General features: G+C 42.1%; 1 protein-coding gene across 3 annotated transcripts; it reads left to right on the forward strand.

The window, feature by feature from the left end:
• Positions 1–22,286: 22,286 nt before the first annotated feature.
• Positions 22,287–81,913, forward strand: ZMIZ2 (zinc finger MIZ-type containing 2). 3 transcript variants are annotated; one of them, XM_063448549.1, is made up of 19 exons: positions 22,287–22,759; positions 49,933–50,008; positions 50,354–50,468; positions 50,692–50,894; positions 52,480–52,666; positions 52,930–53,193; positions 54,357–54,530; positions 66,245–66,319; positions 66,526–66,697; positions 66,819–66,960; positions 67,080–67,290; positions 67,611–67,716; positions 67,844–68,001; positions 76,029–76,096; positions 76,901–76,969; positions 78,694–78,935; positions 79,144–79,322; positions 80,088–80,279; positions 80,540–81,913. In XM_063448549.1, the coding sequence occupies exons 2-19, from the start codon at positions 49,959–49,961 to the stop codon at positions 80,645–80,647; spliced, it is 2,715 nt and encodes a 904-aa protein (XP_063304619.1). In that variant the 5' UTR covers positions 22,287–22,759; positions 49,933–49,958; the 3' UTR covers positions 80,648–81,913. The 3 variants fall into 3 exon arrangements, with proteins under 3 accessions (XP_063304619.1, XP_063304617.1, XP_063304618.1); XM_063448547.1 differs by having other exon boundaries at positions 22,288–22,759; positions 50,689–50,894; XM_063448548.1 differs by lacking the exon at positions 22,287–22,759 and adding an exon at positions 41,404–41,444 and having other exon boundaries at positions 50,689–50,894.
• The last annotated feature ends 28,154 nt before the right edge of the window (positions 81,914–110,067 follow it).

Genomic DNA, 110,067 nt, shown 5'->3' on the forward strand with positions numbered 1-110,067 from the left:
GTTCTGAGCCCCGGACAATAGTGCAGGCTCCTTATATAGGCACATAACTCCTCCCATATTAAGCTCCACCCGCACATTTTCTTGACCAATCAATACAAATAAGAATTAACTTCCTGCTTGACCGCATGGCTTGTCCAGCACAATGGAGGAGGGGAATACTACATCCTGTATTCTTGCACATGCTCCGTACACTACTGATCGTATCTTGCCTCGTGCAACCAACTGATCGATACGTCAGCATATGCACGTACACATGCCACGTGGTAATCTCGGCCTACTAAATTTATTTTTACCGAGATTCCACCACATTCCCCCCTTTGATGCCTCTTGATATTTCACAATTACTTGAGGCATCACTTAACCTTAGTTTGCATACAACGCAAATTACCTTGAACCAGACCAGACTTATCTTATGATGTGAATCTTCAACACTCATCTTCCTGCATTGGTTCTCCCTGATCTAGAGCCTTATATTTATAAATTGCCATTATCTGTGCAGCAGCCTTCCTCTCTGCTATATTTTCTATCAGGCTTTGCACAGACCTAACTACCAAGGGTATAAGACACGGCAGGAGTAGACACAACATTAAAATCAGTAGGACTCCACCTACCACTGCCTTAAGCCCTCCAAACCACTCATACCAGCTACCAAACCAACTACTTGGATTATACCCTTTCCATACCTGAGTAGGCACATGCGCTAGTTTAACCATATGGCTAGTAAGCTCAGCTATTGCTTGCCCTTCGTCATCTATTTGAAGACAGCAATTGCTCAGGTTAAACTTCCCACATACACCTCCCTCTACTGCCAAAAGGTAATCCAAGGCTAATCTATTTTGGTAGACTGCTGTCCTCATCCTGGTATTATGCTTCGCTAGAAGATTGAGCGCTTGTGAGGTCTCATTAGTAATTATCTCAACCACCGCCTGTAACCTTATAATGCGGTTGAGCATATAAATTGGGGTTCTATATCCGAAAGTACCATCCTCTGCCCAAGTGGCTGGCCCATAATAATCTATAATACGCTGGGGAGGCCATTCATTATCTTCCCAGGCGCCTATCTCTATGGGTCCCCTTTTCTTCCTATGATTCACATCATATACTTTAACACCTAAAGTCTCACCTGTTTCAATAGGTAACAAGAAGAAGGATGGTTTGAGCATACCCAACACACATGCCCCTTCCCAGTCCTGTGGCAACTCCGAATAGGCTTTCTTATCACAGATCCAGTACAAATTTGCTGGGGCTCTCCAGGTAGATGTGATGGATAGATCAAACCACACATCCTTTAAATTGGCGTATCTAGCAAACGGGTTAGATGGTTCTGAGACATTTGAAGCCGACCACCAAGTTGTATTCTTTGTATCATCATCATAAGCTTTTTGCCCTAGACAAGTTAATTCTCCTACAGAAGTATTATACATCATTCCTCTCCTTGCTATGCAAACATAACCTATGATGGAGGTCTTTAATCTCCACTCAGATTTACCTCTAACACTCATATGATAATCGGCTTGTGTAGATATTAATTGGTCAACTGCCTCAGAACCGGACATTACCTCCTTTGCTTCCCAAGGCCATTGGTCTCCCATGTTAGTACCTCCACACACATAGCAGTTGGTAACATTAAGACTACCGGCAATACTTTCGGCTAAATCAATGAACAGGTTTTTAGCATTATGGGGGATCTTATTATCTATACTCATCTCTTCATAAAAGGAATGGTATACTTGATGAGTTTGGGAGGATACCGTATCAGTCTCTATCCCTATAAACAATACTGTCCCAGGATCTAAACCCGTCCCATATATTTGAAACCCAAATAAATTACCATACTTGTCTAAGAACTTGTCGGGGTTATTTATAAGTATATGGACTGGATTGCATTCCATAGACTTACAATATGGGCTGGTAGGCAACTTAGTCACTATCATGTCCTTGTCTGCTGTCTGTCCCCAAGTTGCCCACCCCACACAAGACCAATATGGGCAAAAGTTATAGTCTCTATTTGGGCATCTAGGACTCACATATTTATTTTTACTACTGGGACAAATATATTTATCGTTAGACCCATACGTCCTCTCCCATCTAAGATCCCCACATACATTCCACGGCTTTCTACCACTTGATATCGCCTTACACGCATCAAATAGCAGAACACCCGAAGAATGTACGGATTCTAACACCGTCTTATTAATTAGGGTCCCCTGAGGATCTCCATTCCTGAGAGTCAACCAAATTGTACGAGGTTGATACTCCGGACTGAAGCACTTAGGTTCTCCTACTCCTAAATGGCACACACTATATTCTATATTTAGGTATCTACATCTTGATACATCTCCTTTACACTCGTATTGTGAATGCCAAATTAGGGTTTGGGAAATATGGTTACCTGTTCTTGTAGTCTTAATGCATACCTCACAGCTAGGAGTGTCTGTACCTCTACCTTCCTGAATATAAAAATACACATAAATAAACATTATCAAGAACACATCTTTCGCCGTCATCCTCAGTCTTCGTCCGTGCGAAGGCACCTCAGCTTCCAGGATGTAAGGGCTGCAGGGAATGGAGTTCTGCTCGTCTTCACAGGAGTCCCTTCGAGACTTTCCCTGGCTTATATACTATACGTCGGTGGGCGGACAGGCTTTATTATGGCCCTCTCACTCACGCACCAAATCCCTGAAACAATAAAATTTTGTAATCCACAAAAGTTCCTCGTTACTCCGACTGAGTCGTGTATTTTAACCGGATCTTGCAGGGATTCTCTGGATCTGCTGTAACTTGCCAAGAATCGACTGCTGCTGGTTTAACCCTGGAGTGATGTATCCACGGAGTCACTTCGGCTACTTTTATCGCTGTAGGGGTAGACAAAAGAACAACATAAGGACCTCTCCACTTGGGCCCTAACGGTACATTATTCCACTCTTTAATCCACACTTGGTCTCCTGGGTGGTAACTATGAACTGGGGGATAAATATTCACAGGTAATCTATCTTGTACCCATTTCTGTACCTCCTCCATAGTCTTACCCAACTCTACAACCTGCTGCCGGGTAATTCCTTCTCCCAACTGACTCAAGTCCCCCCTTAAGTTACCAAGTACGGGAGGTGGTCGCCCATACATGATTTCAAAAGGAGAGAGGCCCATCCTTCTGGTAGGGGTACTGCGGATTCGCAATAGAGCTATGGGTAAGAGAACGGTCCATTTAAGTTGGGTTTCCTGACACATTTTAGCCAACTGATTCTTAATAGTTCTATTCATTCTCTCTACCTTACCAGAACTCTGGGGTCTATATGCCGTATGAAGCCTCCACTTTATACCAAGCATATGAGTCAGTTGTTGTAGGCACTGATGAACAAAAGCTGGACCATTGTCCGATCCTATAGAGCAGGGTAGTCCATATCGGGGTATTATTTCTCGTAACAGGAATCTCACAACTTCTCCTGCTTTCTCTGTACGAGTAGGACATGCTTCTACCCAGCCTGAATAGGTGCACACAATTACCAACAGGTAACGATGTCCACCCGATTTAGGCATCACTGTATAGTCAATTTGTAAATCGGACATGGGGAGTCCCCCCATAAACTGGACTCCTGGTGGCTTTACTGGTCCTTGTCTTGCATTATTTTTAGCACACGTTACACATCTTCGTACAATGGCCTGAGTCAAGTTGGACAATCTTGGTATGTAGAAATGTTTTCTGAGAGATTCTTCTGTGCTGTCTCTCCCAGAATGTGTCCCGTTGTGATAATTTTGGACAATTTCTACCGCTAGTAATGCCGGAATGACTATTCTTCCATCTTCTAACTGATACCATTTGTTCTCCAAATACTTTCCAGGTTCAGTCTTTAACCACTCCTCTTCTTGAGCTGTATAAACTGGAGTCCATTGAGACAGTGGAGTTGGTATAAGGGCAGCTATATGCCCCACATATTCCTGTCTTCCCGATTCAGCGGCACGCTTAGCTGCACTATCTGCCATCCGATTTCCTTTGGTTACATCACCATCTCCTCTCAGATGCGCTCGACAATGTATGATACCGACTTCTTTCGGCTCCCACACTGCTTCCAATAGTTGTAGGATTTCAGCTGCGTACTTGATTTCTTTGCCTTCTGAATTCAATAGTCCTCTTTCTTTATACAAAGCTCCGTGGGCATGAGTGGTTAAAAACGCATATTTGGAGTCCGTGTAGATGTTCACTCTTAAACCTTCAGCCAATTGTAACGCTCGTGTCAGTGCTATCAATTCTACCTTTTGTGCTGATGTTCCTTTCGCCAGTGGCCGAGCTTCTATCACCTTGTCTATTGTTGTTACTGCATATCCTGCATAGCGGATCCCTTCTTTCACATAACTACTGCCGTCGGTATAATATTGAACATCGGGGTTCTGGATGGGAAAATCACGAAGATCTGGTCTACTTGAAAATACTTCATCCATTACTTCCAAACAATCATGTTGACTTTCAGTAGGTTGTGGCAAAAGGGTAGCTGGATTTAAGGTGTTTACAGTCTCTAAATGCACTCTTGGGTTTTCACACAACATTGCTTGATACTTGGTCATACGGCTGTTACTAAACCAATGATTTCCTTTGTAATCCAACAACGTCTGTACTACATGTGGGACTCGTACATAAAGTTCTTGACCCAGAGTGAGTTTATCGGCTTCAGCTACTAGCAGGGCGGCTGCAGCTACTGCTCTTAGACAAGGTGGAAGTCCGCTGGCCACTGCATCCAGTTGCTTAGACATATAGGCAACAGGTCTTTGCCATGATCCCAAGTATTGTGTCAAAACTCCCACAGCCATTCTTCTTTGCTCATGTACATACAGGTAGAATGGTCGTGTGTGATCAGGTAGACCTAATGCTGGGGCACTCATCAAAGCCTTCTTCACATCTTCAAATGCCGTTTGCTGTTCTTGAGTCCATAAGAAGGGGTCGTGCTCTGTACCTTTGATAGCTGCATACAGAGGTTTTGCCAGTATCGCGTAGCTGGGAATCCATATCCTACAGAAGCCTGCTGCCCCCAAGAATTCTCGCACTTGTCTTCTATTCTTGGGTATCGGTATTTGGCACACAGCTTCTTTTCTCTCTGGCCCCATAATTCTTTGACCTTCAGAGATATGGAATCCCAGATATTTGACAGTTGGCAAACACAACTGAGCCTTCTTTCTAGACACCTTGTATCCTGCCTTCCAGAGAATGTGTAGTAGATTGTGCGTTGCTTGCTGACATATTTCTTTTGTAACTGCTGCTATCAACAAGTCATCTACATACTGTAACAATACACACTCTCCTGGGATGGACTCGAAATCCAGTAGATCTTGACTTAGAGCTGAACCAAATAGGGTAGGTGAATTTTTAAACCCTTGGGGCAGTCTTGTCCAGGTCATTTGGCGTTTTGAGCCCGTTACAGCGTTCTCCCATTGGAAAGCGAAAATACATTGACTTTCTGCGGCAATTCGGAGGCAAAAGAAGGCATCTTTGAGGTCTAAGACTGTAAAGTAAGTAGCCCCGCCCGGAATTAAAGCAAGCAGGTTATATGGATTGGGTACAACTGGATGTATACTAACAACCGCATCATTGACTGCTCTCAAGTCCTGCACAGGTCGATACTCATCTGTACTGGGCTTTTGAACAGGCAGCAATGGGGTGTTCCAGGGGGAAGTACAGAATTTTAGGATACCATACCGTATAAACTTATCCAGATAAGATTGGATGTTCTTCTTAGCCTTCTGCGGGATGTGATATTGTCTTAGGCTCACTGGATAAACCCCAAGTTTTAGTTCGATTTTAATAGGTGGAATATTGCGGGCCAGCCCTGGTGGGTTGTTCTCTGCCCAAACTCCTGGTATGTTGAATAAGGACTCATCACTCCTAGGGTTTTGGCTAGTCAACGCTGTATAAAGTCGCCACTCTTCTTCCTTTGGTACGGATAATGTCATAATACCTGAAGGTCCATTAAACTTTAAGGATGTTGTTCCATTTGGTAGGAACGTAATCTGTGCTTGTAATTTAGATAGCATATCACGTCCCAGCAATTGGACTGGACATTCAGGCATATAAAGGAATTGATGTTTTACTACGTGGCCTCCCAATGTACAGAGTCGACTTTTAAGAACCGTTTTTTCAGCACTTCTTCCAGTTGCTCCTATTACAGTAATAGTCCTTCCAGATGGAGGAGCAACTAGATTAGTCACCACTGAATGTTCAGCACCAGTGTCGATCATGAACGCACTCCTTTTTCCCCCTATTGATACATCGACCATAGGCTCCGCTCGACCAAGGGGGATGGAGCCCGGTCGGTATCAATAGTCCTCCATGACCGTGTCAGCCAATCCTACAAAGTCCCTGCCTTCTCTATCGCTGGACCTTTGCGCTGCTGGGAAATACCTATCTTCCCTAACACTTCCTCTGTTCCCATTGCTCCCTCTATTACCATTACTCCCTCCGGGGCCTCCTCTACCTCTCGCTCTGCCTCTAAAGTTTCCATAACCTGCCCTGGGTTGGTCTCTCTCGTACTGCTCTCGTTGTGGACACTCGTTCCTCCAATGCCCTTCTTCCTTGCAATACGCGCACTGATTCCTACTCAAAGGCTCCCTATTCCATCTACTATCGCCTCTATCTGGGCCCCGTCTATCTACGCCTGCGATCGCTACCGCTAGCATATCTGCCTTTCTACGCATCTTGCGCTCTTCCTCTTTCTTACTTTCTGTTTCCCTGTTCATGTATACTTTATTCGCTACCTCCATTAGTTGGGTGATAGACATACCTGCAAACCCTTCTAACTTCTGTAGCTTGCGCTTAATATCTCCGTAAGCTTGGCTGACAAAGGCGGAGTTCACCATTCGGGAATTATCTGCGTCTTCCGGATTAAAGGGGGCATACAAGCGGTATGCCTCCAATAATCGGTCATAAAAGACACTGGGCGCTTCATCACTTTTCTGAATCACCTCAACTGTCTTCGACATATTAATGGCTTTCTTTCCTCCAGCTTTCATGCCAGCAATTATAGCGTCTCTATAGGCTTTAAGTTGGACCATATCTGCGCCATTAACATTCCAGTCGGGATCGGTTAGGATAATGTGTTGCGGCCCATGCTGATGGATTGGCTTGATTCAAAGCACGGGCTTTATCCTCTAGCGCTTTAATGGCCGCTTGGTTAATCCTTGTCCTTTCCTCATTGTTAAACAAAGTCATTAATAACTGCTGGCAATCAGCCCATGTCGGGTTATGTGTCTGAACTATCGAGGTGAACAGATCAGTCATAGCTTGTGGTTTCTCAGTATACGAGGAATTGTGGGTCTTCCAATTCAAGAGATCGGTTGTCGTGAACGGGACATATACGAAGACTGGGTCAGCATGTGCCATTTGACCTGCGGCATCGATATAGGCTGACCCGGGATTCAGACGAAGAGGCATCTGATAATGTTGTAATTGTTGGGTACCGGTCAGTTGTCGGGTTAGTATGGGGCTATGTGGAGGGGCGTCAGTTAGAGGTTCCGGTCGGGGGGTAATAAAACATGAGGATGTGGGAGCTTGGTTTTGGGAAAAATTAGTAAATAAAACACTTCGAGCCGAGCTAGAAGAAGCTTGACCGGAAGTCTGAAGTGGCGCCAAATCAGGATATTCGGATCTAATGGGGGTTGGCTCTGGTTCCGGAAGGGGAGATTTAGTACGAGAGGGGGTGGATTCTGTACTGGAGGAGGAAGCGGAAGTGGATGAGGGCAATGAGGGAAGGGGTGCAGGACTTCCTGCATTTGCGTCACTTCCTCTTAACGGAAAGTAAGGGGGCGGCAAAGGGATCTCGGACTCAGGGGGCGTGTCCAAAATGGGCCTAACACCAGTCCTAGTGGACAAACAAGTCCTAGCCACCATGAGGCGACATTGCTCCTCGTGGCATGTCTGAATCCATTTTGGCGAGTCATTTACGGCCTGTCTCCAACAATCAATATAAGGAAACTGTCCGTAAAGTTCAGGCCTACCCGATACAGCCACGTGTAAGCGCTGTACCAGAGTTGGATCCAAACTGCCACGTGGCGGCCATGCCGCAACCAAAATAGGCCACTCCCTAGTACACAAAGTGACCAAACGTACAGGAGACATTTTAACCCCAAAATCACATGTTTTGAATCCCTTTTTAAAATTCTTCACCATACAACCTAAGGGATCCGGAATCGTTGACTGCGACGCGCCCATACTTATCAATGGAACGTCGTTGACAACGAATACTATGCACGCGTACTATTCAACAGTCACACCTGTTTCCTCTGGCAACAGCACCACGTGGTACAGTTACCAAGTGAAACGTACACAATAACACAATAAACACTCAGGGAATTCCCGTACACACACAGCTGTTACACCAGTCACTAGATAATCAATATTATGCCCTTTGGCGAAACTATACAGTCACCCACGCTATAATTCTCTATATATGAATTACCCGTCTATAACACACCCCAGTAACATCGTCTTTTACAAATAGCGGTTACAGTACGGTTAGCATAGGTCAAAGCACAATTTAAGGTCACAATACAATTATTAGTGGTTATGGTGTTAAACATGCAATGGACGACAGTGATTAGTACTTATATACAGTGTCAGTAAATATACAGGGTTATGGTACCGTGCACTATGATACAGCAACACACTATTAACACTCTCGCTAGACGGCTGAGCTCGCGCTATCTAACAAGATATACACTTTACTAAACAATCTTTAACACATTTACAATTCCCAACTAAACTATTGGCCAGTACCTTGAATGGACTACCTAAAACTATGTACACCCGTTTTGGTTAGCCACACTGCCCAAGCACCACATATAGCGAGCTAGAGGACCGAATTTACACAGGCGCCTCTTAGTCGATTACTATCATAAATCTAGTGGGTTCCAAATTTACACGCCTTCCCACTTAGCCAAGATAGGTTGAGAGCTAGCGAACCGAATTTACACAGGCGCCGCTTAGTCTCCCGGTCCCTCCGACCTAGCGAACGTAATATACACCATAGAACGCTAGTCTAGACAAGACACCGGTGTCCGGCTAGGGCTATTTACACAGGACCCCGCCTGACTAACCAAATCAAACGGTCTGACTAAAGAGCGTTCGATTGAGCGGTGCGCCTTCGCTCCTTCCCTCCGACAGAGGGGGCAGATTCCATACACAAATAACCCCTTATGGGCCTACCGCACAATCGGTATACCCCTAGTGGGTCTGCCGTCTAAAACAGCAGTTGTCTTACCTCCTCGTTCCTGAACCTGAGTTCACACTCATCGACGGGGACACCCCAGCACTTCTTACGTAGAGGCCGATGATCTCCTGGACAACAGACCAGTGGCGCCGAGACGAAGGGAGGTCCACGCAGAAGTTCAGGGGTGCAGCCGTAGAGAACGTGGGCAAAGATAGACCGTCTCACGCCTCTGCCTCTCAGCTACCGTTGAACGATGAGCTTCCCGGCCAATGCACCAAATGATACCGGAGAAACTGACGGAAGCGAAGCACAGAGAGATGGACACAGGTTTCTTCAGGAAGGAAGAGATTCTTTATTGGATCACCGATCGGGACTCAGAGGGACTAATGTCACCAAAATACAGCAAGTTCTGAGCCCCGGACAATAGTGCAGGCTCCTTATATAGGCACATAACTCCTCCCATATTAAGCTCCACCCGCACATTCTCTTGACCAATCAATACAAATAAGAATTAACTTCCTGCTTGACCGCATGGCTTGTCCAGCACAATGGAGGAGGGGAATACTACATCCTGTATTCTTGCACATGCTCCGTACACTACTGATCGTATCTTGCCTCGTGCAACCAACTGATCGATACGTCAGCATATGCACGTACACATGCCACGTGGTAATCTCGGCCTACTAAATTTATTTTTACCGAGATTCCACCACAAGGGAGCATTGTCCTGCATGAAAATCATGTTTTTCTTGAAGGATGCAGACTTCTTCCTGTACCACTGCTTGAAGAAGGTGTCTTCCAGAAACTGGCAGTAGGACTGGGAGTTGAGCTTGACTCCATCCTCAACCCGAAAAGGCCCCACAAGCTCATCTTTGATGATACCAGCCCAAACCAGTACTCCACCTCCACCGTGCTGGCGTCTGAGTCGGACTGGAGCTCTCTGCCCTTTACCAATCCAGCCACGGGCCCATCCATCTGGCCCATCAAGACTCACTCTCATTTCATCAGTCCATAAAACCTTAGAAAAATCAGTCTTGAGATATTTCTTGGCCCAGTCTTGACGTTTCAGCTTGTGTGTCTTGTTCAGTGGTGGTCGTCTTTCAGCCTTTCTTACCTTGGCCATGTCTCTGAGTATTGCACACCTTGTGCTTTTGGGCACTCCAGTGATGTTGCAGCTCTGAAATATGGCCAAACTGGTGGCAAGTGGCATCTTGGCAGCTGCACGCTTGACTTTTCTCAGTTCATGGGCAGTTATTTTGCGCCTTGGTTTTTCCACACGCTTCTTGCGACCCTGTTGACTATTTTGAATGAAACGCTTGATTGTTCGATGATCACGCTTCAGAAGCTTTGCAATTTTAAGAGTGCTGCATCCCTCTGCAAGATATCTCACTATTTTTGACTTTTCTGAGCCTGTCAAGTCCTTCTTTTGACCCATTTTGCCAAAGGAAAGGAAGTTGCTGTCAGGATCGGGACAGGGATCCAACACTCAGAGTACAGACAGTAGAAAGGTACGTATACCGGACCTTAGAATGGCCGGACTAACGTACGGAGATATAGAGAATGGTCAAAGGCAAGCCGAGGTCGAGGGAACGAGAAGACAGGTAAGCGAGGAACAAGCCGAGTCAAAGGGTAACAGAGATAAGCAGAGTAATACAAACAAGCCGGGTCGGAACCAAAAGGATAACTGGAATACAAGAGCGCTGGGTGACTAGACAGGCTAGAACCACGACAGGGCAATGAGCAAATGGAAGAAGCACTGTTAAATACCCTGGCTCAGGAGAGTGGACACGCCTCCGACGAGTCCTGATTAGTCTCCAGACAATTGAGTGACAGGTCGGTCCGGGTTGGCGTCATGACGTCGACTGCTGGGCGTCGTGTTACAAAAGGAAGTGGATCCCTCGCGGCCGGCGTGTAAATGGCCGGAAGAGCCGCGAGGGACGGAGGACACAGCCCTTCTGGATGGATAAACTTCTAAGTCTCTACCTCTCTCAGAGGTAGAGACCTCAGGTACCCTGACAGTTGCCTAATAATTATGCACACCTGATATAGGGTGTTGATGTCATTAGACCACACCCCTTCTCATTACAGAGATGCACATCACCTAATATGCTTAATTGGTAGTAGGCTTTCGAGCCTATACAGCTTGGAGTAAGACAACATGCATAAAGAGGGTGATGTGGTCAAAATACTAATTTGCCTAATAATTCTGCACTCCCTGTATAAGTTGTTATGGAGCAGGAATGTTTGTCTCTATCACTGACTACCCACTGACAGAAAAGGATATTGAGAGTGCATCAGGTCTTGCGACTGATGCGTCTGGAGGGATCTACGTGGAACGTTGTATATTGTTTAGTATAATCTGCCCTGAAGGAGAGGACAATGATAAAGGCCAGATCCCACCAAAGCTGGGGCCTTGAGGGTGTCCAGGTATCTCCCAGGTACTGCTTTTTGAGATCCATAATTAGATTCTACACAAGCTAAATCTCAACTCTGGTCCGGGAGGTACCGCTAGATGACGCACAGCCCCTTCACCACCGAGTACTACCCCCAAGACATCAGGACAGCCTTCTACATCCTGAGGAATTCGTTTTGCAGTGATTGGTGCTTTTGTTTCTCGATTTACCCTTTTCCCCACTCCCCTTATCATTTACTCAAATGGGCCTTATTTCTAAGGGTGCTGTGTGGGTTTGAAAAAATAATAAGCAAATAAGTAATTAGAAACACTGGAAATCCAGGATGATTGTCTTAGATGATCATTGCTCCGCTGTGCCCATTTAGCAATTCTGGCAGTGAGATTCATGGTGGCTAGCTCCTGTGGAGGGATTTGCCCCGCTGCCCCCATACCGTAATAAAGACAGCTAGGGCTCAAATTGGAACTGTGCAGTTGTTGCAGTGCTGGCTATTTTTTGTTTGTAAATATACATTTTTATTCAGGTGAGAGGAAATCCTCTCATTGTTGTCAAAGAATATAACATAACATCGAGCATAAAAAGACTCACAGGTTTTATTATATAGATAGTAAACATTGGAATTTGCATGTTCCAGTAGCATAAAGATGACATTAGAGACGCACAGGTCTCAATCAAATTTGAGCTAGAAACAGACGCATTAGATACATATCAGACATATTTAGTAGAAGCACAGAGTAATTTCCATAAATATCAAGGCTAGTGTGGGATCCCACAAAAATAGGTCGCCATCAAAAAAAAGAGAGGCATATGGATCTTTAATTAAACTAAGCTCCATGTGGGTTTTCAAAAGACGCAACAAAGAAGGTTGTGGATACCTCTAGCAACTTCCACCTAGAGTTATGAGTAGCAGTGCTGGCATTTTTGCAGTGGATTTTTGAACAAAATATTTCCTAAAGCATGATTTAGCCTCATCTTTTTAGTGTGTTACATTTCTCTTTGTGAGCCATTTGTAGCTTGATTTTAACTCTACCATTGGATCCCTGCTTGAACCTGTCACCATTCTGGGGTCACTGTATACCCACTTGGTGAAAACTGGCATATTGTTGTTATATCATGTCAACTCGATCTCTCTAAAACTGAGCTCCTTGTCTTTCCTCCTCCTAATACTGATCCTCCTCTTTCACTCTCCCTTCAAGTGGGTGTTATCCACATCGATACATCCTTGCAAGCGCGCTGTCTTGGGTCATACTTTATTCTGGCCTCATCTTTGAGCCTCACATCCAGTATGTTGGCAAATCCTGTATAGCCCGTATCCGTACCCTTTCTTACGCAAGATGCTAGCCAGGAGCTTGTCTATGCTCTAGTAATTTCCCGCATGGATTACTGTAACCCTCTCCTAATTGGTCTTCCCAAAAGCCGTATTGCCCCACTACAGCCTGTAATGAAAGCTGCTACCAGACTGATTTATTCGGTCCTCTCACACGTCACCCCTCTGTCAGTCCTTACATTGGCTTCCTTACAGGAGTCAATTCAAAGTGCTAACCCATACCTATAAAGCACTGAACAATTCTAGCCCCTCTTATATTTCTTCACAGAGCCATAGGTATGCCCCTTCTTGGTCTCTCTGCTTTGCCCGTGACCTTCTCCTGTCCACTGCTAGCACCCGTACAGCCAACTCACGCTTGCAGGACTTCTCGCAGGTGGCTCCCTTCCTATGGAATAGCCTGCCTATTGCCATCAGACTCTCCCCTAGTCTTCAATTCCCTAGTCTTTCTTTAGGCAAGCTTATGGTCTCCCAGAGTACCTGTCTCTTGCTCTCTCCTAAAAGGAAGCACTTTATCCCTCCTCCAGCTCTGCTCCACTCCAACCTTATTTGATTGCTATTTCCTGTCCTAATGTGTTTTATACCCCACCTGTAAGCTAATTTGAGCAGGGACCTCTTCAACCTATCGTTCCTCTACGTTTTCTTGTAATTGTCCTATTTACAGTTAAATCCCCCTCTCATAATATTGTAAAGCGCTACGGAATCTGTTGGCGCTATATAAGTTGCAATTATAATAATAATAATAATAATATCATCTTCTGACAAATGACAGAGGGTATCTTGTTGGGGTTCTGTGGGGTGGGGGAGTTATTCTCTGCCTGTACATTTTGATGTAATTTGCGATAGCTTTACAAATTTCCACCTTTGAGACCACCTATTGCATGATCACAATGTGGCAGAATTCTCACTCTCTGGGTGAGAGGAATGTGGGGCCTAATGTTCTTTGGGAGGGAGAACAACTGGGAGAGGCACTCTGATGAGCCTTGTCTCTACACATTTATTACAAAAGTTCAGGCTGGAGGAGGGTGGCCTCTAGAGTGGACTTTGGTCATAAATACTGTGAAAATCATTCCTGTCTGGTGGTCGGATCTGTTATGGTTTGATAGTTTTGCTCTGATCTAGGGCTATCTACCTAGTTGTGCTCTTGGTTTGCCCAGTCACATTAGCCCAGTAATTGTTTGTTTGATACACCTCTTCAGCAGAGACCGTGCCCTCGCTGCATGTCGTTAGATAGGCCTGGTTAGTGACTTACTTCCTCTGACAGGTCACTGAGATGACCGTTTTCCTGAACATTGTACAGTGTTTTACTGAATATGATATCACGCATTACTTATGTTCTGTTTCATTCGTATAATATTAATTTTATATTTACTTTTTACGGTAAGCCATCTCCCCTATGCTTATATAAAACAGGCAATGTTTCTATGTGGCATTTCATATTCATATATGTCTAGATTCTTCTGTGCATGATGTTACACCTGTACCACGTTATTTCCCAATAACAAAAAGAATGTCCAAAAAATGTCCACTTCTGTAAATTGATGGGCCTCATGGTGTTCAGTTGCATTCCTCCATGAGACCCATTTTTGGATAGCCGACAGATTTTGTGGGACAGAAATTGCAAAGATGGTTATTTTAGTGACAAATGAGTTGTGGTTTTAGCTCAGTAGCAGATTACATGAAGATGTGGCTACATCAACATCTAGCATTGGCCGCATCAATTTGAATGCAAGAATATTTGCACCAGGTCGCACTCATTATGAAAACAAACTTAAAACACCTGAGCTGGGACTTTGGAGTCTTTTTTATCTTAAAGGTACACTATAAGCACCCAGACCATTTCATGCCATTGAAGTGGTCTGGGTGAAGTATCCCTGTCCACTCAAACCTGCAATACATAATACAATATTTATAGTTTGTGTTAAATAAAGTGTTCTCTGTTTCACCCTTCATCAAGACTTGGCTAATGTTATAACTGCTCTATGGATCTTGCGGAAAAAAAGAGTGTCACGAAAGCTTGCGTGCCACAGCCTGCTGGAGAGGCATAACAGCTAGCCTCCTGCCCACAGACTATGGGCCAGGTCACAGACTTAAAATGATATATAGGATATGGGGGTACATTGTGTTAATGTTGTTATTATGTAAAATGTTGAGCTGGATGAAAGCTTTTGTCTTAATTGTATTATGTAAAAGCTATTGTGCAACTCTGGAGCGAGGTCCTCAAGGAGGTACAGGTTCTCCGGAAAGAATCCCTCCCAATCCCATAACTGCGATATCAAGGTCAAGTGGATATGCAGATGCCTTTTCTTGGAGTGCAGCCCCTGGAGGAATGGGTGACTGAACTGGAGAGACTGGTCTGGAGAGAACTGTGTCTGGACGATGGTTACCGGGCCTCGAGGTGGCATGCAGTCCAGGAGTACCCGTGGCTCACAGATGACAACCCTCTGGAGGGTGAGGACAATGTTGGCCATGGCCTATTGTGGGAAGCCTTTGAGGAGTGGACTGATTTTGGAGCTCAGTGGTGTTCCGATTCTGGGACATCTGGGAACTTAAGGGAGACCTGCTGGATCTTGCAGCAGCAACAGACCTGGTATCTGATCTTAACTACATAGCCAACCAGGAATGGGAGCTCGAGCAGGAATACTGGTGACTAATCGACTCAGCAGTGGCAGAGTGAGTTCCAGAGAGAGGAGGACAGTATCCTCACTCCCCAGCGGCAGTGTTTGTTACAGGGAGAGGAGACAACCACTCTCTCTCCCCAGTGGCACTGTGCAGTGCAGGGATTAGAGACAGCCGGTCCCCCTTCCCAACAGCAGCAGGAGTTAATGGGAGTGGAGATAGTCAGTTCCCCTCACCAGCGGCAGCTGGAGCAACCGGAATGGGAGACAGTTGGTCCCCCTCCCCAACAGCAGCCTGAGTTACTGGAAGTGGAGACAGTCAGTCACCCTCCCCAACGGCAGTGCTTGTTACAGGGAGAAGAGACAACCAGTCTCTCTCCCCAGTGGCAGTCGGAGCTACCAGGAGAAACAAGGGTTGGCGGATGTTCCCCACAGCGCAACAGGGAACTACCAAGATGGAGCGTTGGATTTACTTTTTGGGGCAGGTTATCCAAATAACTCAGGCACAGACCAGTTGGAGGTCTGGTACCTTGTCAGTCTACTCCTTGGGTGGAAGATATGTAACGGAAGCTCCCGTGCCACAGCCTGCTGAAGAGGCCTAACAGCTAGCCTCCTGCCCACAAACTATGGGCCTGGTCACAGACTTTAAAATTATATATAGGATATGGGGGTGCATTGTGTTAATGGTGAGTTATTATGTAAAATGTTGAGCTGGATAAAAGCTATTGTGTTAATTGTATTTTGTATAAGCTACTGTGCTATGTGTCTTGGTGTCTAGCAGGAAATGTAGTTATCATGTCTTGACCCAAATATGTCCCAGACTTCCAGGCCACTTATGTGTGACTTCTCACACCTTGCAGAGTAGCTCTGCTGGGGTCCCATCTTCAAAGAGGAATGTAGGTTGTAAGCTCTGACCTCCCATACAATCAGGGTGACCCCTTTTGAAATTGACAATACCACCTCTACCAGACAGCCAGTTCATGTATGCACGAACCTAACTTTCATTTTACCAAACCGATCTGAGCGCTTTTTGGATATGTTGTGTGCTCAGATCGCACAATATAATATAATATAATTTTTGTGGGGTTCCGATGCTGTTGTCATGTATTTTTGTGATATGTAAAAATTGTATGTAAGTTTTCCTATTTGAGAGATAATTGGATTAGCTTAATTGGAGCTCAATTATCTCTCAGACACAATGGCTTGTGGGAAGGAAACCCCTGTGATTTTGTATTAGAAACCCCATGCTAGTGGCACTGCATAAGAAGCAGAGTGTGGCCTAATAAAGTTCAGATTGCTGCTTTTACCCAATCCGACTGGTTGCGTCCATTATATTGGGGAAACTCTACACAAAGGGAATACTTTCACTATATTCAGCACATCTGGAATTAGGACTAGTGGACGATTGAAGGAATAACAGCAATAGACTCATGAACCCGTGACAAGGAGGTTGGCGGAGATACTTAGACTGAGTACCGAAACTCTGTTACAGCCTCTCCATCCCCCATCACCTCCATACCACAAATACATAATGTAGTATCCAAGGGTGTAACTGTCCACTCAGGTCAAGATGACAATTGGCACAGGACTCCCAGCCAGCACCTCCCTAAAAGAACTATGACCATTATCAGCAGGAAACTATTGCTTTGGGAGGAGAGCTGTGCCATTGTGGAGAAAGAGTGTCTGGCCTTTGTCTGGACACTAAAGAAGTTGACCCTATATTTTTACGGCCGTCTATTCACTCTAATAACTGACCATAACCCTTTAGTGTGGCCGAACTAGGTAGTTGGGGGACAATGCAGAGACTTGAGAGTGTCTTCCTTCATTGCAGCTCTTTACCTTTTCCAAGTATTAAATAAATAAATATTAAATGTAGCAAAATCTCTGATTCCTTTGTTTTGCAAATCCACATAATTAAATTTGATTTGTCCAGAGTAGAAAAATGTCATCCTTTGAGGCTGTGTTGGCCACAGTACATATGCATACGTGGACGCGGCATCCCTGTTTGAATTACTTGTCCAAAAACCTCAGATATTGGAGTGAATATTGAGACGGGCCCGCTCTATAAAGAGGATAGCTTATAGTATAGCCATATGTCCTACTGGTACAACTAAGAATTTTGTAAGTTCTGTCTGTGTTGATTAAAAGCCTAGTATGGTTAATCACCTCTGACTGGGACTGGTTGAGCTGGGCCGTGGGTTTTTCCCCTCTTAATTGTCCCTCCCCTCCTATCTTGCTCTTCTTTTTCCTATGCTCTCTTTCTTAATTTTCTGTTTCTATACCTCTTGTACGTTTACTATTACCCTTATTGATCCATTCTACTATTGTTGCATGTCATAATTTCTTTGTCATGGAAAATCCATGGCTTTGATGCTTTTCTTTATTAGTCCTGGTATAATTTTTTGCACTCGTACAATCTGGATAACAATGAAAAGCATTACTCTTGTTCTGTCCTCACTGTGCCTTTTGTTACAATTTTACAAAATGCAAAATAAAGATTGTCAGTACAAAGAGGAAGGAAACTAAGAGGCAGAGGTGTCAGCTGCCTAAGCCTCAACTTTGGATTTAACCTCTGAAGGTAAGATGGCACCCAGACACTCCTGCTCGATAACAACTTGAAAGAGCTTGTTATGGGAGTAGCATTATTGCTTTAAAGGGCTAGTCCTAGCTGGAGTTGAATAAATTAAAAATTAATAAATAAAGAATGTACATTTGAAAAATGCTGTATTTGCTGCAAATTCCCTGGCTCAGGATCTGAACTGAGCAAACCAAACCAGGAAGTGATGTCAAGTTAGGTACACAGTAACTAAAACTCACATATTCAATGAATATATTGTTTATTATTGAGTTAGAGGGACACTCAAGGCACCCAGACCACTTCCAAAATCTATAAGGCGGTATAAGTGCAAAACCTACACCTATAAGTGGAGCACTGAAAAGATAGCACTTATAGGTGTAGGTTTTGCATTTATACCGCCTTATAGATTTTGGATTGTTTTAGGTGTGGATAGGAGGGTATTTCCACGTAAAGGACACACATTCTTCCCTAAAGGAGGTACACCTCACCCAGACCACTTCTGCCCACTGGAGTTGTGTGGGTGGCAACTCCCACCACCCTTAACCCTGCAAGTGTAATTATTGCATTTTTTATAAACTGCAATAATTACCTTGCAGGGTTAAGTCCTCCTCTAGTAGACAGCCACTAGAGGGACTTCCGGCTTCTTAAAACACGAAAAGTGTTTTAAACAACGCTGGACCTCATGAGGACCTCCAGCGTCGCCGGAATCCCGATAGGAGAGCATTGAATAATGCTTTTGTGACAAAGTGCCCTTCGCCACTTGTGCTTGGAGAGGACTAATGGCTAGCCTTTTGCTTTGTGACTATGGCCCCTGGGGTGTATTGCCTGTTAAAAACTCCATTTGTGCAGATTGGATTCTAAAACACTGTGTCTGGCTCTTTAAATCCTATGGGAAAGGATCTGCACTTTTGAACTGGCACTTCGGATACAGCCGAAGTAGTCGAAATGGCCGCCTTTTGGACAAATGAATACATGGCGGCGGCCATTTTAATTCAGTCAAACAATACGAACGCCACACTAACATTGCTATTTGTACGACCGGCCCCCGTTCGTGCATTTCAACCGTATTTGAACTAAGGTGAATGGACCGGCCGCACAGCCCAAATCTCTGGAACTATTTTGGGTATGAAAATATGCGTGCAGCCGGTCAAAATGGGACTTTTATTGGAATTGCATGTATAGTTTTGGAGTTATAAAAATTGTATAAAAAGTATATTTTTCGCTTGGAGATAATTGAGTTGGTACAGCAATTAACTAAATTATCTCCCAAGCAGAGGGGAGGAATTTTACAGTAATGAATGGGAGTGTTTAACTGTGTGTCTGTAAATAATTGGTTGTTAAGTTTTTGTTTTTGGAGCCCAACAAGGTCCACGTGGGTGGTAACCTTGTGGGAAAAAACGTATAAAAGAAATACCCCTTGCACTCAATAAACCAGATCTTCTTACCCTCATCTTGTAGCCTTGTCTCTTGTTGTAGGGAACAGCTATACCAGCTATATCACTTCTAGCTCTTGTAAGAGCTCCCTTCAGCTATACTCTATTGGAGGAGAGGCCCAGCTATATTCTCTTGGAGGAGAGCCCCAGCTATACTCTCTTGGAGGAGAGACCCAGCTATACCCTCTTGGAGGAGAGGTCCTTCACATACGCTCCTGGATACAGAGGTTGGAGTCCCAGGGTGGGAAGGAGACGGCGAGATCCCAACCAAGCCACGGCGATTCATGGAGTCTGCGGTGCCTATGGTGTCAAGTGTGGTGCTGATGGTCCTTGAGAAGCGCTAGGAGCATCCGTCGGCGGAGGTATCCGTCACAGCTTTCCTATGAGGAGGTCTGCCGTTGGCGGGGGAGGAGCACGGGCAGAGCCTGACCCAGTGCCGAGGGACATCGGCACTGAATTCAGGTAAGTCACTGAAGCGGTTTTAACCCCTTCAGCAACATGGGATGGGGAGTGGCGGTAGAGGGGCACTGCAGGGTACTGCAGTGCCAGGAAAACGGATATGTTTTCCTGACACTGGAGAGTCCCTTTAATGCTATATTTCAGTAAAAAGTGTATTCATACATCTCAATATTTCAAACAGACAAAGACAGACACTCTAATTTTAGAGGTGTGGCAAAGGACAGGGCTGGAAATATTAGGTGACTTATTAATAACAACTAAAGTTTATGCAACAAAATGTACTTTAGAACAATCAATCTTATGTACACACAATGTTTTCTAAACATATTTATTGTCGTTTAAAGACACATTACTGGAAGTATTATTACTGTAGAGCTCTGTTATATACTCAGACACAACAACATGGAGCTCCTAGAAAAGAGGATCATGGGATTTGGGCCTGAAATAGGGACTGTTCGTCCTAAATAGAAAAACATGAGGTATGTTGTATTGGACATAAACGCAGTACTTACAGTGTCATCATTGCAGCTTCATTTACTTCTGGATCCACCCTGCTCTCTGACACACTGGTGGAACTACCGCAGACGCAGGGGTCACAGCTGCGACTGGGCAGTCTGTGGTAGTTCCGCCAGTGACCGGGGTGCCCGCCAGCATTTTGGCGCGGAAAAACCGCATTGAAGGAGCCCATCGGGCAATGGGCCCCAGTGATGATATTAGAGCTGGGAGCAAGCCGTCACTTTCTCCCAGCCAACAGAGCACCATGCACGAGGAAAAGAGGGAGTCAGAGTGGGAGCTCTGACTCCCCTCAGCATGAGGCAGCCACTGGACCCCAGGTAAGTCACTACATTTTTTTTTAACAGTTTGTGTGATAGAGAATGTCTGTATCAGTGTGTGTGTTTGTAGGTATGTGTGTCTGTATGTATGTGTATCTGTTTGTCTGCATATGTGGGGGGTGGGGGTAGATGTATGGGATGGGGTACAGGGACGTATGGGGTGGGGGTAGATGTATGGGGTGCGGGGACGTATGGGGTGGGGGTAGATGGATGGGATGGGGTGCGGGGATGTATGGGGGGCGTTGTTTCTAGTTACGCCTCTGCTCTGATAGAACTGGCCATGCTTAGAGACTCTTTCCCAAGTAAAGAAATACTCTCTAATGTCAAGTATATGACAACGAATTGATAGTCAGGTAGTTTACTAAATAAGTGTGTAAGTACCATGACCGGTACATTGCAGAGATTCACTACAATACATATGCCCGTATCATACAGCAGTACCTGGGAAGAAAAATCCAGACAAAGTTCTCATGATTTATCAATATCCAGATTTTTCAAAGTAGCTCTTAAATGACCTTCATTGTAGTCTGGATATCAGCCTGCCTTGATGCAAGAGACTGGCTGAAATCCAGAACTAAATTATGGAAATACCTAACTGAGCATGCTCAGTTTCAACAGAACTGGGCCCCTGTGTGTCTGCAAATTCAGGTGGTCCATAATTGCAGACAGATAGTGGGCAAACCCAGTACTAGCTATGTCAACTCCATTTGAGAATGGGTTTAACTGATGAAATCATAGTTTGGACCAAAAAGAGAAATAAACAGTGTAGTTTGGGCAGGAGAAACATAAAGGGTGGGATATTGTGAAACACTAATTAAAATCCAGCATAACAAACTGTACCATAATTACACTATGTATGCATTTCTTGTAAGATGTCAAACTGAGAAACTGCAGTGAAAAAAAATAAATAAAATGTTTTTGTCAAGGAAAAAAAAACAATGAAAAATAAAAACATTTCAACAGTCAACTTCATAGTGATGCCTTTATTAATAATAATAAGTAATATAATAATGAATAACTACTATTGCCTTTGTAGTTACTCTTCTTAAATGCATCTGATTTGCTCTATATTACACCTCAACCCAACCCAGCCCCCTTCTGACTCTAAATTAATAATGACACACACTATATTCATTTACAGCAAAAAGCCTAACAACTACTTAGAATGATTAATGCACAGCCTTGTCCAGCACTCTGTTAAATGTGTTAAAGTGTGCTAAACCTCTCCCTTGTGTGATTTCACCATGAAATCCCGCTGAATTAAAATGGCAGTTGTGGCCAGGAAATGATAGATCATTTAGAACGTTAGGGGGACGATGGGGTTAACGTTCTGAGCGCACTAGCTACATTGTATCACCCTTCCCCCCATCACGCAGCACGGCCGCTTCCAGGTTGGAGGCCATCAGCGTTCTATTGCTCGTGCCTGCAGTGGAATCTGGGCTGGAAATGAGGGTTGGATTACAGTGGAGGAGGCATGACCAGGAACCCTGGGAGAACCAGAGAAGCTCCTGAATATTAATGATCGGCATTGTGCAATTGGAGACCGGGCAGCAAGGCTGGATAAGGGAGAGAGGGGAGAGATAGGAAGGCTGCAGCATGGATCAGATAAGCTGAGAGTTAATGAGGAAGGCAGGCATGCCTTAGCTCTTAGTCTTACTCAGTTGCTCAATAATTACCCTTTTCCCTTCCTCCACTGCACCTCCTCTCTCTGCACACTGCACGCACTGTACCCTCTGTGTTCCTGCACTGCATTCACTGCACCTTCTCCTGGTGAGGGGCAGAGGGCTGGCACTAGCTCTGTCCCTGCCTGGTTTATTTTGGGGCGGCGGGTCCAGGCTCAGAATACACTGTAGCATGGGGAGGTGAGAGTGCGTGGAGAGAGACAGCCCGAGACAGACTGCAGCTCGGCAAGGTAAGAACACAGTGTTGTTTATTCTATACAATATATATATACTGGCTAATGCTTCCGGAACACCGACTGCTTGTCGGCATGGCTGGAATAGATACACTGGGCTGTATGATCATGGATTGCTTTCATGTGTAATTTGACTGTTGGGGGTTTTGTATTTAAACAGCGAATTGGGCACCGGAGTTTGGGGGAGGGGGGGGAAATGCAGATTTAAATGGAAATATTTAAATTATATAAGTTTTTCTTGGTACATTATTTCGGCCTACATTGTGCACTTTAAGATCTACATTGTATATTGAATATACCTATCGGATGTGAACACCAAGAGGATCACTTTGTGTATTGGCCTTTAACCCAGCTATATGTCATTTGCCATTGGGGTTGGTTGTTGCTTCCCATTCTGCTGATTTGTTACCGGGTTGCTTATTGATTTCTGGTAGACACACAGTGTGGCTGGCTGCATTTGTGGGTTCCAGGTTGGACAATGGGTAGAATGATTAGGCAGTCAGAGTTGAGTATATCATCAGCTGTTTGTGTATTGTGAAATGTGCATTACAGTATGTACTTTGTGCTGACATATTAAGCGATAGTTGGGGTTCATTTGCACTTCTGGTTTGGCTCTGTTATGGGCTGATCGCATTAGTTTATCTGCCTTTTAATTAGTGCTGAAGACCTGGATATGTATGAAGAACAGATCTCGCCATGCGTGGGTAATGGGGGCAATGCTATTCAGGGAGACCTGGCTAGGTTTGATAACCAGACATGGCTGCTGTAGTGAATTTGGTTCCTTGTACGTTTTACTCTATAATTGTATATAGGTTCTATATTTATTCGGACTACTAGTTACATTGGGTTTGATGCTGACTAGAGTATATTTGTTTGCTGTAGTTATGTATATGCTTCATACTTGATGGGGCCATTGTGGATCAGTTTTGGTGAAGTTTACAAGTTTGATTCTGTTGAGTATATCTAATGTGTAGAAAACAACCTTCAGGTTCTGTTGCTATAGATATGGTGACCATAACAATTTTTTTAATTAGGCACACTTGTGAAAGGTGCCTTCTATAAGGAAATAATGATTTTAATGCAACGTTTACATAACATTATACATATCATGTGAATGTTTACTCTAGACCTAGAAAATAATACACAATCAACTGATATGTGGCTACAGACTCAGTATACATTGTTAAAGTCAGGTGTAATTTGCCCTATGTATTTTTATTGGCAGTAAGTTTTGAGTTTAGTTAATGGATCTGCCAATGTACATAATATGTAATACTCAATGTTGTCTCTTAGATCTGGCACTACATAGTTAACAACCTTGATTTCTTTTAGTTTGTTTTCCTTATTTTAATCATTTCAGATTAAATCTAACCTGCTGTTTTATGCATTAAAATATACAAATATATATATTATGAGAAAAGATGCTAACTTTTAAAGTTACCTAACTGTGTGCAAATCCTCTCACATAACATCATCAGACGTGAGCTTTGCCCTTTCCAGGAATTTTGCTTGGCCAATCGAGAGCTCTCATTTTGGTTGATGGGGTGTGAACTTGTTGGCATGCTTATATTGTTGAGGAGAGGTACTGTTTAGCAAAAAGCTCTCTGTAATTTCCTGCTAATGAGAGTTTTTAGCTGAAGTATAACTCTCCGATAGCTTTTCTGTGCATCCTGATGACTTGTACAAATCTGTTATTGGATACTAAAGGTTTAGGAGGAGTCACAGAAATGAATCTGTACGCACTTTACAGGAATCAGTCATAAGGAAATGTTTTAGAACTGGAGAGGTGGGACTTGAGAGGCAGGGTTAAGACGCAGAATGCTGCAAAATGACTTACTTTTTATTTTTGGGGGACAAAAAGTATAGAATTTTTTTTTTAAAAAATGCAAATGTACAGCTCATATATTTAGGCCTGTTGTGTTGTCTGGAATATACTTTTTAAGGTAACGGAATTGGCTCAATGGATATACCTTTTGTATAGATGAGAGAATCCACTATGTTCTAGAGAATTTGGATACGTTCAGGTAGTAAATTTGCTCTCTCCTGTGGGCTCTGAATACGTATTGACAACAGGCTTTATTTTACCTAAGTATAGCTTACGGTTTCGTTAATAGGCTTTCTTTTGGTGCAGTGTGTATTTGCAGTGAAAAGAATACTCCATACACATAAAGTACTTCCGCTTTCTGAAGTGCTTTATGTGTCTGGAGTCTGTCAGTTTCATAATGGTTTATGAATACTGTATGCCAATTTTCAGCAGGCCCTGAAACACCTCGCTGACTGTCATAGAGCCAGGAGTGTTTCTTCAGCTTCCATTAGCTCCACAGAGCTAAGGGAAGTGGAAGGCACACTGTTGGAGTGTGCTTGCCTTTCCTGCTTCTCAGTGTGATGTACTGCAGTTCATTGAGAAACATTGCAAAGTTGCGATTAAGGGCATTCTTGCAGTTCCAGCACAGACCCTTCTCAGTGTAATTCATGGCACTGACTGTAAGACATTCCCCCTTTTTTTTAGCACAATCTTTCAGAGGCTTTTGCAAGTTATTTTTCTTTCATTTACCCTAAAGATAGCATGTATGTATTCTGTTTATCTACAACACTGTTAAATGAACACTATAGTACCAGGAATACAAACATGACTAAATAGGTCCCTGGACCCCTATTAAAGCAGTGAGATTTTTCTCACCTTTTTTCCCACACCGCCAGCGCTGCCTTTAGCGCAAGGTTGACAAGGCATTTGCCTTGGGTGGCACTTTCGGCGGGGGGGCAAAAAAAGCTGCCCCCCAAACGCCCTGGCAAGTGCCGATGTAAGAGGCGGGCGGCGAGGGAGCGCTCCCCCCTGCTTAGCTTCCTCACGCGCACTGCAATGATGCCAGAGCCGGAATATGACGTCACTACGGCCCCGGCATCACTAAGAGGCTCGCAAGGGAGCTGAGCAGGGAGATCAGAAGAGCTCTCTCGCCTCCTCCAATGTGAGCCTATCTCCCAGACCGCTCGTAACTGTGCCTGCATACCTTATCAGCCCGACTAGACCCCAGGGAAGAATCCACTCCAGGCGGGCTGGGTGGATTGAAATGTAAAAAGAAATTGTCAGTGTGTGTATGCGTGTCTGTCAGTGAATGTGTATATCTGGTGTGTGTGTGTGTGTGTCTGTCTCAGTGAATGTGTATTTCTTTATTTCAGTTTGTGTGCGTCTCAGTGAGTATGCGTGTAATTTTCAGTGAAAGTGTGTGTTGGTTAAACAGTGTGTGTGACTATGTATCTGTCAGTGATGGTGTGTGTCTGTCAGGAAGAAAATTTGGAAGGGGGGTGGGTGCCGAGTTTTGTCATGCCTAGGGCAGCAGAAAACAAGAATACACCACTGCACACAGCACCAGTCGCACTGCGGCTTGCTCAGCCTGACTCCCCTTTCATGGGTGAGATTATTAATTTCGATGATCCCAACCAATTCAATGCTTTCCCATGGAAACGTATTGGGAGGTTATTGCGCATGTGCTGCAAAACGTGACTGCCATTACAGATGTTGTTAGGCACCAGTGAAAACATTGCCTTTTCTCTGAAAAAGTTGCATTCCCATGCCTCCTCCATTTTAAATTTTTTTTTCATCTCATTGAACGTAAATACTTCTTTACTGATGTTTACAGAGACCAGGAAGTGGCTGTATTTTTCTTTTTTCTTTTCAGCAAATCATGGCCTTCCAAATGGTTCCAATATCAGTGCTCTGTATATTTCATAGAGTTGAGTCGGTAGTGTTTATGGGATATTTAGTGCAGTTCTCAGCATTTTGTTTGACAGCTGATTGCAAGTATTTGATAACTACACACACACTTTAAGCACCATAATCACTACATAATGTGGTAGTGGTTATGGCGCCAGGACTCCAAGGTGCCATCCCAGAGTGCTTTCAGACTGTTTACAATTATTTGACACTTAACCTGGCCGTACTGGGCATGCATGGTCCCTCAGGTTTGCATTGCTATGCTGAAGTGGAAGTTTATACTTTGGCAGTAGCATAAAACTTTTGGACAATATTCATTGGCTGAGAGCTGTCCGCTTACACTCAGCTGGTGAATAATTTCCAAATTTGATATGTGTTGATATGAAACTGTTGCAGTATCAGCTTGTGCATTACCATTTTTAATGAATGTTCTTGTTCAGAAACTGTGACTATCATTTGCAGGTGACGAGTGTTTGTTGACCAATTAACTTTGCAAAGATTGATGTTTTTCCTTGACTGTGTAAAGAGGAAAGAAAATGACAAATAGCTAGGCAAACTGAAAGGACTGTATGCAACCCCCAGAGACTGGTATCAAACCATTTGCAAACATGCTGTAGTGGTTATAGTGATTAGCATCCTATAAAAGAACACTAGTGTTGGTAATATAAATCTGTATTCCTAACTCTATAGTGTCCATGTCCCTACTCATTTTCCAGTCTATCTACATCAGTGGAGGAGGCCATCCCTCCACCAACATGCTGTGGGAGACAGTATGTTGGTGGAGGGATGGCCTGCTCCGCTGATGTAGAATCCAACGCTCCTCATAGATGAACATTGGGAACCTAATGTGTGGAGTGTGCTGTGCACACAGATGTCCAATCCAATGCTCCTCATTCAAACGTCGCTTTAGGAAAGCATGCTTTTCTATGGGGCTTCCACGTCACGTGATGACAACCACTTGAGGTGGAATTAACCCTGAAATGTAAACACTGTAGCTTCTCCAAAACTAAGTTTTACATTGCAGGTTTAAGAGGACAGGAACTACGTATAGTGTTCTTGTAATAGAAGCCTAATGGTAGCATCTTTTTCACTTGCAGATCAGTTTCATATATATTTTTCACACGTGCAAATTATTGATCTTGGATCTACTCTATGCCTCTGCATGACGTCTGTGCAAGCTCACTCCTACTTAAAGGGACACCATAGTCACCTGAACAACTTTAGCTTAATGAAGCAGTTTTGGTGTATATAACATGCCCCTGCAGCCTCACTGATCAATCCTCTGCCATCTAGGAGTTAAATCCCTTTGTTTATGAACCCTAGTCACACCTCCCTGCATGTGACTTGCACAGCCTTCCATAAACACTTCCTGTAAAGAGAGCCCTATTTAGGCTCTTTATTGCAAGTTCTGTTTAATTAAGATTTTCTTATCCCCTGCTATGTTAATAGCTTGCTAGACCCTGCAAGAGCCTACTGTATGTGATTAAAGTTCAATTTAAAGATTGAGATACCATTATTTAAGGTAAATTACATCTGTTTGAAATTGAAACCAGTTTTTTTCTGTCAATCATAGCCAGGGGAGGTGTGGCTAGGGCTACAGAAACAAAGTGATTTAACTCCTAAATGACAGTGAATTGAGCAGTGAAATTGCAAGGGAATGATCTATACACTAAAACTGCTTTATTTAGCTAAAGTAATTTAGGTGACTATAGTGTTCCTTTAATGAAATAAAAATTAAGTGAGCCATACAAGTTATACTTGTTATATTGCCTCGTTTCCACTGAGCGGTTCGGGTCGGTACAGTTTGGAAGGTTTATAATGGACTAGCCCATTCTGGTGAGCGTTTCCACTGCAAGTCAGACCTTCAGGGCCATGCAGGGTTTAGAAAAAATGCTCCTCCTGTCCACCAATCAATGGATTGTTCAGTAGTTCCGCCCTAACCGAACCGTTCCATTTTCTATGGCCCTACATCTGAAGCAGGACCCTGAATGGATTGGTACGGTTCGCTTGTATGGACCACTTTCATAATGGAAACACCCAAAATAGCGAACCGAACCGATCCGCTCAGTGGAAACAAGGTATTAGTGTATCCTTTATGATATCATAGAGTGGGCATGTGGAATATAGTTCCAATTGCAGTAAAGATTCCTGCAAGCTAAAGTGCTTTAGGGGGTTTGAAGTTTTCCTACAATAAATCTCAATTAAAAATGAATGACTAGAATGAAGCGAACAAGTTGAGATATCATGCACTTGGTGACATCTGTTGTGAAATGGTCATTCCATTGACATGTGGAGCAATATATAGCTGTTGCACAAGTTTTCTTTATATTTTTGGTTAGCCTTGTGACATCTTCTACTGAATAGAGGAATTAATTTTAGATAACTTGTTAGATATCAGTTATACTTTATGCAAGCACAGCAAAGAGACTCATTAAGTAGTAAAACCACTGCAGCCAGGTATATATATCTGGGTCACACCGTGAGTCTTTAGCTGCATCCCCTGTGTCTGTTCTTGTAGTCATCAAAGAATTTGGATTGCACTATAGAGCAAAGCAGGGCCATGCTCATTGCCTGAGAGAGTCAAATTAGTGCTCTCAGCCAATTAACGCAATCCTGCATTGGGGGGGATACTTTATTCCACAGAAACACCTTGTTTCTCCTGCAGGAGAATACTTAAAAATCCAAAACATCACTTACCTTATACAAGGGACAACACTATGGTGCCACATGAACCAGGGAAACTACCAATCCCTTGAAGAGAATCCAATGTAGAGAGAATATGTCCAAGCATATAGGGAATATTGCGGACTTGCAGAATTTTATTGGAATGGAATGGCAACGTTTGAGCCAAACACAAGTTTGAAAAAAGCCAAAGCGTTGCTATTCCACTTTAATAAAATTCTGCATGTTGGATATATCCTGTGTGTGCCCAAACAGCTTTTCTCTATAGAGACGGAAGCAGACACCCAAGTAAATTGTCAAAATACTAAAACGGCTTGAGCGTTTTGCTATGTGATGGCACCAGGGTACTTTTTGCACTGTAACCACTACAGCAATCTGTAGTGACTGAACCATGAATACACTGCTAACAAAAAAGGCACAATTGAAATATCCAATGCTGATAGTTGCATTTCTCAAATTTGCTCTTTAGCGAACATACCTTGCACCATTATTTTTGCTCAAGGTTTTAGATGTGTGGGTGTTTTGTTATGGAACGCCATGCTCAGTATGCAGCTTTGAGTGCACGCAACACAACTGCCATTGTTGTAGTTTTATATCTCTCTTGAGGACATAAATATATAAACTTAAAGGAACACTATAGTGTTACGACTACAAAGCTGTATTCCTAAGTCCCATTGCCCCACTCCTGCAGCACTCTAGAGACACGGCTGGCGAACCATCTATGTTTTTACCCCTGAACTGAATTGGCACTTGTTTGTAGGAGTGATTTTTATAGAACACACATGTAGCCCTAGGCTGTAATGTAAACACTGCCTTTTCTCTGAAAAGACAGTGTTTACAGCAAAAAGCCTGAAGGAACTGATTATATTTACCAAAACAAATTCAATAAGCTGTAGTTGTTCTGGTGAATATAGTGTCCATTTTAAGCTTCCTACAAGTCTCAAGGATTTGCAGCTTTCTGTTGTGGACTGTGTCCAAACTTGAAATAGCCTATATCTTTGAGCCAATCCTAACAATCTATTTGTTTCAATGGGAGCTGAGTGTATACAATATATGTCCAGCAGTGGTTAATGGGATATCCCAGTTCTGAACGTGATCGGAATTGCATTTATAAGGTAAAATGAATGGAGTTGCAGCCTATGTTGCTGACAACTGCACCTCTGGTGCTATTGATTTACCTAAAGAATTAAGTTTTTGTTAATGGACATGTGATTGCTCAGTGTGCAAATTTGTGTCTGGATTACCAGCTACTTTACAGTAAGCTGTGAATTACAGGAGGTCTGGGTTTGTAAAGCTTACTTCTTCCCAGTGGGTATCTCCATACAAAAACTTGGATGGGCTGGGGGAAACATTAGTTAGGTACACAGTGACAAGGAACCTGTTTGCATACAGCCTATACAAGTGTGATCTATCTACCAAATTCAATATACAAAGTGGAATCAAGCACTTGAAGCTGTTGTTCTTGATGACTGGTGCAGATTCATCATCAGCACCTGATTCTTTTTTCAGTTCTAAGCTTGAGCACTTTCAGTGGCCTGGGATACAAAGAAGCCGATGTGGAATATGACATGCACATGAGGATATCCAGTGATCCTGGAGGTTTGAAGGCTCTGTCTTTGCAAGCTTAGTGTGTTATTGTGTATTCTGTGATACAATATAGTTGTATACTGATGTACTGGAATTTTCTGTGTGTGTATTAAAGTTTGGCCTATGTTCAGCTTCATGTCTGGCATTGATTTTATATTTAGATATAGGTATAGATGATATAGGTATAGATGATATAGGTATAGATGATATAGGTATAGATGATATAGGTATAGATGATATAGGTATAGATGATATAGGTATAGATGATATAGGTATAGATGATATAGGTATAGATGATATAGGTATAGATGATATAGGTATAGATGATATAGGTATAGATGATATAGGTATATATTTATTTCTCTTAAATAGAAGAAAGGTGCACTCACAGGTCTTCATCCAAAAGGTATTTTATTCTTTGCTGTGCTTTACATGTGTAGTCAAATCAATCGACGTTTCGACCCCTAAAGGGTCTTTTTCAAGATCAAACTAACCGTGAAATAACCATAAATATATAGAAGAGTGAATAAGGTGAACTTACCTAACCGGTGTGTAGAGACAAGTTCCCGCCCGGCTATCCGAAACCCGGAAGTGCGCTCGTGTAACCACGTGATTGAAAGTGATGACGCGTGTACTGTGCGTCGTTGCTAAGCAACGTAATCAACAAATCCTCCGTGGGTCTTTATTTTGCCGCGAGCTTAAAACCAGCTCTGGGGGGGATCAAGTGAGCTTTAAATTGAGTGCCTGTAGTGACAAATCGATAATATAATAAGAAACCCATGAATTTAAAAACATAACAAAACAGAGGATTTCGTACATAATGTAAAATCTGAGACCTATAAACCATCCCAGTTACACCACAACATACACAATCAACCAATTAAAAAGTGCAAAACAATTATCGTAATGACTGATGACAAATGCTATATGTTGTTCAAATCCCGCTGCAGCTGTTGGGGCACAGCGGAGAAACATGTTGGATGTTACCTTTAATGTGCACGACAAAAATAAAGAATTTAAAAAAAAAAAAAAAAAAAAAAAAAATCTGAGAATCTAGATACCCACTGTAAGACTAGGACGGCTGGAGGGTAACCAAGCGTGAGTCAAGTGCTCTTACTGTATGTGCAGTGTCAGTGAGTGCTAAAAAAAGTCCCCAAACGCCAAGTGACTCCAACAATGCCTAGAACTAACAGATAAGTTCTATACTACCATATTACCAATCTGTAAAGTGCACACATATACATATAAATTATAAGGTAATTGCAGCTACTTAGTGCAACCTAGTACTATTCTACAAATATTACCTTAACCTTGAATTGTTACTAGCCAGATTGCAGAACATAGCCTAAATCACTGCTGCATGATTATCTAATAGTAGTGGATATATATCACTAAACACTGAAGTGTTGTTTTAAAGGTTGGGAACGGGCTATGGATCTATGTTGTTGCCAATTGGGCATCCAAGAGAACGGGGCTATTACCAAAATTCTGGTTAAAATTTAACAAAAATAATAACCATACTTAAATTTATGAGAAGAGGGGGGTATATATATATATATAAACATTTTTTTAATTTTTTTTTTTTTTTTATACACACTATGTTGGAAGACTGAGTGTGGTTTGATTTCCATACTTTGTCCCAGTCTAGCATTTAACCATACGGTTTGACTACTTTTCCTTGAAATGGCACAAAGGCACTCCCCATTCTTTTCCTTGTCCAGCTTATTTACATATGAAATATTTATGATATTCAAACTGCAGCTACACCATTCTCTTTTATTATTTACCTTATATTCTGGCATTTGGAGTACTGTTCTCGGGTTTTTGGTCGCAGAAATGATTTGATATTCAGCTTACTTTTTTGTGCATAAGATTTGACGTTATTATACACCTGTATTATATATCTATATCCCAAGAGATGGGTTATACAGTGGTGCCTCAGTTAACATAATTTTCGCGTTTACAAAGGAAAATCCATTGAAAATAACGCTTTTGGTTTCAAAATCATTTTTTCTCAATATGTAGCAAGTTTCCCCAGGATGCATTGCGCCTGGGAGATTTATAGCGCTGCCCCCCATGCATGCTGTGGGTAGCACGAGGTGTTGGAGCGGTTTTTGCATAGAACATCACCCAGCATTTGGCACTTGGGTTGAAAATAGCAACAGTTTGCCTTGATAAACCTGTCTCCTTGTTGGTGACAATTTTGAGGGCCTGTTCACTAAACATGGTTTTGTGTTTTTGCACATTTGGCTGATTGATTCACCTTTAATTAATTTTAATTCCGTGTATAAAATGTATCTTTGGTACATTGTATTCCCAAACAGCCCAATAGGTTACTTTTTAAAATTGGTCTCTTAATAGCGGATTTGCAGCTAGGAAGGGTGGGGTGGGGGAGGGGAGTATAACATTTTAGAAACCATTCCCAGACTTGTATATAAAACGTGAAACAACCAAATATAGGGTATTTGGCCATCATACTGCATTTAGGGATGGTTGATGTGTTTTTTTTATTTTATTTTATGAACATATCTCTTCCATGCTATCTGAATAAAGTATAATTATTTTATGCCTGGCTCATTAATTTTTAAATGCATTAACCTGTGGAGCACATTTTGTAAGTCAGTAGTTCTGGATCCTTAAATTGTTCTGATGGCATTAAATTTACATTTAAAAAAAAAAAAAAATGTATTGAGAATGAACAGGGCTTTTTATTTTTGGGACTGCTTTTATTTGACTATGTTATAGCTCTTGTTGGATTGTTTATCCATAGACCAGTTATGGGTGTTTAGGATATTATTTATTGGTGATTTGGTACCATTGTATAATTTGTGAAGTTATTTATATTCCAAGATCTTGTGTTGCGTGAATGACAACTTCACTTGTAAATCAAGTAGTCTGGTAGTGAACTGACAATGTACTTGCTTGGCTGCCAAAGTGTCAATTTCTATTAAAGGGACATGCATCACTTTCAGACAATTGTCTCATTCAAAAGCTTTAGGTTTAAATGAGACAGTTGCCTCACTCTGCAGACTTATGATTTGATGATTTTTTTTTTTCTTCTTCCATATTTACCTGCTTCTTCTTTATTCTTTCCATACCCACTCAAGGGTGAGATACTGATCTAACCAATTAGTGTCCTATCCCTAGGAATACTGGAATAGTTAATTGGGCATGCCTGGCAAATTTACACATTTGCAGTTAGAAGACACATCTGAAAAAGGGGAGAAGAGTCAGTCTGGTCAGTGATCAGAGCAGGCTCTGGTGTGTGTGTGTGTGTGTGTGTGTCTCTCTCTCTCTCCCCCCTCCCCCTTTTTACCCTCTCCCCCTCTTGCATACCTTCCAAGTTTTTTTTTTTTTGTATTTTTGTTTAGCCCCCTCAATACAAAAAACGAGTATAAAAATTTTTGATTTCATGTTTTTTTGCAGTTAAAAAGAACTTTGCCCATAAAGCCCCCTCCTCATTTATACTTTAGTTATGATTACCAGTCTGTAAAGGAATGAATTACTCTGCCAGGAAAAACTAGTTAGTTACTGATATATTGCCTGTAAAGTTGCTGAAAACATAAACTCACCCCCAGCTTTAAAATCGTTCGCAAAGTTTCAATGGATCATTTTATTTTTACAGTCAGGAACGGTAGAGGAGCGAATAGACTATACCATTTCACTTTGTGCGTTACCTTAACAGTTCAGAGATTAATAAATATTGCTATAGCAGCTTTAAATACATTTATTTTAGCCGCATCTACTGTATGTGGACATATTTAGATGGAGACATTCTTTTTACATTTTGTTGCAAGTTTTAGTAAGCTGGGCGACAAGTAATTCCTTCAGATTCCTTATAAATACCTGTTCGCATGGTATTGACCATTTTTGTGTTGTCACTTCTACTGTGTGTTTTTGCTTTTATACTAACTTTTCAGACCTTGTGTGAAATATTTAAAGGTAAAGGACACTGTATTCTATCTAAAGCTGTTCATTTCCCAAACATTTCATGAAGGATTAACGAAAAGGTGACCAATAAAAATGGTGTAAATTTTTATCATCTAAATTTTCAAGTTTGTCTGCAGATCAATCTATAAACAAGACTGCTGTGGTATTGTATGTTTATATGCTTGCTATGCATCCCTTGTACCAAATACATATTAGGCTAATATTTTTTCGATCAAAACTTGTTTGGTAGTAAAGGGGTTAAAAAGTGTGTCTGGGTGTTATTCCCCACCCCACTATTTTGGTAGCCTGGCCCTAAACTGTATGTGTGTGCAAATTGAAGAAACAATTTATTGGATATGCCGAGCTCCCCATGTTTTAATGTGTTGTATTAGTAGTTGAAATAAGTGTTGTCTAGTTCTTGGAGCTAGCCAAACTGTGGCTCTTGCACTCCAATCCCTATCATCTTACCTGCATCACCTACTGCACCCACATGACGCTCATACAGCACTCGCATGATCAGAGAAAAGACAATGGTTTTTATTGCTGTCTAGTGACCTCTCTAGTGGCTGTCACTCAGCCACTAGAAGTGCTTCTTAGTGCAGTAGATAAACCTACATTTAGCGTTTCCATGCTCTGCATGGAGGCGCTGAATATTCCCCATAGAAATGTATTGATTTAATGCAGGGCTCGACAAATCCTGATCGCCATTGAGCCTAGGAATTTTGCCTTGGTGACTGGGATATGCGAGCCTCTTAACTCTAAGGTAGGCGGGCGACCAGCGGCAAGCTGGGGGATTTTGCTGGGTGGTCATGGAGGAGGGCGGCGAGGGAGCTGTGATGTCCTTGATCTGCTTCCCTGCGCGTGCCGCTCAATGAAACCGGGTGCCAGGATATGACATCATAACTAAGCGAGGGAGCAGAGCGGAGACCTAACAGCTCCCTCGACACCAGCAACAATACGTGCAGCAAGCCGCCTTCCTACAAAATCTCCCAACTTGCCGCTCGCCAGCACAATCTTCTAGCATGCCGCCCGCCTGCACCATCCCCCAGCCTGTCTCCCACTAGACCCCACAGGTATTAGAAAAAATATTTACACATGATTGCTTGTTTGGTGAGTGTGTGTGAGTGTGTTTGTTTGTGTGTCCAGACCCCTTCTATTCGCAAGGGAATGGGGTTTGTATTTTATTTATTTATTTTTAACGCCGTGCTGGTCTCCCCTCGACTGGCCCTACCTCTATGGCAGAGATTAATAAATCTTGATGATCTCAGCCAATCCAATGATTTCCCATTGGATTGACTGACTGCAACACGCTGCACCAATCAGCAACTCCTTATAGAGATGCATTAAATCAATGCATCTCTATGGAGACGCTGAATGTAGGTGCAGCACACTGTGCAGCACTGACATAGGAAGCACCTCTAGCGACTGTCACTAGAGGTGTCTCTAGAAAGCAATGAAAACACTGCCTTTTCTATGAAAAGGCCGTGTTTACATTGAAAAGTCTGCCGGGACAGGCTATAGACACCAGAACCACTACGTTAAGCTGTAGTGGTCCTGGTGACTATAGTGTCCCTTTAAGAATTGTATTTTTGTCATTGAATAAAAAGCTTTGTATAATTTAAAAAATAAAATAAAAATCTGGCTAACTGTTTTAGCTGGCTCCTAGATTCAAAGCATATTTGTCAAACCCTGATTTAATGTATCTATAAGGAGATGCTGATTGTCGCAGTGCATTTTGCTGCACGTGAGCAATAGCCTCACAGTGCTTTGTGCTATGTATTGGATTGGCTGAAATAATCAATCTTGATTATCAAGGCAGGACTTGCCACGGTGAGACCTGCATGGTGTGGAATAAAAGGGGAGTAAAAACACCTTTCCCATACGATCGGAGGGGGGCCGGTCACCTAAACACACTCACACACACATTTGTACACACACATTATTTGTTTTTTAATTTAAGTCCAACCAGCCTCCCTACTTTTGTGACAGCTGGAGTGAATCCTTTCCCGGAGCTCCAGTGTGGCTGCTGAATTTTTTAAGCTGTTCTTGCTCTGCTCCCTCGTGCCTCTTTAGTGATGCCGGGGGATGGATTGACGTCATATCCCGGCATCACAGCAGGGCAGGCGAGGGAGCAGACAAGGAAGATTACAGCTCCTTCCCTGCCCGCCTTCATTCTGCCTCACCCCGCTACCGTGGGGGTGCTTATTCTGCAGGCGCTGAACAGGCTGACAAAATTCCTAGTAATCATGGCGACCTGGCGTCTGGAATTTGTTGAGCTCTGGTGTAACGGAATGTGTTTTGTGTATGCCAGTGTCTGTGTGCACCTAACTGTTTCTGTGTTCGCGCATGTGCATGCCTGTGTGGCGATGTGTATGCGCCTGGTATTGTGGACATTGCGTGTGTATCTTTGTGCATTCTGTGTGTGTGTGTCTGTATCTGTGTATAGGAGAGTGTGTATGTCTAGGTGGGGGGTCCAGCCATTTTATAAAAATGTATTTTTAAAAAAAAAATTTTTTAAAGGGTAAATTCAGTTACTGATTAAAATAAATAACAAAAAATGTAACCCATTTTATCTGCAGCACAATACACTTGAAATATTCCCTTTCCATGCCCTCTCTCCTCAGCTATACAGAAATATGACCTTTTTACTGTATATGGGCAGCACAGTCCTCTGTTTTGATATATGGTGTCTCAAGTGACTGAGGAAATCACTGCACTGACATTATGAGCAACACAATTGCATTAGATAAGATACAGGAAAATAAAGGGTTAAAAGGACTTTACGCCAAAACCAGCTCATCCTCATGAAGCCATTTTGTTGCCTTGATCCTGTTTCTTTCTCAAAAGTAAACATTGCAGGTTTATATCTGCTCATAAACATCAGTCTGACAGTAACTAAGGGACACATCCAATTGAAGACATTCAGTTATTGAATGTCTTCATGTTTGGCACCTATGAACGCTGCTGTGACAGTATTTGCAGTAGGCCCACAATGCTGCTCTATTTATACTGCCACAGCCAGCTGAAACAGAGTGTAAAGGCATTTTCTTAATCTTCTCTATTCGTCCTCTCTCTTCCCTGTCCTCTTGACTACTGGTTTAACCATGATTCACCATATGTGTCACATAATTCCAGTGAGGGCGGACTAGTCTTTGTGTGGCTCTATGCACTTAGACAGCTGCTCATTTAACTCTTTTCCCTGTAAACTTAAAGAGCAAAAGGTGTTTCTGTGGTCCTGCCATAGTGATGTATTCAACCCTCTCTGTTTCTCTTTTTCTTAGTTGGTGTCTTTCTTGGAATTCGGGAAACTTAGGCAAATACAAATGAGTAAATGGCAGCAACAGTTCTGTCTCCCGAGCACCATGAGCGAGTTCTAGCCTCTGCAGTGACTTGGTACGGACACTTCATTAATTTATTCAAGTGTGCTACCTCTATTCTTGTGCGAAGTTTACGGCCTTTAAGTTGTAAAACACATAAAAATAAATAATAAAATGATCTGTTGACTTTAAATATTTTTACCGGGGCAATGGGATGATCGTTAGCCAGTTTTAATCTATTTAGTACTTTTTCATATCTGATTGGGTGAAGGAAATAAAATCGGTCTGCCTTTAACTTATTTAGTGGTTGTAGGTTTCCTTATATTAGGAGTCCAGTAATATGTTTGTTAATCTCTCCTCAATGTCACTTGTGTAGTGGAGTATTTGCTAGATCATATGAGTGTTTTGGAGGCTGTTCATCAGTATATTATGTCATTTCTGACCGTTTTGTTGGTCACTGCTCCAGTCATGTGTTTGAGTACTTGTGACATACTGATTATATGGCAAAACGATTGCCTGTGTGTTAGTCACATAGTGGAGAGAACAAAATGGCTAAGAAAAACATGTGTTTGAGCATGCCTTCAAGGGGTGTGTGTGTGTGAATATGGATATATGATGTATTGGTTTATTATATAAATAAACAAAAATTACTTTCTCATCCATCTAGTTGGTATTTTGTGTATTCGTCACTGGCAGATCCTCCACCAGAGGCCTTGGATTTTGGGAGTTCTGCATAGTATCTTTCTAGTCCCAAGTGCTTCTGTCACGATTGAGACCAGTGTGGCATTCATGTCGCCTGAAGTCCAGAACATGTAGTTTATGGCAGCCAGCAAGCTGTGGGCAAAGGTTTGCGGCATTGGTAAGACTTGGCCAAAGCAAAGAGTGTGGAATTTACAAGTCCAGCAAGTGCAGACCAGTGATCATTCACTCACGGTCTATTGCTTATTAATGAGTGAGAACGCAGCCCGGGTATCCCGCTAGCTGTGCTTTTACTTGATAAGTGCTAGCTCATTAGGGAGTGCTTACTATGGTCTGCACCTGCTGGAGGTGCAGATTGAAGGCTCCCCCACATGACCTCATGGGAATAGCTAATAATTTGTGTGGAGGCCCCAATCTGAAATTATTTTGTGTGTCAGGGCAAGTAGATTGTCAAGACCAACAACTAAATTGGATTACCACCCTTGGACAAGTAGATTTTTATTTATTTTTAATTCCACACCCCTGCATATCCAGTTTAGATTCTTTCGTTCTTTGGTATTTGCAAAATTCAGCCACCACACACACTGATACTCGGTCCATACAGCCTCTTCCACACACAACACTCAGTCTTTATACATCGTCACATACCGCACTTGGTGAAACCGGACACACACCACTCATAGAAACAGAGCCAGGAGCTCGGGCCTAGGGTCCTGGCCCCGGCAACCTTAATCTGGCTTTGCTTGTAGCTGTTTCCTATATGGCCTACTGGTATTTCTATAGTCCCTGTTACATTTCCTCTTTTTGCTAACATCTGCTCCCATCTAGTCCTAACAATATACATGAGTCACTGTCCTGGTCAGTGTTGGCATACAGCTTGATGTCATCCATGTAGAGGGGGCTGATGGTATCTCCACTTTTGAACCTGTACTTGTATCCACTCTTCTGCCTGAACAACATGAGAAATAGAGCATCACCTTGGTATATGTTTACTTGTATAATTGTCCTGGAATTTGCTTCTATTGTGACTTTGACAAGAACCAAATAGTGAAGGCTAGACAAGTGGGTCAAAGTATCTCCACAACAGGTAGTCTTGTGGGGTGATTCCAGTATGCAGTGGTTAGTACCTACCAAAAGCGGCGCAAGGAAGGAAAACTGTTGAACTGGTGTCATGGTCATGGGCATTCAAGGCTTATTGATGCATGTGGTGAGCGAAGCCTAGTTTATCTGGTGCAATCACACAAGAGGTACTCTAGCCCAAATTGCTGAAAAACATAATGCTGGCAATGATGGGTGTCAGAACATACACAATGCATTGCAGTTTATTGCGTGTAGGGCTGTGTAACCGCAGACCGGTCAGAGTGCCAATGATGACTCGTGTCTATCGCCGAAAGCAGCTTGGTCTGTAGAATCATGTATTTTTTTTTTTTTGATCAGGTGGATTGACGAGTGCATGTGTTTTGTTTACTTGGGTATAGATGGCAGAATGATGGATTATGGGAAGAAGGCATGGCTGCGGAGGCAGTGTTATGCTCTGGGCAAAGTTATGCTGGAAAACCTTGTGTTCTGGCATTCATTTGGGTATTGACACGTACCACTTACCGAGAGATTGTTTCAGACACGTATACTCATTCATTGCAATGGTGTTCTCTGATGGCAGTGGCCTCTTTCAGCAGGATAATGCACACTGCAAAATGTCTTCAGGAATGGTTTGAGGAACATATTAAAGAGTTCAGGGTGTGTTGCCTTGGATTCCAAATTCCTCAGATCTGAATCCGATTGAGCATCTGTGGGATGTGTTGGAACAACACATTTGATCCATGGAAGCCTCACCTAGCAACTTGCAGGATTTAAATTATCTTCTGGTAATGTCAGCTAGCACAGGAAACGTTTAGGCGTCTTGTGGAGTCCATGTCTTGATGCATCAGAGCTATTTTGGCAGCACGAGGGGGACCTACATGATATTAGGCAGGTGGTTTTAATGTTGTGGCAGATCTGTTTGCAGGATTGTGGAATTTATATTTTTTGACGCCCAGGACATTTCTGGGTGCCGGGCAAAACGACTTAAAAAAAAAAAGGGGGCACCAGGACACCATAACTTGGGCTGGCTGCAGCTCATATAACTGGGGCTACCAGGATTTAGCGTGACGTGGACAGGCAGAACATCAGCTGCTGGTAATCTGTGTGTATCACAACTACATACAACCAGCACACTCACACGTGACCTACAGCTAGCATACACTTTTTTTTTCCCCCCATATAAATCCAAGTGGCAAAACTGGGGCAAAACAGCCCTGTTGAGACTATAGCAGAGTTAGAGGTCAATTTCTTTCAGACTTATTTTGTGAAAATTCAGAATTTAGCAAATGGCCCTGTCAATGTCCAGGGCTCCTGGCAGGGACCCCAATCTTTTTAATTAAATATTTTATTTTTATTTTTGTCTGGACAAGTAGATTGTCATGATGACAAAATAGATTTGGCTTCCATTTTAGTCTCGTGGGTGGGTGGGTGTGCGTGCGTGCGTGTGTGTCAGGATGATATTGCATTTAAAACTTGTAACTTTAAGTTCATATCACAAGTGCCTGTGTGACACTGGGTATTCACAGGATTGGTGCCACGTGGTATAACAGAGGAAAAGGAAACCACATCTTATTGAGAGAACAAGTGTAGGAGGGACATAAGAGGTGCCAGGCAGTTTTCCCTCACAAAATATTACATCAAGAATTCTACACAGGGCCGAAAACAGCAAAAGAAGGTGAGGGGCAGTCTTTTCTTTCTCTCTCTTCTTCTCAAGAGTCCATCTTCTGTTGCCACTTTGTCTGTCTGTGCATTGTTTTGCACTTGTGAGAGCTATGTCTTTTAACTTCTGTATGTACACAGCAAAGCCCTAATTAAATTATCATCTCTGTGTTGCTCTGTCACAGTGAACTGTTCATGGTCGGTGAAACACCTGTAACCCAATTATAATTTTTTTTCAATTCATTTTTTTGGTGGGGCAAGTGTAGCCATGTTTTCATTATTTGTTTTTCTGTTCATTGCTTATTAATTTCACTACGTTGGTAGCATGACATGACTAATTCTTACGGCAGGGATGCACGTAAGTAATATTTCTCCAGTGTGCATTAGGCTACAACGTTGCCAACGATCATTCACTGTAATTCTATGTTAACCATCATCCTAATAATGACTGGATTACTGATTTGCAGAATCCATACCAAAGTAGTGACATTGTAAAAATCTGGAGTTTTGTTTATTTATTGCATTTTGCTTCGGCAATACTTTAGGCCACATTTTGCAGGTTTGTTATCTCTCTATTTACTGGGCAAATTCTTAAATGAAAAGTAATGAGATTCATTCAGTGCTTGGCAATGATGTCAGCTGTACAATGTACTCTGGGAAAATACATATTATTCTGGTATATCCTGTGGGCTGCAACATAAGTCTCTACTATTATCTGTTTACTTCCTACTGCAGCAGTAAGTAAACTTCTTTTTGTGTAAGTATACATAAATCAAATCTGCTGATTTTTAAATACTGGCATAAACAATATGTTGTATTTCACAATTGCAGAGAACTATTTTTCACCCTCAGTGTGTGTGTGTGTGTGTGTGTGTGTGTGTGTATATATATATATATATATATACACACACACACACACACCATGGCACATAAAATTTGGATATGGAAGATGGACTGTATGCTTGTCCAAGCATCTTATATATTTTCTCTAGTTTTAATTTATAGACCAAATATGGTTCTAAACGATGAAGGACTATTAAAGTCGTCTGAATAAAGTGATAATTTGAACCGCCGCACTGATGGAGTAAAACTCGTTCTGGGAAGCAAATGCTGCTGATAGCGGCATATGGATGCTGACATCACCAGAGGTGGATCTGGAGGCTGCAGAGGAGGAGTAATTATCATTGAACTCGCTTCACGTAGGGTGAGGACAAAGGAGAGTGGAAAGGGAGGGATCCTATAGTCCCAAATGTTACTTTTGGACTACAGGTTCCCTTGAAAAAATTACTTGGTAAGACAAGCATTTCTCCTGATATTATAGTATTAAGCAAACTTTTTAGGTCACCGGCCCCCCCTTAGGGGGGAAAGTTGAGCTTACTTACCTTTTTTCCTATGCTGTAGCAATCTCGCCACAGCTGGCCCTGCCTTCAAGGCTGAGATTATCATTCTTGATGATCTCAGAAAATCCAATGCTTTCCCCTAGGAAAGCATTGGCTGGCTGTTGCCCATTGGCAGCAAAGTCATTCTGGCCCAATCAGCATCTCTGCAAAGAAACGCATTGAATCTATGCATCACTGTGGGGAACATTCAGTGCTTCTATGTAGATCATGGAGATGCTGAACAGCTGTGCAGCTCTAAGATAGGAAGCGCTTTAGTGGCCACCTCAGTGACTGCCACTTGAGATGTAACTAGCCTGTTATGTAAACACTGCCTTTTATGTGGAAAGGAAGTGTTTACAGTGCTAAGGGTGCAATACGAGGCTATAGACACAGAACCACTACATGAAGCTACAGTGGTTCTGGTGACTAGTGTCCCTTTAACCAGCAGCCATCTACATTACTTGCCTGTTATATCGCAAAGTGCAATCTAATCTTTGGAGACTGGAGACCACATCGTTTTAGTGGTTCAGTGATTTGTTTCCCTTAACCCTCTTATGGTTTTTGACACCCAGTAGAAAGTGACACACATTCTCCTCTTTGAGTGTGAAGAAACTTGTCCCATCTTACATTTGCCGGCCACTGTGGTATTAAGTTGAAAGGACATTGCCATTGTTTTGTTTTTTTAAAGCTGGCTTTTTGTTGTCATTGTTACTTGAGTCTGTTATGCTTAAAAAAAGAAGAAACATTTGTGACACACACACAGGGCTGTTATGGGGGAGGTATGATGTGTGTTGCAGGTCAGGTTGGTGGGCATGGAACCCTATGGTCATTGTAATAATTGGGAGCTTTTCCATTATTTTTTTAAATTTATTTTATTATTTACTCCATTATTGAATATGTAAAAATATTTTTTTGTGCTGCTCATAATCCAATATGTAACCGTATCATGAGAAGTAAAGGAAACATTTTGGGCCCCTGTCTTGAGCCTTGCGCACCACTCTAGACATAGTCCACCTTGCTTGACCTTCTTACTAGTTAGTAGGTCGAATTCCCTGGTATGACATGCCCATTTTACAACTTGCATCAGCGATGATGCGCTTGTATTTATGGGATCATCCTCTATACTTGACATTCCCCTGTTTTCCCAAAGTTGGCACGTTTGTATTAATGGTGTTCAGCAATTCAGAAATACTGTTGCATCGCCCCATACTTCCTATGTTCAATTTTATTTTTCTTCTTCTCTTACGGGAATAGCTGGAAGTATTAGCAGTGGCGGAGAACTTTTTGACGTGCGACTTCATGGTGGTATTAAATGTAATGAAACACATTATTGAAGGGGCAAACATCCTCCCTCAAAATGGGAAGTTCACTTACATGGTGGTGCCCAGGGGGAGAAGGGAAGTGCTTGCACCTCACAGCCATATTCAGCTGTTCAGAGAAGTAATCGTTGGCAGTGTCATCATAAAACAGACATATATGGAAAACAAAGATTTGGCAGTCAGAAACATTTGCCACATTTTGTCCAAAATTAGCCTGTCAATGCCACAGAGTAGTTGTCATTTTGTGTTTTTTTGTGTGGAGATTTTAATCACATTGGAGTTCCAATGAAGATAATCTTATAACCATGTTAAGTGTAACGAAAAATATATAATATTTAGAATTCTATTCCATCTAAATTTGGTCAAGATTACCAAATGTTTAATGTGATGTCAGGTTATAAAAGAGGGATGTTTTGAGAGGTAAACTGGTGCTAGTGAGAATATCCAGACTACAACAAAGTGTCTGGGTCAGGTTTAAGGGGTAGTCCTCTACTGCCATTTCACATTAAATAGCCCCAAAAATGTTTTTTTTTCAATGGTTCAGCCTTTTGCTGGATCCCTGAGCGTGTTCTAGTGGTCATGGTACCTAGAATGCCCCCTTTTATTATTAAAAAAAAAAATAATAATAAAAAAAAATACGTTTTATTGATATTTATTACGTTCTGTTGCAAATACCAATTTTGCAGCAGAAAATGTATTCTTAAATTTAGTTATTCACTAAAGAGAGACTTGTCAAGAATTTTACACCAAATTCATTAAATTGGAATTATAGCCGTCTTGGAGAATTTGACTAATTTAGTTATTGTGGCCTTTAAATTTGAAATACACTTTGAATTCCTGACAAATCTCGCGTTAATGGATAACCAAGATAAACTTCTTAATAATTTACATTAGAAAAATCACTATAAATGTGTTTTTGGTTACATACTCTGCTTGCATGCACTGCAATGTTAAAATCTTGCCAAGTTTTAGTTTAAACTATAACTCCCATCATTAATCACTCCCGGGCCACTACTATAAAGAGGTTTGCTTGCTGCTGTAACAGCAGAATAATAAATATATTATGTAGCTATATTATTTTACTATTAATGTAATCATCTTGCAGTCTTAGTAAATGACTTTTAAGAATGGAAGTGGATTGTGATGTGGTTGGTGTGATATGATTGTGAATGGGGCTGCATTTAAAAAAATAATTATTTTTCTGTTTGTTTTTCTCGTAGTTGCCCCAAAGTCAAATGTAGGCTGTTCTCTTATGATTACCTCTTTATCTGGGGCTGATCCATATGTTACACTATGGATGAACTCTTCAATTACTTAACATTAATAACATGAGAGCACACGGTTTATGGAAATGCTCAATAGTTTATATAAAGCTTAACCTGTTTTAATTTATTACCTAGACCTTGGTCAAGCTAGTAAAACATGCCATTATTTTCTAAGCAAAGTGCTCTTTTATTCATGTCTTGTATTCGATTTCTACATTCTGTTGGCTGCCCGAGTATGTGGCCACACCAACACGCATATACTGTGCAATGTGAGCTGTTTCATAAGAAACAAAATCCTAAACAAAGTTAGACTGATAAACCAAACTACTCAATAAATGTAAAAAGCTTATTTTCGGGTATTATTTTAATGCTTAATGATTAATTCATCAGTGGGTGGAAGGTCCACTGAATCTTTCATGTTTAATATTACTTGTGCCAATGCTTGGGTTAAAGGTTTACTCCAAGCACCATGGCCACTTAAACGTTTTCTAATTTGTCATGGTGCCTGGAGTGTTTTTGTGCAACATTTCCCTATAAAACACGGCACAGAGTGAGTTTAATCCCTTTGCTGCTGTAAGTGTAACTCCACCTCCAGCGGCATCATTATGCAGTCTGGAACAAAAGTTGCGGTCATGTGCATGTCAATTCAGTGCGTATTTCTATGCACAGAATTGTCATTCATTATCTGAGTGCTATCAGCTGACTCTCTGTCTATGGATGGCAAACGCGCCGGCCTCTGCAGCTCTACAAAAACCAGATGCATACCACAGGAACTGAAAGAAGCCTTGGCATCTGGTGGGAACCTGGGTAAGAGGGCAAACCATTACCAGGAAATACAGCCAGGGTGCTCCTCGCATCATGACCAGTGGGCTTTTGTGATGATGATCCTTAAAGTAACCCTTTTAAACACTGAATACTTTCCCATTGTGCAATACAATGTGACCTTGGTGAACTATTCATGTAAACAATTGTGAATCCCTTCCTAGTCTGTGTGAATCTCTATACACAGAATTGTTCATTGTAAGATACTACACAGCAGGCAGACACTGTATGTATGTTTGCATGGTATGTGTGTAATGTTGTTACAATTCAGGAGGCAAAGGGAACACATTGCAGCATGACATCACTGTAAGCGTGTCAGGTGTCCATGTCAGTCACATGGATATGACTGTTTGTGATGTCATGTGGCTATGACACTGCCCTCGCTCATATAGGGAGTTATTTCTAAAGAGCAGTTCAGGGACAGTCTCCATGGAAACCAATGAAATTTGCAAACTGGGTTGCTTACGTCTTAAAACTTTGCCAAGTACTGCTTATTTAACGTAACCTCTTCTTGTGTCACACTGTAAAGCTTGTGGTGTGTGTACAATTAAATAATTCACTTAACACAAGGGGCATGTGTATATTTAGGGAGGATCTGTTTGCATTTGTGCAATGAAACTCCACTGTAAAATGGAAAGGGCACACTATGGAGTTGCGTCTGTTCTAGTTTGGAGCTGGGTGGCGTTGGTGGAAGTCTTTCAGTCTGCTTGAATGAGGGCAGTGTTTAACATGATGAGGGGGCACAGGGAAAGGTGTGTGTGTGTGTGTGTGTGTGTGTGAGCAGTTCATTTGGTTGCTGTATATTGTTCGTTCAGACATAGCTTGGGTTGAATTTAGGAGGCTTAAAGGCTGCTGAGCTTTCCACAGCAAATACTTTCACCCATTGAAGGGGGGGGAGGAGGAGTTCATGCATTTATTTGTGTTTTAGTTGAACAGATAGATCCTGGAGTGAGAGAACAAGACAGAACCCGATGTTCCAGAGACGTGATGGGAGGGGAGGGAAAAAGGGAGGGGGTAGCATCATGAGGAGGATTTGTGTAGTAATGCCAGGTTCTGCAAACTGTACTGCATTAACCCTTTCACTAGTGAGCTCTTTTCTGAAAATAAATAAATAAAAACCGTGTAGTTTGATATGCAGATTTATCGTTGGTTTTTTTTTTGAGTGGTGATGAGAGATGCCAAAAATATAAATTTGAACACATTAATATGTTGTGTTTTTCCCCTGTAATGTATTCCTTGCCTTTTAGTTACAAGTACAGAAATGTGTTGTCCGCCGACACATTGCCTACTTTGCGTGACATTTTATTTTTTTTAAAGTCATGCCCATGCTGGTAAATCTAAAAAGCCGTGATGGCTAGCATTGGGCAATTGCTTTAAAGGTTCTAATGGTTTTACCTTACCTTGCCTCCCTCCCCCCACTGCAATACCGTAAGATCAGCACCTCCGTATTCATATGGTGTGTATCTTATTCCGTTGCTGCCTGGCATTGAATACCCCAAATTATAGGATGAAGACTAAAATGCATTGGGTGCCAAGATGTGCCTTGAATTCAGAATGGAAAAAGCTGAAATAATTGCCAGCTTTTAGTTGGCAATTGGCATGTGCCATTACTTCTAAAGTGACAGTTCCACTTTGTTTCCTAAATTGCTCTGACATGCTAATATACATAGACATGCCATATTCACCATGCTTTTCCAGGACCCACATTACTTCTACAAATTGATGGACAGTATATGAAGGTGCTGCCCTGTAGGATGTACAAATTAAAGGTGCAGACCGTAAATCAGGTGATAAATCATTCAGGAATCCTACTGGGTATGCATTGTACATAGTGCCAATACATGTGCTGCCAATGAATATGATGAAATTGTGCATCCAGTAAAATATGGTCTATATGGCAATCCTGAATATATAGGATTCAGATTTTTATTTATTTATCATTATTATCATCTCTGTGTTCCTGATATGTTTCCACTACTGCTACAGATGTGGTTAAAAGCATGCCACGTTGCCCCTTGCAACAGTATTCCTCATACTCTATTTGACCACCATTGCTACCCTCTTGTATCCATCTTCCCCTTTTGATGTCTGTGAATTACTCCCCCCCCCCGCCCCCACCTTGTAATGTGGAATTTGTATGATTAATGTTTCCATAAAACCTATAAATAAATGTACATTATTTTTTTTTTTTCTCTTGGGGCTTTGCATACGTCCTTAAAATATATTTTGCGTTGCTGCTTTGTGTGCTGGCTAGTACATTGATTACGGGTACATAACGTGCGTTACAGGGAAATTCAGTCCATTGCCCCCTCATATACTCCGATTTTTCTTTATGCAACCATTTTTAGTTTATCCAAGGACATCATGGCACCTGTCACTTTAATATCTCAATTCTGACCTCTTTTAAACTAACTGCCCTCTCTTTCTCCCACTCAGCATGATCTGCCTTTTCCGTCCCCTCCCCTCCCCTCCCCTGTTCATTTCCTTCCTTCCTGCCCCCTATGTGCTCTCTTTCTCTTCTGTCCCCCCCCCACCCCCCCCTCTGACTGCATAAAAATTTCATTCCGCAGTGCTGGCACCCCACTCTCATCACCTCAATTCATGCATGTGCTCTGATCTCCCCCACTCCTCTTGATAAATTCATTGTGTGCATTGGTCATTTGGTGATGGTACATGCATTTCTTACTCTCAATTTCTCTCTACAACAGCGATGTCTAACCATGATACACAATGTGCCATGTCGCTCAGGCAGTTTAAGGCCTAATTCATTCTCTGTTGCTGATGTTATATCTTAATAATTAATGTTGGCTTTCGCTTTACACTCTGAATTTCTTACCACTTGACATTTTGAATGAGCACTATGTGTTATAATTCCCTTTTCTAGGGAAAACACTGGAGACATTTTTATCTGTGAAGGGCTATTTGCCCCTGAAATAAAAGTGTGACCTTGGCTGTTCCCCATGACTACTGTTAAAGCCTGCCCTCTACAGTCCTGCCTTTCTTCTCCTAAGTGTGCACTTTCAGCTTTGCTCATCTTGCATACTCATCACATTATATAGAGAATGATTATATACTGGTCTGGTTATATACCTGGAATACAGCAGTAACCCTTAACTTGGTGGTTGTTGGAGAATCGAGGCAAATGTTTGTTTTCCTTCAACCACCATTTCAGGATCTTGTTTAATCCTACTATATGTACTGCATGTGCCTAGCTCACTAGTAGTGGAAATTATTTTACAGCTGGGTAACTAGAGCCCAATCATATTCAGTGGCATGATAACGATGAAAAAGTAAAGCAGTGTGTGTGGGTGCATGGTTGTCTTTTAATGTCTTGTCTGCTTGGCAGTAGGTTTGCTCCGATTGGCAAAGTGGAGGTTAATCAAGGGGTGTCTGTAACCAGCGTGAGATGTGGGCAGAGTGCCAACCTCCACGTCCTGTGTACAGAATGCATCAATCATGTGACATGGGGCAGGGCTAGGGGTAGATAAGGCCAGTGTTAACCCTTACAGTGGAATAAATACATCAATGCAAATTGTATTTTGCACAACACCCAGGCCTGGTTAGTCATCACTTGCAGGAGTAGCAACATGGGCTGTAGGACCGGATGGAGGTGCTGTGACAAAGCTGTGTTACTAGCGTGGGTGATCAGTACTGGACTAGCAGGGTGCAATTACTGAGATGTGAAACCAGGTTACATTCTGTATCTTTTGTCTTTGCAGCCACTTATACAAACAGTCACCTGCAAATGAATTCCATGAACCCTCTGAAACCATCACACCCGGGCACAGGGCACAGGTGAGAGAATTTGACACTGCCTATCCATTTTACCTGCTGTATACGTATACTAAATTGTGCACATACGCATGCATTCCTCAGTCTTGAATCTTGTTGCTTAGATTAGTTGTATGGGATTCCCATACACCCCCCCACCCTTTTCCTGTACACTGCTGCTTATGTACATCACTTTCTGCTTAATCTATAGGCATACACACCAACATCTCTCTCTACATAAACTGGTTCTTCTGCTATTTCTTCATACATACTCTCTGGCTAGTGTTTGCTCTGTCCTGTGTCTATTTGTACACATGCTTAATGCTATCTCTGCACATGTAGCTAACTCCTGCTTCTGTCTTTTAATAGTGATGGTTCATTTGCATACGAGTCTGTTCCTTGGCAACAAAGCACCAATCAAGCAGGAGGATCGCTCTCCGTGGTAACAACTGTCTGGGGTCTGAGCAACACATCGCAGAGCCAGGTAACTTGATGTAATTGGAGGTGGGATCGGTAGAGCAGCACAGTCCCCTCCTCCCCGGCAGAGACCTGTACTAGCATCACATTGTTTAACCCTCTCATCACCTGTAGAGCTTCATGCATTATTTTACCTGTCAGCCAGCAATATTCGATTAACAGCCAGCTGCAAGAAAGCTTCATGTGAGAAGATGTAAACCTTTTTTCTACCTTGACATTTTCCCTAGCAGGTCTTTGGGAATCCCATGATGCCCAGCGGTGGCCCCACTGGGGGAGGAGTCATGCCAGGATTGGCAGGCAATGCTGGAGGAATGGGGAGCCCTCAGTTTATCGGCCAGCAGGGGTACCCAGAAGGAGGAGCTGGAAAAGGCTATATGCAGCAAAATGTTTATGGACGAGGTGGATACCCAGGAGGCAGTGCATATGCTAACAGGTAAATAAACAGTGTTTTCGATGTAGCATATTAAGTTATTGTGTACAAAAATGGGGAGGGCATGTTTTAAAAGCTTACAAGAGTGTGTATACATGAAACGCTACCAATAATGTGAAATTCCACTGCTGAAACGGTTATGATTTGTTATGCCGAAAAGAAAAAATAATCAAAATAAAAGTACTATTTATTATTTGAATAGATATATGTATTAGAGTGTATATGTTTACAATCAATCTTGATTTTTACTTATGGAATTTTCAGTCAGGGTTGACATTTGCTGTAGCAAGTCACAGGCTTGGTGCTTGCTTCACACAACTTATACTTAAGTCATTACACCTTTATTATCGAAGGTTAGCATTTGTGTAGACTATTATAGCATATTTCCTCTACACCGCTATTTTAACTTGTATTTCTGGTTACCACACACAACCTCTCTCTCTCTCTCGCCTGATCAAAGTTTTGCAAGAGTACAGTTCCTAACTTGCTGCTACTATTATACAGTCACTCTCTCTTCTGCTTCCTCCCAGCACCTTGCAACCCGGTTCAACATTTTGGCACTATTCTTTGCTACATACTGTCTGGAACAAGCATATTTCAGCACAATAAATTTGCTTGATGCATTTTTGTAATATACTTTTTTTATACATGCTCAGCTTTTCATTGTTGGCTTTGTATTCCCCATTAACATGAAGGATGATTTTGGTACCACATAAACAAAATGGTACAAATGCACTGTAGTTGAACTTCTTTCTATTTGAAGAGTAAACTTTACACATTTTAAGAAGTTAACTGTTTTGCATAATATATATATTTTTAGGTGTGAATTAATACACATTTTGGCACAATTCATTCCTTTAAAATTCCTTCTCTACTAGGATTCTAAGCTTAATTTCAAAGATCTGCTAGAATATCACATCTTTTAAAGGGACACCTAAAGCACCATAACCACTTTAGCTTATTGTTGCGATTTATGATTCTGGGAGGTTATGGATAGTATAGTACCTGTGGTTTTTTGTCAAAATGTTTTCAAACGCTTTAATAAAAATACTGATTTCCCTGGTACACTAAGCCCACCTCTGTGGTGAAGATGTCATAATGAAGAAACTCAGATTTTTGTCCATGCAAATATAGTATACTTTGGGGGTTAGTATTGAGACGATATGAGCTACTGGAGGCTTTTGGCACTGCAAGATGTGAGTATGTGTCAGTTTGGTGCCAATTATAGGTTTTTTAGTGATCCGCTCAGAGACCAGGCAGACAATGCTTGCAGTCTCTCACTGCACAGCATGCTCACTCTGTAGATTTGGCCACTATTAATACCACCATTGTTGGGCAGCATTTTTCAATAGATATTGACCATCCTTATTATGATGTCTCCGTAATAATATCCATATAATTACTGTGCTATTTCTTCATGTTTACAGAAATGCTAAGTATTGTAGTGGATATCAAAGGTAAAATGATTGTAGTGAGGAAAAGTATTCTGCAGCTAGTGTCGTCTTCAGGCTTATTTTACAATTGGCAAGTTGTTTGTGTTGCTCAGGCTTGTTACAATTTTTCTTTTTTCTTTCTTTTTCCTTTCCAGTTATCCTGGGGGACCAACAGCTACTGGTGGGATGGGAATGGCACAAAATCCTGGCCGTGGGCCAGCAGATTTTACACAAGCAGCAGCTGCAGCAGCTGTAGCGGCGGCTACAGCAACAGCAACCGCTACTGCAACTGTGGCCGCCCTGCAGGAGAAGCAAAGCCAGGAGCTCAACCAATATGGAGCGGTAAAGACTTTCTCTACAAACTGCACCCTGTTCATGGCTGAAAAGCGGTCGTTTTTTTTTTTTTTTTTTTTTTTTTTTTTAAACCCTCCCCTTCTCTTTTATATTGTTAACTACTAATCCTACAATTCTGTACATAAAGTATGTATGCTTTATACTTTTGCATTACACATTAATGGATTTATTTCCACTCCTACCTTAATTTCTTGTAGCCCATTTGTATCACTGGTATTATCCTGATAGTTATTTTCTGTTTCTCATTACAGGTTGGGCCTTCTCATGGTTATGCAGGCCAGTTCCTGCCCCATGCAGGTCCAAGAGGACCCTCTATTCAGAGTGGAATGACTTCTGGTGGGCTAGGGTCTGTGATGGGCAACTCTGGCATGTCCCAGATGGGAATGAGCTCTGCCAGGGCTCCTGGAATGAGCCCTGTGTATACTGGGCAACGTATACCACCCCATGGCTACCCTGGGCAACTGCAGGGTCAGCAGATGCAACGTCAGGGAGTAAAAAGGACATACTCCAATGAGGTGAGAATGTAAACTGCCTAATTTAACTTGGTGAAATGTATAGCAAACAGTGACTGTCAGGTTGACTTGTAATGGTTAGTAAAGTAATTATTGTTAAATTTTAGTGCCTCAGATTGTAATTTTCACATGTAAAGTGTACCTGTACATACATGCATATGGTTATGCCTGGGTGCAATACCACATTAAATATGTAATATAGGATAAATAGGTTGCACTTTGTTTATCAAGTCAATCTGTGTACAATAAGACCATATTGACAATGACCTACAAGTGCTACCTATTTTATCCTATATGTGTGTATGTATGTCTCAAATTTCCACTAGCCATTGGTGGGCTGCTAACTTTTAGAACTTTGAAAAATAAATCTGTTTTAATTTCAATGATATCATGTTTGTGCATGCTTTAGTAATCTATGTAGTCTAACATGCATGCACACTATTTCCCCCCACACTTGGTAGGACTAGTGCCCTCGTGTGAACTCCCGGAATTAAGATTAATGCACAAGTGTAAAGTAGTATTGGTTCATGCTGGGTGCTGGCTCCTAAAATGCGTAGAATAATATTGTTTAGAACTTTTTTTTCCCTTTTGTTGTTACTATGACTAATCTTGTAAAAGTTACCATTCACATTCCTAAATAACTAATGTGACAATAGTGCTCATGTTTGTAGTGCCATAAAACAATTGGGAAATATACCCCTGTATTTGCAAATGGCATAAAAATATGTGCACTTATGATATCATATGCAGTGCCTCACTTATTGCAATGTCTGCTATAATGAAGCTGATATCCTATCTTTCTGGCTAATGTATCAAAGTGAACCTCAAAATAGCTGAATTAGAAGAATTGTGAGTCGGTTCTTTCTTAAGTTTAGCTATTTTTACCTTGCTTTTGAAATTCACTTTGAATTCCCAGCAGGTTCTAGAGTGACAGTGCAAAGGGTGACAAATTAATTACACCGGGAGCATTGCGGGATAGTTGGTGAAGGCAAATCAAGTTTTTGTAACTTGATTCGATTTCAGGTTGACGAATAGCTGGTTTATTCAGTATGGAAGAAGTTAATGTAAGGTCTATAGAGACCCAAGTTTGGCAGCCTTTCTTTTATTATTATTATTATTGTTCCTTTCTAAATTCCATATGTACTATCTTGCTTATTTTCCCTTAGGGATATACAGCCCAACAGTACATCCAGAGTGGGCAGTACCCACCTCACGCAGGACAATATGCTCCAAGTACACCTCAGCAATCTGCCCCATCACCTTCCTACCCTGGGCATCGTGTACAACAAAGCATGTCTCAGTACCTGCCCCAGTCTGGTCCAGGGGGACATTTTTACAAAGTAAGAGCTGTAGGCCTCTCTCAATTTTTTCATTTTGTTGCTACTCATAATGCTTTATTTTACCTAATCTGTTTTAAAAAATAGAAACTGCAGATTATTTTCACTTTCTCTTTTCAACTGTTTTTGCTTTTTATACTGTTTTAACTTTTGTTTGTTTTGTTCAATGTTCATAATGCTGTTTTGATGTGAGGTCACAAGTCTCCTGTACCTTTTGTATGCTTTTCAATGCGATCATGCAATATGTTGCATGATCTCCACTTTCCTGGATATTTCCTCTTGAGAACTTAATGTCACTGTTTTTTTTTCACTTTGCTTTATATATTGACATTATTATTATTATTATTATTATTATTATTATTATTATTATTATTATTTATATAGTGCCAGCATATTCCGTAGCGCTTTACAATATTATCAAAGGGGGTGATTTTTAACAATAAATAAGACTCTTACCGGAACAATAGGTTGAAGAGGGCACATAAGCTTTGCTAAAGATTGGTTTTGGGGCACTTTTGAAATGATTGAAGATTACGGGAGGGCTTAATGGTCGTAGGCATGCTATTTCAAAGGAAAGGAGTCGCCCGCCAGAAGTCCTGCAAGCTTGAGTTGGCTGTACAGGTGCGAGCAGCAGACAGGAGAAGGTCATGGAAGAGCGGAGAGACTGAGAAGGGGCATACCTGCAGATCAGTGAAGAAATATAGGAGGGGCTACAACTGTTCAGTGCTTTATAGGTGTGGATTAGTACCTTGAATTGATTCCTATAGGATACAGGAAGCCAATGTAAAGACAAAGAGAGCCCCCCCGAGGATCTCCCCTGACGGGTAATGAAGGGCTGTCACTGTCCAAGCACCAGCCCTGCAAATGTGCCTTCACGGACCGGAGGGGAGATCTGAGATCTCACTCCACGGTCCGCAGGCACGATGCGGGCAGTCATCAGGGGAGGGAGGGAGTGAGGACTCAGGAGCTCAACCTGCAGCTCCTCCGGTTCCTTCTCTCGCGAGCACGGAGCACGGCAACACTCCGGATCTACGGGCTAGAGTTCACTCTCACCACTGTGACCACCAGGGTTCGAGAAATGTCCCTGAAATGGACATAAATTAATTTTTATTTTTTTAATATAAAAAAGCCTCCCTACCCTCCTCACCACAAATTGCCCCCCCCATACACTCCCACATTGCCCCCCCCCATACACTCCCACATTGCCCCCCCCCATACACTCCCACATTGCCCCCCCCCCCCATACACTCACACATTGGCCTCCCCCATACACACACACACCACTACTCCTTTGCCCTACTACAGCCCCATATCCCAGCAGACCCCAGGTAATTTGTCAAACTGTTTTAAACGTTTTGACTACTTACTCTGGGAGGGGGTCCCGGCACTCCTGGCACCATAACCACTACACAGAACTGTAGTGGTTATTGTGAATGGGTTATTTCTATAACAATCTACAAATGCCCTTCCCGAGATCAGGCTCTGGTTCTGCCACTGGTCTAGCTGCAGCATTCATTAGACTGTAGCGGGGCAATACGACTCGTGGGAAGACCTTTTAGGAGAGCGTTACAATAATTAATGCGAGATTTTTCGAGAGCATCTTCAAGCTTCTTAGTGGCATCCTGTGTAAGAAAGGGGCGTATGCGGGCTATGTTTTTAGTTTATATTCTTTATTTTTGCAGTGCGTATAGTAAGTACATGCAGGCATGAGGTGCCCCAAAAGCAATCCTCAAGCATCATCCACGCTAAACATGCGGGGCAAACTATTTACATGCACATTTTTTTTTAATATGTAATTTTAGTCAGGCATAAATAAACAGTGCCTTTAAGGATAGGTTTGAGTGTAACTAGGCTTAACCACAGTGAGGCTTAAGTTATGTATAGTCTGGTCTGTTGCTGATCCAAGTAAAGCTTGTCTACATACAGTGAAATAGGCTTAACTAGGCAGTTCAGTAGAGTGTCAGCAATATCAGTGAGTTGGCAAAATAGGTAGGTTGGTCAGTTATGTCAGTATTGCTGCTGCGGTATTTATAGCGGTTTCACAATCTGGATAGGTCGGTTCTGTCGTTGAAGCAGGTACCGTCTCAATAATAAGTCTACCGCATAGACAGGCTTGGTCTGTTATGACCTTAGAGCGTCATGTAAGCATTTCCCCTACTCATAAACTATATATTTCATTACTAAATTAATAATTTTGTCTGACGGGCTAATTATTCATCTAGAGGCTACCCTTACGTGGATATGCTGAATATTTAGACATAAGAGAAATTACTCTGGCTAGTAAAATGCAATTTGCTAACTGCTACACATTAAGGAGAGTATAGGTACAATGGAATCATATCATAAGTTAGAACCGTGTCCTCAGGGGTGAAGAGTTTCAGTGTCTGGGACCTCAGGGATGTGGGGATTCATCCGATGCCGACTTTCCACGTGTACCTCTCATGTTCTGGAGGTGCAGCAGTTTCCCTCTGTGCCATCTTGGTGGTCTGCGGTTGATGCTGGGTCTCGTGTGGGTGGGTGTCCTTCATCCACTCTGTCTCCGATTTGGGCTGCTGTGAGAAGCTGTTGGGTATTTGGTGTGCCCCTCCGGTCTGTTGTGGCGGGACTGATGGCACATTGGGCAGGTGACATCTTGCGGTTTGAGGGGGGTCTGTTTAACCCTCTCGTGTGCGACTTCGTCGCTGTTGCTCGGACATCGTTTGTCGGCTGTGGGCGAGCAGTGCTCTTTCGTCGCTTCTGCCGCCTGGTTGTTTCGCTGATTCTCCGCTCCTGCGGCTTTCTTGCTTTACTAGGGCGCCCCGGCTGCCCGCGACAGGTAGCGGTGGCTGCTGTACTCACAGTTGCCATTTCGGGAGGGGTGTGAGTGGGTCTCCGCTTGGCGAGGCGGTCCCAGAAGACCTGGCAGATTGCCTCGAACCTTGCATCGAAGGCCTCTATCCAGCTCTGTCCCATCAGGCTTGTTTGGTCGCTTTGGGGTTTCAAAGTGGCGGCCATCTTAGTTGAGCCGTGTGGCTTACAGGATTCTGTTTTTCAGGCTTTATGGAGCCGGCTTAGCTGGCCCTGTGGGGACCGGGATAACCCCCACCGGTCCAAGGGGGGGGGGGGGGAGAGATAACGGAGCTCTGAGCGGTGTGTTGTGCGTCCCCCGGCAGGAGATCGGCCGCGTCTCACCACCGGTGGTCCGCCAGCTGCAGTAGGCCTCAGACGTGCTGTCCCGCGGTCCGTCCGACACGGGCTCCCCACTGTTTGCTTGACTGTGGGATGTTGCTTTTAGAGTTGAAAAACTTATTTTGCTTTGTTTTGCTTTTTGTTTTTGCCAGATTTGTGCTGTTTTCATGTGTTTGTGGCTCATATAGTGAGGAGCTACAGGCAAACACGTCCAGCCATGTTGGAGATCTACAGGATTTCATAACAGACTGGATGTGAGGCCAGAATCCAGTATAATGCCAAGACAGTGCGCTTGCAAGGATGGACTGATGTGGGTGCCAGGGAGGGAGAGCGAAAGAGGAGGATCGGTATTGGGAGCAGGAAAGACAAGGAGTTCAGTTTTAGAGAGATTGAGTTTCAAAAAGCGGGAAGACACCCAATCAGAGCTGGAAGAAAGGCAAGCTGTGACACATTGCAGGACGGCAGGGGAGAGGTTTGGGGAGGAGAGGTATATCTGAGTGTCATCAGCGTACAGGTACATAAATTGCTCCGTTTTTAGCTGTGAACAATTTAGGTTTTTCAGGACTTAGCAGCTTGGAAACGTCTCATGAGGTATTTGAATTTAAACTGGTTAATTCGGATTGAAACCGCAAAGCCACCTGGTCATCTAAGAGAGTATTGAACAGCGAGGGACAGAATGTTCTGTTACGTTTCCTGATTTGAATGAAAGATTACATAACTGTTATTTTATATCTATTTTTAGCTTTTGAATAGTAAGACAGGGGACCAAGTTGTAGTGTTTTTAGTTCTAACAAAGTAACCACTGGCAAAAGAAATACTAAATGCTTCACCCCTAAGGGAACATTGCCATTCTGTGCTGCTGTCTGGCTATACTGGCATGTTACATCTTGCCATTCTGTGCACCGCACATATTGATATAAACCTGACTTCTACAGTGAATTAGCGTAAACACATTGCCTATAAAAGAATCTTGCTTCTTTTGGGGAAAGACTCTTATCTGTATGCACTGCCAGTGATGGCAAATAAATCCTGAGGACGTTGTGTAAGAATGCCAAAGATCACTTAAAACTCTCTGTGCCCACCATTGGTATTTTGAATACCAGCATGGCTCAGGGCAAGTTGTATTCGAGGTGAGAAAGCAGGATTACTGGATACAGTGGGTCCAGGTACCCCAATTCTTCTGTAATTGTTGGCATCCGCTTTACAAAAGGTAGTAAAGATCTAGGTTGAACTATTATTGCATTAATAATAATTATTCTCTAGCTATTCTCCTATTCACCAAGACTTATCTGGGTGTCTAGACTTTGGGGCCCTTTTGTGCAGGAGTATGCAGCCATTCTCTGTGCAATGTCCATACACTGCCTTTTTTTGTACATAAAGACCACACTAACAAGTAGTTACATTTAGGTGAGGTTGAATGTGGAAATCTAATTATGGCATTGGAATAGTAAGTTTTAATTATTTTTATGCCCTCTATCAAATTTTTAAAGGTACCCATAGTAAACCCATTGTTTGTATTAACTACCTAATGAATAGGCTTTAAGATGAAAATAGGGCATTTTTACATATTTTTAAAACATCCAGTTCACAAATCTGACATCGACGTAGCTCAAAGCATTCCCAGTGATGTGGATATGGATATTCTCAGACCAATGTGACATGAATGTCTAGACTTACAGATATTATTTGATTGAGGGGTTTTGGAAACCAGAGTCTGAGCCTTTAACAAAACAAAAAAATATGCTTACAGGTGAAAGAACGCTTTGTGCCCAAGATCCCCAGGGAACTGCTCTTTAAAATATTCACAGCGGTACTTCAAGAAATTGATTCTAGTAAATGTATCTTTAGGGAAGAGAAAGGTCAAGGCAAGTTTCCAAGTAGTTTTCTGGTTCCCGAGTAACATGGACAATTCTTTGCCCTTCAATCTGCAACAGTTACGTTTGCATTAAGAGTACATAACGATACCCTGTCATTTTGATCTTGGGGCAAGGAGAACACATTTCAAGACCTCATTTGTAAAAAGTCCTGAATGTGTTACAGTAGGAGACATACCTTGTACACACGATGAGATCACAGCACCTCAGTATTGGGCTCTGTGAGAAATGTCAAAGCAACATCACACAGGTAGGAACACCGGTGGGAGATCTACAAAATTGTCAGTAATAGAAAATTTGGATGAAGTTCGAAGTGTAGAGCAATTGCTGGATTTACATGGTGATTGCTTCTATTTAAAATGTTTGTCCTGGTTTAGCTTAGTTTCTATAATAATTCTTACCTGGTTAGAACTAAGTGCAATGCTCTGTTGAAGAAAGTAATGGCAACTAGATACTTGTTAAAAACTGGTATTACCTTTTTTATTTATTTATTTAATAAATCAAATGTGACATTGTAATTAAAGGAATTAAGTTGCATCTACAAAATGTACTGGCCATCAGCTGCTTTGCCACATTATTGGGCAGACTAGATGGGCCGAATGGTTCTTATCTGCCATCACATTCTATGTTTCTATATGTTTCTATTATCATATCTATATTCCTTGCGCTAGTCTTTGTCACTATTTAGGCCATGCATATACGTGCGTGCGTGACGTCACGGTATAAGAGCCAGAGGTCTGTCAGGACTGAAGGCACTATAACAACTTCAATAACATAAAGTTGATATAGTACCTACAGCAAGCATGTCAAACTCAAAGGCTAGCAAGGGCTAAAAAAACAAGGTTTAAGTTTGTGGGCCGCAAATGTAAATTTTCACCCCCTCTACTAAACTCCAGCCGTCGTGTCGCCCTCCCCCCTCCCCTGTCTACTAAACTCCAGTCCCCCCCCCCCCTCGTCTACTAAACTCCAGTCCCCCCCCCCCTCGTCTACTAAACTCCAGTCCCCCCCCCTCGTCTACTAAACTCCAGTCCCCCCCCCCTCGTCTACTAAACTCCAGCCCCCCCCCCCCTCGTCTACTAAACTCCAGTCCCCCCCCTCGTCTACTAAACTCCAGCCCCCCCTCGTCTACTAAACTCCAGCCCCCCCCTGTCTACTAAACTCCAGCCCCCCCCTGTCTACTAAACTCCAGCCCCCCCCTCGTCTACTAAACTCCAGCCCCCCCTCGTCTACTAAACTCCAGTCCCCCCCCCCTCGTCTACTAAACTCCAGTCCCCCCCCCTCGTCTACTAAACTCCAGTCCCCCCCCCCCTCGTCTACTAAACTCCAGCCCCCCCCCTCGTCTACTAAACTCCAGTCCCCCCCCCCTCGTCTACTAAACTCCAGCCCCCCCCCTCGTCTACTAAACTCCAGTCCCCCCCCTCGTCTACTAAACTCCAGTCCCCCCCCTCGTCTACTAAACTCCAGCCCCCCCTCGTCTACTAAACTCCAGCCCCCCCTCGTCTACTAAACTCCAGCCCCCCCCTGTCTACTAAACTCCAGCCCCCCCTGTCTACTAAACTCCAGCCCCCCCCTCGTCTACTAAACTCCAGCCCCCCCTCGTCTACTAAACTCCAGTCCCCCCCCCCTCGTCTACTAAACTCCAGTCCCCCCCCCTCGTCTACTAAACTCCAGTCCCCCCCCCCTCGTCTACTAAACTCCAGTCCCCCCCCCTCGTCTACTAAACTCCAGCCCCCCCCTCGTCTACTAAACTCCAGTCCCCCCCCTCGTCTACTAAACTCCAGTCCCCCCCCTCGTCTACTAAACTCCAGCCCCCCCTCGTCTACTAAACTCCAGCCCCCCCCTGTCTACTAAACTCCAGCCCCCCCCTGTCTACTAAACTCCAGCCCCCCCCTGTCTACTAAACTCCAGCCCCCCCTGTCTACTAAACTCCAGCCCCCCCCTGTCTACTAAACTCCAGCCCCCCCCTCGTCTACTAAACTCCAGCCCCCCCCTCGTCTACTAAACTCCAGCCCCCCCCGTCTACTAAACTCCAGCCCCCCCCTCGTCTACTAAACTCCAGCCCCCCCTCGTCTACTAAACTCCAGCCCCCCCCTCGTCTACTAAACTCCAGCCCCCCCCTCGTCTACTAAACTCCAGCCCCCCCCTCGTCTACTAAACTCCAGCCCCCCCCTCGTCTACTAAACTCCAGCCCCCCCCTCGTCTACTAAACTCCAGCCCCCCCCCTCGTCTACTAAACTCCAGCCCCCCCACTCGTCTACTAAACTCCAGCCCCCCCACTCGTCTACTAAACTCCAGCCCCCCCCCCCGTCTACTAAACTCCAGCCCCCCCCTCGTCTACTAAATCCCAGTCGCCCCCCCCCCTCGTCTACTAAATCCCAGTCCCCCCCCCTCGTCTACTAAATCCCAGTCCCCCCGTCCCCATGTCTACTAAATCCCAGTCCCCCCGTCCCCATGTCTACTAAATCCCAGTCCCCCCGTCACCCTTGTCTACTACACCCCTGCCCTGTTTAAAAAAACAAAAACAAAAAAAAAACACCCAACAAGAGTCCGGCCCCTAGCATATTCCCAACGGCCCCATCCGCACCTTTAAAAAGCAGATCCTCCCGTTACTCCTTGAAACCCTCACACACTGAGACACACTCACTGACATAACACACAATCACTCCGACACACACATTCACTGACCGATGCGCTGGCTCGCACGCAGTCATACACACACCCACCCATGCACGCAGATATATATATACTACACTGGGTTGGTTTCTTACCAAGGGTGCGAGGGGCAGACAGGCAGTGAGGGAGCACTGACTGTGAGCTATCACTGTTCAGCTCCCTTGCGCGCCGCAGTGGTGCCGGGAGTCGGAGTGACGTCATATTCCAGCTCCCGGCTCAGTGGGGAGCTGAGCAGGAAGAGCTCACACACAGCACTCCCTCACCGCGGGCTGCGTAAATATTAGTTGTGGCACGCGAGTTTGACATGGCTGACCTACAGTGCTGCTTTAAATTTTATATATATATATATATAACACGATACACAAGATCCAGCACACTCTCCTATCTACTAAACAGCAACTTCAATGTTGACAGATTTTATTAGTTTTCAAAAGTTTTTTTTTTAAAACCACCTAATCTAGGCAAAAAAACCATAATGGGGATTTAGTTAGTTGTTAGTCCACCATCCCCCATGATATAGATATAGATATATCTATAGATATAGATATAGATATTTTTTTTTTTTTTTTTAATTTCAAGAATTCATTTGTCGTAAAATCATTCCTATAACAAGCAGTTTAAAGATTTTTGAATATGGAACATTGGTAAAGAGCTGATAGTAGAGTACTAGCTTTGAGTTTGTTGGGCTGAGGGGCTGCACTATTATCAACCAGTGCTCACTTTTGATACATGTATCTAGTTTAATATGATTTAAAGACAACCTGTTCTAACATTTTTATCTTTATTAGACTACAGCTCCTGAAGCAATAAATATATAAATTATTAAAAAGATAAATTCTATATTTTTCTTTAGACGTTTTAGTACTCTTTCTCTCAAGTGTGCCAGCTCCACCATAACAAAGGGTTTCCAGTTCCTATTGTCTCCTGCCCCATCCAGCCCTCCTGCAGTACACTAACATGTTGGCTTCACTGCTGGCGCATCTGTCGGAACAGAGTGACACCTGTAACTTCATTCTTTTACATCTCTAGCTAGCGAAAGATGTGCTTGTAAGGAAAAATCATGGCAACTACCATCCATGAGCTGCAGTTTCTCTGACAGTGTGGTTATAGTTTCTGGAGTACCATGGCACTGTTCTTCCTTTTCAGCATTAAACCAGTTTTAATGTTTAATGCTTAAGAGTCCTGAGCAGCCCATCCCCTCTGTGCTGCTTGGGCTCACGAGGAAGCATGGGTGGCTGTGATTGGCTGAGAGTGTCAGCTGACATCATTAAGCCTATCACAGTGCTAGTGGTATGAATCGGTATGGCTAAAAGAAAGTGTGTATCTCTGCCTTAGTTACACCCTCATTCATGGTTAAATTGCTTGAAACCGTTTTAATGGTAAGATAAATTCGGCACAGAGGGAAGAGCTTTGAATGCCATCAGGTGGTAGAGGGACCCTCATATTTCATTCTTTAAAGTAGATTAATATTGCAGTACTGCATGTAATATAGCCTCTATGTGTATTTTCTAATACATACGTAAATAACATTAGAACATCTTCCGACTCAACCTTGCCTCATGGGAGCAGCCATTTTTAAATGGGAACAATCATTTCTCTGAACATTACACCATGAACAAAACAAAGAGTCCAGGGATAGCCAGGGCATACATTGCAAGTGAGGAGGAGAGAGAGGATGCAGAGACTAGGAGAAATCGGTAAAGCTTTCTATCTCTGTACTGATTGCAACATAAGACAGAGGCTGCCAGTTGCAGGATAAATAGGTGTGCATTTGTACATTTAAACTTGTCTTTCACACCTCACAAATATGTTTGTTAGATATAGGAGGTGAATAAAAATGCTGGGAATTGCAATCCACTTTAAATTCTTCTTTAAAGATAGACCACCAAGTTTGGTAGTCGAACCATGTAATTTAAACCACAAACATCTCATACAGTATAAGAACACATAACACAATAAGGTAGGGCTTTGGTGCTCTGATAGGATCTCCTCCACTGTCACTTTGCCAACGAGGTTCAAAGTGTGTGGCGGGGAGTGGAAGGTAGTATATTATAGTATAGTATGTATCTTTCCTGGTAAAATATTTTATAAATAAATATCAACGTACAATGAATGCATAGGAGATCTTCATGGAGCTGAATCCTGGATGGAAGCCTCTGGAGCTGGGTGATTAGATCACCTTTGTATCAAATGTTCTCTCCCTGCGGAACGTATACTGATTTTGTTGTTGTTGTTGTTGTTGTTCTTTTGCCGATTGTGTTATGTATTAAAGAGCTGATGGAATTCTGGTACTAACTCCTACCTGTGGCCCTCCGAGGGCAGCAAAGCTGAGAGGAATCCGTCTGGCTTAGAATGAAGGAACTTAATAGTGGTAGGAATTGTGTTCCAAATGACGGTTTATCTGTGCTGCAAATGTGGTAGCCTCTTTAAACAGGTAGTGAGGTTATTTGTTTGGAAAGGTCATATCGTTGTGTTTCCAGATAGGGTGAGCCTAAACGTTAGCCAGCAATTACTAAACAAAAATAGTCCACAATCTGCAAAATTAGTTGGAGGCCCAAAACTGAAGTGTGTTTTGGATGGATGTGCTCTGAACAGTAATTAAGTTAGTGGACTCTACCAGACCATGAGAATAGACAGATTTCCGGAGAGAACTCAGGAACTCTGTCCGTTGCAATGACTTCCAAGTTGTACACTGTGTTTCACATTACATTGATGCGATCACTGGAATAAAATATGGTGTGCATGGGTCACTGACCATCCACTTCCCAATGTATACCAGGCTGTTGCCATTGTTCCAAACAGACAGACCAACTGCTGTCTGTAGAAACCTCAGGAAATACAGCCACTCACACAAATATCTTCAAAAGTACTAAATGACTGTGGCAATGTTACACCGTGATGTACTGTAATTCCCCTTTGATAGCTAGCCAAGCTGAAAAATGGCTGAACTGGCACGGGATTTATTTTAAAAATTGTATTTATTTATTTTTAAATATTGGCTTGTAATGTGATCTTTCCTTTGGATTGCACATTGATTCCCTGTTGAGTGAATAAACAATTTATAGTTTTTGAGTTCACAAATATCTCAATTTTATGAAACATTGTCTTTATCTCTTTGAGTCTTGCTTGAAAACGATACACAAACATGTGGAGAAATATATAGCATTTAACTCTTAATCCAAAAATATATATATAACTCGCATATGTATTTTGTGAACCTGTCATGCACATATGGTTGGATAGGTGGGTCTATATTCTGTGTGTTGAAATCCCCTGCAGGTGTATAGATGAACAGATGTACTTTTCCAATTTCCTCTTCCTCCTCACACATCATAGATTCCTGGAACTCACACAATAAATATCCCACAATGCCTTGCTTGCGTTTGCATGCTCGGAATTGTAGGATGCTGCATGTAGGTTGGAACCATGGTGACTGTACAGAAAAGCCCAAGAAGGTCAAAATGTGTAGCAATTTGAATGACACTGTATAGAAGTAATGTCCTTTTCAATTTAACTCCTGCAGCTATATGTGAGCTGGCAGAGGCTAGGCTATTAAGATGGCTTTTTTGATGTAGCATTTTTTTGTTTAATAAATATTTTATTTTACTTACAGTTGTAAAAGCTAAATTGTAACTGCTGAACACTAGATGGGTAAAACTCATTGTTCAATATTTGTCAGAATCCTGCGTTTAACAATCTCCTGTAGGAAGAATTTCAAAGAGAATTCCCCAAGAGGTGCAAAGTGATTGCAGGAAGACACTGTCTTCATTATTAATAAGCTGATCATGTTTCTCCACTAACCCAGTAGGGATAACCTAAATGACTGTCCTATAGTTAAGGTAGATGTTCTCCGTTTTGTTGTCTCAATACGTTAATCTTGTCCAGTTTCCTTGTTATGTTATTGAACTGGAAATTCAAGATTATGGATGGGGTCAAGTAACAAATTTCATTCAAAATTATTCTCCTACTGGCAGTCTGATTTTATTAATTTTCTTTCCTCAGCTCAATGACCAGTACAGTGGACAAAGCAATAACTACAATGGAGGAAACTTTGCCTACAATCAACCTATGAGCGGGGTAAGAAGGACTCTGAAAGCAGCAGCTGAATTAGGTCAGGAGAGGTAGTTAGGGGTTGGTAGTGCAAAAAGAAAACTAAAGCATTGCCCTAGAATTTTGGTTAGGGGTGAATAGGGCGGTGTCAGAATTGGCATTGCTTTGCTGTGTAAACTATAAAACTCTGCTCTCTTATCTATCTAACAATGGGTTATGCCTGTCTCCAATAGCCGGGCCGCTCAATGCCTGGGTATCCTAGCTCTCCGCTGCCTGGAAATCCCACTCCTCCAATGACACCTGGAAGCAGTGCTCCTCCTTACATGTCTCCAAATCAGGATGTGAAGTCCCCTTTTCTGCCAGATGTCAAACCAGCACACAACACCTTGCACCCGTCCCCTACAGGTGAGTCTCACATCAAGGTCTGGTGGCTGCCACCATTTTTTACCAGATCTTATGTGTTTGTGTTATACAGGGCTATGAAAACATAGACTTTAACTAGTATTCCCGTGGCTTTTCCCACCAGGTGCCTCCAACGATGAGCTGCGTCTGACCTTTCCTGTTCGTGATGGGATTGTGCTGGAACCTTTCAGACTGCAGCATAACCTGGCTGTTAGCAACCACGTGTACCATTTACGGGAGTCTGTGTACAAGACGCTTATGATGAGGTGTGTATTTATATTATTTCTGTTGGGATATTGTCTATATCTTAAACTTGAAAATGTGACTATTGCTCTTTTGCGCCTTTATTTTATTCTTCCATCTAATATTCCACTCCTGGTTTCAGGCCTGACCTGGAGCTTCAGTTCAAGTGTTATCATCATGAAGATCGGCAGATGAACACTAACTGGCCTTGCTCTGTACAAGTGAGCGTGAACTCCACTCCACTGAGCATAGAACGCGGGGACAACAAGACTTCTCACAAACCCCTATACCTGAAAAACGTTTGCCAGCCAGGCAGGAACAGCATTCAGATTACTGTCAGTGCCTGCTGCTGTGTGAGTACCTTGCTTTTGAGAGTTTACGCTCAGGGAGAAGTGAAGGAAAGCGTTTATAGTAGAGAAACTCAGTTGTCACATAGATCTGGAAATTCAGGAAGCATACTTTTCGGCAGAATATGTGGATGTCTATTTTCCAAGATAATGAATAGTTGGTCATGTTTAAGGGATGCCTGGCCTAATGTAAAGGCAAGGCTTGAGATTTATCCTTAAGAATAAATTACTGAGTTGCTTTGAGAGTGCTATTTATAGTACAAAAGCAATGACTAATGCTAACTATTCGTTATATTCATCACCGTGTTCCTGTCTTTCTTTTTTAGTCTCACCTGTTTGTGCTGCAGCTAGTACACCGACCATCTGTCAGATCTGTTCTCCAGGGACTGATAAAGAAGAGACTACTCCCAGCGGAGCATTGTATCACTAAGAGTAAGATACACATTCTCTCCTCCTAACAAATCCAAATAAATGGTAGTGTTTGGCACGTTTTCTCTTGCATGTTTCAATCATACCCCCTTATAGTCTGCTCATTGTAGCTCTTGTGTCTCTCTTGCAGTTAAAAGAAATTTTAGCAGTGGCAGCATCCCAGGGACCCCCGGACCCAACGGTGAAGATGGAGTAGAACAGACAGCTATCAAAGTGTCCCTTAAATGTCCGATTACCTTCCGAAGGATCCAGCTTCCTGCTCGGGGACATGATTGTCGGCATATCCAGGTAACGAATGGGCAAAAAAAAAATGAAAATGTCAAGGGTGTAAACCACTGCATATCTGGGTGTTTTTATATGTATAATTGTAATAAGGGTGCTAAAAATAACAGTTCAGTTTTGCCACTCACATTCTGATTAAAACTTGTCACCACTTGTTCTCTATATTCTTGCTTTTAATTACTTCATTTAGCTGTGCGATTCCTACATTTCTACCTATACATATATTTAGTCTAGCTATCAAAGTCTCCCTACATTTGTCTCTCAATTTCTTGTGTATGAAAGGTGTCATATATTTTAAAAAAATTCTCTGCAGCTAATAGCTGTTCATTTGTTGTTTTACAGTCTTATTACTATTTAGTAAGGCATGAGTTCTTTTAATTTCCTAAATATCATAAAAAATATCCAGTTGTCTTTTGGGTTTGAAAAGTGGCCATATGCCCTCTAAGGGACTAAATTAGGAAGGGAATAACTTTTATGCTTTCTGAGCTAAAAATGTATATTGGCACTTCGGAAGGGTCATTCTTGATATACTGTGTATATTTTATTCCAAATTGATTTTAAAATATGGGTTTCCTTACATATTTCACATTGTATCTGGCATTCCAGTCTGATTCTCACAGATTTAGGAGTCAATCTGTAACCTTCCATAGAAATTTTCTGAGCAGGCATCCTTATTGCTTCACTCATGCTCAATAACTTCTCAAAGGGAATAACTGCCACATACACACTGCCATGAGCAGTATTTTCATTTTAAAAGGATGTGATGTAAAATTGTATGGAAGACTGAGACTGAGATCACTGTAACATGTAAATTATTTCATCACATGCTTTAAAGGGACATAGTCTCCAGAACAACTACAGCTTATTGTATTTCCTCTGGTTGGTAGAATCATTCCTTGTAGGCTTTTTGTGGTAAACACTGTCTTTTCAGAGAAAATGCAGTGTTTACATTACAGCCTAGTGATGATAACATTGGGCACTCCTTAGATGGCTGTTAGAGGTGTTTCCTATGGCAGTGCTGCACAGTTTGACTGCCATTCAGTGTCTCCACCCCCTGCATGGAGACACTGAACGTTCCTCATAGAGATGCATTGATTCAATGCATCTCTATGAGAAGATGCTGACTGACCAGGGCTGTGTTTGACTTGTGCTGGCTCAGACCACCACTTCCGATGATGATGACAGCAGCAGATGCAGCAGCTGCAGACTTGAATACAAGTAAAATGTTACTATATTTAGGGAGGAAATGTTACTATATTCAGGTGGATTTAATACTACAGGGTCAGGAATACATGTTTGTCTTCCTGACCCTATAGTGTTCCTTTAATATGCATCAAAGTTGTATGGATACCTTGATAGCTCCTCTTAAATTGTTACTCCCTTTTGAACATGACCTGGACATCAGATGATTTACTACACGACAAAATGCCTCACTTGATGATAACCGTAAGTTGACCAGTTCAGAAAACACCCGGCCAAAAGGACATTATAGAATCATATTCAAATATTTTTATTGAAGATTTTTTACACATTTACACAATAAGATATTTAATACAGAAAATATATAAAATAATAAAACAGGATAAACTCTGTAATTACAATCATCCAGTGGGATACGAGTAATAACGTATCAGTTTATATACATTATTATATACAATCAAATATATACAACGTATTGGCAATCATCCGGTCAGGAACGAACTATGAAATAGGATCATAATGTATTCTGAAGCTTTCTTCCCATAAAAGCCAGTCTTGTTTCAAAATTTCAGTTTTTGCTGTTGGCAAGCGGAAAGCTAGTTTGCAACGTCTATTTTCAAATATGTATTGTATGACCTCATTTATGTGTGGTGATTTAATCGTTTTCCAGTGTCAGGTGATTGTCGTTGCAGAAATTAGAATATGGCCTAGTATCATTTTATTATACTTTTGGTAAATTTATGGGGATTTGCTTGAAGAGACAAAGCTCTGGTGTCAAATTATCAATTGAATTGTCAACAGTTTAAATTCATTTATGTATCGAATTCCAATAGGGTCTAATTTTAGGGCACGACCACAACATGTGACACAAAGATCCCCTTTCTCCACACTCCCTCCAGCATGTATTTGTATGTGACGAATTCAATTTGTGTAATCTGGAGGAGGTGAGGTACCAACGGTATAAAATTTTATAATGGGACTTTAAATGTGCCACATAGTGATGTCGCGAACATGAAATTTTCCGTTCGCAAACGGCGAACGCGAACTTCCGCAAATGTTCGCGAACGGGCGAACCCGGTGAACCGCCGTAGACTTCAATAGGCAGGCGAATTTTAAAACCCACAGAGACTCTTTCTGGCCACAATAGTGATGGAAAAGTTGTTTCAAGGGGACTAACACCTGGACTGTGGCATGCCGGAGGGGGATCCATGGCAAAACTCCCATGGAAAATTACATAGTTGATGCAGAGTCTGGTTTTAATCCATAAAGGGCATAAATCACTTAACATTCCTAAATTGTTTGGAATAACGTGCTTTAAAACATCAGGTATGATGTTGTATCGATCAGGTAGTGTAAGGGTTACGCCCGCTTCACAGTGACAGACCAAACTCCCCGTTTAACGCACCGCAAACAGTCCATTTGCACAACCGCAAACTCCCCATTTGCACAAGGTTGGATACCAAGCTAGCCATGTCCCGTTCCTTGTCCTCACTGATGTAATTGAAGGTCTCTTCCTCCACACAGCCACGTACAACACCAAGGGTCCCCAAAAGGTGACAACAAGCCCCCTGTATTTATTTTTTAAAATGTACACTACTGTTACACCAGATATGAGTTGCACTGGTGTGACACTGTTCCCTGGCAGGCCCTGAAATGCACACGTGTGAAGGAAACTGACTGCTATTATATTACAGTCAAAAAAAGTTTTGTTTTTTTTTTGTTTTTTTTTTTATATATTTTTTTTTTAATAAATGCAAGCTATTGTGACACCAGATATGAGTGGTGGAACTGGGACCACCTTAAAAATGTTGGATATCGCTAAAAATCATGATCACTATATACTTTCTCTACAAACCTCTAAAACGAACCAAACTACTCATCCATCCGCTATACCACCTAGAACTAGTGCCCAGTTAAAATACTTGACTCTTACTTACCCACACTCAGTCATGCCACACACATTTCACCACTACTCTCACTGAATCCCTCTGACTACGGCTAAATTCATCTTCTACATCAGAACACTACTCCTAAGATTGGGTTGTATCCATGTCTCGGGTCTTTCATTTAGAATAGGGGCAGCTTCGGTCTCCTTCAACACTGACACTCCAGTGCATATTATTAAAAGATTGGGCAGATGGAAATCCTCAGTCTACAACCGATATATTCCTCATCCCGAGAAAGAAATGAGGAAAGCTTTTAAAAGTTTGGCTTTGTAAATTTGATGCAATTTCTATTTCTTTAATACCTTTTCACCCTCTTTGCATGAACCCGATTTACATATATTACCAATATGTTTCTGAACATATATATTATATTATTCACTCACTCTCTGGGCCGGCCTAAGACATCATGCTGCCTAGGTCCCTTTGTCATTATAGAGGACCTAAATCCCTGTGTTCTGTTTAATAGGTTAAAAAAAAAAGTGTCAAGATGTCACACATACCCTTTCCTATTATGAATCTTTAAATCTTTTTTTTTTTTTTGTTTAAGACTTTGCTATCTTCATTCATGGTTTATGGGGAAAAGTAATTCTCCAAATTAACTTAATGGCCTACACATGGGTTCCTTAAAAGGACACTATAGTCACCTGGACAACCACAGCTTATTGTATTTGCTCTGGTGAGTTATAATCATTCCCTTCAGGCTTTTTGCAGTAATCACTGTGTTTACAACATAGGGATATCTCAACTGGCTACTCCTCATATGGCTACTAGAGGTGCTTCCTGGGGCAGTGTGCCATTCAGTGTATCCACCCTCTGCATGGAGACACTGAAAGTTCCGCATAGAGATGCTTTGATTCAGTGTATTTCTATGAGGAGATGCTGATTGGCCAGGGCTGTGTTTGGCTTGTGCTGACTCTGCCCCTGATCTTCCTCCTTGACAGTCTCACCAAATCCAATGCTTTCCCATGTGAAAACATTGTGATTGGCTCAGCGAATCACTTCTGATGATGTCAGCCATGTAGGCAGATAAGGGGCATAGCCAGCAGCAGACTGGAATAATTGCAATCTTTATTGTTTTGGTTTTGGTTGGTTATAACATATAAAGAAATATGGGACGGTCGGTACAAAGCATAATTATTAGTACAATAGTAAATAATAGGATCCAAATTTAGCATAATATATCATTTATATGCATCTTTCCTCCTACTCAGACTCCACATGCTTCACAATTTTATGTCACAGTAGATGTTCATGTTGCAGTGAAGAGGTCCTTTAATGGGCAACATTCAAAAATGTGAAAATAGAGGAGCCAAGTCTTCAGTCTATTTTTAAATATTCCCCATAATAGATCTAGGTGGAGGAGAGATCAAGTTTTGTGAACTAGGAGCTGCATGGCAAATGAGCAAAGAGCACAAAATGTTGTCAGAGTGACTTGTTCTCCCTTAAATTTAATTAATTTACAAATGAGGGACTTAGTCAACAAGCCAACTTTGTAATGATATTGCCATTCACCTGGTTAATAGAGAGGGGATAGATGTCATGTCAGAGACTGCCTCATTAGTGTGCAATAAGATAGGAATTTGGCTCTCTCTGCAGTCAGTCACTCATTTTTGGAAGGCCTGCATATAGTGCATTGCAGTAGTCTATTAACATTGGGAGATGTGCTAGACGAGTCAGGCACTTAATTCTGGCTGTTTTACTGAAGTGGGAGGAGGAAGATTAGAGCATAGCTGACATTTGATGTTTGAAAGCGCATTTAATCTCCGAATAATGTAATTGTAATCGTAGTATTTCAAGCTTCAATGTTTGAACCATCTTTCATATTCCTTGTTGCAGTATTGTTATCATACTGTGTTCTTCCTTATTTATTGTATCTGTGTTCTTGAGTCTGTTGCTACCTGTCCATTTTAACAGATCAGCTGGCCAGTTATCAAGGCTACTTGTACTTGGTGTAAACAAAGAGCAAAGTGAGATACCAGTCAATACATATGATAGTCGATTGTTCCTTTGTCCACTTACTGAAATTATAAAAATGGTTTAGCTAGATTTATAATTGTAATCACAAAAAACTTGGAATCTGGTTGGGGTTTCCACTTTCCAGGTTCCTAGTCGGAGTGCAGCACTATATCCATTCGTAATTCCCGCCATTTTCTAGTCCTCCAATAGCAATCCTCTTGTAGTTCTTCATGACGCTCGCTAGCCGTCACGTCACTTCCGGTGGTTTTCGGGACTCCAATTACCGAGATGCACCTCACTTCCTGTCCCTCCATATTTATGGTTTCCAAACTCTGTCCGTACTGTTTTTTTTTTCGTAAATTCAATGTTCATTTTGTTATTAGTTCCTGATAGTATCTATATATAGTTCCCTCACAGAAAAGGTATATAAGGGGAAACAGAAACAAAGAAAAAGTGTATTGAAAATAAAATATATATTATACAAAATTGTCTGTATTTTTTTCCTAATTAAAATTATTTGTGAACTTTTATGTGATCTACCACATCACACCAAATGCTTGCAAATGTATTTACATATCAGTGAGAGAGTAATTATTGATGTATTACATATAGGATGAACAGAATATTAGTGCATTACATACCTTGAACCAGGTTTAAAAAAAAATGTGTTGGTAATTAAAGGAGCACTACAGGGAGGAACACAAACATGTATTCCTGACCCTATAGGGTTAAAACCACATCATGCCTCCCTAAATATAGAAATCTTACTTGTATTCAAGTCTGCAGCATCTGCCTTTGTCCCTGTTTTCTTTAGACCTGCCCACTGCCTGATAACATCAGCAGAAGTGGTGGCCTGATCCAATCACAATGCTTCCATTGGCTGAGACTGACAAGGAGGCAGATCAGGGGCAGAGCCAGCATGATTCAAACACAGCCCTGGCCAATCCGCATCTCCTCATAGAGATGAATTGAATCAATGAATCTCTATGAGGAAAGTTCAGTGTCTGCATGCAGAGGGAGGAGATACTGAATGTTTGGATGCATTTTAGGCAGCCATGACCCAGGAAGGATCTCTAACAGCCATCTGTGGGGTGGTCAGTGAAGTTATCACTAGGATGTAATGTAAACACTGCATTTTCTCTGAAAAGACAGTGTTTACAGCAAAAAGCCTGAAGGTAATGATTCTACTCACCAGAACAAATTCAATAAGCTGTAGTTGTTCTGGTGACTATAGTGTCCCTTTAAATATAGTGGAACTAGAAATGCCAAAAAATTATTGCAATGTTAAATGTACACCCTAAATAGACTGATATAGCGCTGCACTCTGACTAGGAACCTGGAAAGTGGAAACACCAACCAGATTCCAAGTTTTTTGTGTTTTTGGTGATTACAATTTATTTTTTTTTATTCTTTTTATTTATTTATTTATTTATTTATTTTTAAATTCTTTATTTTGGGTGTGCATGTGATTAACAAAATTGCCGGTGCGTGCCACAACAGCGACATCCGGTAGAGTAGGTAAACAGCGGTATTACATGTCGTGGCATTCAATATACAGGCACATTTTTATAATAATAATATGACTTCTGGAACAGTAGTTTAGGTACACGGTTGGATTCACATATGTTAGCATAATACGCATGTCTTGGATAAATTCGATATAATGGCAGACTTAAACATGCAGCGACAGCGAAACATTTAAACATACAGGTTGTGATTGAGGGTGGTGCTGCATAAGAAGGAAATAATGACAGTATAATCTAATATAACTTGCCACAGTTGTGAAGTATCTGACCAGCATATGACATTTATAAAACTACTCTGGTTGACACTATTACACATAGAGGTGTCACTGGTTGCCATTATTATACATTGGTAAGATATCACTGGCTGAACGAACACGTGAAAGAAAAACCTGTTGCTAGCATTAAACATGTTAAAGCTGTCACTTTTAGCCAGCATGAAACATAGGCAAGATACCATTGCTTGATATGGCCATAGTTCCCTGTGACTGAAAGGTTGCGTTGCGTTGTGGTGACATTTCAGCCGATGTCTGACAGGGGTAGACCTGACAGCCGATGGGGGGGGGGAGGGTGAGTAACATAAAATAAACTAAAGGTAAATTAAAGTGATAGCTAAGTTACATACTGTGTCATGCTTAATTGTAAATAGCAGGCTACAAGCATTTTGTTGGTAAGTGACGTCTAGCATATAGTTTTAACCGATGTGAACAGTAGGAAAAACAAGCTAATCTAAAACTGGTGAGGCAAACATCCTAGAAATACCACTGGGCAGTAGAAAATGTGCTTCGGCATACTCTCTCATCAAGCTGGGCGTGGAGTAAGACTCAACGATTATATAAGAGTTTGTGCCTGGATGATGGCAACACAGTTCTACTATGGTAATTGTCTTAGGCCATTCAGCCAACTCCCATAGAGGGAAAGACCCGCCGTCTTTTCCGCTCGGTAGGTTCAGATCCCCTGGGCATAGTCTCTCTGTAATAGGGGCCAGCTCCAGTACCACTCAGAAGTGTATGCAGCCGGTCTGATCCTTTCTTTGTGGCTGTGTCCGCAGGGAGCTGTGCTCTGATGCATCAAAATCAAACATTTTGTATTTTTCTCACGTACTTGTCCAACTCTTTTGGCAGCTAGTTTTTAATATATGCGCAAACGGCAATTTAGTACCCGGAAAAACAACCATGTGTTGTGTATTTATATATAAAGTTATACATAATACAGACCTTCCAATGTGCATAGGAAAAATGCCTGCCAGGATTCATCTCTATTTCTCTCCTGCGTGACTTTTTTTTCTTTTGTATAGATTTTGCATTCCATTATTTTCATGTTTATGTTAATGTTCTATCTCAGTTGTTTGTCCTCAATCTGTATTTTTCTTTGTCCTGTATATCATGGTACCTTTCTCTTCCCTCAGTGTTTTGATCTGGAGTCTTACCTGCAACTGAATTGTGAGCGAGGAACTTGGAGATGCCCTGTGTGCAAGTAAGTTATGGGGTCAAGTTCCCTCTTTAATCTTTTCCATACCATAAAGACCGTACCATGCTGTCACCGAGTGTTTAAAAGTAAAGTGGAAAAACCCACTAAGAAGACAGAATACTTTGCTCCAGGCCAAGACCATGTATATTAGAAAGGAGTAAAGCATCAATTAAATAAATAAATAAAAGGTGTGTGCATTTTTATAATAACACTGCCTATTGCCACTTTATAAATGGTAAATACTACTTTGTTTTTACAAACATCTTAAGGTTCAATGTATAAGTCTGTCGTAACAATCTGTTTTACAGTCCTGTTTTTCAACAGAATGCTCCAGTAATTTACTGACTGTGGCTTGTAAAAGAGCTGCCTCTGCTAAATAAACAAGACACACCATGCCAACACACAATGCCTTTAGGGACTAGATTATGAGTCACCTAAGCATGCCTTCCCTTTTCACACTCCTCTTACCATCAGAGTTTACGTTGGACTGCATCAGTTGTATTAGTTCATATTTTTTTCATGGCCACATATTTCAGTTAGAAAGTTTGTCTGATTCTTCTATCAAAATAAAAAATGTATTAATAGAATCATAGAAAGTAAAATAGTGTCCAAATTACCAGTGGTACTTTCTCAATAGTTGAATAATGGGGAGCCGCACCACTGAATTTAATTAATGTGAAAGTCCAAATTACATGTCTCACCTGACAATACTTTGTGGGTTATGCGTTTTTGTTTCCTACTTAATGCAGTGTATGTATGACATTAAAGTTGTATCTTGGCATTTAATAAGTGTTATTTTTTCCTCTGCAGTAAAACTGCCCTATTGGAAGGCTTAGAGGTGGACCAGTACATGCTGGGAACCTTGCTCTATATCCAGAGGTAAGCACAAAGTCTTGGCGGAGGATGTGTAAAGATGGGGAGTGTTACCCTGAGTGGTGGCGTGTGTGTGCTTGCACACATGCACGTAATCAAACTTGATCAACCACCATTGACAATCGGGTTAATTGTCAAAATGTATACACTTTCAGCTGTTTGTAATGAGTAAGTCAAACAAAAGTAATTGAAATAACACGAATGTGTCAAGTGGTTTCGTTGGATTAAACTGAAAATGCAACCAATTTATATCTCAATTATAATTCAAGAATTCCTCAACAGTTCAAATATGCAAAATAAGTGATGTCTCAAGCACTCCTGATGCAACTAATCAGGGGCTTCATTAATTTCACCAGGTGTACTTTACCTGGAACACTTGAACTGGTTAGGGGTTTGAGTGTCACGTTTGACTGCATGTTGGAAATATGACTGTCAAAAGAATGATCCACAAAATTAAGAGAAGAGATCTTCGCCCATCACAAACAAGGAACAGGATACAAAAAGATATCAAAGGCACTGAATATTCCTGGAAAAACTGTTGGAAGCATTGTATGCAAGCTCAAAATTGAAGGAACAGTGGTCACACTACCTGGACGGGGAAGAAAAAGCAAGCTATCAATGGCTGTAACCAGAATTCTGAGAATTTTTTTGTGAAAAATTGAGTGACTGCAAAAGAACTGCAGCAAGACTTGTTGGCAACAGGCACTGAGGTTTCTGTGATCACAGTAAGGAGCGTACTAAATGCAGAAAGTTTCCATGACAGAACTCCAAGATGTACACCACTACTGACCCAAAAGCACAAGAACAGTTCTAATATGCTCAAAATCATATAAATAAGCCTCAGAAGTTTGGGTTTTCTGTTCTGTAGAGCAATGAAACAAAACTGGAACTTTTCGGCCCAATTGATCAGCGTTGTGTCTGGAGGAAGACTAATGAAGCATACACTGAAAAGAACGCTCTGCCTACAGTTAAGAATGTTGGTGTCTTGGTAATGCTCTGGGGCTGCTTTGCATCTTCTGGCACTGGAAACCTGCAGCATGTGGCAAGATGGATTCATCAAGAAGAAAACATCATGCCTTTTTTGAGGAAGCTGAAGCTTGGGCGTCATTGGACCTTCCAACAAGACAATGATCCCAAGTGTACCTCAAATTCCACCAAGGTTAGGTTGCAAAAGTAGTCCTGGAAAATTCTGCTGTGGCCATTAATCACCTGACTTGAACCCCATAGAAAATATCTGGTGGAATTTCAGGAAGGTGGTTGCAGCACGTAAATCCAAGAATATCACTGAACTCTAGGCCATTGCTAATGAGTAATCGGCTAAGATTCCTCAGGATAGCTGCCAGAAGCTGGTGTCTGGATATGCATCTCATTTGCAGCAGCTCATAACTGCAAAATGGTGCTCTACGAAGTACTATTTAAATTGCAATGAACAAATCAAACAAAAGCAAACGGCTAAAAGACTGAAAATCAGGTTTATTGTCAACATTTACAATGGGGGTTGAATAATTTTGTGTGTGTGTGTGCGTGCGCGCGCGGCAGGACCTGCTCACTAGTTTAAATTGGGCCCCAGCTAATATATTTACCAGTTTCAAGTCAAATAAATTGTTCATGATCATTGCATGCATTCTCCATGTGGTGTTAAACAGAGGTTATTATAATACTCTTTTAAAATCCGCTGTTAATTTTCTTTTATTGATTCATTACTTGATTTATTGTACTTTGTTTACCAGCTCTGACTATGAAGAGATCACAATTGATCCGACGTGCAGCTGGAAGCCAGTACCAATCAAACCAGATACTCATGTAAAGGAAGAGTCTGATGGGCCTGTTCTGAAGCGATGCCGGAGTCTCAGCCCAACTCACATGGTAATGCCAAATGTCATGGAGATGATAGCGGCACTTGGACCAAGTTCCTCCCCCTTCAACAATATTCAATCAGCTGGAAGCGTGGGTGCCGACTACAACAGCCCCGGTTGGTAACTAATACAAACACTGTAAATATTGCAATAGCATTATAAGTACAATGGTTGATAAAATACCTGTTCAAACTGACAGATGAATTTATTTAGTAATGCTTTTTAAGTTTAATTTGCATTCTCCTGCTTCTTATTAGTGTATTTTTTTTTTTGTCCCATTTTTGTCTTTTTATCTTATTTTTGTCTTTTCATCCTCCTGCCTAGGATCCAGTTTTCAGAATCCTGGAGGTTACCCTGAGAGTGGATTCCCTTCTTCAAACCCAGGCACCCCTACAATGAGTGATTTCACCCCCAATGCCCCCCCTTCCATCCCCTATCAATCTGACATTCCTAACTCCTTGCTCGGCCCTGAAAAGCCAGGAGGACCCTCAATGGCTGGGCAGGTGAGTAACACTGCCGAAAACAGGGTAGAATATAATCTAACACAGGGGAAGGTGTTCTGTACTTCTTCCTAAACAAGTCCTACTGGTTACAAGAAATTAAAGGAATACAGCAAAGATTTGGCTAGTGTATTAACCAGGCATGTAACGTACCATACGTACAGCCTTTTGATGGAAAAGCTAGCTTGTGTGAATTGCTGTACACATGTCAAGTAAAGTTACCACAATAGCCATAATTATCTGTCTCCCAGTTACCACCATACATGGCTATATTCATGGATCCTAATCTCCTTCTGCAAGAGTACATTATACTTCCACTAAGTCACCTTTTGAATAGAATAGATATGATCATGTATTTTTTATTAATTGTTTAATGCCGTTAGTCAAACTGCCCAAATTAGAGTTAAGTTGAGCTTTCATATACACCAGCCACCAAGTTATCAGAGAATGAGATATGGTTATGTTGGCCGTTTATTAACAGAAACTTTTGAAGGTATCCTGCATGGTAGTAGCTATTTTAAAAAGGACTATAATAAGCAGATATGATGGATTCCAAAATTATGCTTGGGATGCTCAATCTGTATGTCAAGCTGATGGTCGTATACATAGGCCAAAACGGTGAGCGATGTTAAGAGCCTGTGCTTCTGCTGAATCTCACGACACGCCCCTAAAATCTAGTAGTGTAAAAAAGGCCATAATTCCTCTACTTTTGTCTTTGCTCTTTTTGGTTTCTTGGCATTTTAAGGAGTGTCCTTTCCTTCTCTATAGGTCCCCTCCTCTGGAAGGATAGACCCTTCCCACAATCCCAATCAGTCACTTCACTCCTCCAACCTCAGCAGCCAGTCACCACAGCAGCTTCACCATCGGAATCCTCCACGGCAACAAATGGCACAGCCTGGCAGTGATATGGCTTTTAACCCAATGCAAGGCGCTGGCGATGTGACAGAGCCAACCCTGGATGTAAGCACTCTTCAGTTGTTGTTTTTTTTTCTCACTAGGACCAACTCTTCTCCCTCTTTCTAGGTCTCATTTTTTTACCAAAACCATTAGTTTGCCTTTCTTTGTACTGTAATTCTTTGCATGTTTCATTGGTTATCCACCTTCTTGTTCATTTTGCATTATTTCTTTAATTTGTATTTTCTCTTCCTCATTTTTAATGTTCCTAATGTAGTTCTTATTCTTTTTTGTTTTGTTTGTTTTTTTACCTTCCTCTGTTTTAGCTTCTCCCAGAACTGACAAATCCTGAGGAGCTTCTATCATACCTTGGGCCCCCTGACCTTCCAAGCAGTGGCAATGATGATCTGCTGTCCCTCTTTGAAAATAACTAAGGCATCTTCCACTTCAGAGCACAACTGGTCCACCAACCATCTTTTTTGTGCTCAACCTTCCAGAAACTTGCACGAGAAGCAACATTAGAGGCATTGTGGAGCACAAAAGACCTGCATATAATTGCATCAGGACATGGCTTGATGGACTGCACAGCTTGCCCTGCTAAATATATATAAAGAGACTTGCAGATCATTGCACTATTTAACCTTACCTGTTGCAAAAATCCTGCAGGGATGCTCTGTAGAGCCTGACGGACCTTTATTCAATGCACTGTCCTATTTACTTATTCTTTCAAAGAAGTAATCTCACAGAGTCTCACTAGACTGTTCAAGAGATGGGACCTGTAGAGTGTTGCTTCATTAACCATTTAGTTGCTAAGGAAACCAGATGTTTCTCACAATCATGTCACCACTGTGTGGCAGGGGTGTGCTGTGCAGTGTTCTGCAAGCCTCTGAGATTGTTGACCCTTTGCTATAATCATACTCTACCAACAATCAGCCTGTGAACTGAGAGGAGGCTGGGTTTGTAGCATTGATTTTATGATCCTGGAACTCCAGCCAGGAAATGTTAAGAGCACAAGGCAGGTGTGTGTATGTGCATACAGACACTTTGTAATTTAGTCCAATCCAGTTTATGTGAGTGCGTGCAGGTATGTGGATGAATGTCATTATGTGAGATTGTAATAAACTGTGTGTTTGTATCACTTTTGTCTCTCGTTCCATTGTTGAGAGAGGAAAACTGGGACCATAAATCACCACAAGACACCAACCTTCAATGTCAGCCCTCTCTTAATCTTTAATTACCATACATCTTGCCACAGTTTGGACAAACATTGTAGAAGATAGTGAGGAACCTCCTGCTGAGCAGTTACACGCCCAGCTTTTTAATCACACACATTTTGAAAAGTGAGGTTTTCTTTTAATGCCACATGCAATAATACCAAGGTCTTTTAGAAGTCCAACATTAGTATACTAAGGACTGAGTTAAATTCCACTTTGTGTGTGTCTCTGTGTAATGATGTATGGATGTGTGTTGTAGGCCTGTTGATACAGACTTGTTTTGTTTTTAATTTATTTTTTATTTTACTTCTGGATATTTACCTAGTTTTGGGAAAACTTTTTTTTTTTTTTTTTCTCATAGTTGTCCACCATAAATGAAACATGGATTGCAGTTTTAAGAGGGACCAGTGATACAAACTATTTCCGTCTCCGCGTCCACCAATCACTACATTGACTTTTTGAGAGTATATCTGCATTACAAATAAATGGAGGATTTAAAAAAAAAAAAAAATTAAATTGCCCCCATCTCTCCCAAGTAACCTGTTAACCCTTTTAAAATGTTGGTAAATGGGTTATCAAGGTGTAGTTGGTTCAATGTTGGGTTTGTATATAAATATCTAGAGGTTGTGCTCTGTGCTGGAAAATGTGCATTTTACAGAAATTAAAAAAAAAAAAAAAAAAAGTTTTGGGTTTTATTCTGATTTTGTATTGCCTTCTGGAAATTGGATCAACTGAAGATTTTGAAAACTAAGCTATTTTTAATGGACGACGGGCATCTTATGTCAAACATTAAACATACAATCATTCTGTTCCAAATCTTAATTACCCTGTAACTTTAAAGAAACTTTTTTTTTAACAATTTAAGAGCTATACCTCCAAAGAAAATATGCATGTTTGTTTTCCCTGCAGGTTTTCTTTGTGGTTACGGTATATGAAAACACAGCTTACAAATGCTGCAGAACTTCTGCCTGCAGCCTTTGCAATCCCTCCCCTCTTTCCCTGGCACAGACTTGATCCGGAAATACATCAACCAGAGGCTTATTATTATTACTGCTATTTATAAAGCGCCTACAGATTACGCAGCGCTGTACAATTAGTGGAGAAACGTACAATATACACAGACAAATACAAGAGGGTAGAGAGAGGCTTCTCATAGTTGGAGCCATGTGAGCACTCTCATGTGATCGCAGCTTTCCTATGGTGACAGCCAGGGAAGTGTTCCTGCCCCTAATTATAAAAGTGCTGATTTCTATTAAAATCTGCACTTTAGTAAACAGTCACAAATATAACAGACTCCAGACACAAAGCCTTTTCAGCAAGTATAGTGCTCCTTTAAAATGTACATGCCATTCTGAAATATCAGGAGCATAAAACTTGGTCCCTGCATTGAGAAATCCAAATTCACTAAAAATGAACAGGTGTTTTGCTTTGTAAATGTGAAAGTATGTTTTAGCCTATGGAAAGGAGCCAACAATGTTCCTTTTGAAAGACTGACCGGCATTGTATCAACTGCGCCCTACTTAGAGTTAATTTGTGAAAGACTGTGGCCTCCAAGATGGACGAATTATTAAAAGATCTTTCTCTTCCCCCCCCTCCCCTCCATGCCAGGCTTCTTGGTATAGTGAAATATGGATCATGAAATGCTTTCTGGAAATGCCAGTGATATTGTAATTCCATATACGGTCAGGAAAGAGGAGTTATTTCTAATTGTTTATACATCTCTCTGTGTGATAGAGTACAATACAGTGTGATCCAAACTATCAGTGTATAGTGTAATCCCATAAATGTAGCTTCTGTTTCCAAGACTGATATACTGTTTTTTCAATAAAATATGAATTGTCAGGAACTCAAAGTGAATTTTATATTTTAGCCAAACTAAAAGCATAAAAAAAAAAAAAACATACTGAGAATCCACATTTGGGTACCCTTGTAGTGTTTACTTATATTTGCCATAACTGGTAGAATCTGTAGTAAACATAGTTAATATGAGTCAAATCCCACACAAAAGGACAATTCAGATCTACAATGCCAGCTAGCTATTTCTGCATTAGAGATAATTAAAACACACACTAACCTTTTGTCGGGTGTCATGAGCAAGATGTAAGGGATACTCCTCTAGGCACTGTGAACAAGTATCTACATCTGTGCATCTGGATTACCATTTTTATTTAAGGAGACTGTAAGCAAATGCATTCAAGTAAAAAAATAAAATAAAATATAAAGATCTTGGAACATTTTAGTGAATGACTTTGAAAGTATATCTAAAGGAACACTAAGAACCACAACAACTTTAGCTTAATGAACCAGTTTTGGTGTATAGAGCATGTCCCTGCTATCTTAACTGCTCAGTTCCTTGCCATTTTGGAAATTTAAAAAAAAGATTCCTGTCTATGCAGTCCTAGGCACACCTCCCCTGGCAGTGACTCACACAGACTACATGGCTCTTCAATAAAATGTGACAGCACAGTGTGTTTACTTTAGAAACTCTTATCTCATGCTCTGTTTATTGAACTTTAATCACACATAGGAGGGTCCAATATTCTTTTAACAGATAAGAAATATAAAATCATAATTATGGTGTGGAACCGGGATAGGCAACCTTCAGCACTCCAGATGTTGTGGATGACATCCCCCACAATGCTGGCAAAGCATCATGGGAGGTGAAGTCCAAAACATCTGGAGTGCCAAAGGTTGCCTATGCCTGGTGTAGAATGATTGATCTCTGATTAGTTTTAGGACGCTGTCTATCCAGTGATAAATGTATAGAAACAGATTTTTTTTTTTTCTGGCTGGTAAACAATGCTATTGTTGCAATATAGAAGCTGATGTATGGTTTGTATAAGTTCATGTATATATGTAGTTTCTAGGAATTAGTCAAACAATATCCTAAATCCCACTGCTGCTACCTAATATGACATTTGCCTAGGCAAAGGTGCCCGGTCCTCAGTGCTTTTCAAACCATTTCTCAAGGCCCACTATAAATTTAACGGATAAATTCTCCCTGAGAAGCAGTTTGAAAAGCAAATCCCCTCAAGTAAATCACCACTACAATTGTCCCATGTTTGTGTTCCACTCTGCCACAGCGCTTTGAAGGATGTTTCTGACAGGCTTTGTGGTTTCTGATCTACTAGTCATTTCCTCTCTAGTGTGCCATATAGGAAGTATAATTCCTTAAACTGAATTTATAATCCTGAAAATAATTATTTTGAGACCATAAACTCCCTTCTTGAATGTGCATGCTGTCTTACCCTCCTTTGCCCAGTAAAATACCTTGTTTCTAGCTCCAGTGATGGCAAGCGTGCTGATGTCACACTCCATCTCATCCAATTCTTCTCATAGAGAAGCAGTGGATTGGCGAATGCATTCACTGCAAAATGAGGATCTTACAGAAGAATAAAATATACTTAGCATAGCATACAGCTGTTTAGGAATATCCATGCCTGAGAGTACTGCTTTCTCTTGTGGGCCCACGTAACCCAATGTGCTTACCTTGTTTCCTTCCTGTCACGATTCTCATGATTATGTTATAAACCCTGTGCACATTTTTTATTTCCTGTCATGCCATTGTATAACCATGTTTGTCGATGCTATACTTGCCCTGGCTCTCGGGGCCTGGCAAGCGTGTCTGTTTAATCTCTGCACAGTTTAAAAAATAGATTTTTTTTTTTTTAATTGATTTTGGACCCAATCAAATACAATACACATCTCAGTATTAGTGGATATATCCACCTTACCAAGCCTGGCCCAAAGGTGGATATAAAGCATACCTATAGAGACCATAAGTGACCACCCCCTTGTGTTCCAGACCAACATCAATCCAAATGGAAACATTTGGTTCTATCTCCTCTTATGTACTTACCACAGAAATAATAATTGCATCTATGAATGTGTTACCATTTTTCCATTCCATACATATGTCACACTTCTTACTTGTGACCCAATATAGAGGACATCACAATCCCGCCCAATGGCGTTAGTTACGAAACTCATGTTTAGGCTTGATTAGAAGACTGTACTGGTCCCATTCTAAATTATATATATATATATATATATATATATATATATATATATATATATATATATATATATTTAGGCTTAATTATTAATCTGTGGGTAAGTATTAATGTTCTTTTGGATATGATACTGAACACAAGGGTAATGGCCATTAACATATCAAAGGACCCCCTATCTAAGAGGGAATCAAGACATGTGGCAAATGATAGTTTATAGTGAAACCAGACTTCCAGGCCATATATGTGTGACTTCAAAGAGGAATTTAGGTTGTAAACATTCTGCCCTCTCATACAATCAAATTAACCCCTTTTTGAATTGATAATACCACCTCTACCAAGCAGCCAGTTCATCTATGCACTACACAAATTACATTAAACAACAATATTCCATAGTGCAACAATGAATTAGGCACCCTTGGTGTGACTGTTTATCTATCTCCAATAACAAATTGGAAAGGAAAGGGGCTGTTTGTGACTTCTAAGCTCTGGCTGTTAAGCGCTGAGCTATTAAGAGGATGTGTAGTGCTAGTTTTTGATTAAGACTCTGTAGAGCCTTAGGTAAGTCTGGTAGGAGTAAGATGTGTGGTTGGAATGGGAGAGATACGTTTGCAATTTCTAAGAGGAATTTATGGAGCGAAGTCCACAGTGGTAATATGCGTTCGCTCTCCCACCACACATGCATCACTGTACTTCTCTGTAATTGACATCTCCAGCAAATCGGAGAGGAGGTTGGGAATATTGTGTGTATTGTGAAGCAGCAGGAAGGTTATATTTAGTTCTTAATGTATTAAAGTCTAGGAGTGTCATATTGGAATATAAGTGGTGTAGGAACTTTATTCCACAATATAACCATGGTTTGGAAGGAAACGTGGGGATGGAGAGCCATCAATGGAGTTGCTAGGGACATGCCACCAAGTGTTTCAAGTGTATTCCTATACATATCCCATGTACGTACCGCTAGTTCTATTTGTGCTGAGGTTATTCTGGCTCCAGGCCTGAGCTGCTTAGGGAGCCACAGGAGGCTGGGGAGTTCGTATGGTTCTAGTATGCTCCTTTCTAGGGATACCCATTGTGGTAGAGTTTTGTTTAAAAATTGTGGACTGCCAGAATTGATGAATAATAGTATTTATTTTTATGTCTGGGACCGCCAGGCCTCTGTCGTGTATCGGTGCCAATAGGACCTTCAGTGCTACTCTAGGCTTCCCTTTTGCCCAAATAAATTTTTGTCTTTTTGTACTTTTTTAAAAATTACAAGGGGGGGTGGGGACGACCTGACTGTCATGGTGGAAGGATGCATTCTCAGTGAGCTCCTCCACTATCCTACCGAAACTCACCTCGAACGGCTCCAATTGTCTAGACCACAGCAACCTGAGTGCATTTGCTCCCCTGGCCCACCTGGCACACAGTGCTGCCACCGCTTTTTTACCTGAAGCTTGTACACCCCACCGTGACAGAAATCTCAATGTATCTTTCCTGGGAAAATATTTTATAAATAAATAATATGCGGCCAATCTACAATACCAGGCATGCTCAGAAGTGACAGGTTCAAAACTAGAGCCCTGTCACCCCCCCCAACCCCCAACCCCTTTGGACCGGCAGGGGAGTTCCTGCTCCACGCACAAGAGGCCACTGGAACTCGGTGCACCAACGGAATATGCACCTCAAGTCACCCAATATGGCAGAAACTACATGTCTTACTCCACCATGTCCTGCACAACTCACGCTAGAAGCTAGGCTAATTGAAATATTTACCAACTTCTGGAGGCAGCTGCAACATAGAGCCAGTGAGCACCAGCAGCTCCACTTTGCAGCTTTTCAGCTCCACACATAATGCATAATTGTTTAGTCATAATCACTACCCAGCCAGAGGCATATCAGCTGCATGTATGTTAGCCCATATTATGAACAATAACGCTAGGGCAGTCCGTGAGCTACTAAGTTGTGAGTTAATAGGCTGAGTTAATAGGCCTTTTTTAGCATAGCAACAAGCATGATAAGACGTTAAACAGGATGGCATGAATGTTAATACTAGGGCATTTCTTTCACACATATGTGTAACCGTTTTTTCAATTACTGAGTGCATATCACTGATATGACCCTAACATTTCTTTTACACCCACAACCATACTGGCATTAACCACTGCTTGGGTGAAAGAGATATGTCCCTCATGTTAAATTGCATGCACTGTTGATTTCTACAACTGCATGTACTGTCTGGTAGAGCTTCATTTGGATTCCCCTTGTTTAATTTGTTAAGCAACCTCTGTGTCTTAGATTACTGTCATGGCAATATAACTACAATCTGATATGCAACTAGTTGCGTTAAACACAATTTTAACCTAGCATGTTATACCATAAAGTGACACCTATTAGCTTGTTATCTTTACGTAACCTAAAAAAAAAAAAGTGCATTGTCTATCTACCCCCTACTGTAACTAATGTCTTGGAATCAGCATATGGAATGCCGTTGGGGTACCATATGTATGCCTGTAACCACTATACGCACTGCAAAAATAAAGAATTGAAAAAAAAATTTAAAAAAATGTATACCCCTCTTGACTTTTTTTTAGTGAAAATAGCGGGTACTCTACCCTGTTTAAAATGTGTCTCTTATATGCACGCCACGTCAATGCCGTGTTTAGTTAGATCCCTTCAGAATAGTCTCCTTTTACCATGGGAATTCAACCCGTTTACATTAAATGAGACAAAAATCATACTAACCCATGAGGGATTTGATTACATCTGGAGTGTGGTGTAGTACCCAGAATGCAACGGAGTTCAGTGTTGTATGGTACAGTGTGCCAATTTTCCCCCTGACTGTAAATAGCGACCTTATGCTTAGTAACAGCAGACTACACTCTGTAAACCCGCACAATTGCCTATTGTACATAGGGGAGATTACGACCTTTGAAATTTTGCAGTTCACATGATACCACTGGGATGTTGAGGGGTGGGTGGGGGAGGGTGAACTAAGGGAAAAGGGCAAAGTGCCTCAAAACAAAAGAGCCAAGAAGTACCAGGGAGGAACCAGCTGAGGGTACGTGGAGGTGAGGTGCTCTATTAAGAGGAGCACTGAGAAGCTGTAGGGAGCTATCAAAGCTTCTGAGTAAACTAATATAGATGGCTCTCTGAGAGGTAGGACGTGCAGCTTAACCCCTTTTTTTTTGTTTAGTTTTTTTTTGGATATATGGTAAGGCTTGCCTGGCAGGGGCTTGTTGATCCTACTTAAGGCACTCCCCCCCTTACCTGCATCACAGATGTTCGGCAGGCGATCACTTCCAGTTCACTACTTCCGGGTCACGATCCTGTTACTTCCGGTGCGTGGTCTGCATGGTCCACGGTCGGCAACAAGCTGCTGCTTTGCCACTTGCTCGGGTGCTCGGTAAACCGTAAGTTTACACGTTTTTTCCGGTCCCTCTAACCCATACGCTTGCGGTCCGCTTTGGGTGGGGGGGGCGAATTCACATACACACGGACGCAGGCTTTTAGAGACCACCCACCATCTCCTCATTTGCCAGCTGTCTCCAATGTGGGAGAAGCACCTGTTACTTCAAGCTACATGTACAACGGCTGTGTACACGCTCTAATTGCTAGGCATACTACTGTGTTACAATACTACTGTGTTAAACAAGCACTGGGTCCAATACATCACAAGTATTGCCTACTTATAAACTAATTCCCATGTGGCAAAGCTATTATATTTCCTCACCCAGACATTACTGGGCATTCTGCCCTCTTGCATGTATTTTAACACACAGGAGGCTCCGCTTTAAAGTATAAATCACTTATATGGAGGGGTTGTACACTGGGAGGCAATACAGGTTTTAAGCACTATACTGACAGACTGGGTTTTTCCTCTTTCCCTTTATTTCTATATATATTTTGTGTTTATTTTTGTTGGTTATATATATATATATATATTGTGAATTTTCATGTTGGCAGCTAAGGGGAGGCTTTTACAGAAATGAAGTGTACATATGGTTTGTCTATGTAGATGTAGATATATTTATATAGACATATTTTAAGGAGAGTGTACTTATTGAAGCTCTTATCTTCTATAACATTTGGCCTCTGTATTCCCCTTATGGTTAATTACCAGGAACACCACGCGTCAGTACTGGCAAGAAAACTATTTGAGCGGGTTATGAACTGTGGTCATACTCACGTTTATTTATCATTTAATATAAAGTTTGGTTAAGTTGGTTATGCTGGTTATGCTGGTCAGTTTCATATTACGCTACTCGCTTCAGTACTGTATTAAAGGACCACTATAGTGCCAGGAAAATACTCGATTTCCTGGCACTATAGTGCCCTGAGGGTGCCCCCACCCTCAGGGACCCCCTCCCGCCGGGCTCTGGGATGAGGAAAGGGTTAAAACTTACCTTTATTCCAGCGCCGGGCGGGGAGCTCTCTGCCTCCGATCCTCCCTTTCGGCTGAATGTGCATGCGCGGCAAGAGCTGCGCGCGCATTCAGCCGGTCTCATAGGAAAGCATTTACAATGCTTTCCTATGGACGCTTGCGTGCTCTTACTGTGATTTTCACAGTGAGAATCACACAAGCGCCTCTAGCGGCTGTCAGTGAGACAGCCACTAGAGGATTTGGAGGCTGGATTAACCCATTTATAAACATAGCAGTTTCTCTGAAACTGCTATGTTTATTAAAAAAGGGATTAATCCTAGAGGGACCTGGCACCCAGACCACTTCATTAAGCTGAAGTGGTCTGGGTGGTCTGGGTGCCTAGAGTGGTCCTTTAAGGCTAGTATTTTCAGAGATTCCACTACTTATTACTCTATGCTTACTTTTCAGGTTCAGGTTGGTTTATATCACCTACGTTTTGTTCAATCAAACCTCTAAATATCACTTTCCAGTGAGTAAGGTGTAGGGTAAGGGGTTTACTCTCAGCAATTAAAGGGGGAGTCCTTTGTTACTCTGTATAACATATACTCCTCTTTTGCTATCATTAGGTTAAAACCTCTCTTCCACTATAGTAGTGGTGGGAGTCTCTGGTTCTGTATTGGGTTGTGACCAATTTCTGACCTAACCAACACGCAAGTGGGTGTCAGATACGTTTTGACAAACCTCCCCACCCCCCTCAAGGTTATGAGTTAAATGTTACTGGCTCATCAAATCTAGGCTGCCACCCCGGACTCCGAACCTCCGGGTTGACCCGTGGCTGACGCTCCCTACTGACGCCCCAGGGCATTAAACCATTTCCGGACTTAGTTAAGGAATACCAACTACCATCCCGGGAACTGTTCCCTTACCTATGGATTAGGAATATAACACTGGAGTGCGGACTCCAGCTCGAGCGGCCAACCCTCCTGCCGCCGTTTATCCAAAAATGTATGGGGAAACTACCGAAGGTTAAAGCGCTGTCTATGTGTTATCATGCATTGTTATCCCAAAATATACAAGTAAAACCATCATATATGACAAATTGGGAAGTAGATATAGAGAACTGTTTCCCGATAGACACATGGTACAATGCCCAAAAGAAAACTAAACAGGCCTCCCGTAGCCTCACTCATTGGGAATCGTATTGCAAACTGACTATGCGCTGGTATTTGGTTCCCTCCAAACTAGCTCACATCTATCCAGGGTCAGATAACATGTGTTGGAGGTGTCAGAGCCAGGTGGGTACCCTTTACCACATATTCTGGACTTGTCCAAAGATCACCACACTATGGTATGACGTGGCGTCATTCCTACGCAATCATTTAGGGATCAGGGAGCATATGAGGCCTGAAGGATTTTTGCTACACATCCTCCCGAACACCCTCCCTGCAGACGAACTCTATTTGCTGATCCACTGCTTGTTGGCAACTAAGTCTGCTATAGCCCATAAGTGGAAGTCCACACAGACGCCTACCCTGCCAGAGATCCTAAGCAGACTAGATTCTACCTACACATATGAATGCATGGCTAGTCGATTGACCAGTAACCAAGCCAAGCATAGGACACGTTGGCATAGATGGGTGGAATACCGGCATGGAGAAACACGTAAATGAAAAAAAAAAAAAAAACGCCCAACAGTCAAACGATAAAAAATCACTAAATATAGGGCTAGAGACTACCCAGCACTTCGTAGGTGGTATAGTGGTCACAGGTTAGCGCGCGCTGCTGCCTCCCTCCTTCTCCCCCTACTACCCAGTTAGGACAAGATGCGTATAGGTCATCTCACACATGGTTTTCAGGGATTTCTGAGCTGATTGTTATATGCTTAGTAACTGATTTGTTAATCTGTTAACTGTATAAATGTTACACTCTGTACAAACTGGTTGAAACCGTCTTTGTATACAACTGTTGTGAATTCAAAGCAGATGTGATATATGCCGCTGTCCTCTCCCTCCACCTCCCTTTTTCTTTTCTGTACCCCCTTCATAATTGTGGTCATTATGGTATTCCTTACTTATACCAAATGTAAAAATAAAATACATTGGAAAAAAAAATCTAGGCTGCCACTAGTATAATAAATTGCTTCTGGCCTTTTTGCCTCAGTCATAGTGGACCCGCGAGGCCAACCCCTTTCCTCCACGCTTGAGGATATTCACCCCTCGGGCCAAATCATAGTTAGTCGCCTTGCACGGTTGCATAGAGAGGGCCTCCCTTGTCACCAGGGCCGAACTGGGATAAAAATTCGGCCCGGGCATTTTTCTATCACAGCGGCCCACTAAGAAAGGGGCGGGGCAGAGAGGGTGTGTTTTGTCATCACTAACGACAAACACGCCCCCTCTCAAAGTGCAGGCCAGGGCAGACCATGCGCAGAGCTCTGCTAAGGAGCTCTAGCATGAGAAAAAAGCCCTGTATTTGTTCTGCACAGTGCAAGCAAATTTAATAACATGCTTGCACTGTGTTTCCTTGCAACTTGTCTCTGGTGTCTCTATAAATGGATACCAGGAGACAAAAATGCCAGGAAAGAGTATTGTGCATGTGTTTGGAGCCTGCATGTGGGATTGTGTGTGTGTATAGAGTGAGCTGATTGAGGTGTGGTATTGTGTAATAAGGTCGGTTTTAGTCGTGTTGTGTTTGTGGTGTAATGTAATGCATATGCGGCTAGGGGCTGTAGAGAATGTGTGTATAGGGGATGTAGCAAGTGTGTGCATACAGGCTATAGTGTGTGTGTGTGTATATAGGTGATGTAGTGTTTGTAGAGAGTGTGTGTTTAGGGGTGTAGTATGTGTTTGCTTACAAGGAATCTAGTGTGTATAGGGGATCCAGAGTGTGTATGTCAGGAATGTAGTGTGTGTGTGTATATATATATATATATATATATATATATATATATAGGAAACATGGGGGGATGGTTGCACTCACCTAAACATGCTTAAATGGGGTGCTGCTGGGGGCCATATTATACAATAAACAATACACAAGATCCAGCGCACTCTCCTATCCACTAAACAGCAACTTCAATGTTGACAGATTGTATTAGTTTGTAAAAGTTTTTTTTAAAAACACCTAATCTAGGCAAAAAAATGGGGATTTCGTTACATTATATGATCATACATTGCATAAGCCTGCCACAACGTCAATGTACCCCATCTTTGGCAGGTCCTACTCTCACAGTCTAATGTCTGCTCTTATGAGATTAACCACTTACTTGGGAAAAAAATCCATCTGAGGCTCTCTGCAGTACAAGGCTAAATAGGGACCTGAGATGAGGCACCTGTAACAGGGAGGGGTGCAAAACCAAGGAGTTGGCTAGACTCCCAAATATATATAGGAAACATGGGGGGATGGTTGCACTCACCTAAACATGCTTAAATGGGGTGCTGCTGGGGGCCATATTATACAATAAACAATACACAAGATCCAGCGCACTCTCCTATCCACTAAACAGCAACTTCAATGTTGACAGATTTTATTAGTTTGTAAAAGTTTTTTTAAAAACACCTAATCTAGGCAAAAAAATGGGGATTTAGTTACATTATATGATCATACATTGCATAAGCCTGCCACAACGTCAATGTACCCCATCTTATATATATCCATATATATACATATGTTTGGAAGTATTGTGTATGTGTGTGTGTATGTGTATATATATATATATATATATATATATATATATATATATATATATATACACATATACATATATACAAACACATAAATATATTATATATATACATATGTTTGGAAGTATTGTGTATGTGTGTGGTGCAGTGTGTTGGGGAGGTTCTGTGTGTATGTTAGGGGTGCAGTATGTGTGTATGATGGGCAATGTGTGTGAGGGTGCTGTGGGTGCTGTGTATGATGTGTGTGAGTGCTGTGTATGATGTGTGTGAGTGCTGTGTATGATGTGTTTTGTGAGAGTACTGAGTGTGATGTGTGTGAGAGTGCTGTGTGTGATGTGTGTGATAGTGCTGTGTATGATGTGTTTTGTGGTCCGGTGGTGAGTGAACTCTAGCCTGCGGGCTAGAGTTCACTCTCACAAGATCTGGTCATTGCCATGGCAACGCTCCGGATCTCGCGAGAGGAGCCCGGCGGAGCTGCAAGTTAGAGCTCCGCCGGGTCCTCTCCCTCCCTCCCTCCCCAGCCACAGGTCTATGAAAGTGGGCCGGTGAGGGAGATCTCTGATCTCCCCACCGGCCCTCCATGGAATACAGTGGGGCCGGCGCTCAGATAGTGCCGGCCCTGCATAGACCGGCAGGGGAGATCCTGGAACCTCCCCTGCCGGCCTCGGCCCCTTGCCACCGCGGCCCACCGGGCATTTGCCCGGTGTGCCCGATGGCCAGTCCGGGCCTGCTTGTCACTCCCTTTCTATCTTATGCTTTTAGTTGTCATCGAGAGGCCAACACCCCGCCACAACGTTCGGTGGCAGCATTTTCCCTCGCGCTAATCGATAGAGCCTCTTAAGCCACTTGGCATCTAGTAGGGCCTCACCTGTCACCACACTTAGGAAATTGTTTCGCCACTTGGCATTAGTTAGCCAGCCAGTAACCAATATGGTACAGATGCTGATTATGTTTTGACTAATTTTCTTTTAGTATGTCTCAGCTACCTGAAGATACAGACAATTTGTCTCTCCCCAGTACTCCGGTCAGGTCCTTGTCACCTTCACGAAAAGGGGACATCGGTAGCCCAACTTATATAAGATCATAAACCATCCCTCGGATTACTGCGGAGCTTTGTAGTATCCCTTTTCCTGCTACGGCCAGGAAAGCAGAACTGTTCAAATTAATGCGGACTAACACCGATAACTCAGGGGCGGGAGAGGGGAGAAGTGGTCCAGGCAACTCAGACGTTCATACCATGGTTGCCTCACTAGTAGCATCTATGGGCAAGGTTAATGATAGACTTGATAGGATCAAGGCTCGGAGCCTTCCTGTTATGTCATCTATGCCCTCAGCTACTGTACTCCCCAGTGCTCCACTATTACAAACGGGTGATTACTTACCTTCAGGTTCCGAAACCCACATTATGAATCCGGTGCACATGGTTCCCACAAACATTAAGAAAGACATCTTGGAGGGGAAGGATTTTTGTCATTGCATTTGGTATATATCGGGATGTAATTTGTTCGGTATACCGACACAGACTAGAGGAACTCGACCGCTATTTGCACAAGCTGGTGGACTTGGGAAATAAATATGGTGGGTCATCTTTTTATGATTACCACCGGTCCTTTTCGGCAAGGGCATCTGCAATTCTGGCTTAGTGCAACGTTAGAACTGACTGGAGCACCATGGATACTGAGCTATTTTGCAGACACTTTGCTGGTCTAAAGACACCGGCTTGTGCAATTTGTGCATCCATCTCACATGCCTCGGACTATTGTTCCATCATGCCCGAGTCCACACCTGGGACTTTCCAGGAAACACAGACAAGGACGGACAGATCAGGCAAAGACAAACTCGGTCGTCCTATTGTTTACCTTGGAAAGTCGCCGGTATGCAACAATTTTAACATAGGTACGTACAGATATAGTGCCTGTAGATTGTTGCATGTGTGTTCACATTATTTTAGGGCTCATGCCAAGTCCATGTGTCATGCTAAACCGTATCTTACATCTGTAAACATTGGTTCTTTGGCTCACGCCTTAGCTTCTTACCCATCCAAACATCTAGTGGATTTTTTGATTGATGGTTTTACGGAGGGATTTCATACAGCTCTGGTACATATCCCTGCTGGCATTTATGAATGCAACAATTTGCAATTAGCGTTTTCTGACGTGGAAACGGTTGATGCTCTGTTACAAAGAGAGAATTGGAAGATGGGTTTTTATTGGGACCTTTTCAGGCGCCCCCATTTTCCAATTGGAGAACCAAACAATTAGTCAAGGGGAAATCCTCAGGGAAACACAGACTCATTTTAGATCTGTCTTGACCTCACTCCTTGGCAATACCAAGCCTTAACTCACTAATTCCATTGGAGGAATTTTTTATCCAGTACGCCACCATAGACAACGCTATACACATCATTATTATAGCAGGTGTAGGAGCTTGGCTGAGTAAGACAGACATCATCAATGAATTTAAATTACTGCCCATATGCCCATCTCTATGGCATCTGCATGGTCTGAAATGGAAAGGTTTATATTATTTTTTTACAAGGCTCACCTTTGGGTCAAAAAGCAGCCAAAAATATTCGATACCTTTGCCGAGACCTTATGTTGGCTTCTGTTGAACAATTACAAGTGCCATACGGTGATACATTATTTAGATGACTTTCTGTTTGTGGAGAATAATTCCTCTCCTCCCAGTGATCTAACCAAGGCCATCTAATGTTTTCATTCCTTGGGGGTGCCAGTTTCTCCCAAGAAAACAGAAGGCCCTGACACGTTAGTAAATTTTTTGGGTATCCTTCTCGATTCAGTGAGCATGGAAGCTAGCCTCCCCTTAGGCAAAATTGATGGTATCCTGCAAACCATAAATTATTTTCTGCATAATAGGACATGCAATCGGAAGGATTGCAATCTTTGTTGGGCTCACTAAATTTTACAATTTACACACACCTTTGAGCGGTGGGTGGGGGCCCTAAAATACTAATTGGGGGGGACCTAATGTCCTCCACCCTGGCCCCACCCCTGAGCGGTGGTTGGGGGCCCTAAATACTAATTAGGTGGGGGACATAATGTCCACCCACCCTGAACTACCTGGCACAAAGGGGAATCAGGCTGAAGCAGCAGTTTACCGATCCAGCACCCACATTGAGAAGCGTCAATCTTGCCGACAGGCCTGCCAGTGGACTATCCAGGCAGTGAACCACACAGCAGCACGACACCATCAAACGCTCCCCTTACCATCTCACCGCTACTTCACGGTGCTCACGAGGGAGCCAAATCTACACTTGCACACTGCTCTGTCGGAGGGCTCCCATCTGGCAACACAAATCAAGGGCACTGAGACAGCCTGGAGGCCAGGATCCAGTTACTGGACTAAGTGGCTTTGTGGTTGGCGAAATACAAGAGCGCAAAGGCACTTGGGACTGGTGGTGCCCTAACCTGCAGAAAGGTGGACTCAGGTTTCCCCAGGTTTGGCAATCTGCCATTAATAGGCATTGGTTAAGCAGTCCCAGTCAATGGCTACAGACCACCTCTTGCACAGCTTACCCCCATTACTCCATATGCCCGATCTCCTGTCCGCTGATAAGCAACAAAACCAGCAATAAGTTTCTATGCCAGTCAAGCTAATTAAGCATGTTATTTGCCATGTTATCTTGCCATGTAAGTTGCCTTTTTCAAATATGCTATTTCCCTTTGCTACAAACCTAAGTACCCAGCGGCTACCAAGCTCCAGAATTAATCATAGTTTAGCATGTTATATTAATCTCTCTTCTTTGACAATGTTAATGTCAGCCTACACAAGATGTCTCACATACGCTTACCGCCTCACCATTATCTGACATAACTTGTATCAGCCTGTTTACTACTTTAAAAAAAATGTGCAGTTCCTTTATATGCCACAGTATTATGTCTCTTGAAATGCCTGTATTTGCTGTTGTGGCAAAACAAGCCTGTATGTGAAACTTTCGCACAACTAAAAACAAAGAATTCAAAATTTAAAAAAGATAACCTTTTACAGCTTGGAGAACCCAAGCATCTGAGATAAAAAGGGACCATACATGGTGTTACAAATCGCTATTTGTAAGTGGCCCTTTAAATGGAAAATTGCCCTGCTTCCCTGGATTGTGGAGAAGCCTATTTGCCAGCCTCCTTCCTCATGACTATGGCCCCTGGAAGATTGTACCCCTGAAAACTTATTAACTTTTATTGGGTGTGTATGGCCCTTTAAGAACCGTCTGGGGACATATTGTGACTTTGCTGAACAATACCCCTTTAAGACTATGTCCCCAGACCTGTAAAATAACTTGCCCCTGGCTCTCTCCCACTTGGTTCAATAAATAGGGCTTACTGAACCAAGTACCACACAGGCGGACCACCCAGAAGTTAAAGTGTGCAGGCAATTTACCTCCCAGGCTGTGAGGTTACTGCAGGTTAATTGCACGTGGCGGCGGCCATCTTTGTTCATTCGAATGCGGTCAGCGGTGTATGCTAAAGATTCTGTGGAACTGAAATCGGCTACACATTTCACCGAACACCGCTGACCCTTACCTTCTCCTACACTTCGTTTTTCAGCTCCAGAGACTAAGTCCCGTTCGAAATGGGACTTAGTCGTTTTTCGGCATGAAATTGACCGACCGCACAGCCCAAATCTATGGAACTGTTTTGGGCAGGAAATTGTGCTTGCGGTCGGTCATAAAGGGACCTCCAGCTAACTTTTGATCCACTGGAGGGATTTGGCTGATTTTTGGAAGTGTTTATGTTTGATGTATGCTGAGTTCAAATATGTAATTATGGAGATTGAATGTATAGTTTTAAAGTAACAGTGTATGTGTGAAAATTTTATTTTTACTGTATGCTATAATTATGTTATATGTTTATCTGAGGGGAGGAGACGTGGGGGTGGTACCATGTATGTGATTGGTTAATTTCATCCTCCCCTGGGAGTGTCCTGTGTGTACCTTTTTGTAATAAAAAGTAGGCTGGGTGTCCCAGTCCTCAGTTCTTCTTGACCCTTCAAAACGTAGCCTCGTCTCGTTATTGGAGGGAATTGCTGTATTACACTGGGGATTGCTATGCTCTGCATATTCCCCTGAGCTTAATCACTTAGCTCTTGTAAGAGCTTGTTCCTGCTTCGTTCTGAAGGGAGATAGCTGCAGCCTGCGGTGCTTATGGTGTCTGGTGGAGTGCTTGGAGTCCTCTGGAAGCGCTAGGAGCTTCCAGCAACGGAGGGTACTCGGTCGGAGTACACGGAGCTCCGTTACACATGGGGAAAAACAGATGAGTGTCTCCCCACTGTTAGTAGGAAAGAAAGGTGACTGTAGGAACTTACCATAAGGACATTACCCTGAAGGAGCACCTCTTGAAATCATTGTTCTGGCACATTGTGGGAAAAAGTTTGGTGTGAACCTCTGATCAGGAAATTAGGGTCTTCCTGTATAGGAATCACTCTTCTGACATTGAGAACCTCTATTGAGTTGGACAGACACACCGCTCCTGGCACTTTCAGCCCCTGCAAAAATCTTAGCTTGAAACACCTTTCTCATATTACCATGAGCTTTGTCTAAGGCCATACAAGTGTGGACATAGGACCCCAGGACCCCAGGCCCTTAACAGAAATCTTCTCCGAGAGCCCAGTTTGGTGAGTGCCAGGTTAACCAACTTGGGCTCAGTTTTTAATAAAACAGACTAATGGTACTAGGTGGCTAACATAGTGTTCAGATTTCGAATCAGGCAAACCAATCTCTGGATCCAACCTCTAATTGTTATCAGGGTAATCACATGGTCAGAGGCCAAAGCCTCCACTGCCTCAAAAATCTTGGCTGCCGGACCCAAGATGTCAAGGATTTTATCCTGACAATTTCTTAAAAGAAATCCAATCCTTTCTTGGACTTCCAAACAGTCTTGCTAAGAAACTGTATGATCTTAGGGTCGAACACAGGAATCTTACAGACATCATCGGGAATTACACCCGCAACTTATTATGGGTCTCCTTTTCCAAACACGGGAAGTTATATAGTGTGCTATGTGCTAAGAAGATGACCATTCGGCCAACTTTGGATGACGCAAGTCATCAGGATGAAACAAGATATTGCAACCTGCGGATCCAATATCTTCCCTTCAATAACCGAGATATGGTTGGACTCTTGGCAATCCACCTCTACATCACTGAGATCTGACTCAGATGAATCTACTTGGGCTTTAGCGCGTTTGAACAGGCTAGTCGCTTTTTCACGACTAATGGCTTTTTTGCACAGTGGTTCCACTTGAGCGAACATCAGTGACAGGTGTATGACTGTCAATCATAAGAGTTTTTAAGGAATGCTTAGATTTAGATAAGGCCTTAGGACCTCATAGTGCAGGTTGAGAAGCAGGAAGTATTGCATGAGAGGTTGAAGGAACTGATTTCTGGGCCTGTAACAAGGCCTGCATGAAGGTAAAGCGAGTTGGACATGACCCCGCTAGCAAATACTAAGGCTTTAGTCATAGATCTGGACATTGAAGAGTCAAACAAACCCTGCATTTCCACCGTGGTGGCCTGTGACCCAGAAGGGAAACACAGTTTTTTGACTGTATGGTTTCCAAAACAGGATGAGTAGCTGACAGACTAATATAGCCTAAACCCAATAGTCTAACCACTTCAAAGCCTAGGGTTCAATATCCCACAGGAAGCAAAGGAGAAAAGAGGGAGAACATTTTTTTTGCGCACAGTGAAAAACGCTAGGGAATACAGGGAGCATAGAGCTGTCTGAATGCCACTAAAACTAAACAACAACCCTGAGTTTAGGGCTCTCAGAAAGAAAACAGAAAAAAGGGCCATCGCTAGGGCCGAACAGAAACTACAAAGATGGCCTTCGCAAACAGTGTAGGGAAAACAAATTGACTGCCGTTTGCGCCTTCATTTTGCATGCGGTGGCCGAGGCAATGCAAATTGCGTCAGAGTGCGCATTTTGGAAGGCCAAAATAGAGATGAACAGCCACCAAAAGATGGCTGCTGGGTGACAGTGAGGATATTGTGAGTGCTTTCATGTTCAGACGGACGAAAATGAGGAGTGAGAATCCGGCGGCAGGGAGGAAGGGCAGACTGACCAGCAAACCAAGCAGGACCACGGGGGAAGAAAGTGCCAAAGCACAAAGAAAGACAGGCCAACCCCAATGTCACCCAGAAAATGCAGGATCTAACAGAGAGACAGTTAAATGAGCATAGTAAGGGAAAGCAAGTGACAAAAAACTAAAAGAACCAGACAACAATGATAGAAGATATCTCCAAGGATAGCGAAACCAACATCAGACCAATCACTCAGTCTTCCCACACACACATCACGACGCTAGGGACACCTAACCCAACCGGGACACACCGTCTCTCGCATGACCTTAGAACTCACATGCCACGCGGGGCGCTCTGCGGGGACACGGGGGGTGGGAGGGGACCCTTTTACAACCACTACTCTAATCTCCCTTCTCCTTCTCTACACACCATTCTGATTTCTCTTACTAAAAAATACCTGACACAGAAACTATCACGCACACACCAACCAGAGGGAAACAGGAACTCACCTATGCGATGACATACCCTAAACCTGGGATCAAGGTATCTATGCTTATACGTACACAATGCAATGAACACTTGTTTCTATACAACCCCAAAGTATTCCTACAGAAACAAACACTATATCCCACGCATAACGACGAACTAGGATAGGAACTATGCTAATTGGTTGATTGTGTTTCTATGTGAATATGGTTTTTCTAATGTTCATATAAATTTATTTTTTTCAATGTTATTTCTTTGCTGCTAAGGGAAATAAAGAAAGAGTGCAGCTCCTAAAACCTTCACGCTAAGCAAGGGAAACTCTAGTGAATAACAAGAATCACAGAGGCAAAAACCAAAGTGGATGCTACAGCTAAGCGTTTAAGTGGTTTTGTAGAATTCTGTTTCAGCGTGGACTGAGATTGATTGTAACAATGTTACACTCAAAGGTATTGTACTGTGTATAACTGTACAACTTTGCATGAGGCAATCCTTATCGTTTATTTCTGTTTATCTGAAGGGAAAAAAACTTAAAGGATCACTATAGGGTCAGGAACACAAACATGTATTCCTGACCCTATAGTATTAAAACCACCATCTAGCCCCCTGGGCCCCTCATGCCTCCATAAATATAGTAAAAAATAATACTGTATTCAAGCCTGAAGCTGTAACTCTGCATGCTGTTAGACTCAGAAAAACAAGCAGTCTGTTGACATCATCAGAAGTGGTAGCCTGATCCAATCACAGTGCTTCCCTATAGGATTGGCTGAGACTGACAAAGAGGCAGATTGGGGCAGAGCCAGCATGATTCAAAGATAGCCCTGGCCAATCAGCATCTCCTCATAGAGATGAATTGAATCAATTAATCTCTATGAGGAAAGTTCAGTGTCTGCATGCAGAGGGAGGAGATACTCAATGTTTGGATGCATTTTAGGCAGCCATGACCCAGGAAGGATCTCCATCAGCTATCTGAGGAGTAGCCAGTGAAGTTATCACTAGACTGTAATGTAAACACTGCATTTTCTCTGACAAGACTATGTTTACAGCAAAAAGCCTGAAAGTAATGATTCTACTTACCAGAACAAATTCAATAAGCTGTAGTTGTTCTGGTGACTATAGTGTCCCTTTAACCCCTTAAGGACACATGACGTGGAAATGAGTGTTAGCAAGATTGCTGGTTTAACTCAATGCACATCTTGTTGCATGTATGGATGCCTGGATGTACCCGTCCAGGGTCCATACTTCTGTGATGGTTGTGTGTGAGTGGCTTCTCTGGAGGCTCAGATTGGAGATCTCGAGAAGCAAATCGCAACTTTGAGGGAGATCGACAATTTTGAGAGGAGTCTGCTGCTGACTGAGCAGAGTTTAGTGGAGAGGGAGGAGATAAAACAGATGGGGAACAGGCATGTAGCTGGGTGACAGTGGGGCGAGGAAGCAGGGGGGGAGGGAAGAGGAAAGGGCTAGCTAGTCCTGATTTGGTGCATCCTAGCAGATTTGCCCGTATGAGGGAAGATGTTGGGAGCATCAGCTCAGGAGTAGCTGTATTAGAGGAAGCTGTTACTTCTAACAACCGAGCTAACAGCCCCCCTAGTACGGGTGGGAATCAAAATGTAAGGAAGGCAAGACAGGTTGTGGTGGTAGGGGACTCTATCATTAGGAGAGCAGATAGGGCAATCTGCCGCTCTGATCGGCTCAACCGGACAGTTTGCTGTCTCCCGGGTGCTCGGGTCCGGCATGTTGCTGACAGAGTGGATGGATTATTGGGAGGGGCTGGGGATGACCCAGCGGTCATGGTCCATGTTGGTACCAATGACAAAGTAAGAGGAAGATCCTAAAGAATGATTTTCAGGGAATTAGGTAGCAAACTTAAGAAAAGTACCTCCAAGGTGGTATTCTCTGAGATATTACCTGTGCCATGCGCTACAGTGGAAAGGCAGCGGGAGGTTAGAGAGGTTAATGCGTGGCTGAAGTCTTGATGCAGGAAGGAGGGTTTTGGGTTTTTAGAGCACTGGGCCAACTTTGCGATTGGGTACAACCTTTATAGTAGTGATGGATTGCACCTAAATGGGAGAGGGTCTGCAGTGCTGGGGGATATGATGGCTAGAAGGTTGGAGATTTTAAACTAGTAGTGTCACGATTCCGGGAACCAAACACGCTAACACACACACAGAAAAGGTGCAGTACCGGACCTTAGAGTGGCCGGGCTAAGCACACAAAGAATAGTCAGGAGACAAGCCGAGTAAGGGGAACCAGAAGACAGAATAACGAGAAACAAGCCGAGGTCAAAGGGTAGGAGAAAGTCACAAAGTTAGATAAACAAGCCAGAGAGTACGTAACCAGAAACACAAGTTCAGTAGCAATACTAGCAAGCAAAGACCACAACAGGGCACAGAGGAACAGGAAAGGTAAGTATTTAAATCCATAGGTTAATTCTGATTGGATAATTTCCAATCAGAATTAACAATCACATGTGGGAGATATCTAGACCTCCCACTGTGATTGAGGCACTGTGCCTTTAACGCCGGGTCAGGAGGCTGACCCCGGCGTTTATTAAAATGGGCGGTCTCCCAGCGTGCAGCGTCATGCATGCTGCCACTGGGGGACGTAGAGGAAGACATGGGCGGCATCCGTGGCTGGGAGAATGCCGTCCGCCGAGCGCACGCCAGGAAGGGGACTGCGGACGGCTGGAGGGTGAGTGCCGCGAGCGGACTGCAGCCTCCCCTCGCAGCCGCCCGCGGGGTCCTGACATTACCCCCATCCTCGAAGACCGCCAGGAGGGCGGGAAGCAGAAGGCTTTAAAGGAAACCGGCATGAAAGGAGCGGACCAAAGAGGGAGCGTGCAAATCAGAGCTCGAAACCCAAGACCGCTCCTCAGGGCCGTAACCCTTGCAATCCACCAGATATTGCAGCCGACCCCTAGAAACACGAGAGTCGAGAAGGGCAGCCACTTCGTACACCTCACTAGAGACAGTGCGAGGGGAAACGGGCTGTCCGAGGGGACGAGAGAACCGGTTACACAGCAAGGGGGAACAAAATGGGGGAACTAGAGGCATTAGCATACACTAAACAATATGATATAATAGGCATAACTAAAACATGGTGTGATGAGACACATGACTGGGCAGTTAACTTAAATGGGTACATGTTATTTAGGAAGGATAGGAAAAACAAGAAAGGTGGTGGGGTATGTTTGTATGTCAACCATGATTTAAAGCCAAATCTTAAGCAAATGGAATGCGATGTGGAAAATGTGGAAGCTTCATGGGTAAATATCTGCTTGGGAGAAAAGAAGGGAAACCAACTATTGGTTGGGATATGTTATAAACCACCTAATGTTAATATTGACGAGGAACAACAGCTGTTTGAGCAAATTGAGAAAGCTGCAAATCTGGGTAACACTTTAATTATTGGAGATTTTAATTACCCGGACATAAATTGGGACAGAGGGACTAGTAGCTCAGCAAAGGGAATTAGGTTTTTAAACTTGTTAAATGACACCTTCATGTCACAACTAGTACAAGCACCAACTAGAATGGACGCTTGTCTGGACCTGGTTTTAACAAACAACATTGATCTTTTGACCAACATTCAAGTAGGTGAGCACTTGGGAAATAGTGATCACAATATAGTGTCCTTTGAAATAAACTCAAAAAAACAAAAGCACATGGGGTATACTAAAACATATAATTTTAAAAAGGCCAATTTCAATAAGTTAAGGGAAGCTTTACAATATATTATTGACTGGCATAAACTCTTTAGTGAAAAGAACACTGACGATAAATGGATCATCTTCCAACAAATATTAGAAAGGTACATTTCTCAGTATGTACTATTGGGAAATAAATATAAAAGAAACAAATTAAAACCAATGTGGCTTAGTAGAAAAGTAAAACAAGAGACTAAAAATAAGAAAAGGGCATTTAAAGCATTTAAATCGGACAAATCAGATGCATCTTATAAAAGATATAAGGAAGCAAATAATGCGTGCAAAATGGCAATTAGACTTGCTAAACTTTAAAATGAAAAAATTATAGCTAAAGAGAGCAAAACCAACCCCAAAGCATTGTTTAAGTACATAAATTCTAAAAAACCCAAAAATGAAAGTGTAGGTACACTAAAAACTGAAACGGGGGTGTTAGTCAATGAAGACCAGGAAAAGGCAGGAATTTTAAATAACTATTTCTCCTCTGTATATATTAAGGAAGAACCCATGGCAATAGATGTGCAAATGATTGCTACTAAAAACTTGGAGAATAATTGTTATTGGTTAACTCAAAACAAGGTGCTGCAGCAACTAAAGAAAGTTAATATAAACAAAGCTCCAGGGCCTGACGGTATCCATCCACGTGTACTTAAGGAACTAAGTGTAGAAATAAGTGAACCTCTGTTTTTAATCTTTCAAGATTCTTTTCTTTCAAGAAGTGTTCCGGAGGATTGGAGGAAGGCAGATGTGGTTCCTATATTCAAAAAGGGTTCAAAATCCTTGCCTGGAAATTATAGACCTGTGAGCTTAACTTCTGTGGCTGGTAAAATATTTAAAAGGTTATTAAGGGATAATATTCAAGAATTCCTTGAGAAGAACATGGTTATCAGCAAAAATCAGCACGGTTTTATGAAGCACAGGTCGTGTCAAACTAACTTGATTGCATTCTACGAAGAAGTAAGTAGAAGTATAGATCAGGGTGTTGCAGTGGATATGATCTATTTGGATTTTGCCAGGGCATTTTATACAGTTCCACGCAGAAGATTAGTGTTCAAACTCAAGGAACTAGATGAAAATGCTTGTTCTTGGGTAGAACATTGGCTTAAAAACAGAGTACAAAGAGTTGTCGTTAATGGTAAATTTTCAAGCTGGACAGAGGTGGCAAGTGGTGCCCCTCAGGGGTCTGTTCTGGGACCCCTTCTATTTAACATGTTTATAAATGATCTTGAAGACAGCATTGAAAGTCATGTTTCAGTGTTTGCAGATGACACAAAACTTTGTAAAATAATACAATGTGAGCAAGATATTACTTTGCTGCAGAGGGATTTAGATAGACTGGAGGACTGGGCACTCAAATGGCAGATGAAATTTAATGTTGAAAAATGCAAAGTTATGCACTTCGGCGTAAAGAATACACAAGCAACGTATACCCTTAATGGAAGCGAATTAGGGATAACAACACACGAAAAGGACTTGTGAATTGTTATAGACAACAAACTATGCAACAATGTGCAATGTCAATCAGCAGTGGCCAAGGCCAGTAGGGTATTGTCATGCATGAAAAAAGGCATTCATTCTCGGGACGAGAATATCATTTTGCCTCTTTATAAATCACTGGTAAGACCACATATTGAATATGCTGTGCAATTTTGGGCACCTGTTCGAAATAAGGATATTATGGCACTAGAAAAAGTGCAGAGGTGGGCTACAAAATTAATAAAAGGAATGTAACATATCAGCTATGAAGAAAGGTTAACAAATTTAAACCTATTTAGTTTAGAAAAACGTCGCCTGAGAGGGGATATGATAACATTATACAAATATATTCAGGCCCAATACAAACCATTGTGTGGAAATCTATTCACAAACCGGACTTTACATAGGACACGAGGCCATGCGTTTAGACTAGAAGAAAGAAGATTTCGTCTAAGGCAAAGGAAAGGTTTTTTTTACTGTAAGAACAATCAGGATGTGGAATTCTCTCCCTGAAGAAGTGGTTTTATCAGAGTCCATACAGATGTTCAAACAGCTACAAGATGCATACTTGCAAAAACAGAATATTCAAGGATATAATCTTTCAATGTAGGGTAATAACTGCTTGATCCAAGGATAAATCTGACTGCCATTCTGGGGTCAAGAAGGAATTTTTTTTCCTAGCTTGTTGCAAAATTGGAAGTGCTTCAAACTGTTTTTTTTTGCCTTCTTTTGGCTCAACAGCAAAAAACATATGTGAGAAAGGCTAAACTTGATGGACGCAAGTCTCTTTTCAGCTTGTAACTATGTAACTATGTAACGTGTGACATGTCATGATTCCCTTTTATTCCAGAAGTTTGGTCCTTAAGGGGTTAAATAAATAATTTAAAAAATAAAAATAAAAACAAAGAGTGCAGCATAATAGGAGCATCTGTGTCTTTAATACAATTGGCGCTTTGATAAATTAACCTTGTTACATCCCCCTGGCTTTCAATCAACCAGTCCTGTTACTTCCTGGCTGTTTAGTGGAGCAGAAATCAAGACGCAGCAATTGCAAAAAACACGTGCCTTGCAAAGCTGCATTGGAAAGTTTGTGATTGGTCAGCCACACAAGGTCTGGCCTGGGGAAGAAGGGGAGGGCTTGCAAAGACTGCAGACAAGATCTGTTGCAAGCTGTTTTGATATATACTCCAATAAAATGGCATAATTAAATGCAAGCATGTTTTCATTGGAGACGGATGGGGCGTGAGGACGTCCAGCGACGCTCTAGCACAGGTTTCCTGTGCTATGGACACGGAAGTGCCCTCTAGTGGCTGTTTAGTAGACAGCCACTAGAGGTGGAGTTAACCCTGCAAGGTAATTATTGCAGTTTATAAAAAAATTGCAATAATTACACTTGCAGGGTTAAGAGTAGTGGGAGTTGGCACCCAGACCACTTCTGCCCATTGAAGTGGCAGGAGTGTCCCTTAAGCAGTGATTTGTATTTCTTATTTGGGCAGAGGAGTGTCCCTTTTCATTCCAGCAGTGTTGCATATTTCTGTTCACACTGTAGACAGCAGCCTAAACTATTCCTTGCTTTTGCACCTTTTCAATTATAAGGGCCTTTTTAATTATAAGGGTGTGATTATGATACCGGAGAAACTGACGTAAGCCAAGCACAGAGAGATGGACACAGGTTTCTTCAGGAAGGAAGAGATCTTTATTCGATTCACCGACCGGGACTCAGAGGGACTAATGTCACCAAAAACAGCTAAAATCTGAGCCCCGATCGTACAGTGTAGGCACCTTATATAGACATATAGCTCATCCTATAATCAGTTCCACCCGCATGTACTCTTACCCAATCAACAGAATAAAGACTAAATTCCTGTTTGACCACATGGCTTGCCCAGCACAATGGAGGAGGGGAATACTTGTATATCCTGTATTCCTGCACATGCTCCGTACACTACTGATTGTATCGTTGCCACGTGCAACCAACCGACCGATACATCAGCATATGCATGTGCACATACCACGTGGCAATCTCGGCCTACTAAATTTATTTTTACCGAGATTCCACCACATTCCCCCCTTTGATGCTTCTGATATTTTATATATATATATTATATATATGTTTGCTTACACCTCAAGTTGCCATAAACCAGACTAGACTTTGTGACTCTCTAGAGATACGAACCCCTCAGCATTCCTCTTCCTGTACATGTTCCCCTTGATTTAAAGCCTCGTACCTGCAAACAGTCATTATCTGTGCAGCGGCCTTTCTCTCTGCTATATTCTCTATAATGCTCTGCACAGACCTAACTACCAAAGGAATCAAACACGGCAGGAGGAGGCACAGCATCAAGATTAGCATGACTCCACCTACCAGTGCCTTGAGTCCTCCAAGCTGCTCGTACCAATTACCAAACCAACTACTCGGATTATACCCTTTCCATACTTGAGTAGGCACATGTGCTAGTTTAACCATATGGCTAGTAAGCTCAGCTATTACTTGCCCTTCATCATCTATTTGAAGACAACAATTGCTTAAATTAAACTTCCCACATACACCTCCCTCTACTGCCAATAGGTAATCCAAGGCTAATCTATTCTGGTAGACGGCTGTCCTCATCCTAGTGTTATGCTTTGCTAGGAGATTAAGCGCTTGTGATGTTTCATTGGTAATTATCTCAACCACTGCCTGTAGTCTTATGATACGGTTGAGCATGTATATTGGGGTTCTGTATCCATAAGTACCATCCTCTGCCCACGTAGCTGGCCCATAATAATCTATAATACGCTGGGGAGGCCACTCATTATCTTCCCAGGTACCTATCTCTAGGTGTCCCCTTTTCTTTCTATGATTTACATCATACACTTTAACTCCCAAAGTCTCTCCTGTTTCAATTGGCAACAAGAAGAAGGATGGTTTGAGCATACCCAATACACATGCCCCTTCCCAGTCCTGTGGTAACTCCGAATAGGCTTTCTTACCACAGATCCAGTACAAATTTGCTGGGGCTTTCCAACTAGATGTAGCAGATAGGTCAAACCACACATCCTTTAAACTGGTATAACTTGCAAACGGATTAGGTGGTTCTGAGACATTTGAAGCTGACCACCAAGTTGTATCTTTTGTATTATCATCATAAGCTTTTTGCCCTAGACAAGTCAATTCTCCTACAGATGTATTAAACATTATTCCTTTCCTTGCTATGCAAACATAACCTATAATGGAGGTCTTTAATCGCCACTCAGATTTACCTCTAACACTCACTTGATAATCAGTTTGAGAAGATATTAACTGTTCAACTGTCTCAGAACCGGAATACATTACCTCCTTTGCTTCCCATGGCCATTGGTCTCCCATATTAGTACCTCCACACACATAGCAGTTGGTTACATTAAGACTACCAGCAATGCTCTCGGCTAGATCTATAAATAAGTTTTTCGCATTATGGGGGATCTTATTTTCCACACTCATCTCCTCATAGAAGGAATGAAAGACCTGATGAGTCTGGGTTGCCACAGTATCGGTCTCTATTCCTATAAATAATATTGTCCCAGGATCCAAACCTGTTCCATATATCTGGAACCCAAATAAGTTGCCAAACCTTTCTATAAATCGTTCTGGGTCATTGTTAAGTATATGGACTGGGTTACACTCCCTAGACTTACAATATGGCTTGGTAGGCAACTTAGTAACAATCATATCCTTATCTACTGTCTGTCCCCAGGTTGCCCATCCCACACAGGACCAATACGGACAATAATTGTATTTTTTATTTGGGCATTTTGGATCTATATATTTATACTTACTACTGGGGCAAATATACTTATCATTAGACCCATACATTCTTTTCCATTTAAGATCGCCACATACATTCCACGGTTTTCTACCACCTGATATCGCCTTACATGCATCAAATAGC

Source organism: Pelobates fuscus, chromosome 3 (genome assembly GCF_036172605.1).
Source record: "Pelobates fuscus isolate aPelFus1 chromosome 3, aPelFus1.pri, whole genome shotgun sequence".
Lineage (NCBI taxonomy): Eukaryota > Metazoa > Chordata > Amphibia > Anura > Pelobatidae > Pelobates > Pelobates fuscus.

Excerpts from the sequence above, each read along its gene's own strand:
- ZMIZ2 (XM_063448547.1), top strand. The coding sequence starts at position 49,959 with ATGAATTCCATGAACCCTCTGAAACCATCACACCCGGGCACAGGGCAC. Across the intron at positions 50,009-50,353 it reads CACCCGGGCACAGGGCACAG|TGATGGTTCATTTGCATACG; the intron begins GTGAGAGAATTT and ends GTCTTTTAATAG. Across the intron at positions 66,320-66,525 it reads ACAATCAACCTATGAGCGGG|CCGGGCCGCTCAATGCCTGG; the intron begins GTAAGAAGGACT and ends TGTCTCCAATAG.